Genomic DNA, 144,179 nt, shown 5'->3' with positions numbered 1-144,179 from the left:
GTTCTACTATAATAAATAATCATGGACACTTACCACGCTGCGTTTTGGTCCGATACTTCCTACTCCTCATCCGATGAAGACGAAGATCGTTACCGACCTGCTCCGGATAGGTATCAAAGCAAGTGATTGTGCTAGAAAAAGACATTGGACTACTACACAGCTTTGATGAATGCTGTTACGGTAATGAATCACAATCTCATAAAGATGTAACTAGAGGTCTGAAAGGAAGGGAACTGAGGACGACAAGTTGTGGGTGCACTCCAGCAAGACGTTAAAAGCCAAGGGCTGCGTCTCTTAAATAGTGCACTACATTTGACCAGAGCCCTGTGGGCCCTTGGCAGAAGTATTGCATTAGGTAGGGGATAGGGTGCCATTTGTGACGCAGCGCAGGGCCATGGATTGGATCAGAACCCATTAACCTTGGTGACCCGACCCAGTGGCGGAGCAGCTAAGTGTTGAGTGCTCTAAACAGGAAACATCTCCTTGGGAGTGTCAGGCAAGCAGGGGACTTGTTAGCATCATGTTGCGTTACATTGGATTATGTGATGTTATCCGGGGCAGTGTGTGCATGGTCTAGTCTAGTAGGATATTAATTTCAGGTCTGCTACAAGTCGGGATGACTTGTGGAATTAGCTACTATAACTCTTCATGGATTTTAAAATGAGGTTAGAATGACCCAAACCATTTGACACTGTAATAAACCAGATCTTTCCCCTAGTATCTGTATTTTTCACTCACAATTAAGAGAGAAGATTACTTTATTGTCTATGTCCACAGGAAAAGGAAACATGTCTCTCTGCATTATACCAACCCCACCGAGACACACATACTTACAGCCACCTTAAGGTTGGAGCACAAGGTCAACTACAGTGCAGAACCCCTGTAGCAGCCTTCCAAAAACCAAGGCAGTGAAACGATTCTTGGACGCAAACATGCTGCCATTGAAAGGAAACACATCTGATATGTGAGGAGACTTAATAGTCCAAAAGGTTACCCAAGATCAAAGACACACAGGAGCAAGAGAGAGAGAAAGGTTACAACTACTGCATCATGGGAATGCAGAGGAGAGACAAAGCTGCTGTGTAGTGCAAAGAAGAACAATTTCTAAGCAGGTTTGCCTTTTTCGTCATGAATCATGTTCTGTAGGAAGCTCTGCAGAGTGGTCACTAGCTGGCACAGCCACAAAGTAATAAAATCCGATTTTAAACCTAACACTAACCTTAACCATACTGTTAACCCTAATGCTTAACCTTAACCTTAAATTAAGAATTAGGAATTTATGAACTGTTATAATATATACAATTTTGTAGCTGGCCTATCTAAAGGGAAATCGCTCAATTCTGCCTCCAGGACAATTTCTAACGGAATGCCTGGAGGGTGTTTAGTAATCATAACCTCTGCTAAGCACTGTTTACAGAGTACAGAGTCATCTTTAGGTGTCTGGCAGTGAGTCAGCCAAGACCCCATCCAACTTAACAAAGCCATCTGGAATGTTGCCGGAGTGTGAAATAGTGAAAGGACACCCTGCACAGGGGGATAATTGGAGAAATAAAGATCTGTCATTTGCCAGACTTCTGCCTATCAGTCCTGGGCAGATGCTATGCCAGGCTAGCTGATAAGATCAAATCAAATCAAACTTTTTTTGTCACAGGTGTGAACCTTACCGTGAAATGTTTACTTGCAAGCCCTTAACCAACAATGCAGTTCAAGAAAGAGTTAAGAAAATATTTACCAAATAAACTAAAGTAAAAAATTATTAAAAAGTAACACAATAAAATAACAATAACGAGGCTATATACAGGGGGTACCGGTACCAAGTCAATGTGTGAGGGTACAGGTTTGTTGAGGTAATTGTTATATGTAAGTAGGTGTAAAGTGACTATGTATAGATAATAAACAGCGAAAAGCAGCCGTGTAAAAACAAATGATGGGGTTGTGTCAATGTAAATAGGTTGGGTGTCCATTTGAATAATTGTTCAGTCTTATGGCTTGGGGGTAGAAGGTGTTAAGGTACCATTTGCCGTGCGGTAGCAGAGAGAACAGTGACCATTTTTGGGGCCTTACTCTGATACCGCCTAGTATATAGGTCCTGGACAGAAGGAAGCTTGGCCCCAGTGATGTAATGGGCCGATCTCATTACCCTCTGTAGCGCCTTACAGGCAGATGCCGAGCAGTTACCATACCAGGTGGTGATGTAACCGGTCAGGATGCTCTTGATGGTGCGGCTCTATAACTTTTTGAGGATCTAAGGACCCATGCCAAATCTTTTCAGTCTCCTGATGGGGAAAAGGTTTTGTCGTGCCCTCTTCACGACTGTCTTGGTGTGTTTGGACCTTGATAGTTTGTTGGTGATCTGGACACCAAGGATCTTGAAACTCTCGACCCGCTCCACTACAGCCCCGTCCTCTTAAGGATCGCACCCTTCTTTTAAATGTTTGCCTAAAATGACATTAGCAAATCAGACAGAGCAGGGGTTCAAACTGTAGAACACAGTTCCTACAGTTGAATATAAAAATTGATTTTATCAAACAAAACTATGCTCCATTTTATCTCTGGGACACTCATGGCTAATCAGAGCAAGATTACTGAATGTAAGTACATTATTTACCTTCACAGGTGAATGTATCAAACCATGTTTTGTTGTTGTGTGCTCTCCTCGAACAATAGCATGGTATTCTTTCACTGTAATAGCTTCTGTAAATTGGACACTTCAGTTAGATTAACAAGAATTTAAGTTTTCTGCCAATATAAAACATGTCTATGTCCTGGAAAGTTTGCTGTTACTTACAAATGTCATGCTAATCACATTAGCGCACGTTAGCTCAACCATCCCTGAGTAGGGACACCGGTCCCATAGAGGTTAATGGGCCCTGTTCGGCCCGCCTTTTCCCGTAGTCCATGATCAGCTCCTTTGTTTTGCTCACATTGAGGGAGAGGTGGTTGTTCTGGCATCACACTGCCAGGTCTCTGACCTCCTCCCTATAGGCTGTCTCATCGTTGTCGGTAATCAAGGCCTACCACTGTAGTGTCGTCAGCATACTTAATGATGGTATTGGAGTCGTGCCTGGCCGTGCAGTCATGAGTGAACAGGGAGTACAGGAGGGGACTAAGCACGCACCACTGAGGGGCCCCCGTGTTGAGGATCAGCGTGGCAGACGTGTTGTTACCTACCCTTACCACCTGGGAGCGGCCCATCAGGAAGTCCAGGATCCAGTTGTAGAGGGAGGTGTTTAGTCCCACTGCCCTTAGCTTAGTGATGAGCTTTGTGGGCACTATGGTGTTTAACGCTGAGCTGTAACCAATGAACAGTGTTCTCACATAGGCGTTCCTTTTGTCCAGGTGTGAAAGGGCAGTGTTGAGGGCAATTGATTTTGTGTCACCTGTGAATCTGTTGGAGCGGTATGTGAATTGGAGTGGGTCTAGGGTATCCGAGATGATGCTGTTGATGTGAGCCATGACCAGCCTTTCAAAGCACTTCATGGCTACCGACGTGAGTGCTACGGGTCGGTAGTCATTTAGGCAGGTTACCTTAGCTCCCTTGGGCACAGGAACTATGGTGGTCTGCTTGAAACATGCTGGAATTATAGACTCGGTCAGGGAGGGTTGAAAATATCAGGTCAGGTTTGAAAATATCAGTGAAGACACTTGCCAGTTGGTCTGCGCATACTTTGAATACACGTCCTGGTAATCCATCTGGCCCGGCAGCTTTGTGAATGTTGGCCTGTTTGAAGGTCTTGCTCACATCGGCTACCAAGTGTCTTATCACACAGTCGTCTGGAACAGCTGGTGCTATCATGCATGCTTCAGTGTTGCTTGCCTCGAAGCGAGCATACAAGGCATTTAGCTGGTCTGATAGGTTCGTGTCACTGAGCAGCTCGCATCTGGATTTCCCTTTGTAGTCCTTAATAGTTTTCAAGCCATGCCACATACGACAAGCGTCAGAGCCGGTGTAGTAAGATTCAATCTTAATCCTGTATTGACACTGCCGGTTCATCTGAGGGCGTAGTGGGATTTCTTATAAGCGTCCGGATTAGTGTCCTGCTCCTTGAAAGTGGTAGCTATAGCCTTTAGCTCTATGCGGAAGTTGCCTGCAATCCATGGCTTCTGGTTGGGATAAGTACGTACAGTCACTTTGGGGACGACCTCGTTGATGCACTTATTGATGAAGCCGATGACTGAGGTGGTATGCTCCACAAAGCCATCCTGACCACTTCTGTATTGAGCGAGTCACTGCTTTAGTTTTTGTTTGTAAACAGGAATCAGGAGGATAGAATTATGGTCAGATTTGCCAAATGGAGGGTGAGGGAGAGCTTTATATGCGTCTGTGTGTAGAGTAAAGGTGGTCTAGAGTTTTTTCCCTCTGGTTGCACATGTGACATGCTGGTAGAAATGAGGTAAAACGGATTTAAAACCTCTTAAGGAGCCGACCCTTTTTTTAAAGTTCGGCCCAAAATGACAAACCCAAATCTAACTGCCTGTAGCTCAGGACCTAAAGCGAGGATATGCATATTCTTGATACCATTTGAAAGGAAACACTGTGGAAATGTGAAATGAATGTAGGAGCATATAACACATTAGATCTAGTAAAAGATAATGCATCATCTCTGAAATGAAAGAGAAAAGCCACAATATTTATTCCAGTTTAGGTGCAATTTAGATTTTGGCCACTAGATGGCAGCAGTGTACGTGCACAGTTTTAGACTGATCCAATGAACCATTGCATTTCTGTTCAAAATGTTGTAATAAGTCTGCCCAAATGTGCCTAATTGGTTTATTAATACATTTTAAAGTTCATAACTGTGCACTCTCCTCAAATAATAGCATGGGAAACTTTCTGCCCATATCAGAAATGTCTATGTCCTGGGAAATTTTATTGTTACTTACAACCCCATGACAATCATATTAGCGCACATTAGCTCAACTGTCCCGTGGGGGTGACACCGATCCTGTAGAGGTTAAGTTTCCCTGCATTAAAGTCCCCGGCCACTAGGAGCGCAACTTCTGGATGAGTATTTTCTTGTTTGCTTATGGCATTTTACAGCTCGTTGAGTGCGGTCTTAGTGCCAGCATCGGTTTGTGGTGGTAAATAGATGGCTACAAATAATATAGATGAGACCTCTCTTGGTAGATAGTGTGATCTACAGGTTATCATAAGGTACTCTACCTCAGATGAGCACTATCTCGAGACTTCTTTAATATTAAACATTGCGTACCAGCTGTTATTGACAAATAGACACCAGACGTAGCTTCTCTGTCCTGCCGATGCATGTAAAATCCCGCCAGCTCTATATTATCCATCTCGTTGTTCAGCCACAACTTGGTGAAACATAAGATATTACAGTTTTTAATGTCCCATTGGTAGGATAGTCTTGGTCATATATCATCCATTTTGTTTTCCAATGATTGCATGTTATCCGATAGAACGGATGGTAGTGGAGGTTTACTCACTTGCCTACGAATTATCAGAAGGCAGCAACCTCCACCCCCTTTTTCTCCACGCAAATGACGGGGATTTGGGCCCGTTCCCAGGAAATCAGTATATCCTTCGCCTTAAAGAAAAAATCTTCATCCAGTTCGAGGTGATCAATCGCTGTTCTGATGTCCAGAAATGATTTCCTGTCATAAGAGATGGTGGCAGCAACATTGTGTACAAATTAATTTAAAAAATAAGTTACAAACAACGCAAAAAAACTAACAAAATAGCACAGTTGGTTAGGAGCCTGTAAAACGACAGCCATTGCTTCCGGCACCATGTACAGGTCACATCCTGTATATAAAAACAACTAAACTCAGAGAGTCCTCAGTTGTTCAGTTGGTAGAGGAAGGTGCTTGTAATGCAAGGATAGTGGGTTTGATTCCCGGGACCAGCCATGCGTAAAATTTATGCACCAATAATTTATATATACACTAGATGAACAACAGTGAGTGCTGTTTTGAAGCCACCATGCATCCATCATGACATCATTGTAAAAAATATTTTGGAAGCTTTATAAATGTATTTACTAATGTATACATTTGTTTTTTTCCACATGCATTATATTACAGACACTTTAATGTATACTTTTAAATTAGATCATGTGAGCTAAACATAAAAAAGTTTAGTATATAAAATCATTTTCCTTAAAGTATAATTTTATGAAAGATCCAATATGGCTGACCGTTGGCTTCAAAGCCTCTCATTGCCCAGTACATAGCATCAGCAATCCAGGGTTTATATACAGTACATCATTGGTATGCACGCATGACTGTACATTGCTTTGGATAAAAGTGTCTGCTAAAATGGCATATATTACTATGACATAGTATTATACTGTATCGTTATCTGAGACCAGGTTGCTTGACAACAATAAGGAGAATTACTGGGAGCATTTAAGTTGGTGTTTAAGTCATTGAAACAAGCCTGTGACAAGGATAACTCAAGGATAACAGATGGTGTGAGCTAAAATTGGAGGAAAGAACTCCGTTAATGTCATGGCATCTCATAGACAAATAGGTGTTCACATGCGTAGATGTTAATAGTGTGTAAATGACAGTGTGAGAAATAGCCTCAGATTGTGCGGAAGAGATTAAGGAAAGCTCATGTTTCTTTCTTTACCAGTTTAGACAGTGAGTTAAAGTGTATCTGTAACGTATTGCGGTCTTCCTGCAGAACTAAAAAAAAATATATTTCTATGGTTCTACCGTTCACCGTCATAATGCACCCCATGCCGAGGCAGAGGATGCGGAAAATATTCCAGCTGCAAAAAGACGAAAGCAATGTTTGGTCGAAATACTGGACAGTCGACTTTTTGATAATCTGATTAGAATTGCAAATGAGAAAGCCAAAAACATTTTTTAAGTGAATAAAAGGAAACGCACCTTCCCCCCGTAATATTGAAAATCAATGAGGGAGGATGAGAACGGAGTCTTCACACAGACAGAAAGCCCATTTAGTCCATCTCTCATATGAAATTATCATTGCCATTTCTTGGTCATTATCTAAAGCACAATGGCTTTGGCTCACAAAAAGTGCTGTATTAGGTCCCAATATTTCACATATTACTGCATCCAGCAGTCAAGGAATATCTTTAAAAGTATCAACATGATCCAACTGAGTTGGTCTAGATCATTTATTCAGGCCCATACAATTACGTTTACTGAAGCACATCTTGGAGGACCTCCAGGAATTCCTATTTCCAAGTAAAACAATACTGGAGGGATGAAATGTCAGGGCTTGCATATATTACCCATGTAGCCATGGGTGTAGTGTGCCACCAGCATGTGTATTGTTGAATTGGTTTGGGGATAAGATCCCATGGGAGCTGTACACTTTTAATGGAAAGCCATATCAGGAAGTCTATTTACGGCATCTCACTTTGATAACAGTAATGTGTATGTATACTACATGACCAAAAGTATATGGACACCTGCTTGTCGAACATCTCCTTCCAAAATCATGGGTATTAATATGGATTTGGTCCCCCCTTTGCTGTTATAACAGCCTCCACGCTTCTGGGAAGGCTTTCCACTAGATGTTGGAACATTGCTGGGGGGACTTGCTTCCATTCGGCCACAAGAGCATTATTGAGGTCGGGCACTGATGTTGGACCATTAGGCCAGGCTCTAGCACTCGGCTCTTCAGTAAGACCATTCTACTGCCAATGTTTGTCTATAGAGATTGCATGGCTGTGTTCTCGATTCTTTACACCTGTCAGCAAAGGATATGGCTGAAATAGCCAAATCAACCCTGAGGGTTGTCCACATACTTTTGTATATATAGTGCTTATTAACAACGGGTGAGACATTGCAATCTCCCTTTAGGGTTTCGTCTGGCCTAGTGGAAGTATGAGGAGTTTGGGCTTGAAAGGGGGGGATAGCTTAAACAAAGAACGAGTCTGACTCTGAAGAGCATTTCTACTGGAGTAGGCCGTCCATCCCTCTCAAGTTAATTGATTACTTCTGATTGTTCATTAGGTCAGGAACAGGTTCATTAGGTCAGGAACAGGTTCATAGGTCAGGAACAGGTTTCCTTGCGTCTAATTCGGTAACTCGGAAAGGAGGGATATGTAGGGATAAATGTCACCTGGAGACAGCAGGTTCCTATTGGTACTCCATGGGTCAACCATCGCAAGGATTCCACAGAACCATAAATCACTACAACTCTGTCCCGACAATCAGCCCACAGTCTGTGCATGCATGACTTATTATGTGCTCAATTGGCCTTGGTCAAAAGTAGAGCGCTATGTAGGGGAATAGGGTGCCACTTGAGACTCAACATCATGGGTTGCAGGTTGAAAAGAGCTCATTAGAGTGATTAGATTGTTTCTATCCTCGCCAAATATTTCTGGTTAACCTGAACCGTTCATTATGATGGCCATATTTCACATTGATGTGACGTAACAGAAGAGGAACGAACTTTAAGCATAGAAATAGAATGAGTAGAACAGGCTTGGAAACACTGACCATTATGGTATAATTGACCTGAATGGGAATGCCTGTTATATTTCTTCTAAATATATGCCTTTAGGAACTCTCCTCTACTGAGGATTAGTTAAAGGAAGTCACATGCAGAGTAGTGGCCATAGGTGTGTCATCATTAATGCTGCCAATGCCATGCCAATGAAATAACATTGAACCAACATGGAATAGACGTTGAATTGACATCTGTGCCCAGTGGGATGGAGATTAAATTAAAATATCCTTCACCAAAGTGGAAACAGTAGCTAATACTGCCTGCCAACAACCAGCATTTGACGTAAATAAACTTGGGGTTTTTCCTATACTAATTGTCCACTGCAAACTGAGTCACACCAAAGCAAGCGTCTCTTATCAAGCTGATTCTTACTGGCTTTAGTCATTTTGAACTTGACAAGCCCTTACCCTACCTACAATCATTATGTAAGTTGTTCAAACAGCATATTATGAATTTAATTATTCTATTTCATATGGAATGATGAAACGTGGCATCTAATCTTTAAAAACCTCCGTTTCCAGAATTGATTGTAGAATAAAACAACAAAATCTGATCTGCTGTTCTCTTGTTCACTATACTCTCCCTCCTCCTGTATCCTTGTATCACCCAAATCTAAGAGTATCTAATTACATAGAAAAGAGCGTCCAATGTATGATGATTGTTTAAGAATTATTGGGGAAAAACAAAACAATAATAATGGTAACAGCATCCAGGCAGCATCCATACATAACCATGGTAAACACAATAGCCCGTTGTCTATGCGACACACACTTGATTACCTATATTATTATCTCTCAGTGACTAAACATTATCTCTATCATTATCTCTCAGGTAGTAGTCTAGAGCCAATTCACCCAGCGCTGCTCTACAAAGATCCTAAGTGCACACCATTCATTAATTTAAAATGGCTCCCTTTGAACTCTAACTTTGTTTCGAACAGTAGGGACCTTAAATATGATTTCTTAATTAATATATTTTGTGTTCATTTCTCTTCTCTCTTGTGGTGAGCTTATCACTAATAAGCCTGTGGCTCACCAGGGAGAATATTTAATTAGACTACAGGTCCACCACAGGTCTGATTTACAGTCCCCCTCTTCCTGTCAGTACCCATAAGCCACTGCACTACCAGACAGGTAAATAGATCAGTGGGAGAGGAGAACACCTACCTCAGAAGCAGATAGAAAACTAATACGTAGGTTAGTGTAGTGATTGCTGTTGCATTATTCAAACGGGTCCACATCCACAGCTTCTCAGGATGTGAAAGTAATATGAGCCTATAGCCGAGTAGACTAGAAATGGTGTTTTAAATTCTTGATAGAGGGGAGCTTTGGATCAAAGTAGCAGCGCGGAACTGCGATCAGTCACCTGTCATCAGGAAAGGAGGCATGAGTACAGCACAAGAATCTAATGGGCAGCAGAACTTGTCTATACATGGAAGTCTGCATCAGACAGACGCGACCTCCATACAAGAGTGCAGACAAGAAGAACACGACACAAAACATTGTTGTGGAGAAAAGAAGCAGTCGGTCAAAACGTCCCAATCTCCACTGCATTGTGTGCATAAGAATGGTTTCCTGGATATGTACTTTGTGAGGAATATGCTTTAAGATAAACTACGTTCCTACTCAGTCCAAGCCTGTAAATGAAATGGAGTCTGGGAGAGTTATGTCTGCAACAAGGTCAGACAAATATTCTTCCATTAACAGCTCTCTGAGCCCAGCAAAACACAGTGGGGGTGAAATATGAAGCCGCCCTGAGATGTCTACCACGCTGCACAAAATGTAATCATCCTATTGTTGTTGGGGTACCCGTTAATGTTGTAGATAAATCTATCTAAAGAGGAAGTGGTTGATATGGCTGCTATTGTTCATTAGACCGTGTACAATTGACACGCTATATTGATTATATGGCGATTGGCGAGGCATCACACCTAATAGGATATTTTTTTCTCCATTAATCATATCACAATTAACTTAGGGAAGGAGGGCCATGTGGGATAAATGTCACCTGGAGACAGCAGGTTCCTATTGGTACTCCATGGGTCAACCATCGCAAGGATTCCATAGAAACATAAATCACTACAACTCTGTCCCAGAAATCAGCTCACAGTCTGAGTATGCATGACTTATTATGTGCTCAATTGGCCTTGGTCAAAAGTAGAGCGCTATGTAGGGAAATAGGGTGCCATTTGCGAGGGAGCCCATGACTCAACATCATGGGTTGCAGGCTGAAAAGAGCTCATTAGAGTGATTAGATTGTTTCTATCCTCGCCAAATTTTTCTGGTTAACCTATATTAATTATATGGCGATTGGCGAGGCATCACACCTAGTAGGATTTTTGTTTTCCCTTAATCATATCACAATTAACTTATAATACTTTTTTGTATTACAACTTTTCTGAAATATTGTATTAAAATATACAAATGAGGCCATATCTCATTAAATATGTGCATGTTTGCATATTCCGCAAATACATTTTTCTGGACACTGGAGGAAGTTTTCTTAAGACACTCCAGGACCAAACTTTTGTCGAGCAGATTGTGGATATATCATTTTTTCATATTTCTAGCTGTAAAATACTCAGACTGCATTTTGTAAGGTGTATTTTCAAAAACAATATTATCTACAATTAAACTTTGACAACATATCAACAATTCTCTCTATACAAGACTGGAAAATACAGTGGGGCAAAAAGTATTCAGTCAGCCACCAACTGTGCAAGTTCTCCCACTTAAAAAAGATGAGAGGCCTGTAATTTTCATCATAGGTACACTTCAACTATGACAGATAAAATGAAGGAAAAAAAATCCAGAAAATCACATTGTAGGATTTTTTATTAATTAATTTGGAAATGATGGTGGAAATAAGTATTTGGTCACCTACAAACAAGCAAAATTACAGGCCTCTCATCTTTTTAAGTGGTAGAACTTGCACAATTGGTGACTGACTAAAAACCTTTTTGCCCCACTGTATATCTATGGATAACCACAATTTTTTTGTGAAGGCAGATGCTTCTGAAGCTAAGAAAAATGTGTTGGCGTGTGGGAAGAGTTTAACTTTCGGGAAATGGCAGTTAAAGAGAAGTACAATATATTTTGCCTATCAATTGCTAAACGGCTAATTAGACCCAATCACAATCTCTTCAAACTAAGTTACTACATATAGTTCAGTTTGTAACATTCTCTATGAAATGACATTTTAAATTATGTATGATTGATTACATGACATTTTGATGATGGTAGTATGATAAACACAAGAAGAAAAAAATTGCATAAAACTTTTTAAAAGTTTTTTTATTTTTACTTTTTGAAAGTACTAATATTTTACATTTTTACTTTTTGTAGGTACCAAAATATCCTAAAATTGATAAGCTGGTGATTTAAAAACATTTTTTAGTCTGTGCTTTGCCCTAAAGAAAACACAGGTAGGGAGTGGTGAATATTAATGTAGCAGAGGGCAATTCCTACTAGTTGTTCATAGTAGATATGAATAGAAAACATAAATCATAAAAGTTGAAAATGCTTCTATATGTAAAGCAGGACAAAATCTGGGTGCACAAAGAACCACTTTATTCCATTGATTAAATTATTACATTTCTGTGGCTATGACACACTTGACCTTGAGCAGCATTAACATTGCCTTAATGATGTGACAAGTTTAGACAGTCATTGCTGTCAGTGAGCCAATCATCCACGATGCAGACATATTTCATTCAGACTTGAAAGCTGAAAACTGAGGTGTATATGGCTGACTCACCTCTCCTCACTAAAGTCACTGACTGTGCTGCTGCCGGAAGCCCTGCAGTGATGATGAGAGTGTGCCAGAGCCCTGGTCAGGACAAGAGGCACTGTCCACTGGAAACAGGGCCCAAAAGCAGTGCACTATATAGGAAATAGGGTGTCATTTGTGATGCATCCACTGCCTTTATGAAGCTGGCGAGTTGGATGATTGTCTAATGACCTTGGTTGAAGTTAGGAGCAAAAGAGAGAGCTTGTACCCAGTAAGCAAAATTAAGTTGAAAGGACGTCTTTTAGGTGTCTTTTCCAGACATTGCGAGCAAAACAAATAGCTTGTGCCCAGTAAGCAAAATTACATTGGAAAGCCATATTTTAGTTGTCTGTTCCAGACAGATGTCAGGTCCCAGAGTGGTGTGGGGGGAAAAAATAGTAGTAATAGTTTTTCCTGATCTAACCAGGTAAAACTCCAGACCTTATACGGTATGACGTGATTAATCTGTTGTAAAAAGGTTTAATATTACTATTTTTTTTAAACATTTATTTAAACTTTATTTAACTAGGCAAGTCAGTTAAGAACAAATTCTTATTTACAATGACGGCCTACCCCGACCAAACCCGGACAACGCTGGGCCAATTGTGTGCCGCCCTATGGGACTCCCGATCATGGCCGGCCGGATGTGGTGATTCAGCCTGGATTCAAACCAGGGACTGTAGTGACGCCTCTTGCACTGAGATGCAGTGCCTTAGACCGCTACGCCACTCGGGAGCCCTAATATAGGCTATGATGGGACCGAAGATTTTCGAATCAGGTCACATGGTTTTTAAAAACTCCTGGAAAAACTCCTGGCCTTGGGGAGGATGAAAACCCTGTTAAGCTGCAGCAACCTTGTACTTGTTCATATGAAATATATTTTAAAGAAGGACTATAGGGCTTTCCTATGCACAGACACAGAGAAAGCAACATGGTTGGATAATAAAACTCACAGGCCTGAGCTTGCTTTATGCAGGTTTGCATCATGTAGTACTGCCTTATGCAACTGTAGGCCTAATAAAAAATGTACTCACAGTCTATGTCAGCTGTTGTGTTTATTCATTAATTCACATTAATAATTTTGGATTGAAAAAGTCTAGGTAGCCTAGTCAGCCCACGTTTGAATATAAACCTAATTTGATCCCATTCACATTTTCTCACAAACAAATGGGCTATAATTACACAACGTTACCGACTTAATTTACCCTGGCCAGAGGGACATGGCACATAGTAGCAAACTTTTTCACTCAGACCCCCCTTCCACCATTGGAGAACATCCAGCGGGCTAAAAAACATTAGTTGAAATGGGCTAGTTTATCTGGACATTTCTTACAAGTTATAAATAGCTCTCTGGAGGTATACAATGACTGAAATGACAAGAGGAAAACTGATGATGCACTACCCAATTTCGAAATTGCACCCTGTGCATTCTACTATTACAACTTTCTAGAGTAAGTTGAATGCCAGTTCCCAGGCCCAAAAATACTGGTGGAAAGTAGAGAGCTTTTTGTATTGTGCCCGGCCCATACAACCAGCGAATTACCATGAATCTGATTGGTCAAGACACGCAAAGAGCCATAATCCATAATGTATGGATTATTTTAACTGTAACAAGTACTCAGATGAAATATATTGTGCTATTTATCACAGACTAATAAAGACTCCTCACCAGTGTCATGATCAGACATGATCAAGAGTCTCACATAAAGTATATAGTTTGGTCATTGTTTGGTCATTGTGCTGCCACTGAATGAATTGTGAGCAAGGCCTCAAAAAAGCTTTATATACCAGAGCTGTGAGAAAAGCTCTATATATTATTGAAACAATATTGTGATTGTTTGTGAGAATGCCAACGGGTGAGGTGTGTGTGTGTGTGTGTGTGTGTGTGTGTGTGTGTGTGTGTGTGTGTGTGTGTGTGTGTGTGTGTGTGTGTGTGTGTGTGTGTGTGTGTGTGTGTGTGTGTGTGTGTGTGTGTGTGTGTGTGTGTGTGTGTGTGTGTGTGTGTGTTCAAACATGCATGCATGTGGGGGTCTGGGAGAGGAAGTGTGTCCATCTGATGACTGGGCATGTGCCTGAACTAAATGTTATACACTAATTGTAGTCTCACCCATTCATTTCTAATGACCAGTCATTTTTGACTGGGAACACCACAGGTGTACAAAAGTTAAATAAAACACCCCAAATTTTATGAAAATCTTCTAAATGTATTTTGTGTGTTCAGATGCCCAGTGTGGACAAAGTCATGGAACCTTATGACAATCAGATTAAATTAACTACATTTTTTCAGAGAGAGAACTTGTAAATTGGTCTATTTCGACCGGAACACAGCAGAAGGGTTAATTCAGTAGAGTAGAGTACACTGTACTTTACTTCAATTTACTGCTCTACTGTATTGTACTGTTCTGTAATGTACTAAAAAGAGCCAATACAACCTCTCTGTCCATATGAGCAGATTCTGAGCAAGCTGTGTATGCCAGAAGTACAGTAGTGTTGCAGTGCTGCAGCTGTGCTTCTGCACATGTTTATCTGCAGGGGTTCTCTGTCTCTGGCTGTCCCCAAACCCGAAACCATTGAACTGTGCAGGATCCTGAGACTCCAAAAAACGCACCCTATTTGTCCTGCAGGTGAAAGAGGACCCAAAAGTGACTTGGCGAAAACTGAGTCTTTAATCCAGTAAAGTAAATACAATCAAAAAACACAACTTTCACTCGAAATGACGAGGACAAACTGGAGACTCGATCTTGAACAGCAGGTGAACAGCAGGTTGCCTCGGGAAGGCACTTGAACCAGACAGACTCAGACACCTGCTCACCACGCAGCATCTGAGGAAAACACGACACGACAGGGCGATACACAAACACAGCACGGTGAATTCTAGACAAGGAACCGACAGGGCAGAAACGAATAACAAGGAGAGAAATAGGGACTCTAATCAGGGAAAAGGATCGGGAACAGGTGTGGGAAGACTAAATGATTGATTAGGGGAATAGGAACAGCTGGGAGCAGGAACGGAACGATAGAGAGAAGAGAGAGCGGGAGAGTGAGAGAGGGAGGGGGAGAGAGAGGGATAGAAAGAGGGAAAGAACCTAATAAGACCAGCAGAGGGAAACGAATAGAAGGAGAAGAACAGGGACAAGGCATGATAATCAATGACAAAACATGACAGTACCCCCCACTCACCGAGCGCCTCCTGGCGCACTCGAGGAGGAATCCTGGCGGCAACGGAGGAAATCATCAATGAGTGAACGGTCCAGCACGTCCCGAGACGGAACCCAACTCCTCTCCTCAGGACCGTAACCCTCCCAATCCACTAAGTATTGGTGACCCGTCCCCGAGAACGCATGTCCATGATCTTATGTACCTTGTAAATAGGTGCGCTCTCGACAAGGACGGGAGGGGGAGGGAAGACGAACGGGAGTGCGAAGAAAGGGCTTGACACAGGAGACATGGAAGACAGGATGGACGCGACGAAGATGTCGCGGAAGAAGCAGTCGCACAGCGACAGGATTGACGACCTGGGAGACACGGAACGGACCAATGAACCGCGGAGTCAACTTACGAGAAGCTGTCGTAAGAGGAAGGTTGCGAGTGGAAAGCCACACTCTCTGGCCGCAACAATACCTTGGACTCTTAATCCTGCGTTTATTGGCGGCTCTCACAGTCTGTGCCCTGTAACGGCAAAGTGCAGACCTCACCCTCCTCCAGGTGCGCTCACAACGTTGGACAAACGCTTGAGCGGAGGGAACGCTGGACTCGGCAAGCTGGGATGAGAACAGAGGAGGCTGGTAACCCAGACTACTCTGAAACGGAGATAACCCGGTAGCAGACGAAGGAAGCGAATTGTGAGCGTATTCTGCCCAGGGGAGCTGTTCTGCCCAAGACGCAGGGTTTCTGAAAGAAAGGCTGCGTAGTATGCGACCAATCGTCTGATTGGCCCTCTCTGCTTGACCGTTAGACTGGGGATGAAACCCGGAAGAGAGACTGACGGACGCACCAATCAAACGACAGAACTCCCTCCAAAACTGTGACGTGAATTGCGGGCCTCTGTCTGAAACGGCGTCTAACGGGAGGCCATGAATTCTGAATACATTCTCGATAATGATTTGAGCCGTCTCCTTAGCGGAAGGAAGTTTAGCGAGGGGAATGAAATGTGCCGCCTTAGAGAACCTATCGACAACCGTAAGAATCACAGTCTTCCCCGCAGACAAAGGCAGACCGGTAATGAAGTCTAGGGCGATGTGAGACCATGGTCGAGAAGGAATGGGAGCGGTCTGAGACGACCGGCAGGAGGAGAGTTACCCGACTTAGTTGCGCGCAGTCCGAACAAGCAGCCACGAAACGCGCGTGTCACGCTCCTGAGTCGGCCACCAAAAGCGCTGGCGAATAGACGCAAGAGTGCCTCGAACACCGGGATGACCAGCTAACTTGGCAGAGTGAGCCCACTGAAGAACAGCCAGACGAGTGGAAACAGGAACGAAAAGGAGGTTACTAGGACAAGCGCGCGGCATGAGTGTGCGTGAGTGCTGCTTAACCTGTCTTTCAATTCCCCAGACTGTTAACCCGACAACACGCCCATAAGGAAGAATCCCCTCGGGATCAGTAGAAGCCACAGAAGAACTAAACAGACGGGATAAGGCATCAGGCTTGGTGTTCTTGCTACCCGGACGGTAAGAAATCACAAACTCGAAACGAGCGAAAAACAACGCCCAACGAGCTTGACGGGCATTAAGTCGTTTGGCAGAACGGATGTACTCAAGGTTCTTATGGTCTGTCCAAACGACAAAGGAACGGTCGCCCCCTCCAACCACTGTCGCCATTCGCCTAGGGCTAAGCGGATGGCGAGCAGTTGTTACCCACATCATAGTTGCGCTCAGATGGCGACAGGCGATGAGAAAAATAAGCGCAAGGATGAACCTTATCGTCAGACTGGAAGCGCTGGGATAGAATGGCTCCCACGCCTACCTCTGAAGCGTCAACCTCGACAATGAATTGTCTAGTGACGTCAGGAGTAACGAGGATAGGAGCGGACGTAAAGCGTTCTTTTAGAAGATCAAAAGCTCCTGGGCGGAACCGGACCACTTAAAACACGTCTTGACAGAAGTAAGAGCTGTGAGAGGGGCAGCAACTTGACCGAAATTACGAATGAAACGCCGATAGAAATTAGCGAAACCTAAAAAGCGCTGCAACTCGGACGTGACCTTGGAACGGGCCAATCACTGACAGCTTGACCTTAGCGGAATCCATCTGAATGCCTTCAGCGGAAATAACGGAACCGAGAAAAGTAACGGAGGAGACATGAAAAGAGCACTTCTCAGCCTTTAGAGACAATTCTCTAAAAGGCGCTGTAGAACATTCGAACATGCTGAACATGAATCTCGAGTGACGGAGAAAAAATCAGGATATCGTCAAGATAGACAAAAACAAAGATGTTCAGCATGTCTCTCAGAACATCATTAACTAATGCCTGAAAAACAGCTGGCGCATTGGCGAGACCGAACGGCAGAACCCGGTACTCAAAATGCCCTAACGGAGTGTTAAACGCCGTTTTCCACTCGTCCCCCTCTCTGATGCGCACGAGATGGTAAGCGTTACGAAGGTCCAACTTAGTAAAGCACCTGGCTCCCTGCAGAATCTCGAAGGCTGATGACATAAGGGGAAGCGGATAACGATTCTTAACCGTTATGTCATTCAGCCCTCGATAATCACGCAGGGGGCGCAGAGTACCGTCCTTCTTCTTAACAAAAAAGAACCCCGCCCCGGCCGGAGAGGAAGAAGGCACTATGGTACCGGCGTCAAGAGACACAGACAAATAATTTACGTTCGGGAGCCGACAGAGAGTATAGTCTACCCCGAGGAGGAGTGGTCCCCGGAAGGAGATCAATACTACAATCATACGACCGGTGAGGAGGAAGGGAGTTGGCTCGGGACCGACTGAAGACCGTGCGCAGATCATGATATTCCTCCGGCACTCCTGTCAAATCGCCAGGTTCCTCCTGAGAAGTAGGGACAGAAGAAACGGGAGGGATGGCAGACATTAAACACTTCACATGACAAGAAACGTTCCAGGATAGGATAGAATTACTAGACCAATTAATAGAAGGATTATGACATACTAGCCAGGGATGACCCAAAACAACAGGTGTCGGAAAATCAAAAAAGAAATAGTCTCACTGTGGTTACCAGATACTGAGGGTTAAAGGTAGTGTCTCAAATCTGATACTGGGAAGATGACTACCATCTAAGGCGAACATGGGCGAGGCTTCTCTAACTCTCTGAAAGGAATGTCATGTTTCCGAACCCATGCTTCGTCCATGAAACAACCCTCAGCCCCAGAGTCTATCAAGGCACTACATGTAGCACCCGAACCGGTCCAGCGTAGATGGACCGACAAAGTAGTACAGGATTTTGATGGAGAGACTTGAGTAGTTGCGCTCACCTGTAGCCCTCCGCTTACAGATGAGCTCTGGCTTTACTGGACATGAATTAACAAAATGTCCAGCAACTCCGCAATAGAGGCACAGGCGGTTGGTGATCCTCCGTTCCCTCTCCTTAGTCGAGATGCGAATCCCTCCCAGCTGCATGGGCTCAGTCTCTGAGCCAGAGGAGGGAGATGGTTGCGATGCGGAGCAGGGAAACACCGTTGATGCGAGCTCTCTTCCACGAGCCCGGTGACGAAGATCTACCCGTCGTTCTATGCGGATGGCGAGAGCAATCAGTCCACATCTGAAGGAACCTCCCGGGAGAGAATCTCATCCTTAACCACTGCAGTCCCTCCAGAAAACGAGCGAGCAGCGCCGGCTCGTTCCACTCACTAGAGGCAGCAAGAGTGCGAAACTCAATAGAATAATCCGTTATGGACCGTTCACCTTGGCATAAGGAAGCCAGGGCCCTAGAAGCCTCCCTACCAAAAACTGAACGGTCAAAAACCCGAATCATCTCCTCTTTAAAGTTCTGGAACTTGTTAGAGCAATCAGCCCTTGCCTCCCAGATAGCTGTGCCCCATTCTCGAGCCCGGCCAGTAAGGAGTGAAATGACGTAAGCAACCCGAGCTCTCTCTCTAGAGTATGTGTTGGGTTGGAGAGAACACAATCTCACACTGCGTGAGAAAGGAGCGGCACTCAGTGGGCTGCCCGGAGTAGCAAGGTGGGTTATTAACCCTAGGTTCTGGAGGCTCGGCAGGCCAGGAAGTAACAGGTGGCACGAGACGTAGACTCTGGAACTGTCCAGAGAGGTCGGAAACCAGCGGCCAGGTTCTCCACGGCATGGCGAGCAGCAGACAATTCCTGCTTGCATGGTGGATCTCGACAGCGTCTGAAGTCGCTGGGTCCATTCCTTGGTCGGTTCCTTCTGTCATGCAGGTGAAAGAGGACCCAAAAGCGACTTGGCGAAAACAGAGTCTTTAATCCAGTAAAGTAAATACAAACAAAAAACACAACTTTCACTCGAAATGACGAGGACAAACTGGAGACTCGATCTTGAACAGCAGGTGAACAGCAGGTTGCCTCGGGAAACTTGAACCAGACAGACTCAGACACCTGCTGCAGCATCTGATACACAAACACAGCACGGTGAATTCTAGACAAGGAACCGACAGGGCAGACGAATAACAAGGAGAGAAATAGGGACTCTAATCAGGGAAAAGGATCGGGAACAGGTGTGGGAAGACTAAATGATTGATTAGGGGAATAGGAACAGCTGGGAGCAGGAACGGAACGATAGAGAGAAGAGAGAGCGGGAGAGTGAGAGAGGGAGGGGGAGAGAGAGGGATAGAAAGAGGGAAAGAACCTAATAAGACCAGCAGAGGGAAACGAATAGAAGGAGAAGAACAGGGACAAGGCATGATAATCAATGACAAAACATGACACTATTGCCTATATATACAGTAGTGAACTACTTTTGACCAGAACTCAAGTTTTTAAAACATTTTGGATACATATCCACATCCCCATATCTCTCCCAGAACGTATTACTTGCGTGCAGCGATTATTTCACGGTTTCACGGTCTTGTCCTAAATCCCCTAAGTCTTCCAGATGTATTGTAGCCTGACACTTGAACACAAAAGTAATTCAGAATGATGCAGATTGGCTAGCTAACTGAATTGTCCTCATACAAAATGAAAAAAAGCTTATTATAGTACTGTAATTTAACAAATCAGGGGCGTGGGGGATTTATATCTAAGCATAACAGAAAGCTCTTTAGGCTTTATTACCCAAAGACATCTTAAATCTCCTCTGTCAGTGCTATCTTATAGAGGCCCATCCTCAGTGGAACACACACACAATACTCTATACTGTCGAATGTAACAACTATTATACAAGCATTATAACATACTCTTACAAACATTATAACATAATCTTGCAATTTTCCACGACACTATTCAATATTGTACTTTCAGCCACAGTGAGAACAGTGGCTACAGTGAGAATGTGCTAACATGCTAACAGTAACTGGCTTAGACAGCACCAGTCGCAACACCTGCTTATTAAAGGTGTGGAGGAAATGTCCACTGTAGCTCATGCTCCAAACTGACAGCAGTCCTGCGACTGCGACTCTGTCTGCTCATTGACAGAAGGCCAGACGGGAGGCAGGGCAAGTGGACCCCTGGATCACATTTGACATTTAGTCACCTCCAAAATGATTGCCAAAGACTGTATAAAAGAACTAATACCAATACTGAGCTAAATTGTATGCTCCCAAAATATAGAAATGTTGATTATTGTACACTAAAACAAATTCTAAGAGAAAGAGATTTTATTTTACAAGTAATACTTTTGTTTTTCAGAAAGGTAGGTATCAAAATTATGTTTTTACATATTTTATGTTTAAATTGTGTTTTTCAGTATTTCGTGCACCCTCCTGCTGCAATGATAATGGAACTGAGCCTTTTTCTACCATGTTGTTTAAGATTGGAGAACACATTGGTAGGGACCTTAGACTATTCCTCCATACAGAATCTTTCCAGATCCTTGAAATCCTTCATCTGCACGTATGGACTGCCCCCTTCAATTTAAACCACAGGTTTTCAATGGGGTTCAAGTCCGGAGACTGAGATGGCCATTGCAAAAGGTTGATTTTGTGATTTTGATGTGTGCTTAGGGTCATTGTCTTGCTGGAAAATCCACTGGTGGTCAAGTTTCAGTCTCCTGGCAGATGCAACCAGGTTTTTGGCTAAAATGTCATAGTAATTTATGACCTTAAAGCAGCAAGCAGCAATCAGCAGATGAAGCAATAACAAAGTGTGTCTTCCCGCCACTGCTTCAGTAAAAAGCTGAGGGACGGCGCTGGAGAAATGAAACCACTATCAATTCAAAGACATAGCTATGGATGCAAAGAGTGACCATTATTTGTGCCGAAATCCAAATGAAGGAAAAGTTATCTTGCAAATTCAGCAGGCTATGGTGTGAAATAGGCTTTCAAAAGTGCCATCTTTATTTTATTAGCAATCCAATTTGATTTGTCGATTGCTTTGTTAACAACAGGTGTTGACTGTACTTACAGGCCCTTCCCAAAAAGGCAGAGAGAAAGACAATAGAGAAATAATAGAAAGCAAAACCTGTTGGTTCCAGACCTGGTGCATCGGGAACCGCTTGCCGTGCGGTAGCAGAGAAAACAGTCTATGACTAGGGTGGCTGGAGTCTTTGACAATTTTTAGGGCCTTCCTCTGACACCGCCTGGTATAGAGGTCCTGGATGGCAGTGAGCTCGGCCCCAGTGATGTACTGGGCCATATGCCATACCCTCTGTAGCGCCTTGTGGTCAGATGCCAAGCAGTTGCCATACCAAAAGGTGATGTAGCCAGTCAAGATGCTCTCAATGGTGCAGATGTATAACTTTTTGTGGATCTGAGGGCCCATGCAAATATTTTCAGCGTCCTGAGTGGCAAGAAGCGAGGTCGTGCCCTCCTCATGACTGTGTTGGTGTGTGTGAACCAGGATAGATCCTTAGTAATGTGGACACCGAGGAACTTAACTTACTTATCGTTAATGCCATCTTTGGTGTGCTTATCTATGCACAAGCACCTTTTTTCCCACTCCTATAGATTTCTTTAAAGTCATACAAAAGCGTTACATTGTGTGAAGTTTAAAATGCATTCTGCCATTACTAAATGTGTAATGTGATATATTTGACCATTTTCTTTACACAAATAAACATTGATTTAGTAAAATATTTAATCAGTTGTCTTCCTCAAATATAGGGGATAATGACGCAATCTTTGCAGAAGGGAAGGAACCTGATTTCATTGGTCCTCAACTCGTGGCTCTGTACTTTCATTCAATGTAAGTGGAGTTAGCCTGCAGGTTAGTTCTGGAGGATTTGTTGCCATAGAAATGTACCTGGCTTAAAGGTGAGCCGCTTTCGTATATTCAGTTATCCGAGTTGAACTCAGAGTTGACTGAAGATACCTCGCTAACTCCTCAAACCTGATTCGTAAGATACCCCTCAGGACCAGTGGAAACTAAACAGCTCCATGATATCAAATATCCGGCACAATATTTTACAGTAGGTATGAGGCTATTTTCAACATACGCATCCTTCATTGGCCAAAGACCGTAATTACCATCTCATATCACCTTAGCACTTGGTTCCAGTCCACATGCCAATGCCATTTAGCAAGTTCCAGGCATTTACATTTGTTGGTTACTGTCAATAAAAGCTCTAAATAGGAAGAGGGTGCCATTTGGGACACAGACAGTAGGCATTATGCAATGCTGGGGCCAATTGACAGCACATGGCTGCATCTCAGTGGAAGGCTCCATCAGGCTGATTATGAACACAGCCAACCTCCCTCCTATCGTTTCTACTGCCTGTATGTGGGATTGAAATGCACTGTATACAGAATCTTGTTGTGGACCCCCCTAAAAATACTTTTCATGTGTCTGTCACAAATTTCGTATAAGTCATTTGTGTCTATTTCAACAATAATTAGTGATAGTGGGTTGGATTATACACTGTGTCTCAGGGGATCTGGAGATCGAGTCAACAGCAGGCCAAATATAGATATTTCTGGAAGTCAGCCCCGCAATGAGGAAAAGTGGTGTGATTATGTTAGATTACTGCCAATCAGCGTGTCAATTGTCAGTTAAATGGATTGATTTATGTAAATGATGCATGGTAATGTAAATGCTGTCTCATTTACAAACTGAAGAGGTGTCAGTGAGTGGTAATGGCTGTAATGATAGGAGTAACAAGTACTTAGAGATAATCGTTTCAGAAGGTGCAGTGTTCAAGTCTCTCTCTCAAACCTATTTATAAGCAGCTACTTATTTAAAAGAACATTCTCACTCTCACTAAATATTGTTGCGTTTTATTTTTCAGGCCGAACCCTAAAACACGACAAACAATCCATCCACAAGTCAAAAAGTACATTTTCAAGGGCTCCTATCGCAAAATTATAGACAGATCTCTGAATAGCACGTCACGTTCCAAGAAGGGACTGAATGACAACTAGATAAAACCGCTGTATTCAGAAGAATTGTGACAGTGCCTTCCAATCAAATATCTCCTGTTGCCCCGCCCACTTGTTGCCACCGCCCACATTCTTTTTTCACGGGGCCTCTGGTGCACCATTTTTTTATGGGCCTAATATTAAAGACGTCATTAACAGCAAAGAACTATTATGACCTTTAAATTTGGCATGAACACAACCCGTCATGATGTTTTCCTCTTATTGTCAAACAAATCGCTTCAAAAAGTAGGCTACCTGCACATGTTCATCCCACTCCAAAATAATCCCAGCATCCAAACAGTGCACTGTGCACCAGCCATTGGATGAATAGAAAGAGAAATCTGTTACAAAACACCAAAAAGTGTAATGACATTCGGGATTGTCATTGGGTCCACACTATTGTAGCATCAATTAATTGATGCGTCTTGCTGACCAAAGGACCTTTTCGCACACGTGAAAAGGGGCTTAAATACAGGACTTTCCCGGGATGACAAGTGCAGACACATGGGGGGGGGGGGTTTAAACCTTGACACAGAGGCAGGGGTGTTTGTTAAATTTGGAATAAGCTTTTATTTTCATATCTACCACTACAGCAGTACAAATGGCCTTTTTAACAAAAAGGAGAATGGTTAAATTCATCCAAAGTTGGACTTTTGTTGCATTTAAGGGGGCTCATCTCTCATTCAGGGGGGGGGGGGCTGACACCCCGTAATTCGCTATGCTGGATTTGACAGTTACTCTGCTTATTCAAACAATTATTATTGTGAGGACAAAATGAGACAATTGCAGAAAGGATTTGGATTTATGCTATAAAAGCCTGTTTTACATAGACAAATTAGTCAACATCCCAGATTTAATAACACTGAATAATCAGCTAATACAGATATTGGGTTTTGTCCTAAATGGAATTAGCCTGTGTTAAATAATCCATGGCAGTAGCAAAAAGTGTTCTTGTTATGGATCGATGACATTAACAACCTCTTAGTGGCCCACTTCCATCTGTTGTCTTCCAGTTCTCTTCCAAGAGCAAAGAACAATGTCCCCAAACAGACAATAACAGTATGACCATCACTATGTGACGTTGTGGCTCTAAATTACTCCTAGCAACTCACCCTTATGTGTGGTAAACTTAATTGGAAATTATTCATTTGATTCAATGCAATTTCATCTTTGAGGAAAGACAGTGAAGTAACTTCCATAGTCTTCAACTCAATAAACAACCCCCCTGAAAAGATGTGTTGTTTATACAGGATGCTAATATTCTCAGTTCCAGAGAGCTTTGTCCAAACTTTCCCGTGGGATCATGGCACTTTTTGCCTTCCCTTGGAAATGTAATGATTTGACAGGCCTATGTAAAAAAGTAACACACAATATAGTGTCAAGTAAAGTGAACAAAACACACAACAAAATACCAGCCAGCACAACAAAATAGTTTTAGCTGTCTTAAAAATGATGTTAGAGTATTTTAGAGCATGTTGCTGCTCATTCCAGAGATTATGAGAGTCTCTAGAAAACCCCCAGAGATTTATTAAAGGATCAAACCAAACCAGAGTATCATTCATCTGGCACAGTAACATGATTGAACTCATAATTATTTATAATTAGGTCCCAACTGTCATATTTGTTTTGAAAATCTCAAAGGGGATTAGTGTTTGAACCCTGTAGTGTACAACTTAAAAGTGACTGGTTGTTGGTCAGGTTTCCCCATTGGTGCTCCAGTCAAGTGTGGTGACTGTTATCATGCCTTGGGTTGGTGCTAATGAGCATGAGTGGTCACAGCTTAAAACCTCTTATTAAGGATCCGACCCTTTTTTCCAATTTTCACCTAAAATGACATGACCCAAATCTAACTGCCTGTAGCTCAGGACCTGAAGCAAGGATATGCATATTCTTGATACCATTTAAAGGAAACACTTTGAATTTGTGGAAATGTGAAATGAATGTAGGAGAATATAACACATTAGATCTGGTAATGTAGTATTTTAGCCCAGGCACAATTTAGATTTTGGCCACTAGATGGCAGCAGTGTATGAGCAAAGTTTTAGACTGATCTAATGAACCATTGCATATCTGTTCAAAATGTTGTATCAAGACTGCCCAAATGTGCCTAATTGGTTTATTAATACATTTTCTAGTTTTTGTTACTTACAACCTCATGCTAATCACATTAACCTACTTTAGCTCAACCATCCAGTGAGGGGGGGGGGGACCGATCCCGTAGAGGGTTAAATGAGTAGTTGACTTTCAAAAATATTTTAGGGGGTATTTTACCTCCTTTTTCTCCCCAATTTCGATCTTGTCTCATCGCTGCAACTCCCCAACGGGCTCGGGAGGTGAAGGACGAGTCATGCGTCCTCTGACACTCCAAACCGCACTTCTTAACAACCCGCCCACTTAAACCGAATGTGTTGGAGAACACACCATTCAACTGACTTCCGCAATCGCAACATTATATTCCATTTTGTTGGTCTCAAGCAATACATTTCCGTATGCGAGCACATGCTTTCTCGTATCACCACAATGGGAAAGCATGCGCATGCTTTCACACAGAAAAGTATCGCTTGAGTCCAACAAATTGGAACATAATATTGAGGATAAAGTTCTGAGTTACAAAATGTACAACATCTAAAGACCTGCATCACTACACTGAGCACTTTGCCGTATAGCCTTAAAGGACGTATTTGGGTGTTCTTGTAGCCTCTGTTCATGTTTATCCACTGCAGAACGAACAATAAGGAAGTAATTGCTGGTGTGGTGTTTCTCAAAACCAAGTGGACAAAAAGTGTCTGGACGCAAAAATAGAGATTTGTTTCAAAACCACTCCTTCAAAAGTTCATGATCCATGATCCAATAATTTTTGCAAATTAATTTGACTTAAACAAATCCCTTTAGAGAGTGAACTGCTATGGGTTCACAGGACATTTGGTCATGATTCGTGATCCCAAAATGTTTCTGATTGTTATTTTAAAATGACCCATAAGAGGATTCAGATTCAGAAAAGGACTGACTCCTTGAGCTATGACATATAATTTCAGCTAACATTACATTATTAAAAATGTATTTTACATTTAAAAATCCTTTTAGAGAGTAAACTGCTTGAGGGTTCACAGGACATTTCCAAAGACTGGATCCAACCACTCCAGGTTCAATCAATGGTCAATGTCATGTCATCACAACCATTCCTACTTTCCCCGTATTTATTCCTGGCAAGCATAATGGATTTTCTCTGAGTGATTATGATTCATCTGACTGGACCAGTGGGGGACTTAACCCAATAATCAACCCATGGAATAGATTTTCCTGCTCTGCAAATGTAGAGTCCCATTTTTAACATTTCAACAACATGTTCAGTAACTGTTATACAAAGCAGACTAACAGATGGTAGCCTATGTTACAGAGTTCAACAATAACCAGGTTTAGGCAATGTATAAATGATGTTCCAACAAATGAAGGATAAATCCACAAACATCTGGTCTCTTTCACTCCTCTTATGTCCGGGCCCCACATTGTGAGTTTGGCATGATATTGGTGTGATTTTTCTTTTCTCTGTGAGGCCCATATCTGTTGGCTGGCTGGTAGGACAGGTCTCTGCTGAACCTTTGAGCACCATACAGCTCTCAGCTGTGAACCTAATTCTGCATTGGATGGCACTATTCATAAATCTATTGCATAAAAAAAGCTAAGTGGTAAGATGAAACAAGGATCTAGCTGTAACGGTTTTCTTCCGTTGAAGGAGAGTCGGACCAAAATGCAGCGTGGTTAATTCGATACATGATTTAATAAAGAAAAAAAACACGACCAATACAAAAACAACAAACGGAAATGTGAAAACCTATACAGCCTATCTGGTGACAACTAACACAGAGACAGGAACAATCACCCACGAAATACTCAAAGAATATGGCTGCCTAAATATGGTTCCCAATCAGAGACAACGATAATCACCTGACTCTGATTGAGAACCGCCTCAGGCAGCCATAGACTATGCTAGACACCCCACAAAAGCCCAAGACAAAAACGCACCACAAAAACCCATGTCACACCCTGGCCTGACCAAATAAATTAAGACAAACATACTATACTTCGACCAGGGCGTGACACTAGCCTACATCTTGACAAGCTGGGACAAAGCATCGAAAAGCATAATTGAGGAGCAAGCCAAAAAGTAACCAAAAATTCTCTTTTGGACTATTTTATTCATTAGAGTATATTCTGCTCTATATGTAATTCCATCAGTTTACTACAAGTGAACAAGTCACCATTTCAGGGCACCTTGAAAACATCAGAATATAATAGCTTTCCTCTAGGAATGGGAAATGCTGTGTCTTTGCCCTACACACTAAAAAATTAGGGTTCCTCGAGGGTTCTTTAGGAAGGGTAATGGTTATATGTGGAACCATACTGACCCAAAGAACTCTTTGAGCCTTTAAATGATTCTTTGTAGTTCAAAGAAATGTTTCTTTCCTCTTTTAGTAATAATTCAAATGTATGGACGGGGGGCTCATTTGAATATTTTGGGGCGTGGTTTGCTAACAACTCTTTTTGTGCAACCATGAGTAAGAGTGTCATTCTAGTTTATGTATTCTGTTGTGTTATACAATTATGTATATGACTATGAACAGTGATAGTGTAAATGTGAAAGACTCAGGTAATGGCCTCGTTAATTGAGAAGGATGAGTAAAATCAACGGTTCTCAATTCTCTCCTCAGGGACCTTTAGCCATCCCAAAGCTAGCACACCTGATTCAACTTGTTACTGAACACAATAATAAAACTAAAAAATATTATAATAATATTTAAAAAATATTAAATGGTTTTTAAACCAGCATAAAAAGAAAGACATGAATGGTTCTACAAAGAACCTTTGATATTGAGAATGGTTCTAAAATTAATCATAAAATAAGGAGTCTACAGTATATAGAACCAAAAAGGGATGCAACCATAATAGAACCCTTTTTTGGTGCTATGTAGAAGCTCTTGTTAATGGTCCTTTATAGAACCATTTAGAACCTTGGGAAAATGGTTCTCTATAGAACCTTCAAAAATGGTTAAAAGCCAAATAATCCTTATTTGGCATTATTTAGAACTCAGTGGAGGCTGCTGAGGGGAGGAAGGCTCATAATAATGGCTTGGAAACCATGCGTTTGATGTATTTGATAAGATTCCACCTACTCCGTCCTCCCCAATTAAGGTGCCACCAACCTCCTGTGATAAAACCATTTGTTTTTAGTGTGTATGATGAACAATACTATTTGATGAATTTTATTATGAGGAATCTGAAGATCAATCACAGGTGCCCTGTTAATCTTAGGCCATAGTGGTAAGATTAATATTTTTTTTAAACATTGAGACGAATGTTCCACGTGAACTCCGTTAGTCCCCACATTAATCATACTGTGTGGGTGCATTCCAAATGGCACCCTATTCCCTGGTCTTTACGGTGCACTACTTTTGAGCATACGGCTTTTGTAGTGCAGGACATAGGGAATAGTGTCATTTGGGACACAGAATGTTTGAAATATATATATATATATATATATTTTTTTATTTGATTTATTTTACCCCTTTTTTCTCCCCAATTTCGTGGTATCCAATTGTTGTAGTAGCTACTATCTTGTCTCATCGCTACAACTCCCGTACGGGCTTGGGAGAGAAGAAGGTTGAAAGTCATGCGTCCTCCGATACAGGTACACCATGCACCTGGCAACCTCGGTTAGCGCGCACTGCGCCCGGCCTGCCACAGGAGTCGCTGGTGCGCGATGTGACAAGGACATCCCTACCGACCATCATTTGTCCCAGTAAAAGTGGCACATCTTTACCAATGACCTATTCTCACATCCTCTGAGAAGTATATCAATGTTTAACTTTTGAGGTAAACACTAAAACGGAGTTCCAATCTTGAAGGATATAGATAAAGATTGGAGCGGAAAACAATCCCATTTGACCTATAAGCCTTAAGAAAGTATTCACACCCCTTGACTTGTTCCATATTTTGTTGTGTTACAGCCTGAATTTAAAATGGATTACATTTAGATTTTTTGTCACTGGCCTACACACAATTTCCCATAGTGTCGATGTGGAATTATGTTTTTAGACATTTTTACAAATGAATTAAAAATGAAAAGCTGAAATGTCTAGAGTCAATAAGTATTCAACCCCTTTGTTATGGCAAGTACGGAAGTAGAAATGTGCTTAACAAGTCACAGAATATGTTGCAATTTCTACCAGCATGTTAAACGTGCAACCAGAGGGAAAAAAAACTCTAGACAACCTTTACTCCACACACAGAAAAGCATACAGAGCTCTCCCTTGCCCTCCATTTGGCAAATCTGACCATAATTCCATCCTCCTGATTCCTGCATACAAGCAAAAATTAAAGCAGGAAGCACCAGTGACTCGGTCATTAAAAAATGGTCAGATGACGCAGATGCTAAGCTACAGGACTGTTTTGCTAGCACACACTGGAATATGTTCCGGGATTCTTCCGATAGCATTGAGGAGTACACCACATCAGTCACTGGCTTCATCAATAAGTGCATCAATGACGTCATCCCCACAGTGATCCTACCTACATATCCCAACCAGAAGCCATGGATTACAGGCAACATACGCACTGAGCTAAAGGCTAGAGCTGCCGCTTTCAAGGAGCGGGACTCTAAACCGGAAGCTTATAAGAAATCTTGCTATGCCCTCCAACAAACCATCAAACAGGCAAAGCGTCAATACAGGACTAAGATCGAATCATACCACACTGGCTCCGACGCACGTCGGATGTGGCAGGGCTTGCAAACTAATACAGACTACAAAGGGAAGCACAGCCAGTGACACAAGCCTACCAGACGAGCCAAATTACTTCTATGCTCGCTTTGAGGCAAGTAACAGTGAAACATCACACTCTCCTCAGCCAAGGCGAGGAAGACCTTTATACAGGTCAACATTCACAAGGCCGCAGGGCCAGATGGATTACCAGGACGTGTACTCTGAGCATGCACTGACCAACTGGCAAGTGTCTTCACTGACATTTTCAACCTCTCCCTGTCTGAGTCTGTAATAGCAACATGTTTCAAGCAGACCACCATAGACCCTGTGCCCAATAGCACTAAGGTAGGGAGGAGGTCAGAGATCTGGCCGTGTGGTGCCAGGGCAACAACCTCTCCCTCAACATGATCAAGACAAAGGAGATGATTGTGGACTACAGGAAAAGGAGGACCGAGCATGCCCCCATTCTCATCGACGGGGATGTAGTGGAGCAGGTTGAGAGCTTCAAGTTCCTTGGTGTCCACATCTCCAACAAACTAACATGGTCCAAACACACCAAGACTTTCGTGAAGAGGGCACAACAAAACCTATTCCCCCTAAGGAGACTGAAAAGATTTGGCATGGGTCCCTCAGATCCACAAAAGATTCTACAGCTGCATCATCGAGAGCATCCTGACTGGTTGCATCACTGCCTGGTGTGGCAACTGCTCGGCCTCTGACCACAAGGCACTACAGAGGGTAGTGTGTACAACCCAGTACATCACTGGGGCTAAGCTTCCTGCCATCCAGGACCTCTATACCAGGCTGTGTCAGTGGATGGCCCTAAAAATTGTCAAAGACTCCAGCCACCCTACCGGAGCACCAAGTCTAGGTCCAAGAGGCTTGCATTGCCCACCCCCTTTTATGCTGCTGCTACTCTCTGTTATTACCTATGCATAGTCACTTTAATAACTCTACCCACGTGTATATATTACCTCAATTACCTTGACTAACCGGTGCCCCCGCACATTGACTCTGTACCGGTACCCCCTGTATATAGCCTCGCTGTTGTTATTTTACTGCTACTCTTATTTTAATTATTTGTTACTTTACTTCTTATTTTCTTAAAACTGCATTGTTGGTTAAGGGCTTGTAAGTAAGCATTTCACTGTAAGGTGCATCTGACAAATAACATTTTATTTTATTTGATGGACTCACTCTGTGAAATAATAGTGTTTAACATTATTTTTTAATGACTACCCTCATCTCTGTACCCCACACATACACATAATTGTAAGGTCCCTCAGTCGAGCAGTGAACTTCAAACACAGATTCAACCATAAAGACCAGTGAGGTTTTTCAATGCCTCGCAAAGAAGGGCTCCTATTGGTTGATGGGTAAAAAAATAAGCAGACATTGAATATCCCTTTGAACACAGTGATGTTATTAAATACATTTTGGATAGTGTATCAACAACAAGTCAGTACAAAGATGCAAGCGGCCTTCCTACCTCAGTTTGTATTTGTATTTATTATGGATCCCCTTAACCTGTTGCGACGAGCAATCCCGTATCAGGGATCCTATTTATAGCCTCAAGCTCATTAGCATAACTCAACATTAACTATTCATGAAAATCGCAAATGAAATGAAATAAATATATTTGCTCTCAAGCTTAGCCTTTTGTTAACAACACTGTCATCTCAGATTTTCAAAATATGCTTTTGAACCATAGCTAAACAAGCATTTGTGTAAGAGTATTGATAGCCTAGCATAGCATTAAGCCTAGCATTCAGCATGCAACATTTTCACAAAAACAAGAAAAGAATTCAAATAAAATAATTTACCTTTGAAGAACTTCAGATGTTTTCAATGAGGAGACTCAGTTTTTCCAAAAAGATTATTTGTGTAGGACAAATCGCTCCGTTTTGTTCATCACTGATTCTACCTGGATTATGCTGGATAGGAATTCATTAAAGAATACCCTCTGTGTTCTGTTAGACAGGTAACACTTTATCCATAATATAGCAGGGGGTGTAAAGCCATAACATACATGTTTTTCCAGCAGCAGACTATGATCGATAATGTCAAAAGCCACACTGAAGTCTAACAAAATGTCTCTCAGCCAATTATCAGTCATTTGTGTAAGTGTTGTGCTTGTTGAATGTCCTTCCCTCTCAGCATGCAAAAAGTCTGTTGTCAATTTGTTTACTGTAAAAAAGCATTGTCTGGTCACACTATTTTTTCCAAAAGTTTACTCAGGGTTGGTAACAGTCTGATTGGTCAGCTATTTGAGCCAGTAAAGAGGGCTTTACTATTCTTAGGTAGAGGAATTACTTTTGCTTCCCTCCAGGCCTAAAGGCACACAGTAGGCTTAGATTGAAGATAGGGAAAATAGGAGTGGCAATATTGTCCACTATTATTCTCAGTCATTTTCCATCCAAGTTGTCAGACCCCAGTGGCTAGACAATCATTGTTTCACCTCTTCTCACATTATGGAATTCAAAATTGCATCATTTGGTCAGATATACTTGGATGTATAGTGTCAGGGTTTGCTGCTGGCATGTCATTCCTACGTTTGCTCATCTTGCCAATGAAAAATCATTAAAGTAATTGGCAATATCAGTGTGTTTTTTTAATGAATGAGCCATCTGAGTCAATGAATGATGTAGACAATTTTGCCTTTTTGCCAAAAATCTAATTTGCCAATCTCTCAGGGATTTCACCATGGCCAATGGTGACTATAAAACAGTTACAGAGTTTAATAGCTGTAATAGGAGAAAACTGAGGATGGATCAACAACATCGTAGTTATTCCACAATACTAACCTAATTGACAGAGTAAAAAGAAGGAAGCCTGTAGAGAATAAAATATTCCAAAACATGCATCCTGTTTGCAACAAGAAAATAAAGTAATACTGGAAATGTGGCAAAGCAATGAACTTTCTGTCCTGAAAACAAAGTGTTATGTTTGAGTCAAATCCAATATTACACGACTGGGTACTGAGTACTAATCTCCATATTTTCCAGCATAGTGGTGGTTGCATCATGTTATGGGTATGTTTGTAATCGTTTTTCAGGATAAAAAAATAAAATGGAATGGAGCTAAACACAGGCAAAATCCTACAGAAAAACCTGGTTCAGTCTGCTTTCCACCAGACACCGGTAGATGAATTCACCGTTCAACAGGACAATAACCTAAACACAAGGCCAAATCTACCCTGGAGTTGCTTACCAAGAAGACAGTGAATGTTCCTGAGTGTCCGAATTCCAGTTTTGACTAAAACACAATCCCAACCGTGAAGCGCAGAGGTGGCAGCATCATGTTATGGGGGTGCTATGCTGCAGGAGGGACTGGAGCACAAAATAGATCGCATCATGAGGAAAATTATGTGGATATATTGAAGCAACATCTCAAGACATCAGTCAGGAAGTTAAAGCTTGGTTGCAAATGGGTCTTCCAAATGGACCCAAGCATACTTCCAGAGTTGTGGCAAAACGGCTAAGGATGACAAAGTCAAGGTTTTGGAGTGGCCATCACAAAGCCTTGACCTCAATCCTATAGAACATCTGTGGGCAGAACTGAAAAAAGGTGTGAGAGCAAGGAGGCCTACAAACCTGACTCAGTTACTAGAATTAAATGTCAGGAATTGTGAAAAACTGAGTTTAAATGTACTTGGCTAAGGTGTATGTAAACTTCCGACTTCAACTGTATATATACAGTACCAGTCAAAGGTTTGGAAACACCTACTCATTCAAGGGTTTTTCTTTATTTTTACTATTTTCTACATTGTAGAATAACAGTGAAGACATCAAAACTACGAAATAACACATATGGAATCATGTAGTAACCTAAAAAGTGTTTAAAAAATCTACTCTACTGTACATGTCATCTGCTCAGTTGTGCACCGGGGCCTCTCACTCCTCTTTCTATTTTGGATCGAGCTAGTTTGCGCTGCGTTCTAGTACACTGTGTTCTACGAGATCTTTCTCGCATGGAATAGCCTAAATTTCTCAGAACAATAATAGACTGACGAGTTTCAGAAGAAAGTTCTTTGTTTCTGGCCATTTTGAGCCTGTAATCGAACCCACAAATGTTGATGCTCCAGATACTCAACTAGTCTAAAGAAGGCCAGTTTTATTGCTTTTGTAACAGGACAACAGATTTCAGCTGTGCTAACATCATTACAAAAGGTTTTCTAATGATTGACTAGCCTTTTAAAATGATGAACTTGGATTAGCTAACACAACATGCCATTGGAACACAGGAGTGATGGTTGCTGATAATGGGCCTCTGTATGCCTATGTAGATATTCCATAACAAATCTGTAGTTTCCAGTGACAATAGACATTTACAACATTAACAATGTCTACACTGTATTTCTGACCAAACAAGGATATTTCTAAGTAACTCCAAACTTTTGAACGGTAGTGTACATGTACATATCTCAACTAACCGGTGTCCCTGCACATTGACTCTGTACTGGTACCCAAATCAAATCAAATTTTATTTATATAGCCCTTCGTACATCAGCTGATATCTCAAAGTGCTGTACAGAAACCCAGCCTAAAACCCCAAACAGCAAGCAATGCAGGTGTAGAAGCACGGTGGCTAGGAAAAACTCCCTAGAAAGGCCAAAACCTAGGAAGAAACCTAGAGAGGAACCAGGCTATGTGGGGTGGCCAGTCCTCTTCTGGCTGTGCCGGGTGGAGATTATAACAGAACATGGCCAAGATGTTCAAATGTTCATAAATGACCAGCATGGTCGAATAATAATAAGGCAGAACAGTTGAAACTGGAGCAGCAGCACAGTCAGGTGGACTGGGGACAGCAAGGAGTCATCATGTCAGGTAGTCCTGGGGCACGGTCCTAGGGCTCAGGTCCTCCGAGAGAGAGAAAGAAAGAGAGAATTAGAGAGAGCATATGTGGGGTGGCCAGTCCTCTTCTGGCTGTGCCGGGTGGAGATTATAACAGAACATGGCCAAGATGTTCAAATGTTCATAAATGACCAGCATGGTCGAATAATAGTAAGGCAGAACAGTTGAAACTGGAGCAGCAGCATGGCCAGGTGGACTGGGGACAGCAAGGAGTCATCATGTCAGGTAGTCCATGTCAGGTAGTACCCCCTGTATATAGTCTCACTATTGTTATTTTACTGCTGCTCTTTAACAACTTGTTACTTTTATTTTTTATTCTTAATCATATTTTTTAAACTGCATTGTTGGTTAGGGGCTTGTAAGTAAGTATTTCACTGCGAGGTCTACACTCAATCAAACCAATCAAATGTATTTATAAAACCCTTTTTACATCAGACGATGTCAAAGTGCTATACAGAAACCCAGCCTAAAACCCCAAACAGCAAGCAATGCAGATGTAGAAGCACGGTGGATGGGAAAAACTCCCTAGGAAGGCAGTAACCTAGGAAGAAACCCAGAGAGAAACCAGGCTCTGAGGGCTGGTCAGTCATCTTCTGGCTGTGCCGGGTAGAGATTATAACAATACACGGCCAAGATGTTCAAACGTTCATAGATGGCCAGCAGGGTCAAATAATAATAATCACAGTGGTTGTAGAGGGTGCAACAGGTCAGCACCTCAGGAGTAAATGTTAGTTGGCTTTCATAGCTGATAATTCAGATTTAGAGACAGCAGGTATGGTAGAGAGAGAGTCTGGGACAAGGTAGCACGTCCGGTGAACAGGTCAGGGTTCCATAGCCGCAGGCAGAACAGTTGAAACTGGAGCGGCAGCACGACCAGGTGGACTGGGGACAGCAAGGAGTCATCAGGCCAGGTAGTCGTGAGGCATGGTTCTAGGGCTCAGGTCCTCCAAGAGAAGACAAAGAAAAAGAGAGAAAATTCACACAGGACACCGGATAAGACAGGATAAATACTCCAGATATAACAGACCGACCCTAGTCCCCTAACACATAAACTATTGCAGCATAATTACTGGAGGCTGAGACAGGAGGGGTCGGGAGAGACGGTGGCCCCATCCGACTATACCCCCGGACAGGGCCAACCAGGCAGGATATAAACCCACCCACTTTGCCAAAGCACAGGCCCCACACCACTAGAGAGATATCTTCAACCACCAACTTACTACCCTGAGACAAGCCGAGTATACCCCACAAAGATTTTCCCCACGGCACGAACTCAAGGGGGGCACCAACCCGGACAGGAAGATCATGTCAGGCTAAACCCACTAAAGTGACGCAACCCTCCTAGGGACGGCATGGAAGAGCACCAGTAAGCCAGTGACTCAGACCCCGTAATAGGGTTAGAGGCAGAGAATCCCAGTGGAGAGAGGGGAACCGGCCAGTCAGAGACAGCAAGGGTGGTTCGTCGCTCCAGTGCCTTTCCGTTCACCTTCACACCCCTAGGCCAGACATCACTCAATTATAGGACCTACTGAATAATGAGTCTTCAAGAAAGACTTAAAGGTTGAGACTGAGTCTGTGTCTCTGACATGGATAGGCAGACCGTTCCATAAAAATGGAGCTCTATAGGAGAAAGCCCAGCCTCCAGCTGTTTGTTTAGAAATTCCAGGGACAATAAGGCCTGCGTCTTGTGACCGTAGCATACGTGTAGGTATGCACGGCAGGACCAAATCGGAAAGATAGGAGCAAGCCAATGTAATGCTATCTTTGTAGGTTAGCATTAAAACCTTAAAATCAGCCCTAGTCTTAACAGGAAGCCAGTGTAGAGAGGCTAGCACTGGAGTAATATGATACAATTTTACACCTGTTATATTTGGCGCATGTGACTAATACAATTTGATTTGAATTTACATTTGGTTGAGATGTCAATTAATGTCAATTCAATGTGAAATCACCAAAAAATGTCAATGTCATTGTATTTAGGTTAAAAGTTGGGTGAAAAAAAAACTAAATTCCATTACGTTGATGACTTTTTGCAAATCCAATCCGTTTTCCACATTGATTCAACAGTCATCACATTGAACGGTCATCACATAGAAACAACGTTGACCAGTTTTTGCCCAGTAGGTTGTAAGGCTGAAATTGTCTTCAGTTCAGGGCTTGGGGACGGAGAAGAGACCCAAGGCAAGAAGAAAAACTGACATGAGTTATTATTATTGCCCTCGCCCTGGAAGACAGAGTGACAGTTTGGGTGTTCCTCAGACCCACAGGTGACGAAGCAGAACAAGTCTGAAGACACAAGTGCTAAGAGAATGTGGAGTGAAACATGTTTCTTTTTTGAGAAGTGGCCAGTACCACAGGCAATATAATGGAAAGGTCTCAAGAGTTTCTTAAAAAGTATCCTAGCAACATACCAGTATAGATGGAGATATAAGATGGTTGTTACTATGATTATGTCCACGCCCCCAAATGGCACCCTATTTCCTATACAGTGCACTACTTCTGACCAGGGGCCATAGGTGTGCCATTTGGGATAGTACTAAGTTGCTTTTCTTTTGTTGCTTAAGGTCAAGCAAGAACTTTTCATCCTGCCTGTTTTCCATACTGTTTGTGAACTAGTGTGCACCATGTGTTTGCATATTTATTCCCTCAGCATTTCTGTCTTCAGACTTGTTCTGCTTCGTCAGCTACGAGTCTGAGGAGCACCCAAACTGTTACTCCATCTTCCAGGGGCAGGGCAATAATCTTGACAGTTTTTATCTTTTTGTTGTTGTTTGGTTCTCGCTAATACTACGAGACACCTAGCATATTTATGAAGTTGGCTTTAGCTAGTCCAGATTGGGAACCTATCTCCCAACCTCATAATTAGCTATCAAGTTAGAGAAGGTGGCTTGTCTAACTACAGATGTAGGATCTTAATTTGAGCCAGTGTGCTACAGCAAGGAAATAATCCTGCAACAACAGGAAATGTGGATTATTATGTAGATTATAATAAGGGTTGATACATTTTTCATTAGTGAAAATCAAGTGTGATATTTTTAAGTGGAAATTACAAACTTTAGAAGCCTTTTTAAACCTTGAATACTCTACAAGTTTTATTTTCCTGCAACAACAGGATGATCCAATTAAGATACAGCATCTGCATATTATCTGGCATGCTTGCTGGCAAGGTTGGTAGCCTTTAGAAAAGCAAGCAATAACTAAATGGTCTGAATAAGACTTACATTCCTTTCAATCTTTTACCCAGATGTATTTATAGCATTTTTTGTTGTTGAGATAAGCATATTTAGTTTCGAAAAGAAAATAATCAGTCAGGAGGATACAGACAGCTGAAGAGGCATGCTTAGATATGCAGAAGATTAGACATATTTTTGAATTAAGAATAATGATTATGTCTCTAGATTGCAGGAAAAAGCTGTTTCAGGTGTTTGAACAATGCTAAATTACCCAATTTACGATCGGGGGCCCTTGCCCCCCTGGATCAGCCCCCAGCCATCCTCACATACTTTGTGCCCCCTCCGGTTTTTGGAGTGCATGATGCCCCTGATTGAGCCAACAGGCTCTGAGACAGCCTCTAGCATCCGGCCACCAGACTGTTCAACAGATAACCGTAGCTGTCTTCTTGCACAGACCTGCACCTTATAGAGACTATTTCCACTGACTCTCCACATATATATCCCTCACACACAAGTACACACACAGTCAACGCTGCTACTCCATTCAATGCTCCTGTACCCCCACACATTGATTATTATGTAATTCTCTTGTTTCTTTTTATTTTAAAAAATTAATAAAACTTTATTTTTACTTGAGTTTATTTAGTAAATATTTTATTAACTCTATTTCTTTAACTGCATTGTTGGTTAAGGGCTTGTAAGTAATTTGATGCTCTACTTATATACTGTTTATACAACTACACAACCAAGATACTATCCACTTTATACTTACAAATACAGTCAGTTGAAATTTCACTCATTTATACTGTATATATCTTATTGTGTACAGTTTAATTACTATGCATACTACAGTCTTACTTTAGATTTTTTATTTGACTTTTGATTATTATTTATATTGTACTGTACTGTTGAGGGAGCTCACAAGTAAGCATTTTACTACACCTATTATACCTGCTTGTTAACTGTGTTCGTGATTAATAAAATTGGATTTGAATTTTACATTACAATGTATTTTCTGATGGATAGCTGATCTACGCTTTCCAATGATATATGATTAAAGTCAAGGGTAGGCTACACTTGAGCAATAACTTGTTGTATACTGACATCTTTGTTGTTGTCATAGGGTTAAATCCATATGGAAAAGTGAATGGGGTGGAGGGATGGACCACCCATACGTAGAATGTATGCACACATGACTGTAAGTCGCTTTGGATAAAAGCGTCTGCTAAATGGCATATATTATTATTATTATTATAGGGATGAAAGGAAGAGTGATAAACACAGAAAGCTGTCATTGCTGCAATGCTATCCCACATTTTCCAACTCTAGGGACATAGACCTTAAGGAAAATCACTATTAGACATGGTTAACCCAAGTAAACCCAACCGATCCCACTGGCTCATAGACTATTACAATATTCCAAATCAGACTGCGTAGACTAGCAAAACCCACGCTGGAATTTTTACAATTCTAAATTGAGGATGTTTTGCTTTCATTTGTGGAATTTTCAAACAACACAATAGGTAGGTCTACCAAAAGTGCAAACAGAAATAGCCTATGAAATACATTGTCCATAGGGTAAATTAGAGTGGCTTATAAAGGGACACAGTATACGGGAGTTTCTTTGAGGCATATTGGGCCATAGAGTTCTCGATTCAGGATGCGTTGGGATACCCATCTACTGTTTACTTTGATTGCGTAACGCACTACACGTCATAGAGATCATATTCAAATCGGTATATTCAATTGTATTCTAATTCCTCATTCTATGCGAACATCAAACTTGCGTCATAATAGCGTTGCGAGCACCTGCTACTGATGTGGCCCACAACCACCTGTAACCGTCCGATAGAAACCTTCAGTGTACCGGACAGAGCAAGTAACGTTGCTTCAACCCCACGTTTTCCATTGGTAAAAGAGCGCGCAATCACCATAAGAGCACTGGATCGAAGCGGACGCGTATCTTTCATATCCGAGTGATCATGACGATGTCTGACTGAAGAACTTGACATGTTTACCACTTCAGCAGAATACCTGGGCCTCCGTGTGGCCCAGCTCCTGCAAACATCAGATGAGTTCGGCTCAGATCGTGTCATCGGGCTCAACCTTTTCCTGATTCTCCTCTTGCTCCTGTTCTGGGCTATCCATCTGCGTAAGAACGATGTAAGTGCGCGCCGCCAGTAGACTTTACTTCTTTGTGTAATGGTGTTTGACGCGGGGACTATCCAGTCAGGCTGTCACAAACTTCCCACAAACTGTTCCATGCCCACAAACATGAGAACTATAGCTGCAGTTACGCTGTCCTTTCAGCACTGCGGAGTGACTACCACTATAAGACCACAGCTCTCCGTATAAATGCAGGCACTACAGCCAGAATGTATATTTCAAAATCCTTATCTTATACACCCATGTATTTTTCTCTTCACAGGATGATGTCTTCGGGGAGATTGACCCGTAAGTTTCATCCTTCATAACTCATTTGTGTATTCAAAGAGATCTTTCATGTGGGTAAAAAAAAAAAAAAAAAAAAAAGATTCCTGAAAATGAATAGCTCTGAACTCAATTTAAACCCAGTCTTGTATTTTCTCTTGCAGAGAGCTGGTCACTAAGTTCACAGAGGGAGTGCAGCTCAACTACAGATACCTCAAACAACTGGAGGAACTTCTGGACATGAAGAAGACAGAGATAGAGGACCTCACCTCTGAGATGGACCTGGACTGCTGCTCTGAATCCAAGTCATGCTCTGACTCATGCTGCTCAAGATCATCTTCTAGATCACATTCTAGATCTTCTGTATCCTCTAGATCTAGTGATGGCAGCACATGCCAAACCTGTAAGAAACAGCCTCCACCTGACAGGTTTAAATACCCGAAAGGCTGTAGGCCAGATGGTCAAGATAGTCCCTTCCCTCCAGTTAATCCTAGCCCAGTGGGTAGTCCTAGCTCAAAGGCCACTCCCTGCCTCCAGCTACCAGTTGGTGGGGATGATGAGGACAGTTACCATGGCTCCACTCTCTCCTCCCGTAGCTCCTCCTGCAGCTCCTCTAGGTACGTGTCTCCTTCTGACTCCCCTCTGCCCCTTGAATACCAGCCCAGCCCTAATCAGCCTGCTGCTACTGGTTGGAGGCAAAACTGGACTTTGATGGAGACCAAAGAGGACTCTGTGACTAGTCCTGTGGCAGCTCCTTCTACTGTCACGTTCCCTGACTGCAAAGACAGAGCTGCTGACCTCACAGACCATACAAACTGGTCCAAGACCACTCCAGACCATTCCAAGACCACTCCAGACCACTCCAAGACTCCGACTGTGAGACAGATTCTGACGGTGAGACAGCTGTTTGAGGTAGTGCCGAGGAAAGCAGACCCACCCCTCCTGCACCGCTGGCACAGCAGACGCCTGGAACTCAACGTGACGCAGAAGGTCTGTAGAAATGTACTGTTAATCTGCGTCCCCAATGGGACCCTATTTCCTACACAGTGTACAAATAAAGGAAATAGGGTGCCATTTGAGACACAACCACTACTGTTAAAATTTCTGGGTGATGAGTTGTTGGTTAGGTGTTCATCTAAATGTACAAGTCTGTGAAAAGTAACATATACTCGGAAGACAAAACTAATCGAATCCAAACTATAATCTAAGGTGGCCCGCAATCGCTGGAGGATTGCTGTGCTGATGATCTCAATCGTTAGGTGGCTGCTCACCGAGAGGCTGAAGGGAGGAGGCACCACAAGCTCATCCTCCCCCCCAACGTCCACCACTACCACCCACTCCAACACCTCAACCACCTCTCAGGCTAAGAAAGGATCCGAGATCATTAGGAAAACTGTCAGCATTCCAGCCTTCTTCCCACAGGGTGTAAACCCTCCACCTCACTCCCAGGCTCCATGCCAGTTTCTAGGGGCGGAGGGTAAACTCATTATGATGTACGCTCAGGGTGCCAGGATCCCCTTAATTTCCCAGGAGGTCCGGGAGAAGCTGGAGTCCCACGTCCGCCGCAAGCAGAGCCAGCGCCTCTGGGGCTTCCCCAAGCTGGTCACCAGGTATGTGGGCGACCTCACGCCCCTGCAGCCCCCCAACTCCTGCAGCAAAGACAACTGGAAAATCATGGGCAACGTGACTGACCGCCGGGCAGTGTTCTCTGGACGAGTGCACCTCAACACAGAGTTCAGGTTGAAGAACAAGACTACCAAGCCAGCGGGGGAGCAGAAGGATACTGCTGTACCTGTAGCTGCAGCAAAGGACATTTCACCAGCCACCAGAACTATGGAAAAGACTACCACCATCAGCACCATGCTCCAGCCAGCCGACACTCATGCTACTAAACCAACCCAGACCAGAGCCACTCTGAACCAGCCATCCCCTGCGATAACCTTGACCCCAGAGAGACAATGGCTGGAGAAGAAGATGAGGAGTAAGTGTATGGAGGTAAAGCTCAAACACTTCCCGGGCATTGTTGCTCAGTCATACCACTCCGCCCATGCCTGGACAACTAGCCAGCCAACCAGGAAGCCCACCCAGGTGGCGAAAGCCTACACTGTTGTTCCGAAATGCCCCGCCCCACTCAGACAGAGGGATAAGGTAACATTCATGGACCAGGGGGAGCTGAGGCACCTGGCGGACAACCTGATCATGAAACACATGGAGCACCTTCAGAGACAGGGAGTGACAACCCCTTCGACCCACACCCAGGGAGTGACAACCGCCTCGGCCCTCTCGCAAAGCTCTCACAGCCTGGCCCTAGAGGCCTCGACCGGCACCACCGTCTCACATCCCTATCCTGCCCTCATTAAACAGCTGGTGCTAGTGAATGGTTTGGAACAAGGTGCCAGGGAGAGAAAGACACTGCAGGCTCCACAGCAGTACAATGTGAAGCCTGGCTCAGCCACAGTCAAGGTGGGAAGATGCTGCAGCATCATGTGAATCTGCGGCAGCATCATCCAGCACTGAGGTCCAGAGGGCTCCTGCTGCCTCCTTTGATTAGGCCTCCTCTCATTTCCTGCATATTTTAGCTAAAGATATACCCAGAAATGAATAGAATGTATTCTTTCTACCAAATACAGAGTTTTGCATTTCACATTATTTGACTTTGTTCTATTTTTTTCTATTTAAAAAAAAACATTTTTATTGATTTAACTAGGCAAGTCAGTTAAGAACAAATTCTTATTTACAATGATGGCCTACCCCGGACGACACTGGGCAAATTGTGCGCTGCCCTATGGGACTCCCAATCACGGGCGGATGTGATACAGCCTGGATTCAAACCAGGGACTGTAGTGATGCCTCTTGCACTGAGATGTAGTGCCTTAGACCCCTGCGCCACTCGGGATACTCTATGAGTAGAGTATGTGTCTGTTCCTAATGAATATTAATTTGGGCTTATTCATTTCGGTTTGTTTTAAATACAACATGCATAGTTTAAAATACACAGTCAAAACTGAGTCTTAGATGGCCACATAGACACAAGCAAACACAGCTGACTGGAGATGAAATAGCAGGGATATTGATGCTATGATGCACTTTACAGTAACAAACTGACACGTTGAGCTATTTTGGTCTGAGGTGGCGCCTCTAGAAGGTCTACTGCCGCTTTCCATTGCAGAGCCGTTAGCCCAATCAGCTCTTTTCCCAGTCACCTGTTTGTCCAGTGAGCCCATTGGAATGACAGGTGCAGGTCTATCTTTATGGATGTAAACAGACCAGTTCATTCCCCTGTGTTATGTTTCAGTCTATGCTTGCGGATTCCTCCTAATGTCAGAACAAAGCGACACTACCTTGTAGACAGTGAGAGCAGGCAGACAGAGCTATACTCCCACACCCTGTCGCACACCCGCCCACATACAAGTATTTATATTTCGTGCACATGGAACAATACCAGAACAAAGAGAAGGATACGTGCTAAATTATACCTGACCACTTTAGCTGGAGTGTTACTATAAACAGCTACTATTGACCAGTCAAAAGTAGTGCACTGTGTAGGGAATAGGGTGCAATTCAGGATGGGCCCAGTCTCCAAATCAAGGAGTAGGACCTTGTTACTCAGCCTCCAACAAAAACAGATCAGATGTTGAAGACAGTGCCTTGATGAGGCTGATGCAGGAACAGTGCTATGGCTCTCTCCCTGGAGTCCTGTCACATGCTCCAGCAGACTGGGAATGAGAGGACAGTAGGAGGGAGAAGGGGGGGCAGAGGGTGTTTGTCTCCCTAACTGTGTGCTGCATCATCTTTTGACAGCTAACATTTACATCCCCACTGTGCTCTCTTGCTATTAATATATTTATGCTAATGAGACTCCCAAAACCCAGGTGTCAGCGATAGTAAAAAGGTCACAATAAATAGAGAAAGGAGCACAACCTGCAATTCTGAGCCACCTGTGCCATGCATGTAAACTCATCTGTGTCCCAAATGGCACCCTATTCCCTACATAGTGCAAAATGATTGACAAGAGCCCTGGGCTCTTGGTCAAAAGTAGTGCACTACATAGGGAATAGGGTGCCACTTGGGGGTGCAGCCTTATTCATCATATGCCAGGCTATTCCAGAAGAGCGTTCTTCTCAGATACGCATTTCAACAGATGTGACACATACCATATTTCAATGTATTATGCAGTGCCCCCTAATCTGATTTTGATGAGAAATACAATAATGATGAGCTTAGTAAACAGCCCTGCACACAGTTTCTAGCAGACAGCTGTGGCTGAGAAGGAAACAACAGAGTTGGTCGCTGTGGGTGAAATATAGTGTTGGACTGGGACCCAGAGATACCTTTGAAAACGCTGAGCCTAATGTACAGGAAGGAGATCACACCTCTCTCTACAGCCCGTATACAGACCTGATGTACCACACAGTTGGCACAAGAGTCACTTGTGATACAATGGAGTTATTCGGCACAAAAATAAATCGCAACATACAATGGTTGTGTAAAACTGTTATATCGCAAAAATATCAGCTGTATCAAAACCATTGTGTCAAATCGTCAGTTGTACATTCTGAGTGTCTATAGGGTCTCTGAGTAGAATTCTATGTAGATATCCTCCTGGTGGCAAAATGATAGATGCAACGTTGCCAGGATGGATACTGATGTTCCTCTCTTTTCCAAAGTGAATGAGATATATAATATCGATACCCCCTGCCCTGCACTCAGGGGTACAGCTCTGTGGTCAGAATGATAACATCAAGAGCACATCATCAGTACAGGGGAAACGGTCTCAAATAAAGTTGCTTTCATTCTCCTGTGAATGACACCATTCTCTGTGATCCTGCAAACGACATTGAACAGAGAGACCTTGGGGAAACAAAAGCAAGGAGACTTCTTGATAATTGGTTCCCTTGGTGAGGTTTTTCATGGCTCAGCCACATCTCTCATGTCAGTGGCTCTTTTCATAAGTGTACTGGCTGTGGCCAAGGTAGAGTCACATAGCATCAAACCAAAGGACACTTTAACATCAAATGACCTCTCAGGAGTGTCACTATGATTCACTACTCTGCTCTGAGGTGACCACAGCAGACCGTGGGGAGGTACTTCTGCTGGCTCCTGGCCCTCAGAACCAAGGCACATGCTATGGTGCATTGGACGAAAACATGTAGGAATCCCAAATCCCTCAGAAACCGCTCATTAATCAACACTGTTGTAGTTCGTCTTAATGCTGTTAGAATGGGAAGTAATAATTCCACTAAGGGCAGCCAGCAAGGCGTGACCCATCTCTCTTCTGCTACCTGTGGCTTAAGTGTCACACAAGGCTGCCTATTAAAGCCACCACACAATTATAAATGACATTTTCAGTTTGTGACATTTAATATCTCACACAATGGAACACACCAAATTAAAAAGGCATTGCCCTTGATGAATATTCAACGTTATGAGGTTTTTGCTATGTGTAAATGCCCCCCATTCGCTAGGGTGGCTAGGTTCTCATTTACAAGGTGTCAGCACAGTGGCTTGAATATACCGGATAATTATCTTCTCTCGAGTTTTTTGGATGCATTTCAAATGATCAGTCGCACCCGACCCTTTGTCCTTGCGCGCCTACAGTAGATCTATTCAACAAACAAATGGCTTTTGCCTTTCTGCTCCTCTGCTCTTTGTCCCGCTGGATGGACAATGTTATGCAGAGCAGGTCATGATAATGTATGTGAAACACCCCACTGTGAGCCACGGCACAAAATACGATATTTATAAACGAGGGTCACTTTCAAAGTGCGCTTTCTCAGGAGTTTATTGAGAACCACCTGTTCTGATGTTCTCTGGCATCACTCGCACCTGAGGGGATGGAAAAGAGGGGGGGGGGACGATCGAGGCACATTTTTATCATCAACCCCCTTGAGAGGTTTCTCCAGCGTCCGCCCTAAAAGGCAGGTCTGTTGCAGCATCACCTTTCCAGCTGCCTGGAGATTTAATTAGCAGCAATACCAAGAGCAGCACATCACTGCTGCGCTCATCTCTCTTTTCATCTCCCAGGCTTCAGATAGTGACATAATTGACAATGCTGTATACGTCCCAAATGGCACCCCCGTTCACTCTATGGTGCACTACTTTTAACCAGGGCCAACAGGGAAATTAGGTTGATATTTGGAACTCAGACCCTGTGACCAAACACAACAAAGAATCTCATTAAGCACGCAGAGAGCAGAGGGCATCAGAGGGAGACCAGAACTGTAAGTGGGAGTCAAACAGTCTGGCTGGCAATGGGACAGTCAGTGGCAAAGCTAGAGGCACTTCTGAGGGAACTGTACGGTAAGGGGTACAGATTGTGGTAACTAAGTATGTGGCCTGGATCCAAACTAAATTGTAAGAAAGGACATTCTATGAAGGCTATCTCCTGGTTCTGTAGCAGGAGACAGTTTGATGCACCAGTACAACCCCAGGACAGGACGCTAGTCTGCCAAAAGGGGCTTATCAAAACAATCCATTTCCTTAATGCCGAGTGCCAAGCAGAGGCATCGGTGCTGTTTAAAATAATATTTGGTATGACTTGAAACTGAATTGCTCCAGTTGAAAAATGTGGCTTGGATCCAGGCTAGTAACTGGTCATTTCATATATCACTTCCTCCTAATCTTCAATTATGTAATGCACTATAATATATGTCCAGATTCAGGTATACAGTGTGGATAACATCTAGTGAAAATCTTCACTTCACTAAAATCTTGGGAGTTTCTTTTGATAGCCTAAAACACAGAATACAAGCTTCATTAACCTGCTTCGTTTGTTTTGATCTGTTATGTTCTCAGTCTAGATCATGGAAATATAATTTACTCAGAATGCATTCTAGCTCTGTCTTCAGGATGAAAACCACTATTTGATTGCTGTATACTGCTGGTGCATTAACCCAGATAGCTAGATCCAGATAGGATTCATGTATGGAAACATCACTAATAATTGCCTTGCCTTCATTTACCTTCTACTGTAGTCTCAGGAAAATGACTGGTAAATGGCCTGTGAAATACTCGGTTTACTGTACACACACACACACACACTGTATTAGTATTTAGCGAGATATCAAATACCGGATTTAAAATTACACACTAAATCTATAGCACGTTGCTTAGCTTTATGACCAAGCGCGACGCCTAGTGACATCATCCTGCATTAAAATTGGATTTAGATGTCTGTGCTGGACACATCTTTTCATACGGCATCCGCAATCGCAAAAACGGGTCCCAAAGCCAGCCATTGTTCCGCAATGTTATTTTAAGCGTACGTGACGCAGCTCACTTTCTAGCCATGGTCCCAGCAATTGTGCGCCATATAAAAATGCGCAACAATAACTTACATAGGTTAAATGAACAGATTCTCACGTGGCTCATGATATTAGACCATGGGTATTACTGGGCTATATTAGCCAATATGCTAGATGTCGTTTGAAGAGAGCAGAGTTGGGGAGACACGCACTTCCTGTTGAGCTATTTTTATAGTCTACCTTTTAGAGGTGAGAAGATTTTAAGACGGAGAAATATAGGTGATCAATATGTATTTATAGGAAACGTGGTAAATTACAGCCTAATCCTATTTGGGAAGAACATGTCCTTGAAAATAACTGTCCCGTTCCAGCCTACTCTGTAATTGAGACCGCACCTGATCTCGCACGTATGGCTACGGAATTTGAAGCAAGAATGGTGGAAGCGGACACATGTACTATTTAGCTCAAGAGAAAGTGCATATAGGATATAGCCTAGATTTTAGGAGGACGATTTGCAGGCAGACAAATGGGTAATCAATAGTTAATTAAAAGACGCAATGCTCGCTCGTAGCTGGCGCTCGCGTTTTCAATGTTGATTGCACTTGGCTCACGTTGGTTGAGCGCCCTCTATCAATATATATTTAGACTGTAGTAAACTATAGTGTAATCCAGTGGATGCTGCTGTGGGGATGACGGTTCATAATAATGGCTGGAACTGAGCTAATGGAATGGCATCAAACACATGGAAAACATCTGTTTGGGGTATTTGATACCATTCCACTGATTCTGCTCCAGTCATTACCACGAGCCTGTTCTCCCCATTTAAAGTGTCACCAACCTCCTGTGGTGTAATCATTTAAAAAAAGTTACATTCCTTGAAAATAGAACAGCCACATCATTCTCTGCCCACCCATAGGCAGCCCACTATGTCAATGTAATACAATAGGTAGGCCAACGCATACAGAGCAGAAAGACGACCATATCCAAATAATCTACGGGACAATAAAAATGTTTTAATTCCAAAGTAGTCGCACTGCACATGCTCACCCAGAAGCATCAGAAATGCGGACAGCACCCCAATGAACTCTGTTGGGACCCAACTGAAAGCCAAACAGAGGCCATGACCATGACTACTCTAGGCAGACTGAAAAGGTTTTTAATTATTTACAAATTAAAATACACCATAACATCTCCAACATCAATCTCCCTATTTATGTCATTTACAAATGGACAAAGAGATAGACAATGCATAAAAAGGTTATTCAAGACCCAATTCAAGGTAAATATTTTGTATTTACAAATGGAGTAGCGATGAGACATGGCAGTAATACCCATCATCCAGGGTTGTGTTCATTAGGCTCGTGTTGACAATGTTTTGATACGAAACACAAAAACAAATGTTTCTTAGTAGACAAGTTCACACAGCATCTCCTTGTTCCACTCCGTTTCGGACCACTTTAATTTTATACCTACTGAACAGCACCCAGGAGTATCAAGGTTCTCTGGGAGTTCTATCTTCGTGCCGACCGGCTTTCTAACAGCTGGATGACCAGGCGGGTCTTCATCGACGGCAGCTTGTTGCTGTAGTTCTGTTTGAGCACGGTGCTCAGTCTACTGCGCAGGCTCCGCAGGCAGGGCAGGGAGTTGCAGTCAGGCACATTCAGCAGAGTGTGGAAGAACTCTGTCCACAGATCACTGTGGGGATTTCTGGAGAAGAGAGAGAGAGAGGGAAGGAGAAAGTAGTGTGAATTTGAACTATGCTGGAAATTTCTCAGGTCAAAAAGGGGGAGATATTTTCAAAACACAAACACAAAAATTATTCAAGCGATTACTCAGAGCAACAAAAAGTAGTAAAACCATAAAAGCCATTAGCACTCCTACTCAAGGGTTACCTTCTAAATACTGCATTTGTCTTCCACACACCACCCTCCTGTGTTACTTGCATGTATGTTCCAAAAATCATGCAGTACACAGTTCCCGCTATTCCAAAGTAGTCGGTCTAAAACACAAAGAAACTTAGTTAATATTCTCAGCAGGTCGTATCGTAAATGTATCGGACATCCACCCATATCACGATAGGACACGCACTTGCCACCGACAGACACACTTTACCTGGTAGTTCCATGGTCTCCCACTCCTCATCTCTGTACACTGGAAGCCTGAGGTCATACACTTGGCAGTGAACGAAGTGCCCTCTGGGAACAGAGTCATGTCAATGCTCTGACCCAGGTCAATGAGGGCAAGGCCATGATACAGGTTATCTGGGTCAAAAGACTTGTTCTCCAGGAACCTAAAACACAACAGACAATTAGCACAGTGAAGAGCCACTGGTAAGCCCTGGTAGAGTACTGCATCCACCCATTACTAGAAATGACTACAGGGAAAACAAAAACACATCCGAGAGGCATAAGCACCAGTAAGGAGCCATCCCTACCTATCTCCCAGCAGGAAGTTGTCTGGTTTGATGTCAGCGTGAACGATGTGGATGCTGTGCAGCTGTTCCACCATGTGCAGCATGCAGACAGTGAAGTAAATCACAAGAGGCTGGGGCATCACCTTGTCAGTCAGGTTTTTGTACAGGTTTACAGCGTTCTGGAGGGGAATAATAAACATCTTGAACTCAATTTAGTGCCCCAGTGTGGCATCTTTGGGTGCATCCCAATCTCCTTTCTCCTTTAGTATAAACTTGTTCATTACTTCCCACAAATCTAAAAGCATTGGATCGGTAGAGACATGGGCTACAGGGAGTTTCCATCATATTTTTAATACCAGTCATTTCCTTTCAAATCAGTGAAGGGAAGTGCACACAGATGTAGCCCTGATGTTCAATTGATTGATAAAATATGGTGGGTGATGAAGAGGGGTTACTACCCACCAGTAGGGTGCCACAGTTGTGGAGCTCGCCCAATAGCACACTGCCGTTCTGAAATAAGTGGGCAGAGTGGATGTTGGTGAAGAGGTGACGCACGCTCGGCTGCAGTCGGGCATTCAGCTGAGTGTTGATGTAAAACTCCCATGGATTGGCTGGTTTCTGCACCTACATGTACAGATCAAGATACACACAAGAATGGATAATCAAGCATTCAATAGGAGTGCATGAATTGTGGGGATATGGTCACTATAAAGCAGTCATGTTATCAGGCTTTACTAATGGCAGCACCAAAACAGTCACCAATCAATTCATGAAAGGTCAGGTGAGTTACCAAGTTTAAATTAATATTCCTACCTTTAAAATCATCTTCTCTGAGGTGGTCAGGTCAGTTGCCTGGTAGACCGTGGCAAAGGCACCCTGTCCGAGGACGCAGTCAACTCGTAAGGAGCCTTCACCTATGTATGACCGTCAAAGTGATTTTTAGTTGTAATTATTTTTTAAAGAAATAGGGTGATTTAAAAAAAGGTCAGCCAGTAAACACACCAAGACTTTCTTACCCATCTTGATGGTCATCTTGGGTGCGATGCTGGGGACTTTGCACCGCCAGGTGATGAAGTTTGGCTGGGAGGTGAGTGGCATGGGCAGTTTGGAGAGCAGGGAAGAGATCAGCTCATCATCCCAGGGGTCGGAGAACAGCTCTGACCCTTGGTCTGGGCTCATAGGAATATCCATGCCGTACCTCACCTCTGGAGCTGGACTCATAGGAATATCCATTCCGAACCTTGATGACAGATGGACTGGACTCATGGTAACATCCGAGCCAAACTTTGATGGTTCAGGACTCATAGGGATGTCCATGGTCTTCAGAAGGGAGCCATCTGTTCTCTGACCCTGACAGGGACTCATGAAGGCATCCAAGTCGAGTTCAACCCCAACCTCTGGGCTTTTTACCACTAACCAGTCTGGCTTGGGTGCACACTCCGGGCTCATTAGGATATCGAAAGCAGGTGTTGGGGCTTTCTCTGGACTAGTTGAAACATCAAAGTTGGATTTGAAGGCATCCATCTGGCTCTTTGAAAGTGATACCTCTTCCGCAGGTGCACGCTGTGAGAGAGGACAGGCTGGCTTTAAAGACTGCTCTGGGCTCACATAGACATCCCAGTCTGGTTTAGAGGCCTTGGGAGGAGGGCTTTTGGCCCCTGCCCCCTCAGTATGAGCCAGGGGGGCAGTCTGGTCTCTGAAAGACAGTGCGGCCGGGGCATGATGCTGCACCTCAGTCATGGAGCACGTAGCCAGGCTTCGCTGGGCCAGGGCTAGCCCTTCCCCCACGATAGTGCCCTGCTCAGCAAAGCCCTGCACCCTCATCGAGCACTCAGCGCCGGTCTCAGATATCCCATCAGGTGGGCTCTGCTCTATGATAGGGCTGAGGGAGGGGAAACAAACTCATTATCTCCACCATGGAGGCGTTTGACCCAAACACTTTGACTACACTTCAAAAACATTGACCAACGAGCATTCGAGTGAAAATGTACAGAATACTGCAGTTACTGGTAATCTACAATATCCGGTTACCAGTAAGTACCTGAGTTTAGTGGGCTGCCGCAGGAAAGGGCCCTCTTCTGGACCACTAAAACCTCTGGGGTGATCATTTTCTAGAGGGAGGAGAAAAATAAAATAAAAAAAGGTCAGCCAAAAAAGGTCAAGTACTTGCTTTAGACCACATTGTTGTTCTGAACAACAGACACCTTTTACCAGGTGAGGGCATTTGATTTCTCAACTGCTTATGGTTGCATCCCAAATGGCACCCTATTCCCTATGTAGTGCATTACTTTTGACCAGAGCCCTATGGTGGTAATTGGGATGCATGAGCTCAGATAGAGGGCTACCTTGGTCCTGCTCAAAGTTCCAGGAGGAAGGAGCTTTGTTTTGGAAGGGCGTTGAGACCAGGTGGGCCGACAGGGAAAAGTCTCTGGTGCTGTTGGGGCAGGTGGCCAGGGAGTTGTAGCGTGCTCCCCACATAGTGCTTTCATCTGGTATCAATTCCGAAGGAGATTCCTGAGCAAACACAAAACGTTAAAGGTTTGCATTGTGTACACAACTTAATAACATATCCCAACCATATTCTTTCATTAAGTCCTTGCTAAATGGAAATGAGTATGTCACCATGTAATTTTGCACTTACGTCTTGTTTCTCTCTTTTAGATACAGAGATTTCAGCTAGTGCCCTTGGTGGCTTAGCCTTGTTCACCATAGTAGCACTAAATGGAGCAGGAAAAACACCATAAAGCAGTGTTCATAATTTACTTTGAGAATTAAAGGAGATAGCAAAGAAAATGGGATGCAGGAGAAGAACTGCATGCTTCACCTGCAGTTTTCCTTGTTTTCGTTCTCATCCTGAAAAATTGCGAAAGGCACTGCATTGGGCGGCTTGCTGAACAAAGAGACGCCTCCTTTAAATAACAAAAAAAAAAAAAGACATTTAACCACAATGTAAAATCAAAAAAGGACAACCTGCCATTATGCATTTCTATTTTATTGTTTTACTGTAAAGTGTTTTGCAATTGTAAATACACTTTTGATTTAACCTACAGACAAACAAAAAGTTGAGAAGTTACAATCGAAGGGGGAATTCAATTACCCATTCTCTGGGAGGCAGCATCAAAGCTCTTCTCAGCCTGATGCATTGACATGCTGGGGAACTGTTCCTCCTGCATGAGGGTTGGAGCCTGGAACATGTCCATGATCGCATCTGGATGGGAAGGTAAAGAGAGGTGAGATACTAAAAGGACCATATAATTAGAAATTAGAATTCTAGAATGGACATGAACCTTCTTATGGATGGGATGACAAAGGTCAGCCATTTTGGTCAGGGAATTGGTAAACCATGGTTTGCCAGTGCTGTGATAAGATAGTGTAAAATAATGAATTTGAATCATTTATCATCATCATCTGCATGTTTGTTAGCTACTGTAGCTAGCCAGCTAGTTTTACAGGAATAATTCCATCCATTTTTCTAATGAACTGCCAACATCCCATTCAAACAATATAGTCAATCCACAGCCATTATCCATATACTGGCTGAAATAAGTTGCTGATAGGACTTAGACATGTTGTAAATGCAACGACTACTGATATTCTATCATACAATAGCACTCACAGCTTTCCAAGAAAACAAAATCTTAAATATTTATGGTCCGTTTCCATATATTTTAAAGGCTATTTATACAGGAAGTGTATAAAACCTGTATAAACTATGTATAATTATATGACAATATTTTAGATTGACAATTCCATTACACAATTTGATATATAGTGCATTCGGAAAGTATTCAGACTCCTTGACATTTTCCCACATTTTGTGACGTTACAGCCTCATTCTAAAATGTATTAAATAGTTCTTTCCCCCCTCATCAATCTACACACAATAGCCCATAATGACAAAGCAAAAACAGGTTCTTAGAAATGTAATAAAATACTGAAATATCACATTTCCATAAGTATTCAGACCCTTTACACAGTTCTTTTAAAAGCACCTTTGGGAGCGATTACAGCCTCGACTCTTCTTGGGTACGACGCAACAAGCTTGGCACACCTTCATATGGAGAGTTTCTCCCATTCTTCTCTGCAGATCCTGTCACGCTCTGTCAGGTTGGATGGGGAGCGTCGCCGCAGAGCTATTTTCAGGTCTCTCCAGACATGTTTGATCGGGTTCAAGTCCGGGCTGTTAGGGTCGTTGTCCTGTTGGAAGGTGAACCTTCACCCCAGCCTGAACGCTCTGGAACAGGTTTTCATCAAGAATCTCATCGCAGTGCTAGCTGACTCCCCCGAGTGGCGCAGTGGTCTAAGGCACTGGATCGCAGTGCTAGCTGTGCCACTAGAGATTCTGGGTTAGAGTCCAGGCTCTGTTGCAGCAGGCCGTGACCGGGAGACCCATGGGGCGGCGCACAATTGGCCCAGCATCGTCCAGGTTAGGGGAGGGTTTGGCCGGCAGGGATATCCTTGGCTCATCGCGCACTAGCGACTCCTGTGGCGAGCCAGGCACAGTGCACGCAGACACGGTCGCCAGGTGTACGGTGTTTCCTCCGACACATTGGTGTGGCTGGCTTCCAGGTTGGATGGGCATTGTGTCAAGAAGCAGTGCGGCTAATTTGGGTTTCAGAGGACGCATGGCTCTCGACCTTCGCCTCTCCCGAGTCCGTACGGGAGTTGCATCGATGAGACAAGACTAACTACTACCAATTGGATACCACGAAATTGGGGAGGGAAAAGAATAATAATAATAATTTAAAGAAGGATCTCTGTACATTGCTCCGTTCATCTTTCCCTACATCCTCAGTTGTCTCCCAGTCCCTGCCACTGAAAAACATCCCCACAGCATGTTGCTGCCACCACCATGCTTCATCGTAGGGATGGTGCCAGGTTTCCTCCAGACATGATGCTTTGCATTCAGGCCAAAGTTTCATCAGACCAGAACATCTTGTCTCTCATGGTCAGAGTCCTTTAGGTGCCTTTTGGCATACTCCAAGCAGGCTGTCAGTGCCTTTTATGGAGGAGTGGCTTCTGTCTGGCCCCTCTACCATAAAGGCCAGATTGGTGGAGTGCTGCAGAGATGGTTATCCTTCTGGAATGTTCTCCCATCTCCACAGAGGACGTCTGGAGCTCTTTCAGAGTAACCATCGGGTTCTTAGTCACCTCACAGATCAACGCCCTTCTCTCCCAATTGCTCAGTTTGGCCGGGCGACCAGCTCTCGGAAGTGCTGCAGAGATGGTTGTCCTTCTGGAAGGTTCTCCCATCTCGACAGAGGATCTCTGGAACTCTGTCAGAGTGACCATCAGGTTCTTGGTCACCTCCCTGACCAAGGCCCTTCTCTCTCGATTGCTAAGTTTGGCTGGGCGGCCAACTCTAGGAAGAGTATTGGTGGTACCAAACTTCTTTCATTTTTAGAAAAATGGAGGCCACTGTGTTCTAGGGGACCTTCAATGCTGCAGAATGGTTTTGGTACCCTTCCCCAGATCTGTGCCTCGACAATCCTGTCTTGGAGCTCTACAGACCATTCCTTTGACCTCATGGCTTTGTTTTTGCTCTGACATGCACGGTCAACTGTGGGACCTTATATAGACAGGTGTGTGCCTTTCCAAATCATGTCCAATCAATTCAATTTGCCACAGGTGGACTCCAAGTTGTAGAAACATCTCAAGGATGATCAATGGAAACAGGATGCACCTGAGCTCAATTTCAAGTCTCATAACAAAGGGTCTGAGTACTTATGTAAATAAGGTACTACTGTTTTAAAAATTGTAATACATTTGCTAAAATTTCTAAAAACCTGTTTTCACATAGTCATTATGGGGTATTATGCGTAGATTGATGAGAGGAAGAAATTATTAAATCCATTTTAGAGTAAGGCTGTAACGTAACAAAATGTGGAAAAAGGCAAGAGGTCTAAATACTTTCCAAACACACTGTATCACATGCCTTACTTTTATTTTCCTGCATAAGTAAAACCAGGATCATCACTGTACTGCCATTCATTCCTCCCTGACCAATATGGCTGCCATTTTCACCCCATTCTGGAACTTTTATTCAGGTTCATGACATAGCCCCTCTAGTAATTTAATAGGATCTCTATGCTAAATCTCCATTGGTTATACTGCCTTTATCATACACATGTATGGTAATACATTTGAATATCTCCACCAAAAAAGGGATTGAGTGTAGCAGACAGCACAATGGAAGTGATTGATTTGAGCACCAATTTTTTTTGTTCTGCCTTTGAATTGAAATCACCAATATCTGAACACAACACACTATGACTGATTGACCAATACATGTATGAAGAAATGCCTTCATTTCAGTAAATGAAAAGAGTTGAGTACCCAACTCACCAAGTGCCTCCCGTGTGTTGACTGTTGGGGATGGGAGAACCCTGGACGGGGTGGCTTGCACCAGTCCCAAAGAGGTGTTAGGAGTGATATGGGACAGGTTCCCAGTCCCTCCCTGTGACACTGACAGAGAGAGTGAGGTTAAACGTTTTAAATCACATATGAAAACTAAATGAGGAGAATAAAGGGCCCAGATTATGATATTTTACTAACCATCTAATTTCACCTCCGACTCAGTAGCTTCACTGACAGACACCGCACTGTAAAAACAAAGGGAAACGATTAGCTTAGATGACAAAAGGCTAAATAACTAAAAACAAATTCATTACCTACATCTCTGAGGTGTCTCGCCCTGCCAGAGCTAAATAGGCTAGAAACACAATGAAATTTGGGTAGTGAATAATGACTCATCTGAAACCAGGACTAATCTAGAGACATGATGCCTCATTATCACTTACTGGGAATCTCTGCCATTGTGCTGCTGGAAGCTGCTGCTGAGGTAGTTCACTGAGCCACCGAGTTGGGACTGGGAGCGAACATCCTGGAGAGGATCTCCCCCGTGCTGCAACTCAGATTCATAGGCTGCTGGCTTCTGTGGGGCTGATCCAAATGACAATCCAATAGGCTTAGGGTGTTGTCCTGGTTGGGGTTGATCCAGAGAGGCCTGTAGAGAATATGCCTGTGGAGCAACTACAGATGATTTAGGTGCTTCTGTACATTGACGCAAGTCACCCATTGGTGCTTTTGGCAGGTGAAAGGAGCAGCTATGGGAGGTGTTTTCCTCTTCGACCTGTCCAGATGGGGGAGAGGACATCTGTGAGAGCAGGGTGTCTGTGATGGGAACCCTGAGACTGACGCGCTGAGAGTGGGCCTCAGGTTCCCTCACCGTGCCTTTCCTGGGGTCCTGTCCACTATTCAGTCTCAATCCTGGAGTGGGTTTGACTCCGAGGTTGTTTGAGAGTGGAGGGTGCCTAAAGGACTGTTGTAGAAACCCAGGATTCAGTCCTGTTGCAGGTGTGCAGGATGCCTGAAAACAGAAGTGCATGCCACATTTAAAAAAGGGTCCTATAAATTATATGGGAACCACAACAATAGAAACAACTGAAGTTAAGGAGACATGTGGATTCCTTTTACCTGCACTGGTGGAGCAATGGCTGAGCATCCCTGGACTGTAGAGCTCACACCGAGGTTACTCTCCAGCTCCTCCAGCAGTTGGTTCATCCTTATCACTTCCTCCTCCTGCTCTCTAGCCAACCTCTGACGTTCCTCTAGTAATAAAACACAAACAAACATTGGTCAAAACTGACATTTGGCAGTGTGGTAGTGAGGCACACACTCAGCTGTTGGTGCATTTGATTTAGATAAAGCGTGTCTGTAAAGGATGTCATGTGGCCAGTTCATATTGATGTCTGACTACACTATGAAATACAGCCGTGCATTTCTACTGTTAGAGGAGTGGGCTGCAACAGCGCTGCGTTAGAAAGTCATATGATCCTACCAAACTCTCTCTGCTTCTCCACTTGCTTGCATCTCACAAAGTATCGTCTGGCTCGGACCTCCTCGAAGCAAAGTTCAGACCCTTCGCAGATGAGGTCTTCAGTATGGTACATCGACACGGTTTGCAAGTTTACAGCCAGTCCTTGATTGGGTTTATTTACCACCACATTTTCAGACCGGGAGATTCTGCGGGAGAGTCGTTTCATTAGAGGAAATACAATTAACTTTTCTATAAAAAAGATATATATATATATATATTACACACTAAAACGTTTTGTTATTACATTATAAAGACTTACATGCGAACTGTTCTGTCTGCAGGGAATTGGGACAGACCTTTGGGGTCCTGTGGCAGAAACATTTATATTTCTCTGTTGATCACTTTCTATGAACAAACATGAGAAATGATTCTGATCACATCTGAAATGTGGTAACTCACCTTGTACTGTGGGCCAGGCTCTCTGTGGGATTGCAGCTGATTTACCAAGTGAGAAGTCTGAAGAGGATTCCGTACACCTTCTGTTTTCATAAACAAATTCAGGTTAGATCGTGGATACGTTAGTCAAAGAACCAGTCCACAAGGAAGAAAACAGTCTCACCTGATGCCCCTGTCCCACTTCTAGAAGAGCTGATTTGGAACCTCCTGTGAATACATTTAGATGTATCAACAACAAACACAACATGGAAAGGTTAACTTAATCAGTTTCAGTCAATAGAGTCCTTAATTTTGACATGTAATTCAAATGCAATAATTTGCATTCTAACTTAAGTGTTGAAGGTTACCTGTATTGCTGAAGGACAGTGTCAGCTGGCTCAGCTTGGTTCTCCATGGCTCTCTGGTAGACGGCGTCAGCCTGTTGCAGCAGGCCCTGCTGCTCAAACTGTTGAGCCCACGCCACATAAAGGACTGCAGCTCTGGTGCCAATACCCTTACTGTATATGTGACTGTACAGTTTGATGGGCTCATCATAATAACTTGCACATTTGATGCAGTAGTTTACGTATCGGATGTCATTGGAGTAGCGCTCCTCTTGGAGAAATCTTTGTACTAGACGATCTAGCACAAGAGACATCCCCTTGGCGTCTTCAGCAGGTAATCTCTTCTCTAGATATTCAATAAATCTGAAATGATGTAAAAGTATGGTAAAGCTAGTTTACACACCAATAAATATTCACACACACAAAAAGAAAGTTGTTGCTCCCAAACCAGGTGAGATTTGCATGCAAAAATATCCCATCAATGGCAGATGCATAACCCTTAATTGTTTACTTTTGTTGGCGGCCCCCTCTATTAAGATAATAATGGAATAAAACGCATGCACAAGTTACAGTACCTGTCCCATGGATCTAGGGGGTCATCTCCAGTATAGTTGCTCAAACTTTCCTCAAAGCTCCTGTAAAAACAAATTAATTTGATTTAAAAACTTAACCGCAGTTTGAACCGCTTTCTCTTCTGCGGAACCGTAGCTAACTAACTTCTAGCATGGATGACAATATGTTTATGTCAATCAAAACAAAGTAACGTTACTACTGCAAGTTGTATCAGCAAATAAACTCTAGTATCAAATATTGTATTATTCACCAAGTAGGAAACTAGGAAATAGTTACGTAACATTAGTTGGCTAGCTACTGTTAGTTACTGTTAGTTAGCTAGCAAGGAATCAGGATTAACGTTAGCTGGGTGGGGGGGGATAAAAGCAGTTAGCTAGCTAGCTAGCTAGCTACCGAACTTACTGTAAATGTGAACCGATATTCATGGTGTGGACTGAACAGCAGACTGGCGGTTCCCACTCCAAATTCCAACAACACAAATACGCGCAAATCTAAGTTATATTAATTTAGTAACTAAATACCAAGTATTGCATTCACGTCGCCAGCAAAGACACTGGTGGCTTATTCTATCTGTGTCGTTAGCATTGCTGGTGTCACAGAGTACTGTGAAACTGCCTTTACCATTGAGCTATAATAAGAACGGACTTTGCTGGTAGGGTATTTCAAATTCCGCGCCTCGCTGATACGTCAAAAAACAGCATCATAAATTAATGCATCCAATCAGCGCCTTTGGGGCGAGTAAACGCAATTTCATTGGCTGGGTGAAAAAAAAAGCTATTCACCGACGTGATACTTTCGCTAATGCCTGAATCTGCAATTTTGAATCGTTTGATGAATTCGACTATAAATATGTTACAACACCTGCAAATGAAAAAGCGCTGTATCTTAAAAATGAATGCCAACAAAAATATGCTTTTTGGTCTTAATTTAAAGTCAGAGGTAAGGTTAGCATTGTGGTCAGTGTTGGTGAGTAGTGAACTACATGTAGTTCCACTACTAATTTAAATCCATTTAAATCCGTGTTAGTGGTGGTGCCGCTAAATAGCGTTTCAATCTGTGACGTCACTTGCTGTGGCTTTTGTGGAGTGATGGGTAAAGATGCTTTGTGGGTGTCAGTTGTTGATGTGTGCAGAGGGTCCCTGGTTTGCGCCCAGGTATGGGCGAGGGGACGGTCTAAAGTTATACTGTTACATTGGTGCCGTGACCCGGATCACTAGTTGCTGCGGAAAAGGAGGAGGTCAAAAGGGGGGTGAGTGTAATGGATGTGAAATGGCTAGCTTAGTTAGCGGTGGTGCGCACTAAATAGTGTTTCAATCGGTGACGTCACTTGCTCTGAGACCTTGAAGTAGTGGTTTCCCTTGCTCTGCAAGGGCCGCGGCTTTCGTGGAACGATGGGTAACGATGCTTCGTGGGTGTCTGTTGTTGATGTGTGCAGAGGGTTCCTGGTTTGCTCCGGGTATGGGTGAGGGGAAGGTCTAAAGTTGGGCGCACCAGTTTGTGTCAAGAATTGCAAGAATTGCAATGCTCCTGGGTTTTCATGCTCAACAGTTTCCCGTGTGTATCAAGAATTGTCCACCACCCAAAGGACATCCAGCCAACTTGACACAACTGCTGGAAGGATTGGTCAACATGGGCCAGCATCCCTGTGGAACACTTTCGACACCTTGTATAGTCCATCCCTTGATGAATTGAACATGTTCTGAGGGCAAAAGCAGGGGGGAGGTGAAACTCAATTTAAGGAAGGTGTTCCTAATGTTTGGTATACTCGGTGTGTAACGCACATGACATTCTGGCAACTTTGAGAAAAGCTATTTTATAGCGGAGTTGTGTCTGTTGTTCACACGTGCATCTGCCCTCTCATTTGCTAGAATATTCCCACATGATCTCGCTTTTCACATGCATTTCCATCTTCTTTCATACTGGACGCAGAGACATAAAAATAGTATCCACGTGTTCATCTGACTCTGGGGAAGTACAGTACCAGTCAAAACTTTGGACACACTGACTCATTCAATGGGTTTTCTTTATTCTACTTTGTAGAATAATAGTGAAGACATCAACACTTTGAAATAACACATCAAATCATGTTATTCACTCAGCTTCCCTTTATCTAATATTAGGTTTTGGTTGAAAAAAAAGTGTACAAAATGTGGGAGCCAGAAAGGAGCAAATACTTTTTCCACGGCAATGTAGTGTAGCAATAGGCTTCACATACAAACTTTATAGCTTAAGTCCGAACTCAGAATCAAATAGGCTTTGCAAAAAAACAAAACATGGTCGCTGTGATAGAACGTTTATTTTGGTTGCCGATTTCGGCATTTATTTAAGTTCCATGGCATCAGGTAGACTGATTTTAGATGTGTCCATGTAAACAGGATTTTTAGGGAAATTGATCTTCTTGCAAAGCATGTAAATGTTTTAAACTATTATATTAATCTGACTAACCACAATAATCGTATAATTATTGTGTGCATGTAACCATACTCATTGTGATCTGTATCAGAAACTGGGCTGGAAATCACGGGCAATGCAGAGACCACAGCTTTGACTTATTTTAATTTACAAAGTTAAATGACAAAGTCCTAAATTAGCGTTGAGTTTTTTCATATTGACTGTAGTGTTTTTTTGGATTAACTGCCAAGTGCATTCTGTCTTGGGTTTTTGTTCCACTGCTAAGTTCTCTAAATAATCATATTGGGGATATGTAATTCCTAAGGAACACACCATGTTCAATTTCATAGTGGTATGACACAGTGTTATGAGAATTTTGTTATCAATGTTCATAAACTTCAATTAATCTACTCTGTCTGCAACCCAGAGTTTGTAAGATTCTGTTTGAATGAAGCAGACAAGAGTCCCAGCTTACAAAAATCTCAGAACGAGAACGTTCTGAAGTCTATTATACAAAGACATCCATTTTATAGCTGCGCACATACTTCCACACAAACAGTAGGTATCCTACGCTCATACTTCCACACAAACAGTAGGTATCCTATTCACATACTTCCACACAAACAGTAGGTATCCTACGCACATACTTCTCACCACTGTATCACTACCCAGCCGACAGTTCCATTCCCCCGAGATTAGGGAGACCTTGAGAAGTACTCCTTATGCCCTCATAAAATCCTCAGAGGCCTAGCCAGGTCGGTCCAAATTCAGTTTTACTGTTCTCTGTATCTTTCTTCGGCCCCCACATACAAGTTCAAATCCTGAGCTAAGCCTTGCTCAGACAGTCTGTGTTTTTCCACTATACAGATACATTGTTTAACCTAATTCTGACTAAAACTACACACATCATCAGATTATAATTTTATGATTCTAATAAATTTCCTACAATTATAAGGTTTCAGAGTGGAATTATTTAATCATTATCTTTCAACATTTGAATTATATTATCACACAGCTCTAATGAATTTGGCATAATTGGCTCAAGGTGAGGGAGCAATTGTCATTTGAGAGAATGGAGAAAGACTATTCTGTAGAGGTGAGGTTTGACAACTGATATTTAAAATGCTTTGCACATGGCTTTCTCAACATGGACCTTATCAATCAAAACATGTTTCAAGGGTGAAAGTTTTCCACAGCATTGCATATTATGGGGCAGCAGGGTAGCCTAGTGGTTAGAGTGTTTGACTAGTAACCGGAAGGTAGCCTAGTGGTAGCCTAAGGTTGCAAGTTTAAATCCCTGAGCTGACAAGGTACAAATCTTTTGTTCTGCCCCTGAACAGGCAGTTAACCCACTGTTTCTAGGCCGTCATTGAAAATAAGAATTTGTTCTTAACTGACTTGCTAATAAAGGTACAATTTAATTTTTTTAATCCACAGCGTGGAGATCTACAAGATATTAGACTAATAGTTCCCGTTGTAATTGGTACATTTGTCCTGTCCCCTCCCCTCCACCAAGGACCTTACCATAGACTTTAGAGATGGTGCTGCACTTGGAGCAAGTCGTAATGGCATGCATGAACCACATGTGATGTTGGGTTCGAAGAGTCACCCTGACCCATGGAGCCAGAGGAGAAGAGAAGAAAGGGGATACCTTTGACCCTTCGTCAATTAATATTTCCTCAATTCTCCCCATCCTTCTCAAAAGCCATTAGAAAAGGTTATAGGGGAGGGCCTCCATCACTTTGCAATAATGCAGCTATGTTTTTCATTTTACTGTAGCAGCACAACTGAAGCAATGCAAATTGTGTTCCCTCCCCAGGTAGCTGTGGTCAGGCCCAAAAACCGAGCAGTGGCAGGTGGAGAGCATGTTACTATAGTCCCCCAGAGGTTGCAAGTCCTACATCAGGCCGAACCTATCCAGGAACATCCTCCTGTTGACGTAATTCTCTGTTTTTAACCACAGCTACAAATTTTAAGTAAATACATTTTAGCTTTATTTTATTTAAAGGGACAGCTTCCTGGACTATAATGCACTTTCAATGAAGAATCTGTGTCTGGGAAACCACCCCTAAAAATGTTTCTTAAATTGTGTACCTTAGGTGCTAGTAAAATTCAATAGAAGACCTGAAGGGGTGAAAGTAGGGTACTGGTAATTTACCAGGTATTTATCTTGAAAGACAGGTACAGTGGGGCAAAAAAAGTATTTAGTCAGCCACCAATTGTGCAAGTTCTCCCACTTAAAAAGATGAGAGGCCTGTAATTTTCATCATAGGGACACTTCAACTATGACAGACAAAATGAGAAAAAAAATCCAGAAAATCACATTGTAGGATTTTTAATGAATTTATTTGCAAATTATGGTGGAAAATAAATAAGTATAGTAATAAGTCTCCTCACAGGTTTATAGAAGCAGGTACCCGCTTGCCATCTCATTGGTTATACCCAAGTGGGTGATTGAAAGACGAACTTTGTTTGGTAATACTAATGAAAGTATAGATGGATCACCATATAAATTCAAAGATGAAAAAGCCTGGAAGGAGGAGAGAAGACTAGAAACGATTCGGTTGGCTGTTTTATGTGTGGATTAATTGTCGGAGTAGAGGTCCTTGTGCATTTCAGGTAAAATAACAACTCAATGTTTATATCCCAGGACAAATTAGCTAGCAACAGCAAGCTAGCTAAATTGCCATACATGTTTAAAGGTTTTCGACCTGTCCCCAAATTCATGTAATTGGTTCAGAGTTTGTTTTGATATTTTAACCTTCCTGTCGTGATCGCGTTTGGTGTAGGGGGACAAAATACATTTATGCACGATAAGCGTGCGCACAGCAGGTTTAGGTTCGGTGTAAGAGCATTCCAAACCTGAATTGTACAACATTTGGACATTATTCTTTAATCAAGCTCGGTCAAATTGGTTGTTGATCATTGCTAAACAAACATTTTCAGGTCTTGCCTAGATTTAAGTCAAAACTAACTTGGTAAGCAACTCCAGTTTAGATTTGGCCTTCTGTTTTAGGTAATTTTCCTGTTGAAAGGTGAATTCATCTCCCAGTGTCTGGTGGAAAGCAGACTGTACTAGGTTGACCTTTAGGATTTTGCCTGTGGTGGGGTTACACCTAAATTTATTTAGGCTTGCCATATCAAAAAGGGGTTGAATATTGATTTCAGACATTCCAGCTTTTCATTTAAGCAATATGTCAAAACAAATTCCACGTTAACATTTTGGGGTATTGTGTATAGGTCAGTGACAAAAAAAAATCTAAATTTAATCAATTTTTAATTCAAAATTCAGTTTTTTAAACAAAACGTGGAAAAAGTCAAGGTGTGAATACTTTCTAAATACACTGTCATTTGGGTCCATATGCCCTGATACCTTTTCTTGTGAGAATAACTAATTCATGGGACATGAAGAGTGAAGATAGCTATGATGCCTTAAATATTTAACACCTTTGTCTCCGTTTGTTCTAGAAAAATAAAGTTACTATGCCATTGCTTCTGTTCTGTGCACAAAAGGTGCATGCTCCCACCCAAGCGAAAATACACCAAGCCCGTGGTTAGCAGTTGCTGAAACCCCATATGTAGAAGCACTCTGAGAGCACGTCATTAGTTACCACAGCTACAAAGTTATAAACCCCGCCCATTTCCACCAAAATAATTTAGTCAAATCTGACTAAATATAACCATATGCCTAACCTAAATTTGAAATTAAGATAAACTAATTTGTTTGAATTATTTAGTCAGTTTTGACTTTGTGGCTGAGGTAACTAGTGACCACACACTCGCATCTACAGTCAAGTAGCCGCCATTTTTCATTATCCGGACAGGAGCCTGACCTAACCTTATGCCGGGAATCGTAGTTTTTATTTTTTTTAAACACCCTGAAATCAGACAAAATCAGCAACGTGCACCTTGGTGAACTATCTAATGGTAAGTATTTACATGGTGTTAACTGGTGAATTCACGCGGATAGGTGACTTTTTTGTTCTGGCTGTATTTTTAAAACAATGTGGAAAGTGGTTAGCTAGCTAAGTAACGTTAAACGTTACCCCTAAGAGTCCTACTCGACATTTTGAAAATGAATTCCAGGGTTGGCTAGCTATTTTGCGCCTGGAGACCAGGCCGGCGCCAATGGAGTAGATCCACCAGCGATGCGGAAGCGGTGAGACATTGCAAACTTGAAACGCATGACAAAGGTTAATTAACGTTTACTAGCTAACGTTAACTTGTTATTCGCTTTAGCTAGTAACCGGTTACGTAGAACTATGACTAGCATTGGCTACACGGCGTGGATGTCTCGCATGGGCTGGTTAACGGGATTGCAAACACTGAAGTCTTAACATAGTTAGTTAGCTAAGTCGTTAACATTTAACTGACATTCAAGCATTTCTTGGCAACTATTTAACCAGCGTTAATTGTTTCCATGTACGTTACAGTAACGTTTTCTAACGTAGTTAAGATGCACTGGCTGGCTTGTTTAACAATGCATTGGAAGCTAATTAAGTAGCAGACCGTAAGCTTCGCCAGAAAAAAATATCGTTGTGCACAAAAGCACGTGTAACGTTAACTACAGTATGTAACTAGCTGGTTCTACTCGAATTGGTAGTCCAACAAATCAAACCAAATGTTAGTTAGCTAACTGAATGTAGTTAATGGTAAACCAATGACTCCTAATTCAGTTAAGTATCAATATGTTCAGTATAATGCCTGGTGTCCTGACAAATTGTTCAGGCCCTATAGTAGCTAGCTAAAACAAGACCATCGACGTAACATAACTGATGGCTTTTATCATAACGTTAGCTATTTGTCTTCATTGTAGTAGTTTCGTGATTAGCATCAGCATAGGCGGGTTGATTTGTCACCTGTGCACTAAACTTGACAGGACCATGAATTAAATGCTTATTTGTATGCAATGTGGCCTGGAAACCTAACGTTGAATTACATTGAATTCTATGTTGGACAGAAATTAGCTTTTGAATCAGTTTCGAATGTTGAATAAAATTATATTTTAACATACTTTACCGGTTGGTATTTTTGCCATTAGGAATGTATAATTACATCAACTTTTCAGAGCGCTGGTAGTGCATTCAGATTCTAGAGGCTAAAGAAACGCACACCTATTTAGGCGAGGTGCTGGCTAGGGGAGTGGAACACTTTTTAAAAATTAATGAGATCCTCGCAATCTTAAGAGCTCAGATGCAAAAATATTTATGGCTAACGTTTCGACAGACAAGCTGTCTTCATCAGTGTATAGTGACAACACTGCGGGATGACTCATATATTGTCAAAATAAACACAGGTCTGTAATAATGGCTGGGTGTGGCCTGATATCATTGGTTCATTTTCATACTAAAATAGCATACAAAAAACAGAAATGGATAGATGGTGTACGATCATAGATACAATTTGGCTACATAAGCCTACAAACATTTACAATAGCATAATCACAAGAATGGCTTCAGATAAAAGTCTACCTTGAGACCGAAGGGAGCAAGGGTCTTTTAAATTTAAAGATCCAAGCAGCCTTTCGTTTTAACAATAAATTGTCGAGGTCACCCCCTTTCCTAGGGAGGGTGACATGTTCGATGCCAATATAAAGTAGAGACTAAATCGAGTGGTTTTCTTCCAAAAAAGTGGGCCGCAACTGGGTAAATCCAGCTTTTGTGCCTAATGGTGCTACGATGCTCCAAGATACATACTTTTAATTTGCACTTTGTTTTACCCACATCATTTTTTACTACAGGGACTAGTTATAAGATAAATAACTGCCTTAGTGGAGCACGTGATAACACCTTTGGTTGGGATCGGTTTCCCTGTTTGGGGGTGTTTGAAGGATCTACATTTATAAGTGCCATTACATTGAGCACAGCCATTACACTTGTAGTTTCCATCCAGTAGGGGCGCAAATACACGTTGTCCAGGGATATCTTGGGCTGGTAAATCAGAGTTTACCAGCTGATCTCTGAGGTTTCTGCCCTGCGAGAATATGGGGGCAGAAACCACATTACTGATACTATCATCGGATCTTAATGTGCCAATGTTTGTGAACGATTCCCTCAATTTGTTCAAAGCACTTTGAATTAGAGGTCGACCGATTCATCGGAATGGCCGATTTTAATTAGGGTCGATTTCAAGTTTTCATAACAATCGGAAATCTGTTTTGTTGGACACCGATTTGGCCGATATGTTTTTTGCGTGTTTTTGTTACACCTTTTTATTTAATCTTTATTTAACTAGGCAAGTCAGTTAAGAACACATTCTTATTTTCATTGTTGGCCTAGTAACGGTGGGTTAACTGTCTTGTTCAGGGGCAGAAGGAAAGATTTTTACCGTTTAAGCTCAGGGATTCGATTTTGCAACCTTACAGGTAACAGTCCAGCGCACTAACCACCTGCCTCTCATTGCACTCCACGAGGAGCCTGCCTGTTACGCGAATGAAGTAAGCCAAGGTAAGTTGCTAGCTAGCATTAAACTTATCTTATAAAATCAATCATAATCACTAGTTAACTACACATGGTTGATGATATTACTAGTTTATCTAGCGTGTCCTGTGTTGCATATAATCGATGCGGTGTGTATTCGCGAAAAAGGACTGTCCTTGCTCCAATGTGTACCTAACCATAAACACCAATGCCTTTCTTAACCTCTTTGGGATCGTTCGGCACGCTATCGTCCCACCTCGCCAACAGCCAGTGAAATTGCAGGGCGCCAAATTAAAAACATAAATCTCATAATTACAAGTATTTTACACCATTTTAAAGATACACTTCTCATTAATCCAACCACAGTGTCTGATTTCAAAAAGGCTTTTCGGCGAAAGCAGAATATGTCATTATGTTAGGTCAGCAACTAGTCACAGAAAGCATTCAGCCATTTTCCAACCAAAGAGTTCACAAAAAGCATAAATATAGATAAAATGAATCACTAACCTTTGACGATCTTCATCAGATGACACTCCCAGGACACAATGTTACACAATACGTGTATGTTTTGTTTGATCAATTTCATATTTCTATCCAAAAACCTCAGTTTACATTGGTGCCATGTTCAGAACTGCCTCCAAAACATCTGGAGAAACTGCAGAGAGCCACATCAAATAACATAAATACTCATCATTAACTTTGATGAAAGATGTATGTTTTTACATAGAATTAAAGATAAACTTGTTCTTAATGCAACCGCTGTGTCAGATTTCAAAAAAGCTTTACGGCAAAGCACAATATTCAATAATCTGAGATCAGCGTTCTGCCACAAAAGTAAGACATACAGTTACCTGCCAAATTGTGGAGTCAACAAAAGTCATAAATCGCATTATAATTCTTCACTTACCTTTGCTGGTCTTCGTTGGAATGCACTCCCAGGACTCCCACTTCCACAAGAAATGTTCGTTTTGTTCGATTACGTCCATATTTATGTCCAAATACCTCAGTTTTGTTCGCGTGTTTAGTTCACTATTCCAAAGGCACAATGTGCAAGTGCAAAATCCAGACAAAAAGTCAAGAGTTCCATTACAGTTTGTAGAAACATGTCAAACGATGTTTACAATCAATCCTTAGGGTCTTTTTATAATAAATCTTCAATAATATTCCAACCGGACAATAGTGTATTCATTACAGAGGAAAAAGAAGGAACGGTGTGACCGTGCAGTAGACAACTGATTGGCCTCAGGCCAGTCCACTTATTGAAACGGCTCTTATTCGACACTCTTCCACAATAGAAGCCTCAAATAACTTTCTAAAGACTGACATCTGCTGGAAGCCTTGGGAAGTGCAATCTGGCCCCATAGACACAGCATATTGGATAGGCAATCACTTAAATGGAACTACAAACCTCAGATTTCCCACTTCCGGGTTGGATTTGTCTCAGGTTTTTGCCTGCCATATGAGTTCGGTTATACTCAGACATCATTCAAACAGTTTTAGAAACTTCAGTGTTTTCTATCCAATACTACTAATAATTTTAGCATGTGGGACAGAGTAGCAGACAGTTTACTCTGGGCACTTTATTCATCCAAGCTACTCAATACTGCCCCTCTGTCACCAAGAAGTTAAAATCAAGACACAGAAGTATATATTTTGAAACCTGCATATTTAGCTAAAAGAAATCAAGTTAGCAGGCAATATTAACCAGGTGAAATTGTGTCACTTCTCTTGCATTCATTGCACGCAGAGTCAGGGAATATGCAACAGTTTGGCCTGCCTAAATTGCCAGAATTTTACGTAATTTTGACATAACATTGAAGGTTGTGCAATGTAACAGGAATATTTATACTTATGGATGCCACTCCTTAGATAAAATACGGGACTGTTCTGTATTTCACTGAAAGAATAAACGTCTTGTTTTCGAGATGATAGTTTCTGGATTCGACCATATTAATGTCCTAAGGCTCGTATTTCTGTGTGTTATTATGTTATAACTAAGTCTATGATTTGATAGAGCAGTGAGCAATGGTAGGCACCAGCAGGCTCGTAAGCATTTATTCAAACAGCACTTGTGCGTTTTGCCAGCAGCTCGTCGCTGTGCTTCAAGCATTGCGCTGTTTATGACTTCAAGCCCATCAATTCCTGAGCTTAGGCTGGTGTAACCGATGTGAAATGGCTAGCTATTTAGCGGGGTGCGCGCTAATAGCATTTCAAACGTCACTCGCTCTGAGACTTGGAGTAGTTATTCCCCCTGCTCTGCATGGGTAAGGGTAACGCTGTTTCGAGGGTGGCTGTCGACGTGTTCCTAGTTCGAGCCCAGGTAGGGTCGAGGAGAGGGACGGAAGCTATACTGTACCTATAAGAACATCCAATAGTCAAAGGTATATGAAATATAAATGGTATAGAGAGAAATAGTCCTATACATACTATATACAACCTAAAACCTCTTACCTGGGAATATTGAAGTCTCATGTTAAAAGGAACCACCAGCTTTCATATGTTCTCATGTTCTGAGCAAGGAACTTAAACGTTAGCTTTCTTACATGGCACATATCGCACTTTTACTTCTCCAAAACTTTGTTTTTGCATTATTTAAGTTGAGGATTAATTGATTTTATTGATGTATTATATTAAGTGTTCATTCAGTTGTTGTAATTGTCATTATTACAATTACATTTTAACAAATCAGCCAATTTAATCGGCAGTGGCTTTTTTGTGTGTGTCCTCCAATAATCGGTATCAGTGTTGAAAAATCATAATCGGTCAACCTCTACTTTGAATAGCGGGTAGTTAGAACGCAAGAATGCTTATTTTTGCAAGACTGACCTTGAAAAAGGTCATGTTTTGTTTTGAATTTTCTCAGTGGCATTATTTGACCATGACCATTTTTGTACCCCCTCCCCTTGAATTTTCTTTGCGTCTCAGCCATATTTCTGTCAATCTGGTTGTTTTTTACAAATTCTTTTGATTTGACAGAATTGGCTGTAGGGCAAACTGTTTTTCAAGGGAAGTAAGTGGGTGACAACTATCAGCCCTCAACAAACTTACGATCGGTAGGTTTCCTGTAAAGATCAGTGTATAGAACATTATCTTCACACAAGATCAGAAGATCAAGAAAACTGATTTGACATGTATCAGATTGCATAGTAAATCTCAGATGCTCAGAACAGGAGTTAAGAAAAGCATGGAACGCCTGGAGCTGTTTTGCATCACCGCTCCACAGAGCAAAAATATCATCAATATACCGTTTCCAAATACTGATGTTAGGCAAGAAAACATTTTTGAGAGGATTGAAAATAGACTGTTTCGCCATGTAACCCACATACAAATTAGCATAGTTAGGAGCCATGGGGGATCCCATAGCAGTACCATTCGTCTGAAATGAAGAAATCATTCACCTGAAAGCTTGCGCACAATATAAAAGATATATGCAGGAGATGCATGCATACTTGTCGAGCTCGTTTACATGGTTCTGTGCATGCTTCAGAGATCTGAACACTACCCGCACTTTACAGAGTTGATGTAATTGTACATTCCTGTGAATAGATTGTCTCACATTGCTGTCGCCAAAAGGATCAACTGCACAGACAAACGGTAAAGTACGTTAAAATATAATTTTATTAAACACTCTGGCTTGTAGAGGGAGGAAACTTTCCCGAGTCAAACACTAATTTCTGCCCGACATAATATTCAATGCAATTCAACTTCGGATTTCCAGGCAAGCAATGATGATATGCCTGAAGGTTATGTTTTGCTTATTTGAATTGGCTAAGTGCAGTAGGTGCTTAACTGTTATTGGAACAGTCATTCAAATAATTTTACTCATCATTGCATTAAACAGATGGCGACCGATCAGACAACTGATCATGTAAATGGGAATGGTACAGAGGAACCAATAGACATAACTGAAGTGGACAAAACTACAGCTGAGGTTATCCATTCAGACAATTTCCAGACTTTATTAGATGCTGGTTTACCACAGAAAGTGGCAGAAAAACTAGATGCAATTTACATAGCAGGTAAGTGCATGTTAAGCATAACCTAACTGTTTTTTGTCGTCATGTTCTTCCTTTTTTATTTTGTATTTCTATTAGAAACTTTTATTTATTTACCTTAGCAACTTTGTGTGATATATTTACAAACTAAGCTATCCCCACCATAACAAAGAACTGTGAATTTGATTCCATTGTGTTTGGGTTGAGTTGACAAGCTTTGCTATGGCTAACACTAATTCTGCTAATAGGTTATGCATGTATAAACTACACATTTGCACATCCAGCCCAAAGCGGGAGCTTTAAAATATGCTTTGTAGTTGCCAACCAAAGTTCCGGAGCACGTCTTTATTTAAGGATGGGGGTGTTGTGTTGTCTTGATATGGTCTCCGGGGGGGGGGGGGGGGTGTTCAGATGTCTGAATTGACTTGTGCATGTACAGCTGACCTGGTTCATGCAGTAGGATTAATGCTTTGGGTGTGGGTGCTGTTAGCAAGATACTTTTCCCTCCTTTGATTAGCTTGTTCGTGTGCATTTCCTTGGTTTCTGTAAGCATAAATCATTATTCTTCATATTTTATAATGTACAACTAGCCTGTCTGGTTACTATTTCTAGCAATGTTGACAATTTTGGGGGGGTTTTGGTTGTCCACATGATGATCTCTATACTCAAATACTGGAGCAACTCAACATTGCTGTGATGGTTTACCGCTAAGATCTGATTGGACATAATCACATGAGTTCTTTGTGATTTCATTGGCAAACAGAGGTTATATTTGAAATGTCACCCTTCTACAGGCTTGGTATCGCACAGTGACCTAGATGAAAGGGCTATTGAAGCATTGAAAGAATTTAACGAAGAAGGTGCTCTACAAGTCCTGCTTGAATTTAAGGAAAGTGATCTGTCGCACGTGCAAGTAAGTGGCCACTGCGTTACACTTAATTGAGGATGATTTAATGAAACGCAGGGAGTACTAAAAGCTTCAACTTTCCTTTTCAGAACAAAAGTGCCTTCCTCTGTGGAGTAATGAAGACTTATAGACAGAGGGAGAAGCAAGGAACCAAAGTTTTAGATTCCACGAAAGGACCAGATGAGGCGAAAATAAAAGTATGTCAACACCAGGAATGAAGTTTACTCTTTGTGGAGATAGTAATAGTAATAGTAATAATAATAGTAATATAGGCCATTTAGCAGACGCTTTTGTCCAAAGCGACTTACAGTCATGTGTGCATACATTCTACGTTGTCCCGGGGGAGATGAAGGCATGCCTCTTTTCCAATATTCTGGCATAGCCAATTGTAAGAGTCTTGCTCATTTGTTGGCAGACTTGATCTTGACTTAGCTTGTCTGAGTATTATACCAATGTTACAAAAGTCTGTCAGTTTAGGCTACGCGGTCACATTTTTTGCATAGCTGATTTATTGTGGTTGTGTGAAAATCAAGCGGTGTCTGTGTGGTTACAGCAACATTAAATATTTTGATAATGACAGGCTCTGCTTGATAGAACCATCTATACACTTGATGTGACAACGGGTCAGCGGAAGTATGGAGGCCCCCCCCCAGAGTCTGTGTATTCAGGTGCTCAACCCACTATTGGAACAGAGGTAAGGTCTTTATCTTTCAGCGGGAAAAAAAAATCATTTTAGAATAAGACCATCAAATGTTGACAAATCTCTGTTTGGCCTTATGATGACGTTTGTAATTCTGGAGTGACTCTTGTTGCACTGAGAGCTTACCGCTAAGATCTGACTGGGCCAAATTGTAAAAAATTCCCATAAATATTTTACATTTCCAGAACTGACCACTTTCTTAGCTGCTCACGTGTTTTTTTCATGACCTCCCTTTGCAGATATTTGTTGGGAAAATTCCTCGAGACTTGTTTGAGGATGAGCTGGTGCCTCTCTTTGAGAAGGCGGGACCTATCTGGGATCTACGTCTAATGATGGACCCCCTGAGTGGCTTGAACAGGGGCTACGCCTTTGTCACATTCTGCACTAAAGAGGCTGCCTCGGAGGCTGTAAACCTGGTCAGTGTCTCCCCATGCTTCCAGTTATGGTCTGTCTCTTCAGCCATATCAGTCAGTTTGGAAGTATGAACTTTGGCATAGTCTGTGCCATGGCTGTTTCATATTTATCCATGTCACACTGGTTGATGAGTTCCTCTTTCCCCAGTGTAATAATCATGAAATACGCCCCGGCAAACACATTGGAGTGTGTATATCTGTTGCCAATAACCGGCTGTTCGTCGGCTCCATCCCCAAGAGTAAAACAAAAGAACAGATTGTGGAGGAGTTTGCTAAAGTCACGGGTAAGAAAGATCTTTGTTGATTGGTGAGATGGGTACTTTTCATTTGATTTTGTCAATGACATGTATTGTAGTTGTAACTAAATATATGATCACATTTTGCTCAAACCTCGCTTAACATTTTCTATTTCTAACAGAGGGTCTTAATGATGTCATACTGTACCATCAGCCAGATGACAAAAAGAAGAACAGAGGTTTTTGCTTTTTGGAATACGAGGACCATAAAACTGCTGCTCAGGCCAGACGCAGGCTAATGAGTGGCAAGGTGAAAGTGTGGGGGAACGTGGTTACTGTGGAATGGGCAGACCCCATCGAGGACCCAGATCCAGAGGTTATGGCCAAGGTAAGTGATCTGCTGACTACAAAGTGATGAAACACTGGAGAAACAAGGTGTTATGTCCCAAAGGGCACCCTATTCCCTATATAGTGCACTGCTTTTGACCAGGGCCCTTTGGACCTGCTCAACAGTAGTGCACTATATACAGTGCCTTTAGAAAGTATTCATACCCCTCGACTTATTCCACATTTTGTTACAGCCTGAATTCAAAATGGATTAAATAGATTTCTCACCCGTCTGCACACAATACCCCATAATGACAAAGTGAAAACACATTTTTAGAAATGTTTGCAAATGTATTGAAAATTAAAGCCGTTATCACATTTGCATATGTAGTCGCACCCATGTAAGAAACACATGTTAGAATCACCTTTGGCACAGATTTACAGCTTGAGTTTTTCTGGGTAAGTCTCTTAAGAGCTTTGCACACATGGATTGTACAATATTTGCACATTATTCTTTTTAATATTCTTCAAGCTCTGTCAAGTTGGTTGATCATTGCTGGACAGCCATTTTCAAGTCTTGTCATAGATTTTCAAGCTGGTTTTACGTCAAAACTGTAAGCAACACTGGAGATTTTCATTTGATATATTTCCAACCTGAAGTCTCGCTTTATAGGCTTGCAGTTGATGCTTGATCAACCTTTGATGTCTTTAATTTAACAGAATACAACCACTAGTCTTTAAGTGGGTGCAGATCACACTGATGCCTGTGTGTAACCCATGTAGTTGAAGTTCTTAACATGTTTCTCATTGTGCATTTCAACCCACAGGTCAAAGTTTTGTTTGTCCGAAACCTTGCGAACAATGTTACGGAAGAAATACTTGAAAAATCCTTCGGCCAGTTTGGTAAACTGGAGCGAGTGAAAAAGCTGAAAGATTACGCCTTCGTTCATTTTGATGAGAGGGACGCTGCAGTCAAGGTACTTTATATTGAGTGGTAATATAATGAGAAAACACTGGTAAGTAAATTACATTGTGTACAGTGTAATTGTATGATGACTGTAGTTTGCCATCTCCGCAGGCGTTGGCTCAAATGAATGGCAAAGTTCTGGAAGGAGAGCACATTGACATAGTTTTTGCAAAGCCCCCTGATCAGAAGAGGAAGGAACGCAAAGCTCAGAGACAAGCAGCCAGAACAAACATGTAAGACATGGCTTTACAAAATATATTTTTTTGCGCTCCACTTTTCAAGGCCCAATTTTAAGTTGGTGCATGACTGACTCTAAAGCCTTGTTTACACTGAAGGCCCTCATGTTCAAATCCGTTTTGTTTTTCAAATCCGTTTTGGAGTACTGACTGTCAAAATTGCAAGGTACAAGTGACCAAATCAGATTTGTGGGTGTTCAGATAGCAGTTATTTGCTGACATGGCTATGCTAGTTGTCATAGTAATGATGGGTGTGTGTGCAGTGTTGTAGGCTGATTGGTGGTGCTTGTGCTTCCTAAGGTAACCACAATGCCTGCCATGGATGTTTCCTAGTTGCTTTGAAAGTTCAAATAGTGTCATAGTGTATTAACACTTAAAGCCTTTTAAAATGAGTCCTTTTTGGCGAGCCACAGCAGGTAGCTGTGTAGCTGTTTGTCTTTCTAGCACATTCACTCATTTGTTTGTAAACCATTAACAAGCAAGTTACCTACAGTTTGATCTTGTCAAACTGTCAACAGAGCATCAAACTGTCAACAGAGCAGCTAACAGGCAACAATATATGCCCAATAACAGTCTAAAAAAAACATTTGGGGGCAAATAAATCATATTTTACCATTCAGAAAAGTCGCATGGCCAGGAATCAGATTTGCAACTACGAAGGTGGTTTCAAATAAAAGTTTATTTGTCACGTGCGCCGAGTACAACGGATGTAGACCTTACAGTGAAACACTTACAGGCTCTAACCAACAGTGTAAAAACGGTATTAGGTGAACAATAGTTAAATAAATAAATAAAAACAACAGTAAAAAGACTGTAAAATAACAGTAGTGAGGCTACATACAGACAGACACCGGTTAGTCGGGCTGATTGAGGTAGTATGTACATGTAGATATGGTTAAAGTGACTGCATATATGATAAACAGAGAGTAGCGTAAAAGAGGGGTTGGCGTGGTGGGTGGCAAGACACAATGCAGATAGCCCGGTTAGCCAATGTACGGGGGCACTGGTTGGTCGGGCCAATTGAGGTAGTATGTATATACATGAAGGTTTGAAATGTGTGTTTGAATTATCTGATTTCATGTGATTTTTGGCTGTTCAGACTGCAGGAAAAGTAACCGATTCTAATTGAGTCACTTTAAGCTGCCAGTGTGAACAAGGCTTTTGTGATCAAATCAGAACAATGAGTCCATGTGTGTTCAGTGCCTTGAACATTTTTGCCAGGTTCTGCTTGTTTCTCCCATAGGTATGATGATGATTATTATTACAACTACGGCCCTCCTCAGTTGCCCCCTCCCACAAGAGGCGGCCGGGGTAGGGGAGGTTATTCTTACCCATCCGACTATTATGGCTACGATGATTACGACGATTATTATGGTTATGATTATCCCAACTACCGCGGGGGATACGACTATGACTACAACTACTACGGCTATGATGACTTTCAGGCTCCCGCTAGAGGAAGAGGTGGCAGAGGTGCACGGGGGGCATCCCCAGCCAGAGGTAGGCCAGGTGCTCCCAGGGGAAGAGGTGGCTTTTCCCCGCGTGGTGGTCCAGGATCAAGCAGAGGAGGTGTGCAACAGAGAGGCCGCGGCGGGGTACGTGGTGTGAGGGGTGACCACAGTGGAAATGTAGGTGGAAAGCGCAAAGCTGATGGGTACAATCAGCCAGATTCCAAGCGGTGCCAAACCAATAATCAGAACTGGGGCTCTCAACCTATTGCTCAGCAACCGCTCCAAGGTGGTGATCATTCTGGTAACTATGGTTACAAATCTGACAACCAGGAGTTTTATCAGGATTATTTTGGGCAACAGTGGAAGTAGAACATTAGGGCTTTAATTCCAAATCCTTTTTAGACTTTATCTGATTGGCCCTAAATCCATATGGTTGCCTCACTTTTCTTTTCCAATTTGGTGACATCTGGCAAGATTTCTTGTATATATTTTAATAATCTGCTTGTACTTGAACAGTAGTCACACTTTCAACTGTTTTTGACTAACTGGTTTTTATTTTTTCAAAGTTGATTAATGCGATTTCCATAATCAGGTTTAAAGATTTAAAAATGTGCAATCATGTGATCCAGCTATTTTATTTGGCTGTAGTTTTATATATGTTTTTAGTGACTCCATGTTTTAAGTAGCTAACAGCAACTAAACGTATGTCTCCTAAACATGTACCTACTTAAAACAAATGAAACCACAATTTGTATGTTACAGAAGATAATGCTAGGAAATGGCGTGTCTTGTAAAAAAGAAGAAAAAAAGGACTAGTCCTATTTATTGGGCTTTACATTTTGGCTTGTATTTTTTTTTGCTATTTGTCTGCTTTAATAAACATACACGCAGAAGTGTACAAAACCTCAAATTGTGTTTCAAATTCATGTTTCGGAAAATTCTCTCTTCAAATTGCCTTCAAATTTAAGGCTCCTTGTGGAAGAAAATAACTAAAGGTTTCCTTATGTTTGCCACATGCAGCAACTTCACTTTGGCATGCCATCAAAAATGTTATCACTTATTTCAGTAGTTGGCATATTCCACAATTCAAGTATTAAGTATGTGTAGAGACATACTCCATTTGAGTTGTTTTTTAAATTCGAGACCGTATCTCGAACATTCTCAATTTAGATTTCACAATTTCGTAGCCCAAATTAAATGGATTCCCGTTTTAAAGAAATGTCATAAAGTGGAGTCTTTCTCCGATGGCCAGTTCAAATGTATCCCTTTGGCTATTAAGAAATTAGTCTGTGAAGATGTTCTTGTCCCCGAAGGTTCTGCATAGTCATTTCTCAATCAAATTAAGCAACAATGGGAATAATTGGCATGCATCAACTGTCTGTACGTAGTGCTTGTAGTTTGGACATAACCACCAATCTTTCCATATCCCAACCACTTGACCCTGGTTACCTTTTAAAATAACACAGCAAGGCCACTGTTCTGCTCTACCTTTTCCTGATGGCATAGCCTTGTTGCATGTGAAGTTGAAGGGTGTAGAGGTCTTGGTGAATGTCTAGAAACCCCTTTGCTTTTTCCTTACTCAAGTTAATTTGCTTGTCTTTAATGTGCATTGGACTGTGTTCTGTAGTTACTTGTGGGTAGCTAGCTGGATGTTATGTGGTCATCTGTTGTGATCTATCTTCTAATTGCGTCCTTTTGTTACCTGACTAGCAGGGAAAAGTGGTCGAGGCCGGTCCTGACCTGTCACTATGAAGACTGACCTGCTATGTGGGGTTATACTGGAAGCTGCCAATTGAAGTGATGGTAAGGTCAACTCAATGGTCCAATGATATTCCAACTTTACAGGAGCATATCTGCCAAATTAGAAGATAATCAAAAGGGCAAACTCAAGACACTTGTTGCTTGGACTTTTAGACCATTGCCGCAAATAGAGTTTTCACACCTCTGAAAACCTCTCAAAGCTAACGATCCAGATCATATTCTGCGCATGTTATTTTATGCACACTTTGTAGCTGCTGCTCACACTCTCCTCCCGTTTTTCTTTTTACTCACCCTCTTCTGGACCATGCTGATGTAGCCTATGACTTTCTCATATTTCTGAACAGCTGAAATAACCCCAAAGTGATTTGATCTAACGTTCCCCCAAAATATATTAAGGCTATTACAACCATTGTCTGTTGTAACGGATATTGCAGTTGCACAAGCAGGAAGCAGTCCATACACAGTCATTCCATTGGAGAAAAAACAGTCAGGTTTTTGTGTGAAGTAGGCTAATGCTTTACAGTCATATCGTAGCCACTAGCCAGAGTTCGGGGGGGGGGGGGGAGGAGGACACTACTACTTTGACTGCCTGCCTGCCTCCTGCTTAGCCAATGCTTGTGATGAGAAAATAACATTAAATCGCTAATTAGACTGCGTCTTTGTGTCTTGCTTGTGTTTCATATGCTGCCTAAATAGCTGCATAGAACTAGAACTCCCCACTTGAGTTTTGCTTTGGGGCAAAAGATTATCTGCGTTTCAACCACACCCAGACCCTACTAACTACTATTTTGCTTTTCAATGATAATTCAAGTACCGCACGAGTACGCGTCCTAGCTATTCCAACTCTGGACAGGTGAGCATGTATTTTAACCCGTTAACCAGTGTCTGACAATGGGCGAGTGTTTTGCATCGCCCGGCGCGCTATTATTACTTGTGTCGTTTTGTCAACTACTGCTTAGACTGCCTACTATTTGTCATAATCTTCATAGTATACTGCCATATCAATGATTGCTGGGAAAAATAACTTGCCAATGTTTGCGATGAGAAATTAACATTAAATCACTATTTTGACTGTGTGTCTTGCTCGTGTTTGATATTCTTGCTGCATTTTAACTCGTCAGCTAAAAAGAACATGGACTTGCTAGACTGCTTATGTTTGCAACAGACAACTGTTCCAACCGACACAGTTTGTACAAAGCATGATGGCTGCATGTAACTCCACCTCCTGAAAATAATTCCATTAAGTCACGCTTGAGGCATGGAAAGCATAGTTTGAACATGTTGACCATATCTTAAGTATAGACTAAAAAAAACGTATGTATGTCTATAGTGTAGGCTACAACATTAAGTGGAAGCAGCAGTGGAACACTGAGCAGACACTACTGTGGGCAGCAAGTTTAGTAAAAAAATAAAAAATACTGCACATGTGCAGAAAGCTCATTATCCACGGCAAGTGTGGTTCCAGAAAATCCAAAACCACAGCCATGCCATTGTTATTATAAGCTTGCCACCTACCCCATGTCTCCAAAGAATATGCCATTTTAAAATTACTATTGAAGATGTTGAGTTCCCAGTGGAATGTTCATCCCGAAATGTAGTAATTCCTTTTGCACTTTGTCTAAGTTTGAAGTGGCTCAGAGGAGCTTGACACCAATGTATATTTTGATGAATAATGCAGCTTTACGATGGAATATACCCATTTAATTCTGTTTTGATTGGTTTTAATATAATGTTTAGGAGGGTTTTTAGGTTTAACCAACTGGCATAATGGTCAGGCATTCCAGGAAAGTGGTTATTTTCAGAACTTGTCTTTAAAGGGTCGGTTAAATACCTCAGTACAGAGGATAAAACTGCCCTGTCTACTTTAAGTATGGAAACGTAATTGATGAAAGCAGGGCTTGTTCCATGTAGTTTGTTTATTATAGGTGCTGCATGCTGTTATTCTAACACTGCCAACAGTCAAGCTGAGCATGTTAAATAATCTCATATAATGAGCGAATGAAGGAACAAACCTTGCTTTCATATGGTTTGAACTGCATTGGCTATGTGCTTATTCATATAATGTAGTTAGAGGTTGTATAATAGTTTAGGAAAATGGTACTTGTAAAAGCTTGAAGGAAAGACATGTTTTTTTCAGAAGCATTGCAGTGTCCCTTTCTGGGATAGGATAGTAAGTATTTTGTATATGATCCATTCCTTTTGGTTGCCTGGAAACCCAATGTAGCATTATATGCCATTCAACATTGGGTTTTCAGGCAACCCATTTGGAAGGTTGCATACACATTTAAGTTTAAGAGACATCAGTCTACTTTGTGTACATACATTTGCCTAATCATGATGTACAACATGAATGTCGATCCAACATCTATGAGCTGCCTTATTGTCACATATGTGACAAGTGTCTTGAATCTGCATCATGTTGACATTGTAATTTAGTATCGGAGTTAGATGGATATGACTTAAATAAAATAAAAATGTGTTTCCTTGGATCGCATAAAGGAGACAACTTAATCAGGTTTTGTACACAGTTGTCTCTGAAAAGCTGTTACCAGTTTAAACAGTTGTTGGTGGCTAACAATTGTTTTTGCATTCTTGTAAATTGTTTTATACTGTAAAGTGAGGCGCGTGTAACTTATTTTAAAAATAAAAGTCTTGATTTTCAGCACTGTCTTACAATATAAACATATATTTGATCAATTTATGACTATTCGTCCAACATAGTTGTATATATTTAAATGTAGATGTTATGGAATAACGCAAACAATTCAACATTCTGCTTTGTGCACCACACCTTGGTATGGAATTTACGGCAATGGTATGAATTTAATTTCACTAAAGTTCGAACGTACTATTTCGTTTAGGAAATGAAATAGTTTATGATTATGAATAACAAGCAATTACCAGTTGAGACTACAGTACTAAAGATTTTCCAGTAGCTTCGCCTATCCCTCCCTCACTGGTCTACTGGCACTTCCTGTGGCGAGGATTAGAACCGGAAGTGACGACCATCGTATTAAGGAAACTCGATCTGTCAAGGAAATCACAATACTTTCTGAAATGGGAAATAACAAAAGTGCAAACCATAATTAAAAGGAAGATCTATCGTTGAAGAAATTAGAAAACAATGTGAACCCTGAACAAAATTATGACATGGTTCGCTGTTTAAAGTACTAATTGATGGGATTATATTGTGTATTAGTAAGTAGCTAAAGTCGCGAGCCTTCCTTGTTAACTTTAGCATACGCATCAAACGTTATATAACGTTAGAGCTAGCTAGTACATTTTTAGCTGGTGTTATGGGTCACTTGTTTAGGGTGTCTATCTAGCTTTTTAATGTTTACTTCAACAGACCCCATTGTATAATGGAACGTATTCGAGTTTATTTGGAGAATCTGAAGCAAGGACTGCAAATTGATGTCCTGAGGGAAGTTGGACGTCAATATCCTGTCTTTTGCTTTCTTCTGGTTTTCATGCTTTCATCAACTATACTTCTTAATAGGTAGGTTTTGTGGACATACAATGGATATTTGTTCATGTGGGATGTTAAATGTCATTTGAAGTACCTGTAGTTAAAGTTAATCTTGCTCATTCTGGAGTGTCAGGAAAAGTTAGTTCAGCACACTGTCTAAACTCATCATTTCAGAATGTTTCTTTTTTTTAGTTCCGGTATTAATAACCAGACGTCTAGCTATATGTGTCTGACCAGGATTTTCTTCCAGGTATCTCCACATTCTGATGGTGTTTTGGTCCTTCCTGGCTGGAGTGATTACATTCTATTGCTCCCTCGGCACAGAATCACTCCTGCCCAACATCCTCTTCACCATGAAGCCCAAGAACAAAGTAAGTTGAATGTTAAATACACAAATACCAGTAGTTGGGGGCAATGCAGTATCACTCCAGTGGTGAAGTGACTCAGTTGCTTAACTTTTCTAATGGGTCAGTTCCCATTTGTCAGCAGGATATCCAAAAGTAAGTTTTGTAGCTTTAGGATCTCCCTCTATTTCTACAGCATCAGGAGCAACAGGAGCTGTTTCCATTGGGACACAGCTGTGCAGTGTGTGGGAAAGTAAAGTGCAAACGTCACAGGTATGTCAGCACACTAGTGATGTTGAGGTTGACTCATAACCCGCAGTCCCTGCATGTTAAGGGTCATTAAATATTGTGTAAGTAAAGGGTGGGTCGCGGCAAGGTTTTATAAAGAGAAAAAAACGCATAAATTCATATTGTATAATTGTACAATTCATCTCTATCGGCTACATTGAGGTTTGCTACATTGATGTTTTTCTTGATTTATTTTCATTTGGTGTTAGGCCCAAAAGCCAAATACACTCCAATTGCCAAATGCTTTTGGGAACTTGGGCAGAAAAGTTAACGTTGATCCACTGAGGCAAAGAGGACTTTGTCACAGTTTCATTCAATAATGAAAGCTGCGAAATGGAGAGTTGAAAATAAAGAGAAGGGTGCATCAGAACAATAGCCTAATGTTTTGGACAGTCACAAGACCGGGTCATCAAATATGGCACATGAAAGGAACTGTACTGTTCAGATGGGTTGAAAATACATACACAACACTGTGTAAACTTAAGAACAACTGCAAACCCACCTAGAAATCTCCATCAAAGTTGGAATCATGGAGTAACCCAAAAAGTGTTAAAACAAATTAAAATATATTTGAGATTCTTCAAAGTAGCCACCCTTTGCCTTGATGACAGCTTTGCACACTCTTGGTATTCTCTCAATCAGCTTCACCTGTAATGCTTTTCAAACAGTCTTGAAGGGGTTCCCACATATGCTGAATAATTCTTGGCTGCTTTTCCTTCACTCTGCGGTCCAACTCATCCCAAACCATCTCAATTGGGTTTAGGTCGGGTGATTGTGGAGGCCAAGTCATCTGATGCAACACTCCATCCCTCTCCTTCTTGGTCAAATAGCCCGTATAAAGCCTGGAGGTGTGTTGGGTCATGTCCTGTTGAAAAAACTAAGCGCAAACCTGATGGGATGGCGTATTGCTGCAGAAAGGCTTTTACCATGCTAGTTAAATGTGACTTGAATTCTAAATAAATCAGAGTTTCTCCAGCAAAGCACCCTCACACCATTACACCTCCCCCATGCTTCACGGTGGGAACCACACATCTGGAGATCATCCATTCACCTACTCTGTGTCTCACAAAGACACGGCGGTTGGAACCAAAAATCTCTAATGTGGACTCATCAGACCAAAAGACAGATTTCTACCGGTCTTATGTCCATTTCTCGTGTTTCTTGGTGACCTTTGGTAGTGGTTTCTTTGCAGCAATTTGACCATGAAGGCCTGATTCACACAGTCTCCTCTTATTAGTTGATGTGTCTGTTGCTTGAACTCTGAAGCATTTATTTGGGCTGGTAACTCTAATGAACTTTTCCTCTGCAGCAGAGGTAACTCTGGGACTTCCTTTCCTGTGGCGGTCCTTATGAGAGCCAGTCATCATAGCGCTTGATGATTTTTGCAACTGCACTTGAAAATTTCCGCATTGACTGACGTTCATGCCTTAAACTAATGATGTACTTTCGTTTTTCATTGCTTATTTGAGCTTTTCTTGCCATAATTTGGACTTAGCCCTCTTTGGTAAAAGACTATCTTCTGTATACTACCCCATACCTTGTCACAACACAACTGATTGGCTCAAATGCATTAAGAAGAAAATCAATTCCACAAATGTAATTTTAAGAAGACACACCTGTTAATTGATATGTATTCAAGGTGACTACCTCATGAAGCTGTTTGAGAGAATGCCAAGAATGTGCATAGCTGTCAAGGCAAAGGGTCTCTATTTGAAGAATCTCAAATATAAAATATATAATTTGGTTACTATATGATTCCATATCTTATTTCATACTTTTGATGTATTCACTATTATTGTACAATGTAGAAAATAGTAAAAATAAGGAACTACTCATTCAAGGGTTTTCTTAAACTTTTGACCGGTAGTGTATATTGTCGATTCCCATCGGTCTGCCACTTGCCTCTTTCTTTCTTGTTTGCCAACAGTACTTAATCTCTAACTTCAATGGTGGCCCCTTGATCTTTCTGTTATAAAATCTGTTTTTTGGTTCTGTTCTTTTGCAAAATGTTCCAGTGCTATCACCATAGCATCCTTCACATCCTTGGAGAGCGACACCACATACTCGTCGTAACTGGTAACAGCTGGATCGTTCAGTGTTTCTGAAAAGCACATTACTTGCAGACGAGGGATCATTCCATACATCAGGTAGAAGGGGGCTTACCCTGTCCTCTCATGGGTGGTGCAATTGTACATGAACGCCAATGTTTGCAGGTGCCTCGGCCTGTCTTGCTTGGTGCTAGAGCTTGGATCATGCTGCTAAGTGTCTGATTGAAACATTCCACGCTGCCATTCCCCATCAGGTGATACGGTGCTGTGTGTGACTTCCTCACACCAGAGACTCTCAGTAACTCGCTGATCAACTGTCTCTCGAAACTTGCTCCTCACTCACTATGAATTCTCTCAGGAAATCCATACACACAGAAGTATCGGTCCCACAGGATTTTTGCCACCTGCTTAGCTGATTGGTCTCTGCAGGGAAAGGCTTGAGCCATTCTTGTAAAGTGATCTGTTGTCACTAGTATGTCAATGAACTTGTTGTTTGATCATTCAGCAGACCAGAAATTGATACAAACCAGTTGTAGCGGCCCTGTCAAGGTGATACTTTCCAGTGGAGCCCTGCCCTCGGGCTCAACTGTCTTGCTGACTATGCAACAGTGGCAACCACGGACATAATCCCTAACATCTATGTCAAGGTGCAGCCAGAATAATCTCTGTCTAGCTAAGGCAATTGAACTGACCCTGATGACCTGCATGATCATGAACACCCTTCAAGACTTTTGCTTTGAGAGACTCAGGAACTACGTACTGGAACCACTTTGTCTTTGATATCTGATCTCGTGAGACTCTGTACAGTATGTCATTACTGACAACTAGCTTCTCCCAGCTCTTCAAGTGTCTGATGGCTGTAACTGTTTCTCTTGCTCTTTCCCTTTTTGAAGGCCTGCGTTGTCTCTCCACATAGAATAGCACACGAGAAATGGTTCTGTCGTTGTTGCTCATCACAAAGCTCCTTCTCAGAGTAGGCAGGTAAGGTGTCTTGACCAGGAGATATCAGTTGAGGTGCACGTGTTCTAGCTCCTGTTTCCTAGTTGTCATGTGACTGGAGTATGGCTGATGTATTTGCTGCCAAGGACTGAGAACACATGTAAACAGACATGGAAGTTCTGTGAGCTTACACATTTGGGGCTACCTTTGAGATCGCTTGATCTCCTGAAGGCATCTTGGACTGAAGTGTTTGACACTGCCTGAATGTCACTAAGGAGTTTTTCCATTGGGGTCACAAAGCAGTCTGTTGCCAACAGCTTTGATAAAGAGCACTTGACTTGGAGCATTAGCAATCATATTCTGAGGACCTGGCACGTCCTTGATGTCAAAATCATAACTGGCTAACTTGGCCACTCTGCGTTGCTCGCAACAGTCCAGCCTCAGCTTGGTCATAATGTCAGTAAATGGATTGTTGTCAGTCCAAACAGTGAAGACATGACCTTTCAACCAGTGACTGAACTTGTCACAGATCGACTACTTCATTGCCAGGAACTCCAACCGCTGAGCTGGGTAGTTCTTCTGAGGCAGACAAGGACTTGCTTGCAAATGCAATGGGTCTGGCACAAGTTTCTCCGTCTTGCAACTGACAGGACAGCACCAATGCCGCATCTGTCGATAACATGAACAGGCGGGAGAGGTCAGGATGTGCCAACACCACCGTGTCTACCAGAGAGGTCTTACATTTTTTTGAAGGCCTTCTCATGTTCAGGTGTCCAGTCTGCGACGCTCAACTTTCGACGCTGAGGAGTGCTGTACTTTCTGACGACCCTTGGGTTTTCTCTTTGATCCAGTCAATGAGAAGAGGTTTGGTTATTGCGAATAAACCAGGCACAAAGTGTTGGTAGTAGTTTACATTTACATTTAAGTCATTTAGCAGACGCTCTTATCCAGAGCGACTTACAAATTGGTGCATTCACCTTATGACATCCAGTGGAACAACCACTTTACAATAGTGCATCTAAATATTTTAAGGGGGGAGGGGGTGAGAAGGATTACTTTATCCTATCCTAGGTATTCCTTAAAGAGGTGGGGTTTCAGGTGTCTCCGGAAGGTGGTGATTGACTCCGCTGTCCTGGCGTCGTGAGGGAGTTTGTTCCACCATTGGGGAGCCAGAGCAGCGAACAGTTTTGACTGAGCTGAGCGGGAACTGTACTTCCTCAGTGGTAGGGAGGCGAGCAGGCCAGAGGTGGATGAACGCAGTGCCCTTATTTGGGTGTAGGGCCTGATCAGAGCCTGGAGGTACTGAGGTGCCGTTCCCCTCACAGCTCCGTAGGCAAGCACCATGGTCTTGTAGCGGATGCGAGCTTCAACTGGAAGCCAGTGGAGAGAGAGTTTACCATGCCAAGGAATGACCTTACCCATTTCTGTGAAGGAGTCACCATAAAATTCTATCAGATCACCAATGCTTATCTTAGGGATGCTGTCAACTTTATTAGGATCTGTATACACACCATTTTCATAAATTATATGACCAAGGAACTTGACAGACTTCCAGAGAAAAAGCACTTCTATGGGGCCAACTCCATGTTGTGACCATGTCCAAGGGTTCCAAGGCCGTCTTCTCGTCTGGGCCAAAGACCAACAGATCACCCAAATAACACAGCAAATACATGAAGTTCTGATCTCCGAAGATACTGTCCATTATGCGCATGAAGCTTCCAGGGATGTTACAGAGACCCTGACGTAGACGGTTATATTCAAAGAGCCCCATAGGTGTTGTGAAGGCTGAATATTTCCTGTCATCTTTGTGCAGTGGCATGTTACAGAACCCAGAGGTGAGATCCAGTGTGCTGAAGAGAGTGTTGCCGCTGAGCGCAGCCAAGCGCAGCCAAGCAGTCCATCTAGTGCGGGAGAGGATGTGCATCTTTCAGGGTCCTCTTGTTCAACCAACGGAGGTCTGTACAGAGACAAAGGTCTCAATTTATCCTCTAGACTAGCACCAGGGGAGATGCTTACTTGCTTGTTCATTTTCCAAATGAGATTTCCCCCACCCCCTTCTCACTCAAGACCTGGCGCATCTTCTAGTATTGACTTGGAGGCACTCTTTGGAACGGGAGCCGGAACTGTCTATTGTCAGTCACGCGGATTCTGTGAACAAATCCTTCATCTTCTCTACAATCAAGATGGTGACGTGAAAAGATATCCTCATAACACACTACTAGGTCAGCCGCTGACTCTTGCACTTCTCATTCACATCACAGGGGCTGAGGTCCAAAGCACTCAACTCCAGCAATCTTAGCTTCTCTTCCGTGGAACGTGTCTCTTGTGGCCCGTCAGATCGGCCTCAGACGTGGCTTGAGGACAGCTGACCTGGTGGACTACACTGTTCTGGTTCGGTGTCTTGTATGTCCTCCATTGCTACACATGGGAAGATGTCTGCAAGCTTTACATTGTACTTCAGCCACACTGGACGGCCAGACGTGTTGATCAGCTTCAGTGGGACCCATCTGTCTCCTCACACAGGCATAACAATCCTTCCCAACATGATCCCCCATAGTGCTGAGCGAGACGTAGTAGGTTCTGTCATCACTGAGCTGCCAGGAGACGCAACACTAGTTTTTGTTTAGCTTTCCCCGAACCAAATCAAATCAAATTTTATTTGTCACATACACATGGTTAGCAGATGTTAATGCGAGTGTAGCGAAATGCTTGTGCTTCTATTTCCGACAATGCAGTGATAACCAACAAGTAATCTAACTAACAATTCCAAAACTACTGTCTTATACACAGTGTAAGGGGATAAGGAATATGTACATAAGGATATATGAATGAGTGATGGTACAGAGCAGCATACAGTAGATGGTATCGAGTACAGTATATACATATGAGATGAGTGTGTAGACAAAGTAAACAAAGTGGCATAGTTAAAGTGGCTAGTGATACATGTATTACATAAGGATGCAGTCGATGATGTAGAGTACAGTATATACATATGCATATGAGATTAATAATGTAGGGGTAAGTAACATTATATAAAGTAGCATTGTTTAAAGTGGCTAGTGATATATTTACATTTCCCATCAATTCCCATTATTAAAGTGGCTGGAGTTGGGTCAGTGTCAATGAGTGTGTTGGCAGCAGCCACTCAATGTTAGTGGTGGCTGTTTAACAGTCTAATGGCCTTGAGATAGAAGCTGTTTTTCAGTCTCTCGGTCCCAGCTTTGATGCACCTGTACTGACCTCGCCTTCTGAATGATAGCGGGGTGAACAGGCAGTGGTTCGGGTGGTTGATGTCCTTGATGATCTTTATGGCCTTCCTGCAACATCGGGTGGTGTAGGTGTCCTGGAGGGCAGGTAGTTTGCCCCCGGTGATGCGTTGTGCAGTCCTCACTACCCTCTGGAGAGCCTTACGGTTGAGGGCGGAGCAGTTGCCGTACCAGGCGGTGATACAGCCCGCCAGGATGCTCTCGATTGTGCATCTGTAGAAGTTTGTGAGTGCTTTTGGTGACAAGCCAAATTTCTTCAGCCTCCTGAGGTTGAAGAGGCGCTGCTGCGCCTTCTTTGCGACGCTGTCAGTGTGAGTGGACCAATTCAGTTTGTCTGTGATGTGTATGCCGAGGAACTTAAAACTAGCTACCCTCTCCACTACTGTTCCATCGATGTGGATAGGGGGGTGTTCCCTCTGCTCTTTCCTGAAGTCCACAATCCTCTCCTTAGTTTTGTTGACGTTGAGTGTGAGGTTATTTTCCTGACACCACACTCCGAGGGCCCTCACCTCCTCCCTGTAGGCCGTCTCGTTGTTGTTGGTAATCAAGCCTACCACTGTTGTGTCGTCCGCAAACTTGATGATTGAGTTGGAGGCGTGCGTGGCCACTCAGTCGTGGGTGAACAGGGAGTACAGGAGAGGGCTCAGAACGCACCCTTGTGGGGCCCCCGTGTTGAGGATCAGCGGGGAGGAGATGTTGTTGCCTACCCTCACCACCTGGGGGCGGCCCGTCAGGAAGTCCAGTACCCAGTTGCACAAGGCGGGGTCGAGACCCAGGGTCTCGAGCTTGATGACGAGCTTGGAGGGTACTATGGTGTTGAATGCCGAGCTGTAGTCGATGAACAGCATTCTCACATAGGTATTCCTTTTGTCCAGGTGGGTTAGGGCAGTGTGCAGTGTGGTTGAGATTGCATCGTCTGTGGACCTATTTGGGCGGTAAGCAAATTGGAGTGGGTCTAGGGTGTCAGGTAGGGTGGAGGTGATATGGTCCTTGACTAGTCTCTCAAAGCACTTCATGATGACGGAAGTGAGTGCTACGGGGCGGTAATCGTTTAGCTCAGTTACCTTAGCTTTCTTGGGAACAGGAACAATGGTGGCCCTCTTGAAGCATGTGGGAACACTCGTAACTCAGCCATTTGCCTTGACCGTGGTCACATCTCCCTCTTCCTATCTCGTTAGAGATGTTGTCGCCTCTCCAGTGTTTGATTCCAGCTAACATGGTGAGAAACTGCTCAGATTCTGTGTCATCTGCGATGCAGGGAGCCGAGACTGCTTTCCAGTAATTGTCACATTGTTTTGATACACGGATGTGCTTGATCACTTTGGTTTCCAGTATTAGTTCATCATGTTGACCTTCTACTCCCGAGGTTGGAACAACCATCTTGCATCCATAGACTTCAATGTTTATGTTGAATGCAGACTTTGGCCTCACAAGGCATCCTCCACAGCCAACAAGTACGACATCTGAGTTAAACTGGCTTTTCACCAACTACCCCAGCATCTATTAACTTCAGCTCAGTCATCTCACTCATTGTACATGACAAAAGCCTGGGGCATGCATCTCTCGTGTGACTAGGAGTGAAACGGAGGAAGCGCATACGCTCTCCCATGCAATGAGACTGAGTGCCTAGTATCATTACAGACCTTGCAGGCCTGGTCACTTGTACGATGTTGAGACCTTGGGTTGTGTGCAGGGGGGTTGTGTTCACGGGAACCACTGTTTTGTCGCTGCACTTTCTCCATTAGTTCCAACATGTCCATCTCATCTGGCTGCTGCTGTGCATTGAACCAAGGCAGGAGTTATGGAAGTATTGCAGGAGGATGGGGTAGATTAGATCCAGGTTCTGTTTGACGTCCAACGACTCTTTACAACATTCCTGGCTTTTTCCGTTAACCTGCTCATGATCTCTGCTGCTTGATCAGGTACATCACATCTTTGATTTTTTTTAAAGTCTGTCATATCAACCTACTCCTGAACTGTGTACCCGCACTCCTAACACGATCAGCTAATGACTGATATATCCCCACTCCCCGACCATGAATCCCACTGGACATTGCATTGCTACCTGTATGTTTGCCAAACCAAACACCCCTCCCCTTGGCAATATTAGGAGTAATAAAATAGTAAACTATTTAACTATCAGTTGAAGATTTGTGATCCCTGACACTGCCCTTAGATGAAACAAATTAAATGTTAAAGAAAAATTGACAAACTAAAGACTGGAAAATCACAACACTGAAATGACAAAACAGCAGCCGTATGGCATGAAACCAAACATCTGACCAGAAGAGCACACTTGATCTTCACTTCCCCCAGTGATCTGCGTCAGGCTCATCCGGGTCACGGCACCAGTGTAACGGCTGATGTATGGGTCATTGACAAAGGGCACAGTGCTGTTCTCTTTCACGGTTTATTCTCCATCAAATTTGAATTCTTTGGATCTGCAAATACATTCACAACACTGTGTAAACTTCAGAACTACTGCAAACCCACAAAGTAAAGTTGATCATGCGCACATATACAGTACCAGTCAAAAGTTTGGACACCTACTCATTCCAGGGTTTTTCTTTATTTGTATTATTTTCTACATTGTAGAATAATAGTGAAGACATCAAAACTATTAAATATCACATATGGAATCATGTAGTAACCAAAAAAGTGTATTTTAAATTTGAGATTCATCAAAGTAGCCACCCTTTGACTTCATGACAGCTTTGCAAACTTGGCATACTCTTGGCATTCTCTCAACCAGCTTCATGATGTAGTCACCTGGAATGCATTTCAATTAAAAGTTGTGCCTTAAGTTAATGTGTGGAATTTTTTCAATGCAGTTAAGCCAATCAGTTGTGTTGTGACATGGTAGGGGTGGTATACAGAAAATAGCCTTATTTGGTAGAAGACCAAGTCAATATCATTAGTTATTAGTTTAAGACATGAAGGTCATTCAATGCGGAAACATTTCAAGAACTTCAATTGCAGTTATAAAAACCAAGCGCTAATGATGAATCTGGCTCTCATGAAGACCGCCACAGGAAAGGAAGACCCAGAGTTACCTCTGCTGCAGAGGATAAGTTCATTAGAGTTGCCAGCCTCAGAAATTGTAGCCCAAATAAATGCTTCACAAGAGTTCAAGTAACAGACGCATCTCAAAATCAACTGTTCAGAGGAGCCTGCGTGAATCAGGCCTTCAAGGTCGAAATGCTGCAAAGAAACCACTACTAAAGACACCAATAAGAAGATGCTTGCTAGGGCCAAGAAACAAGAGCAATGGACATTCGACTGGTGGAAATCTGTCCTTTGGTCTGAGTCCAAATTTGGAGATTTATAGTTCCAACCGCCGTTTCTTTGCGAGACGCGGAGTAGGTGAACGGATGATCTCCGCATGTGTGCTTCCCACAATTAAGCATGGAGGGCGTGGTGTGGGGGTGCTTTGCTGGTGACATTGTTGGTGATTTATTTAGAATTCAAGGCACACTTAACCAGCCTGGCTACTACAGCATTCTGCAGCGATACGTCATCCCATCAGGTTTGGACTTAGTCCCACTATCATTTGTTTTTCAACAGGACAATGACCCAACACACCTCCAGGCTGTGTAAGGGATATTTGACCAAGACGGAGAGTGGAGTGCTACATCAGATGACTTGGCCTCCACAATCCCCTGACCTCAACCCAATTTGGATGGTTTGGGATGAGTTGGACCACAGAGTGAAGGAAAAGCAGCCAATAAGTGCTCAGCATATGTGGGAACGCCAAGGGTGTGCAAAGCTGTCATCCAGGCAAAGGGTAGCTACTTTGAAGAATCTCAGATAAAACAAATCAAAATATATTTTATAACACTTGTTTGGTTACTACATGATTCTGTATGTGTTATTTCATAGTTTTGATATTTTCACTAGTTTTCTATAAGGTAAAAAATAAAGAAAACCCCTTGAATGAGTAGGTGTGTCCAAACTTTTGACTTGTACTGTAAGCCTATCTAAATTGGTAAAAACAAAAAAAGATAATCCCACAACCCTGTTACTTTTCACTTTATCACATAGTCTGGCAGTTGCAGTTAGCAATTGTGTGCAGGTGGGGTGAGCAAACGGCTGACGCGCGCATCACTACAGCTCACCACTCACGTTTACATTGTGAATGCTTAAGAATAAATCTTGTGTTGCGTAATGAACAGCAGTGGTGAGTAACATGCCAAGAAGGATTTTAGCCCCATTGGTTAGAGGTGCATCTGGAGTTAATCTGCCATCTAGTGGACACAAGATTATGGTTACATTAACACTATGCGATTGTGAATTGTCAGATTAATATGGCGTTTGTTATAGCGTAGTTTGAATATAACCTTTACATGCTTTGCAGGAAGAACGATTTCAGAAATAATCCTGTTTACATGGACACATCTGAAATCAGGATGGCAGAAAATCGGCAATCAAAATAAGTTCTACCACTATGACCATCTTATTTTTGGGACACGTTTCACATTGAGTTCAGACATATAAAGTTTGTTTGTGAAAACTACTTCTAAGACGCATACATTCAGTTGTTCCGAACTCACTTCACTCACGCTAGAGGAAGTTTGTGTTAACACATGCGCAGATCAAATACACTGCTGGAACGCCGATTTCTAAGGTGTTTACATGTCCTAATAATTTGAAAGATTGCTCAGAAAACCAGGTGATTTAATTGTCGTATGCTTACTTTGATTTTGACTGTACGCCGATTTTAAGATGAGCAGAGTAAGGCGTTTACTTGACTTGCGTCATCTGCCTACTGCCATAATCAGTTTATTATTGAATTATTACTTTGCATGTAAACTTACTCTGTATGTGTTGCACAGGACCGACTGACACATTCACACATCACTATGTAAATTATTGTGATAAATATGACTGAATTGTGATTTGAAATGTAAAAATTTAAATAAAAACACTTGAAATATGGTGTCCTTCACAGACCAACATTACTCCTAGAAAACTATCAGCCATGGTTGGACTTGAAAGTCTACTCAAAAGTGGATGCTTCTATGTCAGAGGTACAGTAATGGGTCATTTCAAAGATAAAATTTTGAAAATCACAAATTAAATTAATAATTATTGATATTTGGCCCTTAGTTGCTCGAGTTGGTTCTGGAGAATTTTGTATATCCCTGGTACAGGTGAGTAGTTTCTACCACAGTTTTGAACAATGTGACTTGGGTTTTCTGTCTGGATTTTGGAATGCGTATTTCATTATGCTTTTTATTACTTTACTTTATAGGGACATCACCGATGATGAGGCATGCGTAGATGAACTGAGAATTACTTTTCGTTTCTTTGCATCTGTGTTAGTTCGACGCGCTCAGAAGGTGATATATAGTTCTGTCTATTCATCTCTTTCACCCACATTCTGTTCTCCGAATAGTAACCTTTGTCAAGACACCTTAGCATATATTAGAATTTTGTATGTCATTTGAATCCACATATTGCTAATGGTTAATACAGTGTTAATGTGCCATGTCTGTTTTTCAGACTCTACGCTAACTGTGTAATTGTTTCACACAGGTTGATGTCCCCTCACTTATTTCTGGCAAAATGATGAAAGCTGCCATGAAGCACATTGAAATCATTGCAAAGGCCAAACAAAAAGGTTTACAATTTGTTTTGTGGATTTGCACATTTTCATTCTCACAGTAGTATTCTGCACTGCAAGATGTTGGTCAATAAAGAAAACAAAATGTGTACTGGCTGTGCAAGGGTTAATACTCTGTGTTCCAGTGAAGAACACTGAAGGTTTGCAGCAGGCTGCTCTGGATGAGTATGGCCCTGACCTGCATGTTGCCCTGCGCAGTCGCAGAGAGGAGCTGCTTTATCTCCGGAAGGTGACGGAGATGCTCTTTTCCTATCTCATGCCACCCAAAGCTACTGACTGCAGGTAGGCCCACCCAACCAGGCAGTCCATGCACCTCTGTCAGTCGCAATTGTATATTTTATATATTTGATATATATTTTATTATTCTTATCACTATCTTGTTATCAAAATGATTGACATTTAACTGTTTATTATTGATCTTAACCACTAAATATAATGAGTGAACATTTTTTTCTGTCAGATCTTCCTCAAGGAAAAACTGAGAACACTACTGTTAAATTCATTTGAAATCAGACACTTTATCTGAATCCTATGTCTTCCTGATTGTCAGATCTTTAGCTCTGCTGATGCGAGAGGTCATGGTAGGGTCTGTGTTCCTCCCCACCTTGGACTTCATGGCTGATCCTGTAAGTAGAATGTTGTGTGCTTAGTGATATAGGATATGAATACGAACGGATATAAATGAGCAGAACATGTACTTCTGGAATGGTAGCAATTTAACTGAGCGGTGGTTGACATATTCCATCTTATTGATGCATTCCTCCTGTTGCTTTTCAGGATACTGTGAACCACATGGTTCTAATATTTGTTGATGACTCTCCAGTAAGTAAATTGGGCATTTTACCAAACCTCATGTGGAAGCATCATGCTGTAATGTATTTGTGATTTATTCCTCAAATTGTTTGCCCAGCCTGAGCTGGCCATGGATCCACCATATGCCCTGGTTCCATTCCTGCAGAAATACGCTGACCCTCGTACCAAGAAGACATCTGTAAGTACTTAGTCCCTTCAGCATTTGGAACAGAAAGCCCTTGTTAGTTATGTATCCATTCCACTGACAATTAATAGCTGTACTACTGTACCCTCCTAGTTCTAACAAGCACAAATAGAAAGGTAGTCGGTGAACTAAAACAGAAGACATGACAAAATAATAAAAATGAAGGCAATAGTTAAAGTATTGGTTTAGAGTTTTGCATGGACAAGCACAGTTTCTGAACTCTGTGGCTGTCCTCCCGCCTGTGGTTTCCCAGGTGCTGAAGCTGGAGCTGAAGGAGATCCGGGAGCAACAGGACCTGCTCTTCCGCTTCATGAACTTCCTGAAGCAGGAGGGGGCCGTGCAGGTTCTTCAGTTCTGCCTCACTGTGGGTAAGGACAGCACTACTTTCAGAGATACTCATACAAGGCTATAAAAGGCCTTTTGTTTGCCTCCTACCACATTCTCACCCCTTAAATATTTTTTGAATTGAGTTGTTTGTCATGACAGAAATACATTTGTATTGCCATCTTTCCTGCATGCTACTCCCATCATATTGAGAGGCATGTATATTGAAGACCATAAGTCCATGATGACAGAGTAACCATAGTCAGTGATGTCTAGAGTCACAACACTCAACCCCACTTCTCTTTCTTTATTAGTGTGCTTGCTGAAGGCAAGACACTCTTATTCGACTTCTTCAGGCCCACTCTAGAGCTTAAAATATGTTCGCTATTAACACAAAACCGGACTGCCCCAGTTTAGATTGTTTGAGAAAATATTTTTGATAGCATTTCTACTTTTTTTTATTACTGCAATATTTAGATGAGTTCCCATAGACTAAAATGGTAATTTTTAAAATAATAATCTAGACCTATCAACCATTTTACTGTTTAAGCTATCGAACTCCAAACCAACATTGAGATGTTCAGACTGACCCTACTTAGATTGCTTGTCAAAAACCTGTTGGTACTATATATAATCTTTGAACTATAACCGTTTCAAATGTGTATAAATAATCATGAGTTTGAATGAAACCCATAGGAATACAGAGGTAGCAATTCAAAATGCGCCCCTCTGTATGTGTAGCCCATCTATCTGATGATGTCTGGTCAAAAATAGTTTGATATTGTTGCCACCTAGGGCTGTTGCGATGACTGTATTGTCGCCACACCAGTGGACCCAAGTCAAAAGGCAGTCAAATTCCACGTGACCTTTTAGTCACGGTAATTAGGCTTCTCCAAGTTCTAATGCTGCTGATGTTCATTAGTAGCCTACCAAACTTGCTAACTGCTTGGGACTCAGCACACTATTGTCCCTCTAATCACTCTAACATCAATGCAAATGTGTTTGAAAATCTAATCAAACACTTCATGAGAGCCAATGCGCTCCTGTTACACAACATTTCTTTTGGCTATGCAATTGCATGAGAAAACAAAGTGATGGCCTCTATTTTAAAAAGAGGATCCCATCTTTCTATAGGCCTACTATATTTATTTCTCAACTTCCCTAATATTAAGCACATTGTTTATCTTTACAACAGGAGTATAGCCTACCTGGCTGGCATTTATAAAATGAACCATGGGAAAAGCGCCCTCCATTCGCTACTGAAGCTCATAGATGACATGTATTTTTTTACCACTGCCCCTGTTTCGAGACAGGTGCATGATAATGGGTCACTCTAAATCAAAACACATTTTACACATATTATTTAGTACACGTAAAGACAAGATTAAGTCAAGAATAGTCTGATGGGTGGCAATATTAACCTATATATTATCACTTTTATTGCATACCAGAACTGTCCCAGACTATGTTTGGAATATTTATTTCTCGCACAGAATAGAATATGTTGACTTTTGTACTATGGGGGATAGTAGATTAACATAGGCTAGTGCTTTTGCTGTTAGTTAGGCCTATTCATCTTGTTGGCTGACAAAAAGTAAATGTGGACAGTTCTTCCAATATCTTCAATATGCACCTCGAAATTGGATAAGGATGTGCGCAGTTGCGTCCCGGATGTGTCGGTCTTCACTTGTAACCTGTGAGAAAGATCCAATCACGTGATGGAGAGCCATGTGAGTGAGCGGTGCTTAGGAGAGCGTAAAGCACTCAGAGTGAAGGGTACAATGTAGCACACTGGCCGCAAAAGTCATGTATTTTTTAGGGGGCATTAACGGACACGAAGGGGATGCCGGCGTGAAATTCGAGGCATATTATCAAGTGCTTGTCTAATTGTGAGAGAATGAGAGACAAATGAAGTGTGCAGCTTGCGCAAAAAAAACCCAAAGCAGAGCTCATGCCTTTCAAGCAATTTTTTTCAAATCATTAGTTGCATCATGCAGCCTTAACCTGTATTAAAAATCAAAACATATAGCCCAACGTTTGTAGAACAACTTAAGTTACATTAATAACTCATTAATAATAGCCACATGTGCGCACACCCTCAAATCGTTTGGAAAAAAATATTGGGATTTTGTTTAGCTTTGTTCAATTTTATTATTCATACAATAAAATAATGGCATGGAATTCTAAGTCTTGTTTACTAAATGAACTAGTGTAGCCCACAGCCATTTGGCATAGCCAGTTCAGGACCAAACATAAGGACAACTGAAGAGTATGCTATTCTGTTCTTCTGAAATAGATTAGATGTTCTTCATATAATGCTTCTTTTGACCTATAATACGTAGCCTTATAAAGTCTAATAAATCCATGTGTGGAAGCCAGGAGATGCTAAATGTGAGCCCGACAGTTATTTGCCTGACAATCACAGGCTGACTACATTTCGTGACAGCTCTGTTGCTGCCCGTAGCATTTGTCCTCCCTTGATAAACAATTATACAATAATGGGCGCAACCAGCTTTGAGCTAAACTGAGTGAGCTCAGCTGTGAATAGACCTATCAAGGGAAGCCAGTTTGGATTTGGCTTCACATCAAGCCAAACTTAATTGACAGAAAACAACTTGAATTGTTGTGTTGTCCTCCGGTGGCTAGCTAGCTGAAATGGGCCCTTTCCTAAATTAGCCATGGACGGAGGTAGTAATTTCAACTTGTGGCTTTACTTACTACTTTGTACTGGCCAGTGATTATAACGGTGATTCTGATCTAACCATAAATTCATACATTGTGCCTCAGGCCTGAGAGGATGGAAGTTCAATATGTAGCTAGATGTAGTAGGCTAATGTTAACTAGCAGGCTAATCGTTGCCCATGAAGTCAGACGAGCCAGCCAGCATTTTAGCCAGGTAGCCGAGGACAACAAAAAGTGTGTACTGTATGAAAATCATAGACCGCTTCGGCAACATGAAAGAGAGGAGGATGGCATTAGCGTTTTTCTACACGTAGGGTGAGTCAACATGTTTTTTTTAAACTTACTTACACGCCGGCACACATCAGTACCATGGACAGCCACATATATAGCTTATGTTGATTGGACTAAAATTGTTTTTGAAATCTTTTAGTTGTCACTATATTAGACTAAGCATAGGTGATTTGATGATGTTGAAATGGTGCTGGAATAGTGGAGGCAGCTCCCTGTTCTCTTTGTGACTTGTGTTAACCCTACAGTGTTCTAAATCAATAGTTGTTTAGTAGTCTGAAAATGTCAGAAACATTAACTTGCTTAACCATTCTGTAGGTCATGTGACTGTTTGTTACATGCAATATGTTTTGTGGAAGTCCATAATATGTCCACTCTCTGGTTTTGTGTTGAAACAAAGGTGTGGTTGAATTTATTCTGCCACTGTGCCTTATTGTCCCGACCTTTAAGCCTATATATCAGGGTCGCAAGGCATATGAACTAACAGGGTATAGAACAAACAACGCAAGTATCACAACACGTAGGTCGTAATATGGCTTTTTTTCCCCCTGGCTTGGCTTCCCCAGTGATTTTACCCACGCACCTCTACTGTGAATTTGGAAGTTTTATAAAACATTGATCAATCAAGTAACACTGTAACACCATTCATCTTCTTCTCCTTCATGTCATTCCAGAGGAGTTCAATGATAAGATCCTGTGTCCGGAGCTGAGTGACTCTGAGCTGCAGCGCCTGCATGGAGAGGTGCAGCACCTTTATGAGACCTACTGCCTGGAAGAAAGCATCGACAAGATCAGCTTTGACCCCTTCATCATCGAGGAAATACGAAACAGTAAGCTCTGCTAGATTCTCAGTACACAATCATTGCTCAACATAGTGTGACGTACGCAGCCTTTTTTGTTCAGATATGTGCTATTTTCTCAAAGTCCACAAACCTTGAAAATATATATGACTTGCTCTTTTTAATATATTTTATTTATTTTACTGTACTCTGTCATAATTGGCACTAGTTGCACAGGGGCCGTACGAGGGTGTGGTGAAGCTGCAGACCATGCACTGCCTTTTTGAGGCCTATGAGCATGTGCTGTCCCTGCTGGAGAGCGTCTTCACCCCCATGTTCTGCCACAGCGATGAGGTGAGCCCAAGTACAGCACCTACACTACTATACTATTGTCTGTTCTAAATTACACATAGGGCAAACATAATATGACAGAGTCAAAAGATATACAAAAGCAAGTTGACAAATGGATAACATTTTCCCACATTTATAGCTCTCTTTCTCTCTGCAGTATTTCAGACACCTTCTGAGGGGGGTGGAGTCTCCAAAAATGGACTCCAGAATGAACAGGTTTGTGCTCCTGATGGCAATGACTACATTGGAAAGATGTCTAATATTACTCTAAGCTTAAGTGGTTTAGTGTAGTTCGTTTTATAGGTTTTTTGGTGTTGTCATAATATAGCCCACAAATGTTCCCTTTACATCTAAATAGAGACATAATTGGAGAGCTTTAATATTCTTCCAAATAGAAGTGTTAAGACTAGTTTCATTATGTCATTCATGTAATACACAGAATACCTCCAAGTCTAAATCAAGTTCACATCAACACTACGTTAGGGTGGTGTATTATTTTTGGCCCCAGTAACAGACCTGTTGACGCCCACCACATCTCCACAAAGGGCACTGAGGCTAATTTGTACTATTTGTGGGCTGCTCCTGTTTATCCTGGCAGCCTGTGATTCATTGTGCCTATTATTCCAGGAATAGTCTGAGTTTGGATGATATGAGGTGAGTATGTGTTTTGAATGATGCAGGCCAAGCTAATGTCCTTCGGCTGGCTGCCGTTGATTTAGCTGCTTGCAAGATATGCTATTTAATATGCCCAGAATGAAGTGAATGGAACCAAAATTTGCCTGAGAACAAAAGCATTGTGGGGCAATAAGCACGTGTCTTCAGTAGGCTTTTGCAATCTAGTGTTTATGTGTTTTTGTATTGACTTACCTTTACCGTGTTGAATTGCGCTAACTGAACAAGAATTGGGGTTATTGGCCTATGTTACATTTTGGATAGATGTATTGGTCTTTATTTTAGTTGCACCTTTTGAATATACAAAGTAGAGGTCGACCGATTTATGATTTTTCAACGCCGATACTGATTATTGGAGGACCCCCCCCCCCCCACATTTTTTTGTAATAATGACAATTTCAACAATACTGAATGAACACTTATTTTAACTTAACATAATACATCAAAATTAATTTAGCCTCGAATAAATAATGAAACATTTGTTTTAAATAATGCAAAAACAAAGTGTTGGAGAAGAAAGTAAAAGTGCAATATGTGCCATGTAAGAAAGCTAACATTTAAGTTCCTTGCTCAGAACATGAGAACATATGAAAGCTGGTGGTTCCTTTTAACATGAGTCTTCAATATTCCCAGGTAAGACATTTTAGGTTGAAGTTATTAAAGGAATTATAGGACTATTTTCTCTATACCATTTGTATTTCATTAACCTTTGACTATTGGATGTTCTTATAGGCACTTTAGTATTGCCAGTGTAGCAGTATAGCTTCCATCGCTCTCCTCGCTCCTCCCTGGGCTCGAACCAGGAACACAACGACAACAGCCACCCTCGAAGCAGCGTTACCCATGCAGAGCAAGGGGAACAACCACTTCAAGTCTCAGAGCGAGTGACATTTGAAACGCTATTCGCGCGCACCCCGCTAACTAGCTAGCCATTTCACATTGGTTACACCAGCCTAATCTCAGGAGTTGATAGGCTTGAAGTCATAAACAGCACAATGCTTTACGCACAACGAAGAGCTGCTGGCAAAACGCACAAAAGTGCTGCTTGAATGAATGCTTACGAGCCTGCTGCTGCCTACCACCGCTCAGTCAGACTGCTCTATCAAATCAGACTTAATTATAACATAATAACACACAGAAATACGAGCCTTAGTTTCTGGATTCGACCATATTAATGTCCTATCTCGAAAACAAGACGTTTATTCTTTCAGTGAAATACCGAACCGTTCTGTATTTTATCTAACGGGTGGCATCCATTAGTCTAAATATTCCTGTTACATTGCACAACCTTCAATGTTATGTCATAATTACATAACATTCTGGCAAATTAGGCGGCCCAAACTGTTTCATATACACTGACTCTGTGTGCAATGAACGCAAGAGAAGTGAGACAATTTCACCTGGTTAATATTGCCTGCTAACCTGGATTTCTTTTGGCTAAATATGCAGGTTTAAAAATATATACTTCTGTGTAATTGATTTTAAGAAAGGCATTGATGTTCATGGTTAGGTACACATTGGAGCAACAATACGCACCGCATCAATTATATGCAACGCAGGACACGCTAGATAAACTAGTAATATCATCAACCATGTGTAGTTAACTAGTGTTTATGATTGATTGATTGTTTTTTATAAGATAAGTTTAATGCTAGCTAGCTTCTTACTGCATTCGCGTAACAGGCAGTCTCCCCGTGGAGTGCATTGAGAGGTAGGTGGTTAGAGCGTTGGACTAGTTAGCTGTAAGGTTGCAAGATTGAATCCCCCAAGTTGACAAGGTGAAAATCTGTTGTTCTGCCCCTGAACGAGGCAGTTAACCCACCGTTCCTAGGCTGTCATTGAAAATAAGAATGTGTTCTTAACTGACTTGCCTAGGTAAATAAAGATGAAATAAACGTGTAAAATCTGCAAAATCTTTGTCCAAAAATACCGATTTCCAATTGTTATGAAAACTTGAAATTGGCCCTAATTAATCGGCCATTCCGATTAATCGCTCGACCTCTAATACAAAGATGCGAGTGCTTGAATGCAGGATGCTTTGTGTGTGGCTAGCTTTGAGCCTTAGTCTGTAAGCATGTACTCCTGTAATACACAACTTCAAAGTACCTCTCATCTGTTTTCGTCTGTCCGTTAGTTGAATGTGCAGCGTTTCATAATGTGTTCTCTCGTTGTGTGTTGTTCGGATATGGAAATCAGCATGGCATTTTGACATGAGGCAAGACTGCATTAACATCAGACGTTTGCATAAGTGGCTTCAACTGTAGGCAGGAACACATGCAGTCGCTCACAGCTCCCTTTCCGACTCTGTTTTTGTTTGTGCCTGTGAAGGAATATCTCAAAACGAGGGGAGTCCTTCGGGATAAGCAGGATCGGCAGCAAAATCAAAGGTGTCTTCAAAAGCACTACCATGGAGGGAACTATGCTGCCGTACGCCATGGTCAACGCTGAAGATGAAGCGGTGAGCGCTTCCCCTCCAAATGGCACTCTATTCCTGATATAGTGCAATAATTTAAAACGGACACCCAAAGAGAAACCAATATCACTTCCTCATCCTCCACTATCTGTATATGAATAGGTGGTTTTCATGTTTATCACCAAAGGGTTTATTTTTTTGGCTTAGTACAATTTAAAGGGACGTTCTGCTATTGGTGCATATATATATTTTTTTTACTTATGTAAATTCTTTGATTCTAAAACAATATAACTTATAAGTGCCTCATGAGCTTAGTTCAACTGTCGTCCCACACCTCCCATGTGTTGCAGATTGAGGAGGCCACAGTGGTGGTGGAGGATAACACCCCAGTGGAGGCTAGCAGTACTCCAGGAGTCCTGAGGAACCTGTCAGCCTGGAGCATCACCATCCCCTACGTTGATGAGCTCAATAGGGAGAGAGTCCCTGTGTTCTGTATCGAAGTGGAACGCAACGACAGGAAGGAAGGTGAGGGCACGACCAGAGGTGTTTATGAGTTAGTCCCAAATGGCACCCTATTACCAACATGATGCACTATTTTTGATCAGAAAGTCCTGGTCAAAAGTAGGGCACTATGTAGTAGGACTGGGGGATATGGCCTAAAGATAGTTATGAGTGATTCAATATATATTGGGGTTGGGTGGTGTACTGGTATGAATGTGAATACTGGTATGATGTTGTGCCATGATGTGGATTTTGCCATATCATGGTAAATTAATAAATGTATGAAATAAGGCGTTTTTGTTTTGTTCAAAATTTCAGTCGAGTGATACAGCTTAGTGGGCTAGTTCAAATAGTTTGATCTTTTACATAGCTTTTTTTTTTAGCAAAGAAAAAAAAGTAGGAGCATGGACGTTACACGCAATCTGCCTATCAATCAAAGTCAACAAAAGAAACATGCAAGCAAACATTTAGTGAAGTGAACTCCTTTCGTTAGCAAAAGTGTAAGCAAGCGCAAAAGTGTAAGCAAGCGCAAAAGTGTAAGCAAGAATTGAGGATGACTGAAGATGAGGAAAATGACACTATTGAGGTTGATTTGCAGGATGACTGGAACTGGTTTGGCTTTCAGATATCGGACCTCAACCAACAAATAGTATTGTGTAAGTTGTGTAGACTCATTGTGCTTGCCAAAGGTGGAAACACCAGCAATCTTTTTCACCATCTGAAATGTGCGCGAATATGAAGAATCTACCAGAATGCGTGCAACAAACCCCCGGCGCAGCAGAACAAGTCTCAAGACATCTTCAAGCCAGACCCGCACTCAGCTATCACTCACCGCACCAATCATTAGTGGTAATCCGTATGACAAGAAGTGGAATGAAATAACGAATGCAATTACGTATCACATAGCGAAAGACATGGAAATAAATCAAACTGTGGAGAAAGACTGTTTCAGAAAGTTGATTCGAACTCTATACCCAAGATACGAGATCCTGAGCCGTAAATACTTCAGCAAAACATGGCTACCAGAACTCTAAAACACCCTGCACCCTCCTGGCAAGACAGTGAGGTCTTTGAATCCATCCATGTTATGAATGTTGGGAGTTGAGACATATAAAAAGAGTATCGTTCTCCTCTATTACAGAAAAATAATGTCTTAAGTATTTCGGTGTCCATATGACCGATTCTGTTCACCTAAACCTCAAATGCAAATGGCAAGTTTAGACTGCTTGTTGTCAGAGAGCAAGAAGTTATCGTTTGTCATTGTTGTGAGTGGCATGGGGAGGGACTTAGTGCGAGTGAGAAGGTGCACAGAAGGAGCGAAAGGGATGAGACCAAAAATACAAAAACGCTCATAAAGACAGGGAAAAAATGTACTTTTGATTGTTGCGATACAAGCATTTGGAATCGCGCTAAAACATAAATTCAGATCAATCTAATGAATTCTATATATTGGCCTACCTACTATGTAGGGAATGAAGTGCCATTTGGGAAGCAGCCATACATTTGATGAATTATGACAGTGGGGATTGGGAAATATAAAACTGCAGTATTGATGTTGGTTTTCAATTCTGTTGATTCTTGAGCGGTTTTCTCAGAGTGGCAAGAAACGGAGAACTGGTCCATCTTCAGAAGATACATGGAATTCTACGTTCTAGAAAATAAACTCACAGAGTTCCATGGTAAGATGTCATTTATACTTTCTCACACATTTTAACAGAGGAAGTATACCCTTTTGGCTTTATTTCAGTCCTGTGGCTGGTGGATTCAGACAGAACTTTTGTTTCCTTTTTTGACACTGTAAATGTCACTAGTAAATTGACCTTGTTCACTTTTGCACAGGCTCATTTGCAGATGCACAGCTTCCCTCCAAAAGAATTATTGGACCAAAGAACTGTGAGTTCTTGTCATCCAAAAGGGAAGAATTTGAGGAATATTTGCAGGTAATGATTCATAGGCCTGTTCCTCTGCATAGTGTGAAGTAACTGTAGTGCATTCAAGGCTTAAAAAAACAACAAACAATCAAATTACTCTAATATATCGTCATCTCTCGCTTTTGGTGAGTCCTGTGCGTGTGTGCATATGCATATTTGTATGTGTGTGTATGCGCATCTATGCGTATCTATGCGTGCATCCGTGCCTGCATCCATGCCTTTATGTGCGTGTGTTGGGAACAGAGACTGATGCAGCACCCAGAGCTAAGTAACAGTCAGTTGTTGGCAGACTTCCTATCGCCTCACAGCATGGAATCTCAGTTCATGGACAAGATGTTGCCTGATGTCAACCTCGGTATGGAGCATTTTCTAACACATTCATACAGTACATCATTAACATCTATGGAGCATTTTCTAACGTATTCATACATTATAACACGAGGAGGGCTAAAGATGCCCTGGAGAAGTACATGTTCTGTGTCCCAAATGACACCCTATCCTCTATATAGTGCACTACTTTTGACCATGCGTTCATACAGAATTTATTGGACTAAAAATGCCATGGTAAAATACATGAGAAGTTCATCATTGATTAGCTATGTAGTGCCATGTGGATCTGTGTTATTTTTATTTATTGTGATTTTATTCCTTCTCAGGTAAAATATTCAGGTCTGTCCCTGGAAAAATTATTAAAGAGGTAAGAGGCATTTTTCCAATGTGCTTTTAATAGTGTAATATCTGTTGGGGTTCTGGCCAATACCAATATATCAATGTCGTAGTTCATCTCCGAGACTCAATTTAACTGGAAAAGGAAGTAGATATGATCAGACAATATTCCGGCTCAGTCGACTGATATTATTCACAATGTTCTGTCTTTGTTTTCCTCTGCATCTCTGCCTGCCAGAAAGGACAGAACCTGGAACCCTTCATCCAGTCCTTCTTCAACTCCTGTGAATCTCCCAAAGCCAAACCTAGCAGACCAGAGATGACCATGCTCAGCTCTACTGCTGAGAAGAACAAGAAGGTGAGTTGCACAATTCCCCAAAGTAACCTAAAAATAGGGTCTATAATAGGGTCACATTTTCCCCAAATTCCCTAGTTTTACCTGTACACTTACTGTGCAAAGCTCCCCATTTGCCCTGGGACCACGTACACATTTCAGTGAACACTTGTTGTATACATCCCTCCCATCAATCTCAGATATATCTAGGGATGTGTCCTGCTTCAGTGGACAACTTTGACCAATGTTCTCTCTAAGTCTTGTTTTGAGAACAAAGCGAGCTCTGCATGTAGCCACGTGCCCATTTGTTCATATCCTTTGCTAGTTATGGATTTATTAGCCTAGATCATTTGTAGTCCGCAATGGGGGAGTGATTGCTTCCTACAAGAGCATCTTTGAAAAGTGAGTAGGGTAAAGAGCTTTTTCTTGTCTTAAAGGGGCCGTGTTGTATTTTGAGACAGGCTAAGTAGCCAATAGGCAGAGGGTAGCATAATATTTCTGATTCTCTATATTTATGGGAACAAGAATACATTTTAATTTGTAAAGTGGTTTAATTTTCAGTCACCTTCCTTGTCTAAAGGTGTTGCAAGAATTAAATTGCTTTATGTTTTAACACCCAATTAAAATTAAACACTCTGTCAATTCATAAGGATTTGTAAGACCCTTATTTTATAGTAATGGACAGAGCCCAGTCTTAACCTGTTGCAACGAGCCATCCCGGATCCGGGATCGTGAATACAGCCTCAAGCTCATTACCATAACGCAACGTTAACTATTCATGAAAATCGCAAATGAAATGAAATCAATATGCTAGCTCTCAAGCTTAGAATTTTGTTAACAACACTGTCATCTCAGATTTTTTAAATATGCTTCTCAACCATTGCAAAACAAGCATTTGTGTAACACTATTGCTAGCTAGCGTAGCATTTAGCGTAGCATTTAGCGTTAGCATTCAGCAGGCAACATTTTCACAAAAACCAGAGAAACATTCAAATAAAATAATTTACCTATGAAGAACTTCAAAGTTTTCCATGAGACTCTCAGTTAGATAGCAAATGTTCAGTTTTTACAAAAATATTTATTTGTTTAGGAAAAATCGTTCCGTTTTCTGCGTCACGTTTAGCTACGAAAGAAACCTGTATCCAGGATTGTGTAAATCTATCCGCAAGCTCATTAGCATAACGCAACGTTAACATTCATGAAAATCGCAAATGAAATGAAATAAATCTATTTGCTCTCGAGCTTAGCCTTTTGTTAACAACACTGTCATCTTAGATTTTCAAAAATATGCTTCTCAACCATTGCAAAACAAGCATTTGTGTAACACTATTGATAGCCTAGCATAGTATTATGCCTGACATTCAGCAAGCAACATTTTCACAAAAACCAGAAAAACATTCAAATAAAATCATTTACCTTTGAAGAACTTTGAAGAACTTCAGATGTTTTCAATGAGGAGACTCTCAGTTAGATTGCAAATGTTCAGTTTTTACAAAAATATTATTTGTGTTGACAAATCGCTCTGTTTTCTCCATCACGTTAGGGTAAGAAAAACCCCGAAAATTAAGTCATTAAAACGCGAACTTTTTTCCAAATTAACTCCATAATATCGACAAACATTTAACATTTAAGTCATTTAGCAGACGCTCTTATCCAGAGCGACTTACAAATTGGTGCATTCACCTTATGACATCCAGTGGAACAGTCACTTTACAATAGTGCATCTAAATCTTATTAAGGAGTGTTCCCCATGATGAAGGAGTGTTCCCCATGATGAAGGAGTGTTCCCCATGATGAAGGAGTGTTCCCCATGATGAAGGAGTGTTCCCCATGATGAAGGAGTGTTCCCCATGATGAAGGAGTGTTCCCCATGATGAAGGAGTGTTCCCCATGATGAAGGAGTGTTCCCCATGATGAAGGAGTGTTCCCCATGATGAAGGAGTGTTCCCCATGATGAAGGAGTGTTCCCCATGATGGAGTGTTCCCCATGATGAAGGAGTGTTCCCCATGATGAAGGAGTGTTCCCCATGATGAAGGAGTGTTCCCCATGATGATGGAGTGTTCCCATGATGATGGAGTGTTCCCCATGATGAAGGAGTGTTCCCCATGATGAAGGAGTGTTCCCCATGATGAAGGAGTGTTCCCCATGATGGAGTGTTCCCCATGATGGAGTGTTCCCCATGATGGAGTGTTCCCCATGATGGAGTGTTCCCCATGATGGAGTGTTCCCCATGATGATGGAGTGTTCCCCATGATGATGGAGTGTTCCCCATGATGATGGAGTGTTCCCCATGATGATGGAGTGTTCCCCATGATGATGGAGTGTTCCCCATGATGATGGAGTGTTCCCCATGATGATGGAGTGTTCCCCATGATGAAGGAGTGTTCCCCATGATGAAGGAGTGTTCCCCATGATGAAGGAGTGTTCCCCATGATGAAGGAGTGTTCCCCATGATGAAGGAGTGTTCCCCATGATGAAGGAGTGTTCCCCATGATGAAGGAGTGTTTCCCATGATGATGGAGTGTTCCCCATGATGATGGAGTGTTCCCCATGATGATGGAGTGTTCCCCATGATGATGGAGTGTTCCCCATGATGATGGAGTGTTCCCCATGATGATGGAGTGTTCCCCATGATGATGGAGTGTTCCCCATGATGGAGTGTTCCCCATGATGGAGTGTTCCCCATGATGGAGTGTTCCCCATGATGGAGTGTTCCCCATGATGGAGTGTTCCCCATGATGGAGTGTTCCCCATGATGGAGTGTTCCCCATGATGGAGTGTTCCCCATGATGGAGTGTTCCCCATGATGGAGTGTTCCCCATGATGGAGTGTTCCCCATGATGGAGTGTTCCCCATGATGGAGTGTTCCCCATGATGGAGTGTTCCCCATGATGGAGTGTTCCCCATGATGGAGTGTTCCCCATGATGGAGTGTTCCCCATGATGGAGTGTTCCCCATGATGGAGTGTTCCCCATGATGGAGTGTTCCCCATGATGGAGTGTTCCCCATGATGGAGTGTTCCCCATGATGGAGTGTTCCCCATGATGGAGTGTTCCCCATGATGGAGTGTTCCCCACGATGGAGTGTTCCCCACGATGGAGTGTTCCCCACGATGGAGTGTTCCCCACGATGGAGTGTTCCCCACGATGGAGTGTTCCCCACGATGGAGTGTTCCCCACGATGGAGTGTTCCCCACGATGGAGTGTTCCCCACGATGGAGTGTTCCCCACGATGGAGGAGTGTTCCCCACGATGGAGGAGTGTTCCCCACGATGGAGGAGTGTTCCCCACGATGGAGGAGTGTTCCCCACGATGGAGGAGTGTTCCCCACGATGGAGGAGTGTTCCCCACGATGGAGGAGTGTTCCCCACGATGAAGGAGTGTTCCCCACGATGGAGGAGCACTATATGTCTGGAGTGGAGTAGTGACAATCATTCCATAGAAAGTGAATGAACATATAGTGCCTGTGACACTTTTATAAAAGGTGCATACATGCTTATAACAAGTTATAAGGCATTATACCAGTTGGCTTTTACGTAACGTGTTACCAAACAACCTTCCCCATTAGAAGCTTTCAGACAACAACATAATGGGTCACCTTCTACAGCAACATGGTATGGAACAACACATTCATTCAACCATGTAGGTTTGATAGGAGCATTGACATTGCATACCTGACAACGCACCATGGACAAACATGGCAAACCGATGTTTAGAATCAATCCTCAAGGTGTTTTTCACATATCTATCGACGATAAATCCATCGTGGCAGTTGACTTTCTCTTCTGAAGAAATGGAACGCACATGGACCTAGAGATTCCGCAATAATTTCGACACAGGACACCGGGCGGACCCCTGGTAAATGTAGTCTCTTATGGTCAATCTTCCAATGATATGCCTACAAATACGTCACAATGCTGCAGACATCTTGGACGAACGGCAGAGAGCTCAAGTTCATTCATGGCACATTCACAGCCATATAAGGAGACGATGGGAAACAGAGCCTCAAATTCTGCTCATTTCCTGTTTGAGGTTTCATCTTGGTTTCACCTGTAGCATGAGTTCTGTGGCACTCACAGATAATATCTTTGCAGTTTTGAAAACGTCAGTGTTTTCTTTCCAAAGCTGCCAATTATATGCATAGTCGAGCATTTTTTCGTGACAACATATTGCGCTTAAAACGGGCACGTTTTTTATCCAATAATGACATAGCGCCCCCATAGGTTGAAGAGGTTAAAGTCAAACAGCAGATATTATTCACGAGAGTACTCCTATAACCACAGGTTATAAACTGAAAATGACGTCATTAGTTTCAGTACCAACCCGTGACATCTCATCTCTAATACAAAGGCTGTATGATTCTCACATCGTCTTCCCTATTAAGATGATATATGACTTGAGCTTAGGACAGCTGGTGTAGATAAGCATTCTAGCCAGTCTGGCTATGAGTTCATTCATTTCTACCATGGTACAGACAGTCACTGTTCTAATTCTTGATTATATTTGCACACATTATATTCAGTACTAGGATTAAAAATAAAATTCATACATATACAGTAACATAATAGTATTCTGATTAGTCAGTCCTGATTGAAATGTATACATAATTAGTCATTATTGATAAAAATTCCCTTAACAAAAGGACAACTGCATAAACAGGTTTATGTCGAGCACTACAGGCTTTTTTTCCCCAAGAGGCTCCTGGAATGTGGGCCTACATTGAACACCAAACATTGCCTGCTACTGTAGGCTGAATGATAGAACAGCTATTTCTGTGTTAAAATGTTATGGGATGCATTTTCTGTTGTTTTTGATGGTAGGCCCTTCTGGTAGGCCTACATTATGATCAAATAGCCACAGTAGCCTACTTGACCTCTGTCTGAAACTAACTTAAAGTGGGTACAGCCTGTGTTCAGAGTAAACGACCGCTGGAAGTTGCACTGCATTTTCACAACGTAGAAGCTTGTGCTCAGCAGACCTGAAACTTATTCAGTGACACAACATTTGAAGGAGCATTGGCCTTGACCCCAACTAATAAATTAAAACCATTCCTCGTAACTCTCCGGTGTTTTTACAAATGATCCCACGGTGAATGCTGGAACCAAATATTTGACTATCTTCCGTTTGAAGAAAAAAAAAAGTGTTTTTGTCAGTGTCAAATACTCCTTAGCCCTGCTCTTTGACAGGATGTGCTCATTTCAGTCACAATGATAAATATTTGCATGTTCCTTCCACTAACCGTAATGAGAGAATGTTCCGGTCATTTCAGAGTTTAGCACTTTTGAAAAAACATATTCCATGGAAATGTTGTATGTGTAATCTCAGATTTAAATGATTAAGTAAGTGTGGCAGACTGTGTTAACTGTGTGGTTTGACTCACTCTGAACTTCCTTGAAAGGCTGAGTTGTGTGTTTTGTAGTCCATTTCTCGTCAATATAAAAGATTTCTATCTCCCTAGCTATTCGCTGGCCTGTACAAAAACAACGCTAACCTGCCCGAGGGCCTGGAGAAGAAACACAACCGGAACTGCTTTATGGAGGTGATCTCAGTGGAAGGGATGTATGACTACATGATGTTCGTGGGTAAGTGACCAGGCACCAGGGAAGAAGTAGTCCCGTGACTGAACCATGATTTGAAATATGGTAGTCACACAAATAACACAAACATCTTGAGCATAATACGGCTGTCATTAGAAGTGAATCTAGTGAAAGAATATGGAGGGTTTTAGTATTGCCAGTGATGGCCACTACAGTACGTGTGTGTGTGTGTATGTATGAAGGTTGTAGGTAGGCCTGTGACTGTAATTGAATAACCTAGTAACTGATGGTAATGAATGAAGTCCAACATGAAAGTAAAACAAGGACAAAGTAGGCATATATATATTTATTTTGACTCCATTAGCGATGTCAATATGTTATTTATTTATTTTATTTATTTCACCTTTATTTAACCAGGTAGGCAAGTATGATATGAAAATATGACACACCTGGCATTTCTTAATTTGTTGATTCATATTTATAAGTAACCTGAAATGATAATAATAATGAAATGGCATGATGATGATAACAAAGTGTAATGGCTTTTTAAAATAGCTTTTATTAAGAACCATATTCATGCAAGCAAGTGTACAAACAGAATTGTGACCGTCACAGTGCTAGTTGTAGGATGTTCAGGACTGTCAGACCCACACCTATTACCCAGCCATGATTATTCTCATTGTGTTTGGTGCTGTGTTGCGAGACTGTGTTTGTGACAACTGCTCATGTAACAAAATACATTTGATGAAATGATTGCTTGACCCGACAGGTCGAGTGGTGTTCCACATGCCAGACTGGTTGCACCACATCCTGTCAGGGGGACGGATCTTGTTCAAGAACACTCTGGAGGCCTACATGGATAACTACATCCAGCACAAACTGGACGTGATCCTGCAGGAGCACCACGTCGTCTCTCTCATCACCATGCTCAGAGGTACGGTGAATTGCTTCAGTAATGTTTTTCTTCCCCGACCCCTCCTATTTCCTTCCTAAGGCTCCACCAAAGGGTTTTAGGGGAATACACACAATCACTGTAGATGTTGCTGTTCCACTTCAGTGCTTAGCCAATCTCACTGCTGTTGTGAATTACTGTCCATTAAGTTCTGGAATTGCCTTGCCTTGATCCACTTCTCCCAGACTCATGATGTTTTCTGCCCTATCTTAGATGCTGTGTTCTGTGAGACCAGTGAGGAACTTATTACAGGAGACAAGCAGAGAAGAGCCAAGAAGGCATTCGAAGAGATGATGAATTATGTGCCAGGTTAGACCCAAGCTTTTAGCCTGGTCATGGCATGACAAACATGATATGACAAGGAGTTGGTATGATAGCAAAATCAGACTGGCACTCGCCGACGGTGAGTTGGGATATGCAAAAAAACATTTCCAAATCACACGTGAAATAAGAAAATATAAGCACCCACCAAATTGTTATTATACAAACAGACTGGAACTCAGGCTAACATGTTCTCTAGTATTCTTTTGCTGTATTCATGTGCTGCACATATCCAGTATGCACTCTCTACACAAGATATCTAGCTCTCAGCATGATGGATTCATGTCTTAATCACAGTTCATTAGCCACCAAGCAAGTTCCGTTTTGTTACATTGTATTAACAAATGACATCCAGACACAGAATAGTTTTCACCAAGCCCAGATATTTTCCATTTCATCATATCATTAAGTCCCATTGCCTGTGCATATGCCCCTATGGGCCCTGGTCAAAAGTAGTGCACTATAAAGGGAATTGGATGCCATTTTGGGACACAACCTGTGTCTGGTGAACACTCCCTGATTTATCGGTTTCTTTCTAATCTCTGGAAGCCTGGTCCTACTTTTGAAAGCATGTCCTGGCAGAAACGCTGCATGTTGAACAAGTGCAATGGCATCATCCATGGAAATAGTCATAATATTTTGATGGAATCACCTGCCAAAGGGATAGTTTGAGTTTTTATGGATTAAGTGGGCCTCCGTTGTACTGATGTCTTTGTCTTTTCACCTCATAGACTTTGTGGAAAAGTGCATTGGACAGGAGGCCAAATACGAGGGCATCAGGCTTCTCTTTGACGGTTTTCAGCAGCCACTTCTTAACAAGCAGGTAAAGCCAAACAAGGAGACAATTTTCTCTGCAGCCAAGGTTTCATGGTGCATTGTTTTCTCTCTTGTTTCTGTCCTCTGCCCCTCAGATGACTTACGTTCTGATGGATATTGCTGTCGAAGAACTGTTTCCAGAGCTTGGCACGGTAAATTCCTAAGAATGTCTTTTCCAAACTATTTAGACACGCTTATTTATAAAGTAGGAAGGTACCAGGATGTAGTTTGTGTAACTTCCTGCTTATTTATAAAGTAGGAAGGTACCAGGATGTAGTTTGTGTACCTTCCTGCTTATTTATAAAGTAGGAAGGTACCAGGATGTAGTTTGTGTACCTTCCTGCGGATACCGTGATAATGTTGTCTATTCAGCAGGGACAGAGAGAGCCATCGGCCGATAGCAGCCAGTGGATGTAGATAACAGAACGCTTCCCTTCCCTGGAGGAAAGTGCAGTGAAAATTCCAATGTCTCTGGGATCATATCAACATTCCAATGTACAATAATAAAATATATTTATTGATTTTACTGGGTGGTCAAATGTCATATTTTATCTGGCTTAAATAATTCCTTGCTGGCTGCTGCACAGAGGTCCTTTCTTGATGTGTCAATGTAAGAGGTCTTCCCCGACCATAACTATGATTAAATTTGTGTGCTGTAAAAATAGAGATGCAGGCTGAAGCAATGAGCTGAGACCTGTGGTTAGGAGCATGTTTAAAGTCGGCTTCTCAGTTTTCTAAATTGAGGTTGTGTCCTGCATATGACCTAATACGATTTCCATCTGCCCTCCCTTGGAATCTAGTTTCTCCCACTGTGGAAAGGAGATGCATTCCCGGTGCCAGTGGTGGGTGGAGATGAATGGCTGGCCCCTGTAAAGAATAAAGGTTGAGAGAGAATGTTCCTTTTCCTCAGAATACTCCTGTGGCCTTAAACAGTCCTGATCAATGGTGAGAGCAGCAAAGCCACACTACTCATTTTATTTTTTGCATGAGAGCTAGTTCAAGATCAGCTTTTAAATCAAATATCTGCTAGACAAACATTGACATCTGTCTAAATGTACTACTACCAAGCTTATTTCAATATCACAACTAAGCCAAATAAAACATTTCACGTAAGCCATTTACAAATTACAACCGAAACTCAATTTATGACCTCTGGTTCTCAATGTATTTCTTTAGATTTAACAGGGATTTGAAACAAGCTAACCAACTTTAGGAAAGTCCTGATCAGATTTTATACCATCCTATAAATAAAAAACAGTAGTATAGCATTCATGACCATAGTAAAGAATTCTATAAATATTTACAAAAGGTTGACCAACTCATTTATCTCCTTTCTAGATACCTCTCTGGTCCCAAAGAGCTTAAAAACAGAGCTCATATATCTTCTCCCATAAACTAATGCTGGTTAAGCAAGCATACTCTGCACAGTGCACACATTAAAACAGCCAGTAGTCATCTGTTTAAGTTTGCTTATGTTGGCACTGTATGTGGTATTATTATATAAACAAAATTCCAAGCAAGAGCTTGACAGCAGTTACTGTACATGAGACTTGACAAAGCAAAACCTGTCTAGAGAAGTCCAGTGTCATTTACAGTATTTATATAGAAATATCTAAGTGCCTTGTTAATGGATATTTCACCAATGTCCTTAATTTGTACTCTCACTAGACTAACTAGAGTTGAGTTCTTCCCTTGGATGCTGAGAAGAACACGTCCAATGGCGAGCTAGCGTTGCAGGCAGGGATCTCATAGGCTCCTAGACAGAGCCATCACCAGCCCTATGAGGATTAGAGTTGTGTGTCCAGATCCTCCTGAATTTGAGTTGGAAATCTTGATACGTCCTTCTACAGCTGGGTGCACCTTCTTCCTCTCAGTAATGTAGCTGGCCACCACCGAAATGTCCATGTCACCTGTAAGATAAACTATTTTCAACCCCCATGAACCAGTTAACCAACAACTTATCTGGTAAAAATAGTTGGGCAACAAAATGCTCAAAGGGTTCCTGTTCATAAAAGAAGTTATGAGTCTGCGGAAAGGAGCTCATCCCTAGAGATATTATCAGCGTCCCAAAAGGCACCCTGGCCAATTCCTTATTTAGTGGACTACAGGGTTGGGGTCAATTACATTGCAGACAATTCAGGAAGTACACTGAAATTATCTTAATGCTTTGAGGAAAATGTAGAATTTGGTTTACATTCTGAATTGACCCCAATCCTCGTGCACTATACAGGGAATAGGTCGTCTCCAATGGCACCCTTAGTGTTCTAATCTATTCAATTCTGTGAGCTCACCACTGTCGTGTTTCAGCTTCTCCTCTTTGATCATGGAGAATCCGTCTCCTCCTTCCACCAAGTAGGAGGGCAGGACCACCTTGTATAGTCTGCTGTTGTCCAGTGGCTCATAGACGGGCACCCGGCAGTTCGTACAGAGCACACTGATACTCCTGGCACGCTCCCCTGGGGGCCTTGACATATCATACTCTACATGGAATCCTATTGAGATTATAGGAGTGAAATAAAGTCAGTCCAAAACACTTGTCCTCATTCCTCTCCATGTAGTTTGACTAAGAGGGGAAAAGCAAAACAATAGTAAATTCAATGTAGGTGCACAGGTTCTTGGGGATAGATAGCTGGAGACAAGTGCCTGATGTCAACTGGTTTAGGTTACATTATGACTCTTTACCAATGAAAATGAAATGGAGACTGATACCTGATACTTGAAGGAATTCCCCTGTGTTCCCTCCATATCTCCTGACAGAGTGCTCAAAAGCTTTCCTCAGAGTGGAGCCCTTCAGCTGCACCAGATCATAGGTGCCTCCAAACGGCAACACAGCAATTAGGTCTTCCATCGTGATAGAACCTAACAAAATACATTTCAATCAGTTTCCAAATTGAGGGAGAAAACCCCAGAAATGGCAAACACAAGGCTGGTTTCCTGGACACAGATTAAGCCTAGTCCTGGACAACAACAAAAAACAAGCTCAATGGAGAATCTCCATTGAATTTTCTGCTGTTGTCCAGGAAACAGCCCCATAAGGCAAACGCACCATTTCGGCTGCGTTCATCTATGGATGACCGTATTGATCCCCCTTGGACGATGCAGGAGCTGACATGGTTCCACTGAAGCTCATCTGCATATTTAATGTTGTGGTGTACCTACAGCAAAATAACAGGATTTCATCAGTAGGCTACAGACTGACCGAAAGGTACCAGGTTTGGGTAGCTGTCCTGCCGTACTACTAACTCACCATAGCGTCGCAGATTAGGTTTCCCAGGTTGCACTCTCGGAACCTGCACTCTTCAAACGTTCCATTGAGATACACCAGGGTCTCCCCCACATACTGGGAGGAGTAATTTGCCAGGGCCTTTTTCCACTCGTTTACGTCAGCAAGAATACTGGGGTCTGATGAGGAAATCAGATACAGTTACTGGGTTAATTCGGTGCATTTTGAGAAGTGTAACTTTGTTTCACCTCAATTTAACATTCGGTCATGATACATTTTAAAATGCCTTGTTTTCCCCATCTCGAGGTTAAATACAATTACTATTGATGATTAAAAAAAACTTGTGACACGGGGAATGGAAGCTTGTGTGCAACAGAGTGTCAATTGAATGCAAGCTTCACAAAACACAGATTTAAAACACTGCTAGTTTATGGGTAGCAATGGGGGGAAAAAAACTTTACAAACAATTCGGCCCAAAACTAGACCTCTTCTGGGGAGCTGGAACTGATTGAGTCGGCCCAGAATCGGGTGTTGGACTTGGCCTGGAATCAAAATGAATGACTGCCCAGAATCGGCCCATTTCCATCTACTGGAAATTCAGTCATCTTTGCCAGCATTTTACCAGGATTGCCCCAGAAGTGTCCCGATGCAAATTTAGTCATTTAAATTACTATTATACATTTTATGCATAAATTATACCCATCCACCCAACAAACAAAAAAAGTATGTCGGAGGAAACACTGTACACCTGGTGACCATGTCTGCGTGCATGCTCCTGGCCCGCCACAGGAGTCGCTACAGCACAAGGACATCCCGGCCGGCCAAACCCTCCCCTAACTCGGACGACTCCGGGCCAATTGTGCGTTGCCTCATGGGTCTCCTGGTCGTGGCCAGCACGAGTGTCGAACTAGCATCTTTGGCAAGCAGTTTGCACTGCGATGCATTGTCTTAGACCGCTCCCCGACTCGGGAGGCTCCAGCCACAAAGTTAAAGCGTATCAATTTCCTTGCACAAAGCATCAAAATACTACTTAAAACAGGACTCTTAAAGAAATTAATTATTGTAATTATTGTATTTTTTTGATCAAACATTATGTATTTTTCTATTGAAATTATTTAAAGCAGCCCGTGTACTCATCTGCCAGAGAGGGTGGTCCTGTAGCTCAGTTGGTAGAGCATGGTGCTTGTAACGCCAGGGTAGTGGGTTCGATCCCCGGGACCACCCATACGTAGAATGTATGCACACATGACTGTAAGTCGCTTTGGATAAAAGCGTCTGCTAAATGGCATATATTATTATTATTATTAATACATTTGGGCCAGATAACTCGGGCCGATTCCGGTGTGAGTTCAAATCCCTGCATCCTAACCATAAGCAATACTGCCGAAGGCAGCCCAGACTGTCGGCAGAGTCTGACTCTCAGCCGGAATCGGTCCAGATCCACTGTGGTAACTAGGTTGACATGTTCAGTTTTTCACAAGAAAATGGAAAAAAATAAAATAAAAAAAAGTGTAGAACTTGCTCACCTGCTTTTACTCTGTGATTTGACTATTAGATGTTCAATGGAATAGTTTCACCTTTTTAAAATGAGAGTTCAGTTCACCTTAAAATAAGGGTCAGATGTAAATGAATCACTAATCACATGAAATAGTAATCTTCAGAAGTGACTGTCAAAGAATATAAATAAATAGGGCTTTACAATGGTGGTGAAACTTAGACAGTGGATTCAAATCTTCCTAGAAGTGACAGGTTTGACTGATGCTGAATTTTGGCACTTTAGCAAGCCTTTATTCATAAAGTATTTATTGAATTCTCCATGTGACTATATTAAAGTGCACTTCATTTAACAGAACAGGCTTTTAAAATTCAATATCAAAGGTATTTTATTAGGATCCCCATTAGCTGTTGCAAAAGCAGCAGCTATTCTTCCTGGGGTCCACACAAAACATAATACAGATCATTATACAAGAACAGCTCATGGACAGAACTACATTTTTTTTAAAGGCACATGTAGCCTACATATCAATGCATACAAACTATCTAGGTCAAATAGGGGAGAGGCATTGGGCCACGAAGTGTTGCTTTATCTTTAAAAAACAACAACAGGTTTGCTGTTTATTTGAGCAATACGGGAAGGAAGTTCCATGCAATAATAATACTGTACGTTTTCTTGAATTTGTTCTGGATTTGGGGACTAAGAAAAGACCCCTTGTGGCATGTCTGGTGGGATAAGTGAGTCAGAGCTGTGTGTAAATTGACTAGGCAAACAATTTGGGAATTAACATTAATGTTTCTTCCCTGGATATAGCCACTATATTGTGATCACTGCATCCAATAGGTACGGGTACAGCTTTAGCGCAAAGTTCTACAGTATTAGTAAAAATGTGATCGATACATGTGGATGATCTTGTTCCTGTAGTGGTTGATTAATAACCTGAACCAGATTACAGACACTGGTTACAGTGAGAAGCTTCCTCTTGAGCAGACAGCTTGATGAAAAATCAGGTCCCCAAGAAAGTAGACCTCTCGGTTTACATACATTATCAAGCATTTCACATGTTATTTAGATACTGACTGTTAGCCTGTAGCAACACCCCAAAAGAAAAGGCTTTAGATGTGCCAAGTGAACCTGCAACCACAGTACTTCAATAACACTTGACATGAGATCTTCTTTAAGCATTACAGGGATATGGCTCTGAATATATACAGCAACACCTCCCCCATAAGCATTTCTGTCTCTTCTATAAATGTTATATCCTTGTATTGCTACTGATGCATCAAATTAATTATCTAAGCGATGGCTAATACATGACTGTTATCTGATACCAAGTTATTGATTTCATGAACCTTATATGGCTACATATCAATATGGGCTATTTTCAGCCTTTTCCTGGGTAGCTTATCAGAGAGACATAATATTAAAGGGACGCAAAAGGCACTAAATTTGTGGAACAACCCTACTATATAAAGTTGAACTTTTATACATTAATAAAAAATATACTGATAGTGGTACTGAAACTGACGTAGCTACACAGAGTCAAGAACACCAAACGTGCCATTTTCACACTTCCTTCACAAGTGATAAGATAAACAGGAGCACTGCTGATGCAAACGGATGCCCATTTCACTGTGTAGGTCCGAAATGGCACCCTATTTCCTATACTACTTTTGATAAGGGCCAATAGGGCTCTGTTGAAAAGTAGTGGACTATATACTGTAGAGAATAGGGTGCCATTTAAGACACACTTCCTGGCAACTTCACCTCATTTTACTCAGTAGTACTGTACTCACCCTCTGGTACAGAGCTGTCCAGCAGGATGGGGTTGCCTGTGGACTGGACCACATTACCAGCCTCATCAAATGTCACCTTGAGGTAACCCAGATATTTCCCAAAAGCAAAGGCCTGCACCACAGGGACGTCCCGCCCTTCCTCTGATTTCACCACGACGGGGTAAGGACCAGCCGGAACCTCAGAGGAAGGTTTCTCCCCTATCGAAACAGTGAATGTAAACAATGGAATTAAATGAATGGTTTTCCATATCAAGCATCAGTTGCATTGTAATCATGCTTAAGAAAACAGCCTAGCAATTAAACAACGCCTAAATAACTGTATGAATGCATTAAGACATCAACTGGGTTTCAATTAGCTGCTGTATAACAGAATGAATCCAGGCCATCGACTTCTTGGATTCTTATGTTCTTACTTTCCCACCACATCAGCCTGAACTACACTGACTTTCCAGGCAGAATTACTGAACAAAGGGCTTACTGTTTGTGGTTTAGTGAACTGTTCTAAAGTGTAGGCCTCACATCAAAGGGAATCCTTATAGCCATCACAGAGTCCTCGCCCTTTAAAAAGAGCAGCAGCAGCATAGCATAGGTACTGAACTTGCAAGCATGGGAACCAGCCAGTGCACTGATTCTAACCAATATGAATCATGGCTGCTGTTGTGGAAAAAGCTCAGCACGGCAAAAGCTAATTGTGGCTACATCCCAAATGGCACCCTAATCTCTTTGTAGGGAGTGCCATTTGGGACGCACACAAAAACAAAAAGGCCAGGATCGGCATCAGGTAAGACAGGTGGCAGATACTCATTGTTCCAGCTTTTTGATATTGCACGAATTAAGGATGTGGATCCCTCAAATCACAGACCAAGAGCTGCTGAGGCATAAAGTAATATACTGCCTGTGTGGTAAAAACAGCATGGTGTGGTTGTTGGTTGAGTTATTAGTAAGCCTTCTTCCTTCAGGACTGAAGGCAGAATTTATGTGCTTGTTGTTTGAGTTTCTATGGTGCTGTGGTTAGAGTGAGACCACAAATGCTTCCAATTATATTTCCAGTCTGTTTTTCCATTATATGATTTCATGGTTGGATCGCTTGTAAGGAAGGAAAACTGAAGACATCCAGGGACATATGCATTTTCAGTTCGGGAATCAACTGTAGGTTCCACAATTCCTTACAAAAACTTATGACAGTTAAAAAATGATGGTGTTAGGATGAAATACAATCATAGAGATTGTAACCTCGTCCCCAAGCTCAGAGAGAGCCCTGGCTGGCAGATGAAATTACTATGATTGTAAATATTAAACTAAAGTAGTCTGTGGTAAACACTGCATACCGTACCTGTGTACAGAAATGTGTTGCTGTGTCCTCCAATGACCACATCCACGCCCTTCACCCTTCTGGCTATTTCTTTGTCCGTAACGAAGCCAGAGTGACCGAGGGCGATGATCTTGTTGACCCCCAGGGTGATGAGTTTGTCGACCTGGGGCTGAAGGGCATCAATCTCATCCTCAAACACTAAGTTAGGTCCTGCAACAGAATGAGGAACAAAAATACATTTTATATCAGGGAAATTATTTAAATGTTTCCCAAACTCACTCCTTATGACCCCAAGTGGTGCACATTTTGTTTTTTTGCCCTAACACTACACAGCTGATTCAAATGATCAAAGCTTGGCGATTAGTTCATTATTTGAATCAGCTGTGTAGTGCGATGGCAAAAAACAAAAACGTGCAGCGCTTGCGGACCCGACGACCGAGTTTGAGAAACCCTGATCTAGAGGAAGGCATTATTAAAATCATAGTGTAAATATTGGAAGCAAACACGAAGCAACCTAGACAGAGCAATCAATATGGATTATTGTGACGAGAGTAGGAGAGGAGCGAATGCATGAATATGAAACTGAATAGAGGGAGAATAAAAGGATTGAGGAGAGAAGGAAGATACATTAAGAGAGGGGGGGTGAGGAGAAGCTAAAACTTCAATCAAAACCGTAATCAAGTCAAAACATAATTGTACCCGTTTGTGACAGGGCAGGTGTTTCCTTTGAAGTGTATCCAACCACGCCCACTTTCTGAGAGCCAACATCAAATATCTTATATGGGAAATAAAGCCCGCTGATGTGTGGGGCAAGTGTGTCATCTGCTTTGATGTTAGCACTGAGGACTGTGCACTTCACCTCCTGGAGAAACGGCTTGATAAGTCCCTCCACGTTATTGTCAAACTCATGATTCCCCAGAGCCTATAAAGTTACAAACAAAGGCAAAGGTCAACCACAATATTTCCCGATTAACAACAATGTTCAACCAACCATACTGTTCTGGTGTTATTGTGCTGCCAAGTCCATTTTAGATGAGTTTATCTAATGTTTTTCTTCATCTAATTGCTACGTAAGTGCATGTCCACTAACAACTGATGGAAAGAAAAAAATATATTATTTGTTTTATACATAACTAATTAGCGTCCTCCTGGGGTAGGCTTCCTGAACATATTATGAATATGGCTTCAATTTTTCCCAGACAATGTCACACTGAGAATTGAAGACCTTTGTCTGGACTTGTCTTGTCCACCACATTGACACCTTGCTCCAGGCTACTTGTCCCTTGTACGTCACAGATTAATACACCGCGGAGTACCCTATCCCTAAAGACCCTACGGAAAATATATCTCTACACACCAGGGTGGATCCCAAATGGCACCCTGTTCTTATTCTCTTTATAGTGTACTACTTTTAACAAAAAGGACCCTGGTCAAACGCAGTGCACTGTATAGGGCAGGGTACTCATCTCTTACCCTATGGCGATCCGGAGCCTGCTGGTTTTCTGTTCTACCTGATCTGTTCAATCTAATCAAGCTGTCACATGCGCCGAATACAACAAGTGTAGACCTTACCGTGAAATGCTTACTTACAAGCCCTTAACCAACAGTGCAGTTCAAGAAGAGTTAAGAAAATATTTACCAAATAAACTAAAGTAAAAATTAAAACAAGTAACAATAAAATAACGAGGCTATATATAGGGGGTACTGTAACCAAGTCAGTGTGCGGGGTTACAGGTTAGTTGATGTAATTTGTACATTTAGGTAGGGGTGAAGTGACTGTGCATAGATAATAAACTTTGAGTAGCAGCAGTGTACAAAACAAATGGGGGGGGGGCTTTTGGTCCTGGACTTGGCGTGCCGGTAACATTTGACGTGCGGTAGCAGAGAAAACAGTCTATGACGTGGGTGACTGGAGTCTCTGATAATTTTATGGGCTTTCCTCTGACGCCGCCTATTATATAGGTCCTGGGTGGCAGGAAGCTTGGCCCCAGTGAAGCTATTAAGGAGCCTTTTGGTCCTAGACTTGGCGCTCCGGTAACACTTGACGTGCGGTAGCAGAGAAAACAGTCTATGACGTGGGTGACTGGAGTCTCTGATAATTTTATGGGCTTTCCTTTGACACCGCCTGGGTGGCAGGAAGCTTGGCCCCAGTGATGTATTGGGCCGTACGCACTACCCTCTGTAGCGCTTCACGGTCAGATGCCGAACAGTTGTCATTCCAGGCGGTGATGCAACCGGTCAGGATGCTCTCGATGGTGCAGCTGTAGAACGTTTTGAGGATCTGGGGTCCCATGCCAAGTCTTTTCAGTCTCCTGAGGTGGAAAAGGTTTTGGTGGGCCCTCTTCACGACTGTCTTGTTATGTTTGGACCATGATAGTTAGTTGGTGATGGACACCAAGGAAGCTTTCAACCTGCTCCACTACAGTCCCGTCAATGAGAATTGGGGCCTGTTCGGCCCGCTTTTTCCTGTAATCTACGATCAGCTCCTTTGTCTTGCTCACATTGAGGAAGAGGTTGTTGTCCTGGCACCACACTGCCAGTTCTCGGACCTCCTCCCTATAGGCTGTCTCATCGTTATCATTGATCAGGCCTACCACTGTTGTGTCGTCAGCAAACTTAATGATGGTGTTGGAGTCGTGCTTGGCCATGCAGTCGCGGGTGAACAGGGAGTACAGAAGGGGCCCCAGTACTGAGGAGCAGCGTGGCAGACGTGTTGTTTCCTAACCTTATCACCTGTGGGCGGCCCGTCAGGAAGCACGGGATCCAGTTGAAGAGGGAGGTGCTTAGTCCCAGGGTCCTTGCTTAGTGATGAGCTTTGTGGCCACTATGGTGTTGACCTCTGAGCTGTAGTCAATGAACAGCATTCTCACATAGGTGTTCCTTTTGTCCAGGTGGGAAAGTGTGGAGTGCGATTGAGATTGTGTCATCTGTGGATCTGTTGGGGCGGTATGCGAATTGGAGTGGATCTAGGGTATCCGGGAGGATGCTGTTGATGTGAGCCATGACCAACCTTTCAAAGCACTTCAAGGCTACCGACATGAGTGCTACGGGGTGGTAATCATTTAGGCAGGTTAGCTTCACTTCCTTGGGCACAGGGACTATGGTGGTCTGCTTGAAACATGTAGGTATTACAGACTTGGTCAGGGAAAATGTCAATGAAGACACTTGCCAGTTGGTCGGCGCATACTTTGAGTACACGTCCTGTTAATGCTTCTGGCCCTGCAGCTTTGTGAATGTTGACCTGTTTGAAGGTGTTACGTTCCCCTGTTTGTGGTCCAAACACTTAAGACACACCCACTTATCCTCGCCTTATGCCCTTGGATGAATCTCCATCGCCATCTTGGAGGGTGGTCCAAATGATTAGCCAAGCAAGGGAAGTTTGCAAAGTAAGCCCCTCAGTCCTCGTTTTCAGTCGGCTTTGCGAGTGTACAATTATGTTCACTCCGGGCCTGAAACGCCACATAATTCAATCCGCGACAATGGTACCTCCGCTAAGAAAAGTCTGCGAAAACTTAAACATCAATGGAGAAGTCAACATGCAAGTGTAAGTAAAAACAAATGCCAATAAGTTAGAAATGTTGCTACTATGTAAAAAGTTTGTTTTTGTTTGGTTATATTTTGGAAAGTGTAGAAATAAAACATTTTCCTTCAGAAGTTCCCGCTGGGCAGGCTAACATTAGTCAGCTAATTTATTTGCTTGTTATACGTATATTAATAATTATATATTTAATATAAGTAGATATGCACTCATAATTGACCGTAGCGCAAGTTACCAGTGGCTGAAAATGCAATCAGAGGGATGAACGAGTGGTGAATTTCCAGCAAAGGGTGGTTCATTTAAAAATAAATCCTTCCTTCCTTCCTACCTCGCCCCCTTGCGAGCAGTGTATACTTGTCAAACGTCATCAGAAGTGTCCACTTAATTTAAAAATATAAAAATATTTATAAACCGGGTGGTTCGAGCGCTGAATGCTGATTGGCTGACAGCTGTGGTATAACAGACCATATACCACGGGTATGACAAAACATGCATTTTTACTGCTCTAATTACATTGGTAACCAGTTTATAATAGCAATAAGGCACCTCGGGGGTTTGTGGCATATGGCTAAGGGCTGTATCCAGACACTGTTGTGTTTGACAACAGCCCTTAGCCATGGCCATATACCACATATTGGCCATATATTGCTTAAATATACACTGCTCCAAAAAATAAAGGGAACACTTAAACAATACAATGTAACTCCAAGTCAATCACACTTCTGTGAAATCAAACTGTCCACTTAGGAAGCAACACTGATTGACAATATATTGTACATGCTGTTGTGCAAATGGAATAGACAACAGGTGGAAATTATAGGCAATTAGCAAGACACCCCCAATAAAGGAGTGGTTCTGCAGGTGGGGACCACAGACCACTTCTCAGTTCCTATGCTTCCTGGCTGATGTTTTGGTCAGTTTTGAATGCTGGTGGTGCTTTCACTCTAGTGGTAGCATGAGACTGAGTCTACAACCCACACAAGTGGCTGAGGTAGTGCAGCTCATCCAGGATGGTACATCAATGCGAGCTGTGGCAAGAGGGTTTGCTGTGTCTGTCAGCGTAATGTCCAGAGCATGGCGGCGCTACCAGGAGACAGGCCAGTACATCAGGAGATGTGGAGGAGGCCGTAGGAGGGCAACAACCCAGCAGCAGGACCGCTACCTCCGCCTTTGTGCAAGGAGGAACAGGAGAAGCACTGCCAGAGCCCTGCAAAATGACCTCCAGCAGGCCACAAATGTGCATGTGTTTGCTCAAACGGTCAGAAACGGTCTCCATGAGGGTGGTATGAGGGCCCGACATCCACAGATGGGGGTTGTGCTTACAGCCCAACACCGTGCAGGACGTTTTCATTTGCCAGAGAAGTCCAGGTCTGGGAGGAGGTCCCTCAGGAGACCATCCGCCATCTCATAAGGAGCATGCCCAGGCGTTGTAGGGAGGTCATACAGGCACGTGGAGGCCACACACACTACTGAGCCTAATTTTGACTTGTTTTAAGGACATTACATCAAAGTTGGATCAGCCTGTAGTGTGGTTTTCCACTTTAATTTAGTGTGACTCCAAATCCAGACCTCCATGGGTTGATACATTTGATTTCCATTGATAATTTGTGTGATTTTTGTCAGCACAATTAAACTATGTAAAGAAAAAAGTATTTAATAATTTTTCCATTCAGATCTAGGATGTGTTATTTTAATGTTCCATTTATTTTTTTGAGCAGTGTATCATAAGAATGTGGTACTGGTAATGTTGAGATCCCTGACTGACATAGGCATGTGGAGTCAAACAGGACCAGAACATCTTGTGCTTTCTCAGTTAGGCAGGAGACTTCCTGCTGTAGATGAACAACCCAGAACTGTGTTTGCCTCAAAGTATCTTGCTTCAATCAGTTTATTCCAGTTCAGAATAAAAATGACTTGTATTTTGACAGCAACGGATCCAACCTAGACTTGTTTCCAACTATTTCTACAGTAAGATGTACAGTAGGCTTGATCATTTTTCATCTTCAGTTGTACTGTTACTTAGGGTTGAGCTATCAGTAGCTAGCTAACTCGCTTTGCCTAACGTTAGCTATTAGCTGTGTACAAGGCCAGGGAACTGTTTGAAAGAGAAACTCGCACATACTACTGAGACAGTACTCCCTTATTTCTGATTATCATCACCTTTTTATAAAATTACAACAATGCCTTGCTAGCTTACCTACTTTCCACTGTCGAAACACTGTTTCCTGACGCATTCTGCCCTGTTCTGAAATTCCCTAGGTATACCGCCATGCTATGGATATTTAGTCAGGACGTGTCGTTATAGGAATTTTTTCGTTTTCATTAACTCATTAAGTAACTAAGCACTTCCCCGCACAAATCACATTGAGGGATCTCCTCGTTAATTCTCAACGTTTGTATGAAAGAGAGAAACTCATCAGTGTATTGCCTTTTCGTGACGATTGAGCTGTCAGAACTTGTTGCTAGCATGAGTCCATTTGGGGAGTGGCAATGACAAGTCAGTGGCTGACAGCGCATCTGCTGTTAAACGACAGCGCTGCAGCTTGTCACGGAGTGAACGTCAAGAACACTCAAGAAAAAAAGACCGCGAACCGGCAGCTACCATACTGAGCAGAGACCGCTGCTTAGCAGTGAGCGCACTGAACAGAGACCGCAGTTTCACTTGGCCAAATCAATTCACTAACTAATTATACATGTACTATGACACGTCGCGATCCATACTTTCAAGAAAGGTTGTGTTAGACTTTTCCAATCATTGTTGAGATCTGATATCCTGCAAAGTGCAAGAGGAGAGGTAGGCCAGACAATATCAACCAATCACATTTCTCAAATCCTTTCGGGGTAAATTCCAGCTACGCATGGAGAGGACAGTTCCGCCTAACAATAATACTTACAGAACGCGTGCTTGTGACGAAGAGCTACCTAAGTAACTGAAAGATGGTATATAAGATAATTTCTTCAAATTTGTGAGGGTAGCTAATTAGTTGATCAATCATCATTTTCAGCTACTTCACTCAATCCCGTTTTAAAAATGATAATTTCCTAACACCAACCAGAACATGTTTCCTTGGCCACATATTTCCAGATGTTCATAAAACAGCCACACATGGGGTCAATATTCTGCGTCACTAAGTTTTGCCCGAGGCAAATGAGTAGGCTAGTCTTGGTGCGCTTCAATTAGCTCGTTTAATACAGCTGAGCAGGGGTTGCGTCGCACCGCCACTTCTCACAATTGTGGTCCTTTAGTAAAGTTTGATCAAAGCTGAATCAATGTCTTGGAAGATCATAATGATTCATTAGTATTCAACATATCGGATACAAATTTAACAGCATAGTATAACGTTACTGTTACACCAAAAACACCACCTCAGTTATGAGATTTTAGGATGGTTAGCTACATTGCTGAATAAAAATACTGGAAGGTTAAAACCATCTGCTCGAATTTGCTCACAAATTCTAAATGCAGATATTCCCATGAAACTGGCATGCAGATGATGTTTGGACGTTTCACCGTAAAACGTGAAGAATTATCATTCACGATTGACAGTGATGATGGCCTATTTTGAAATAGTGATAGTCTCCGGAGAATGTCGTGCCAAATCATTCTGTTGTCCCGCATATGGGTATTTTAAATGTTGTCACCCAGAGAGCATCCTCCGTTATGAAATGATACAGTCGCCCACATTAATATTCTACTGGAATGATGTGAACTGCTTACCATCGCATCGTAGCCAAGTTTATTCATAAAATAGGCAGCCTCGGCTCCCTTATATACATTAAACCAAACGGTTCCCTGAAATTGGTCGCCTGCGTCCAGCAGCATCACGTTCTTCTCCCGGCTCCGGATCTCCTGTATTTTCGTAAACCTCCTTGCCACACCGGCAAAACACGGAGGCTTGGTGCATTTGCCGTAACTGTTGCTCGTCTCCTCAACTCTTGCGTGGACGTCGTTGGTGTGAAGCAGGGTGAGTTCCCACGCTTCCACAGTAGAAACATGACTACAGATGCAGAGGTAGAGTAGAAGACCCTTCATAGACTCACTCACTGCCATCTTGTCGTTGACAGCGCACTGTATTAGAACACAGAAGTTCACCCGTACATTGACTGCACCAGAAGGCGTGGACAAAAGAAGGGGTGTTCTTCTCCAATCGTAGCATATCATTTACATAGCTTGGGTTGGTGTATGTGTTTACAGTGTGCGGTAACTTGACAAGGAATGCCCACACGCAATTCAATCACTTCCACCCTATTAAAAGGTGTACAGCCATGCACAAACACAGCAAAGTTATACAGCCCACTCAATCATCGCATTTTTATTTTTTATTTAAAAAATATATTTTTATTAACAACAAATCAATACATAAAGCACATGAGGGAACACAAGCATACATAGATTACAAACAATGGACAATCGAGCTAGGGGGTACAATATCACATTACAATTACACAAGGACCTTAAGGGACATGCATATACTTACAATTCTAACAGCTTTTTGTTAGTAGAGCATTTAACCGTCTTAAAATACAGTTCAATTTCTTTTTGTAGGATACGAAAATGTGGTTTTCTGTTTGTAAATTTACATAAAAATGATTCCGCTTATTTCTATTGTATGTAAAGAATCCAAACAGTACATCTCTCCACAATAGTGTAAAATCTTCATAAATGTGTTCAATTATAAACCTACTGATGTCTTGCCACAGTTTTCTTACATGCATACAATGCCAAAAAAGATGCACAACTGTTTCTGGGTGGTCATTACAAAAGGAGCAATTTGAGTTGATGTTTTCCTTAAACTTCTTCATATAGTGGTTGGCAGGATAATATTTATGAATAATTTTAAAGGAAACTTCCTTAATTTTGTTAACAAGTAGGTATGTTTGTGGCAACATCCAAACTTTTTTCCAACAGATATTATCAATAAATCCATTCCAATAAGGCATGACATAAGGTATAGATACAACATCCTGCTGAAACAAGGATCGTATCGCTCTGTTGTTGAATGGACCAAAAGAGAAACAAATCTTTCCTACTGATGAGTCAACAGGGTCAATAGAAGGTAGGCTCTGAGGGTCAGGTCTTGACATGTTCCTGAATAACATAGCAACACCTGAGGGAATGGCATCTAAAACAATTGCAAAATCTTTAGGTGTTACAGGGACCTTGTAAAGTGATAAGAATTCTTTATAACTGAGTAAAAGACCCTCTGCATTTACCAGTTGGCTCACCAATAGGATATTATTTCTGAACCAATATTCTAAAAACAGAGAGGTATTTTTATACAATATATCCAGATTATTCCATATATAATATCTGTGTGGAGAAAAATTGTGTTTATAAATTAAGGACCATGACAAGAAAACCTGCCGATGAAAAGCAGAAAGTTTCACTGGAACTTTGTCAATATTATAATTGCAAAACAACATGAAGTTAAGGCCACCAAAAGTAGAGAAGACATGATGAGGAATAAAATTCCAGATAGAAGTGGGTCTTCTTAGGAATTGTTTTATCCAATTGATCTTGAAAGTATTATTTAAAGTAGTAAAATCCAGAAAATTCAGTCCACCATTCTCATAAGTGTTCATTACAACAGTTTTCCTAATGTAATGGGTACGGTTTCTCCAAAGAAAGTTGAAAAGCATCTGGTCTATCTCCTTGCTTATTTTACGGTCAAGATATAAAGATAGAGCACCATATGTGTCATGTATTGTCATGTCTTGTCCCTGTGCTTTCTCTTCTCTTCGTTTCCCCCTGCTGGTCGTATTAGGTTACTTTCTCTCTCTCTATCTCTCTAATATAATATATCTCTCTCTCTCTCTCTATCGTTCTGTTCCTGCCCCCAGCTGTTCCTCATTCTCCTAACGACCTCGTTTACTCTCTCACACCTGTTCCCTCTTTTGCCCTCTGATTAAGTCTCTATTTCTCTCTCTGTTTCTGCTTCTGTCCTTGTCGGATTCTTGTTTGCTTTGCCCTTGTTCCGTCCAGTTGTAATCTGCCTCTTCATCAGATACTGCATGTGAGCAGGTGTCTCTATCCTCTACGGCCCGCGCCTACCCGAAGGGACCTGCAGTCTGTTGCCGCTAGCCCTGCAATTCTCCTGAACTACTAGAAGGGGGACTCTCCTGTTAAGATAGAGGATTTATGTTTTCCCTGTTTGGACATCTCCTGTAAAGATTGAGGATTTATGTTTTCCCTGTTTGGACATTAAAAGACTCTGTTTCTGTTATATCGCTTTTGGGTCCTCACTCACCTGCATAACAGAAGAATCCGACCAAGAATGGACCCAGTGACTTCGGATCCTCGCTACTCAGCCGTCGAGATCCAGGGAGCGATGCTAGGCAGACACGAGCAGGAATTGTCTGCTGCTCGGCATGCCGTTGAGACCCTGGCCGCCCAAGTCTCCGACCTCTCAAAACATTTTCACAATCTCCGTCTCGATCCACCAGCTACTTCCAGGGCTTCCCGAGTCTCCGGAGCCCAGAATTAATAACCCACCGTGTTACTCTGGGCAGCCCACTGAATGCCGCTCGTTCCTCACCCAGTGTGATATTGTGTTCTCTCTCCAGCCCAACACATACTCCAGGGGTAGAGCTCGTATCGCCTACGTCATATCTCTCCTTACTGGACGGGCTCGTGAGTGGGGCACGGCAATCTGGGAGGCAAGGGCTGAGTGTACTAACGAGTATCAGAACTTTAAAGAGGAGATGATACGGGTTTTTGATCGTTCAGTTTTTGGGAAAGAAGCTTCCAGGGCCCTGTCTTCCCTATGTCAAGGTAATCGATCCATAACGGATTACTCTATAGAGTTTCGCACTCTTGCTGCCTCCAGTGACTGGAACGAGCCGGCGTTGCTCGCTCGTTTTCTGGAGGGTCTCCACGCGGAGGTAAAGGATGAGATTCTCTCCCGGGAGGTTCCTTCCAGCGTGGATTCTTTGATTGAACTCGCTATTTGCATAGAACGACGGGTAGATCTTCGTCACCGAGCTCGTGGAAGAGAGCTCGCGTTAACAGTATCCCCCCTCTCCGCATCACTACCATCTTCCTCCACTGGCTCAGGTGTTGAGCCCATGCAGCTGGGGGGTTTTCGCATCTCGACTAAGGAGAGGGAACGGAGAATCACCAACCGCCTCTGTCTCTATTGCGGTTCCGCTGGTCATTTTGTCATTTCATGTCCAGTAAAAGCCAGAGCTCATCAGTAAGCGGAGGGCTACTGGTGAGCGCTACTACTCAGGTCTCTCCGTCAAGATCCTGTACTACCTTGTCGGTCCATCTACGCTGGACCGGTTCGGCAGCTTCCTGCAGTGCCTTGATAGACTCTGGGGCGGAGGGCTGTTTTATGGACGAAGCCTGGGCTCGGGAACATGACATTCCTCTCAGACAGTTAGGGGAGCCCACGGCCATGTTCGCCCTGGATGGTAGTCCTCTCCCCAGGATTCAGTGTGAAACGCTACCTTTAACCCTCACTGTCTCTGGTAATCATAGCGAAACCATTTCTTTTTTGATTTTTCGTTCACCTTTTACACCTGTTGTTTTGGGTCATCCCTGGCTAGTGTGTCATAATCCTTCTATTAAATGGTCTAGTAATTCTATCCTCTCCTGGAACGTTTCTTGTCATGTGAAATGTTTAATGTCTGCTATCCCTCCTGTTTCTTCTGCCCCCTCTTCACAGGAGGAGCCTGGTGTTTTGACAGGGGTGCCGGAGGAATATCATGATCTGCGCACAGTCTTCAGTCGGTCCAGGGCCACCTCCCTTCCTCCTCACCGGTCGTATGATTGTAGTATTGATCTCCTTCCGGGTACCACTCCACCCCGGGGTAGACTATACTCTCTGTCGGCTCTCGAAGATTATCTGTCTGTTGCTCTCGACGCCGGTACCGTAGTCCCTTCTTCCTCTCCCGCCGGAGCGGGGGTTTTTTTGTTAAGAAAAAGGACGGTACCCTGCGCCCCTGCGTGGATTATCGAGGGCTGAATGACATAACGGTTAAGAATCATTATCCGCTTCCCCTTATGTCTTCAGCCTTCGAGATCCTGCAGGGAGCCAGGTTTTTTACTAAGTTGGACCTTCGTAACGCTTACCATCTCGTGCGCATCAGGGAGGGGGACGAGTGGAAAACTGCGTTTAACACTCCGTTAGGGCACTTTGAATACCGGGTTCTGCCGTTCGGTCTCGCTAACGCTCCAGCTGTCTTTCAGGCATTAGTGAATGATGTACTGAGAGACATGCTGAACATCTTTGTTTTCGTTTACCTTGACGATATCCTGATTTTTTCACCGTCACTCCAGATTCATGTTCAGCACGTTCGACGTGTTCTCCAGCGCCTTTTAGAGAATTGTCTTTATGTGAAGGCTGAGAAGTGCGCTTTTCATGTCTCCTCCGTCACATTTCTCGGTTCTGTTATTTCCGCTGAAGGCATTCAGATGGATCCCGCTAAGGTCCATGCTGTCAGCGATTGGCCCGTCCCTAAGTCACGTGTCGAGCTGCAGCGCTTTCTCGGTTTTGCGAATTTCTATCGTCGTTTCATTCGTAATTTCGGTCAGGTGGCAGCTCCTCTCACAGCCCTTACTTCTGTCAAGACGTGCTTTAAGTGGTCCGTTTCCGCCCAGGGAGCTTTTGATCTCCTCAAGAAGCGTTTTACATCCGCTCCTATCCTTGTTACACCTGACGTCTCTAGACAGTTCATTGTCGAGGTTGACGCGTCAGAGGTGGGCGTGGGAGCCATTCTGTCCCAGCGCTCCCATTCTGACGATAAGGTCCACCCTTGCGCGTATTTTTCTCATCGCCTGTCGCCGTCGGAACGTAACTATGATGTGGGAAACCGCGAACTGCTCGCCATCCGCTTAGCCCTAGGCGAATGGCGACAGTGGTTGGAGGGGGCGACCGTTCCTTTTGTCGTTTGGACTGACCATAAGAACCTTGAGTACATCCGTTCTGCCAAACGACTCAATGCGCGTCAGGCTCGTTGGGCGTTGTTTTTCGCTCGTTTCGAGTTCGTTATTTCTTATCGTCCGGGCTCTAAGAACACCAAGCCTGATGCTTTATCCCGTCTCTTCAGTTCTTCAGTAGCCTCCATCGACCCCGAGGGGATTCTCCCTGAGGGGCGTGTTGTCGGGTTGACTGTCTGGGGAATTGAGAGGCAGGTAAAGCAAGCACTCACTCACACTCCGTCGCCGCGCGCTTGTCCTAGGAACCTTCTTTTCGTTCCCGTTTCTACTCGTCTGGCCGTTCTTCAGTGGGCTCACTCTGCCAAGTTAGCCGGCCACCCCGGCGTTCGGGGTACGCATGCTTCTATTCGCCAGCATTTTTGGTGGCCCACTCAGGAGCGTGACACGCGTCGTTTCGTGGCTGCTTGTTCGGACTGCGCGCAGACTAAGTCCGGTAACTGTCCTCCTGCCGGTCGTCTCAGACCGCTTTCCATTCCCTCTCGACCGTGGTCTCACATCGCCTTAGACTTTATTACTGGTCTGCCTTCGTCCGCGGGGAAGACTGTTATTCTAACGGTTGTCGATAGGTTCTCTAAGGCGGCTCATTTTATTCCCCTCGCTAAGCTTCCTTCTGCTAAAGAGACGGCACAAATCATCATTGAGAATGTGTTCAGAATTCATGGCCTTACGTCAGACGCCGTTTCGGACAGGGGTCCGCAATTCACGTCTCAATTTTGGAGTGAGTTTTGTCGTTTGATTGGGGCTTCCGTCAGTCTCTCTTCCGGTTTTCATCCCCGGTTTTCATCCCCAATCTAACGGTCAAGCAGAACGGGCCAATCAGACTATTGGTCGCGTCTTACGCAGTCTTTCCTTTCGAAACCCTGCGTCTTGGGCAGAACAGCTCCCCTGGGCAGAATACGCTCACAACTCGCTTCCTTCTTCTGCTACCGGGCTATCTCCTTTTCAGAGTAGCCTCGGGTACCAGCCTCCTCTGTTCTCGTCCCAGCTCGCCGAGTCCAGCGTCCCCTCCGCTCAGGCTTTTGTCCAACGTTGTGAGCGCACCTGGAAGAGGGTCAGGTCTGCACTTTGCCGTTATAGGGCGCAGACTGTGAGAGCCGCTAATAAGCGTAGGACTAAGAGTCCTAGGTATTGTCGCGGTCAGAGAGTATGGCTCTCCACTCGTAACCTTCCCCTTATGACAGCTTCTCGCAAATTGACCCCGCGGTTCATTGGTCCTTTCCGTATTTCTCAGGTCGTTAATCCTGTTGCAGTGCGACTTCTTCTTCCGCGACATCTTCGTCGCGTCCACCCGGTCTTCCATGTCTCCTGTGTCAAGCCTTTTCTTTGCGCCCCCGTTCGTCTCCCCCCCCCCCCCCGCCCCCCCCCCGTCCTTGTCGAGGGCGCACCTATCTACAGGGTCCGGAAGATTATGGACATGCGTCCTCGGGGACGTGGTCATCAGTACCTAGTGGATTGGGAGGGGTACGGTCCTGAGGAAAGGAGTTGGGTTCCATCTCGGGACGTGCTGGACCGTTCGCTGATCGATGATTTCCTCCGTTGCCGCCAGGTTTCCTCCTCGAGTGCGCCAGGATGCGCTCGGTGAGTGGGGGGCTACTGTCATGTATTGTCATGTCTTGTCCCTGTGCTTTCTCTTCTCTTCGTTTCCCCCTGCTGGTCGTATTAGGTTACTTTCCTCTCTCTCTCTCTATCGTTCCGTTCCTGCCCCCAGCTGTTCCTCATTCTCCTAACGACCTCGTTTACTCTCTCACACCTGTTCCCTCTTTTGCCCTCTGATTAAGTCTCTATTTCTCTCTCTGTTTTTGCTTCTGTCCTTGTCGGATTCTTGTTTGCTTTGCCCTTGTTCCGTCCTGTTGTAATCTGCCTCTTCATCAGATACTGCGTGTGAGCAGGTGTCTCTATCCTCTACGGCCCGCGCCTACCCGAAGGGACCTGCAGTCTGTTGCCGCTAGCCCTGCAATTCTCCTCAACTACTAGAAAGGGGACTCTCCTGTTAAGATAGAGGATTTATGTTTTCCCTGTTTGGACATCTCCTGTAAAGATTGAGGATTTATGTTTTCCCTGTTTGGACATTAAAAGACTCTGTTTCTGTTAAATCGCTTTTGGGTCCTCACTCACCTGAATAACAATATGTTAGTCTAGAGATACCTTCAGCCTTGGTTATTAGGACTCTACCTTTTAAAGATAAGTCCCTCTGTAGCCATTGATTTAGTTTCTTCTGGGTTTTTTTAATGAGAGGGTTAAAATTTAGTAAGCCTCTAGACTTCTGATCCTTTGTAATGGTTATGCCTAAATATGTAAGTTCTTCTTTTACTGGAATACCATAATATGAAGGTGTCACACAATCTTTGACAGCCATGAGTTCACATTTCTTAGTGTCACATTAATCGATATGGGAATTTGGTTAGCGTCTTTCAGAAAAAGTGTAGTATCGTCAGCCAGCTGGCTTATAATAATTTCTTTACCAGCTATGGAAATACCTTGTACAGGACTATTATTTAAAGAATTTGCCAGAAGTTGGGTGATTAATAAAAACAGGTACGGAGAGATAGGACAACCTTGCCTAATTCCTCTCTTTAACTCAAATCTAGGTGAGGTGCCATATTTCAATTTGATAGAGCTGTTACCATTTGCATAGAGAGTCTTAATAGCCTTACAGAAAAAATCCCCAAAGCCAAGTCTCTCAAGGGAGTGGAAGAGAAACTGATGCTCTACTGTGTCAAATGCTTTATAAAAATCTAAAAATAATATGAAGCTATCCTCAGTTATTAGGTCTGAGTAGTCAAGTACGTCTAATACTAGTCTGACATTGTTAGAAATATGTCTGTTCCTCATGAAGCCAGACTGTGTTTCATCAATGATTGCATCCAGAACTTCTTTAATTCTTTTTGCAAGTAGTGAGGCTAATATCTTATAGTCATTATTAAGAAGACAAATTGTTCAGAAAATAATTTGTAAAATTCTGATGTAATTCCATCAACACCTGGTGATTTATTGTTCTTTAGATGTTTGATAGACTCTATAATCTCTTCAACTTTGATGGGTTCATCACACTGTTTAGATTCTATATCACTGATAGAGTGAACATTATTCAGTGAGTTAAAAAACATATCTGTGGATTCCTGACAGTACGTAGAGCTATACAATTTTCTGTAAAAATAGCTGCAGTATTTAGCGATTAATTTTTGGTCATCTGTAATAACACCATCAATGTTTAACTTATGGATAGTGTTATTTTTAGAGTGAAATTTCTCAAGTCTAAAGAAATAGGATGAATTCTGTTCTCCCTCCTCAATCCATTTTATCTTAGATCTAATAAAGGCTCCTTCTGCTTTTAATTGATATATATTATCCAGTTTATTTTGTAACTCAATTAGTTCCATCTTCTCCTCCCCCAAGAGGTCAGCTGGGGACCTCTGAGAAAGGGAAGTTATCTTAATGATCACCTTTTCCTCCTCAGCTCTTCTGGTCTTAGCAAGATTACTACCATATTTTCTAAGATATTTGGACACCTCAAATTTAAAGAGCTCCCAGTTCTTGCAATAAGATTTTTCTTCACAAGCCCTTTCCCAAAAGTGTGAGAGCAGATCTTTAACCTCAAATGTAACTATATCATTATTTAATAATGAGCTATTTAGCATCCAGTAGGATGCTCTACCAAGGTTTGTATCAGGGGTAAATATTTTGATATCAATGTAAATAGCCTTATGGTCTGTGAGGGGAGTAGTACAAATATTTGTAGTAACACACTCACTATCAATACATTTGGATATAAGCCAAAAATCTATTCTGGATTGTCTGGAGCCTGTTTTGTTACTCCAAGTGAATGATCTGTCGGCCGGAAACCTCTCTCTCCATATATCAGTAAGATCAAACTTTTCCATAAAAAGTATTAAACCCAAATTCTGATTGGTTGGCCTACCTGGGGGCCATCTATCAGTTGAATTATCTATTGTAATGTTAAAGTCCCCTCCTATCAATAATAACGAATTGGGAAATTTAGATAACCAATGAAGTATATGTTTCTCTATAGATTCAAGCAACTCATCATTCTCATGTTTGGTGTTGTACCCGTAGACGTTTACAGTAATGAGTGTAATGTCATTGTAACTGATCACAAGACAAATAAAGTGACCAAAGGGGTCACATTCCGAGTGTAGAATATTACCACCAAAGGTATTTTTCATTGTAGTGACACCAGCAGAGCGTTCAGATCCATGGAAAAGCCAAATATCGTTGCCCCACTGTGACCTCCAGAAGTTGGCATCAGCAGAAATTGAGTGAGACTCTTGAAAAAAGCAAAAATCTGTTCGAAATTGTTTAGCAAATAAAAATAAGGCCTTGCGCTTCACACTGTTTCGTAACCCCCTAGCATTAAGAGATAATATAGACAAAGACAAAACAACAAAGATTATATAAAAGTATAAACTGTAGTAGGATGAGTCAAAGACGTAGGAGCAGTGAACGTAAACGATAAGGAACCGAGATCTGCACCATTTAAGTCAATTTAAAGTGAAAATAGCTTATTCCATAACCTTTGAAATGCAACTCAACTGGAAATTATGTTCAAGACCAAACCAAGGGTTCTTGTAGTAAGAGAGACTAAAAACCCTCTAGTGTAATCAGGAACTATTCTGAGAAATCATACAAATAATAATTTAAATAAAAGGGTACCTACTATTTTAAGTACATATGAAAACTGATCATAAAATAATTGAATAACAAAATGTTTTACATATAAACGTTCCTAAGACCTTTTTTGGAAATAAGTATTAATAACTAAATAGAACAATAACCGTGTAAAGTCAGAGCAGACTTGTATGCCATTTAAAACAGTATCTTAGTTACTGTATACATAAAACATAAATTCAGCTTTCAATCTTCTTCATAAGTTTATAAACAAAATAGGACTTCTGGTCATACAAGAACAAACTAATGAATTGAAATACCTGAGTATTCCTTTAAAATAGTCACCTGATACTTGTTAGGTAAACAACATAAGGAAAATGAGAATACCATGGCTGAAACCATCAACCTGTTCCTTCTGGTGAGATTTTAGGGAGGAATATGGATTTCTGAACCGTTGATGAAACCTCGTCCTCCGACGAAGTAAGCAGCCTTCCCCTCACTTCGTGCTATCTTGATCGTTGGCCACAACTTGTTCCTTCTTTCTATGTCTTCCGGGCTGAGATGCTCGGCGAAACGCATACCATGGCTCTGAAGGAAGGCGTTCTTCCTAGCAGCTTTCCAGACAGCATCCCTGTAGAATCTGGTAGTGAATAGGATGATGATACCCCTGGGTCTTGAATCGCTTTGCTGTTGCTTCTTGCCGAGGCGATGTACAACGTCGATGGTATCACCAACTTTGTTCTTCTCTGCAGGCAAAACTTCTTGGCAGATACGGATAGCCTCTCCTCGCACATCTTCATTCTCCACCTCTGGCAAGCCGTAGAGTCTCAGGTTCAATTTTCTTGTGTATTGTTCCAGATCAGTGAGACGTCTATGGTAGACATTGTTATTCTTTTCCACCCTTTCCACATTTTTTTCAACTTTTGTCACTCTCGTTTTCACATCATTAATTTCACCACATGCAAACTCCACAGTCTTTTTCAAGCCTTCGATAACCATGGTGTTCGCGGCTACCATTTTCTCAATGGCGTCACACCTGGAGTTGATGAGTAAGGAGAGGGTAGCCACGATGTCAGAGTTCATGTTGGGTTTTTTGGAGGGTGGAGGAATTGCACGGAGTAACCGGTAAAGAGGGGAATTCGTCATCTTCAGCATTCGAAAGCATGATATTATCCATAGGCCAAGTGTAGTTATGGCAGTTGTCTATAAGCACGTTTCTCTCTTGTTGATTAGCAATAGAACGGCTAACTTTTTCCTTTCTTTTTTTGTCACGACTTTGCATGGACATGCTGAAATAAATTATCCAATTATCATTCCAGTCACAGGAAAGGTCTTATATCTTGAACCAATAAAAATAATAATGACTAAACTTTTTTTTAAACAATTTTCACAATCTTTCTGAAGTTTGGTACGGAGCTCGGTAAAAAAGCGTCTGTTCAAGCAGCCATCTTGGCCAATCCACCCTCAATGATCGCATTGAACAGGTACAACTCTGGGTGATGACATCATCAAATGGGAAACGTCAAGGCCAATGTCAATAACCATGGACACATGAATAGTAATCATACTATATTGCAGGTAAGTACAATAACATATTCAATGTAATTATTTATATAATGTCCACACTATAACACTTCTCCCCCCTTAATTTCAATCCCCCTGTGAGAAAAGAACATATGATTAACAAGTAAACCCCATCAGTGTTTTCTTTTCAACATTTTAGAACTTCTGCTAGTGTTACTGTAAATGTAAACAAACGAAAATTGACATTCCTTATTTATTTTCCACTAAGTCTGCTGTTCCAAACACTAACACCACAAGCCTCTTCGTCTCAACTACAAAGTTCGTCTTTCAGGAGGCTCGTGACTACGCTGTGCCCTGCGCTGTACTCCTGGTGTGCAACAACACACGGGTAAGCCGTGTCCCAGTGGAGCTGGGTCTGAGGCCACAGGAGCTGGTTGGGTGTTTGTTAGAGGAAGTCCATTACCCTCTGCAAGAACCACCGAATGCCCCTGTTCCTCATGAACTGTTTCCTGTGGGGTTTCCACTTGTATACTACCACTCGTAGCTGTTCCGTCTGAAAACATGGCATTTTCTTTGTCATAGCGCAGGTGAATGGGATCCCGGTGTCTGCGCATGAATCGACCATCAGTCAGTTTGACCACAAAGGAGACTGGGCCACTCTGACTCAGAATGGTACTTGGCAACCAACGTTGGCTGTTTGTGAAGTTGTGGATGTAGACAGTGTCTTTGGGTTTTAAATGTCTCTCCCTCACGAGGTGGTCATGTCTTTCTTTTTGTTTCTCCTGCTTCCAGTCCACTCGTGCTTTGATGTCTGGACATAGTACATGCAGGTGAGCGTTTGGCTTTCTGCCGATCAATATCTCAGCTGGAGCCTGTCCTGTTGTTTGTGGTATGATGCGGTACTGGAACTGAGAGAGCTTAGTTGTAATGGTTCCCCCAGTCATCTTTTTGAGCCCCTCTTTCAGTGTCTGCACAGCCTGCTCTAAGCTGCTTGAGGCCGGATGAAATGGCGCACTTGGACATGGCGAATCCTGTTTTTCCCGCATGATTTCTTGGAACAAATCACAGGTAAAGGTGGCGTTGTCGGACACGAGAGTCAAGCAGACCATAGGTTACAAACGCCTGCAGAAGCTTTCCGATGGTTGTGGTCGTTGCGATTTTGCTCATGATGTGAGCCTCCAGCCACTTGGAGTGCGCGTCCACCATGACAAGGAACACGTGGCCCACAAAAGGGCCTGCAAAGTCTATTTTCAGCCTGGACCATGGGCGATCAGGCCACTCACACAGATGTAGTGGCGCCATCTAAAGGTTGATCTGGCACTCAGAACATGATTTCACTTTGTTTTCTATTTCCTTATCCATGTTAGGCCACCATATGTTTTATTTTATTTATTTATTTCACCTTTATTTAACCAGGTAGGCAAGTTGAGAATAAGTTCTCATTTACAATTGCGACCTGGCCAAGATAAAGCAAAGCAGTTCGACAGATACAACGACACAGAGTTACACATGGAGTAAAACAAACATATAGTCAATAATACAGTATAAACAAGTCTATATACAATGTGAGCAAATGAGGTGAGAAGGGAGGTAAAGGCAAAAAGGCCATGGTGGCAAAGTAAATACAATATAGCAAGTAAAACACTAGAATGGTAGTTTTGCAATGGAAGAATGTGCAAAGTAGAAATAAAAATAATGGGATGGAAAGGAGCAAAATGAATAAATACATGAAATACAGTTGGGAAAGAGGTAGTTGATTGGGCTAAATTATAGGTGGGCTATGTACAGGTGCAGTAATCTGTGAGCTGCTCTGACAGTTGGTGCTTAAAGCTAGTGAGGGAGATAAGTGTTGCCAGTTTCAGAGATTTTTGTAGTTCGTTCCAGTCATTGGCAGCAGAGAACTGGAAGGAGAGGCGGCCAAAGAAAGAATTAGTTTTGGGGGTGACTAGAGAGATATACCTGCTGGAGCGTGTGCTACAGGTGGGAGATGCTATGGTGACCAGCGAGCTGAGATAAGGGGGGATTTTACCTAGCAGGGTCTTGTAGATGACATGGAGCCAGTGGGTTTGGCGACGAGTATGAAGCGAGGGCCAGCCAACGAGAGCGTACAGGTCGCAATGGTGGGTAGTATATGGGGCTTTGGTGACAAAACGGATTGCACTGTGATAGACTGCATCCAATTTGTTGAGTAGGGTATTGGAGGCTATTTTGTAAATGACATCGCCAAAGTCGAGGATTGGTAGGATGGTCAGTTTTACAAGGGTATGTCTGGTAGCATGAGTGAAGGATGCTTTGTTGCGAAATAGGAAGCCAATTCTAGATTTAAGTTTGGATTGGAGATGTCTGATATGGGTCTGGAAGGAGAGTTTACAGTCTAACCAGACACCTAAGTATTTGTAGTTGTCCACGTATTCTAAGTCAGAGCCGTCCAGAGTAGTGATGTTGGACAGGCGGGTAGATGCAGGTAGCGATCGGTTGAAGAGCATGCATTTAGTTTTACTTGTATTTAAGAGCAATTGGAGGCCACGGAAGGAGAGTTTTGTATGGCATTGAAGCTTGCCTGGAGGGTTGTTAACACAGTGTCCAAAGAAGGGCCGGAAGTATACAGAATGGTGTCGTCTGCGTAGAGGTGGATCAGAGACTCACCAGCAGCAAGAGCGACCTCATTGATG

At 42.3% G+C, this 144,179-nt stretch overlaps 4 protein-coding genes across 17 annotated transcripts; 2 read left to right on the top strand and 2 right to left on the bottom strand.

Moving 5' to 3' along the window:
• Positions 1–49,117: 49,117 nt before the first annotated feature.
• Positions 49,118–60,328, bottom strand: LOC123995640 (mitotic checkpoint serine/threonine-protein kinase BUB1-like). 2 transcript variants are annotated; one of them, XM_046299289.1, is made up of 24 exons: positions 60,111–60,328; positions 59,711–59,770; positions 59,160–59,498; positions 58,976–59,019; positions 58,816–58,895; positions 58,676–58,722; positions 58,378–58,562; positions 58,014–58,147; positions 57,766–57,906; positions 57,338–57,558; positions 57,093–57,139; positions 56,883–57,002; positions 53,635–53,745; positions 53,362–53,446; positions 53,179–53,254; positions 52,883–53,051; positions 52,579–52,648; positions 51,554–52,419; positions 51,351–51,451; positions 51,000–51,161; positions 50,559–50,716; positions 50,237–50,414; positions 50,017–50,123; positions 49,118–49,831 (listed from the first exon to the last, which is right to left on the bottom strand). In XM_046299289.1, the coding sequence occupies exons 1-24, from the start codon at positions 60,131–60,133 to the stop codon at positions 49,636–49,638; spliced, it is 3,720 nt and encodes a 1,239-aa protein (XP_046155245.1). In that variant the 5' UTR covers positions 60,134–60,328; the 3' UTR covers positions 49,118–49,635. The 2 variants fall into 2 exon arrangements, with proteins under 2 accessions (XP_046155245.1, XP_046155244.1); XM_046299288.1 differs by having other exon boundaries at positions 57,338–57,906.
• A 5,543-nt stretch (positions 60,329–65,871) lies between these two features.
• On the top strand, positions 65,872–83,351 carry LOC123994907 (heterogeneous nuclear ribonucleoprotein Q-like). Of its 11 annotated transcripts, none has more exons than XM_046298014.1 (16): positions 65,896–66,026; positions 66,186–66,292; positions 68,464–68,545; positions 72,065–72,117; positions 72,360–72,537; positions 73,308–73,426; positions 73,510–73,617; positions 74,001–74,114; positions 74,360–74,536; positions 74,682–74,817; positions 74,952–75,157; positions 75,924–76,073; positions 76,175–76,296; positions 77,543–77,894; positions 79,461–79,553; positions 83,231–83,351. In XM_046298014.1, exons 2-15 carry the CDS (start codon positions 66,284–66,286, stop codon positions 79,500–79,502), a joined length of 1,848 nt encoding a protein of 615 aa, XP_046153970.1. In that variant the 5' UTR covers positions 65,896–66,026; positions 66,186–66,283; the 3' UTR covers positions 79,503–79,553; positions 83,231–83,351. The 11 variants fall into 11 exon arrangements, with proteins under 11 accessions (XP_046153966.1, XP_046153963.1, XP_046153972.1 ...); XM_046298015.1 differs by lacking the exon at positions 83,231–83,351 and adding an exon at positions 82,861–82,999 and having other exon boundaries at positions 79,464–79,553; XM_046298013.1 differs by lacking the exon at positions 83,231–83,351 and adding an exon at positions 82,861–82,999.
• Positions 82,517–115,578, top strand: snx14 (sorting nexin 14). 2 transcript variants are annotated; one of them, XM_046298004.1, is made up of 30 exons: positions 82,517–82,709; positions 82,861–83,010; positions 83,231–83,351; positions 83,521–83,597; positions 94,814–94,892; positions 94,972–95,015; positions 95,117–95,204; positions 95,401–95,485; positions 95,614–95,770; positions 96,039–96,114; positions 96,266–96,310; positions 96,399–96,479; positions 96,739–96,853; positions 100,454–100,609; positions 100,788–100,912; positions 101,067–101,125; positions 101,537–101,563; positions 103,910–104,039; positions 104,345–104,519; positions 106,091–106,174; positions 106,335–106,435; positions 106,670–106,781; positions 107,083–107,123; positions 107,331–107,450; positions 112,885–113,008; positions 113,733–113,897; positions 114,129–114,224; positions 114,968–115,059; positions 115,148–115,204; positions 115,425–115,578. In XM_046298004.1, exons 2-30 carry the CDS (start codon positions 82,874–82,876, stop codon positions 115,467–115,469), a joined length of 2,814 nt encoding a protein of 937 aa, XP_046153960.1. In that variant the 5' UTR covers positions 82,517–82,709; positions 82,861–82,873; the 3' UTR covers positions 115,470–115,578. The 2 variants fall into 2 exon arrangements, with proteins under 2 accessions (XP_046153960.1, XP_046153961.1); XM_046298005.1 differs by lacking the exon at positions 101,537–101,563.
• Positions 115,579–115,993: 415 nt separating this feature from the next.
• On the bottom strand, positions 115,994–130,521 carry nt5e (5'-nucleotidase, ecto (CD73)). Of its 2 annotated transcripts, none has more exons than XM_046298018.1 (9): positions 130,135–130,521; positions 123,578–123,800; positions 122,900–123,088; positions 121,567–121,764; positions 118,300–118,454; positions 118,099–118,207; positions 117,762–117,911; positions 117,344–117,544; positions 115,994–116,962 (listed from the first exon to the last, which is right to left on the bottom strand). In XM_046298018.1, the coding sequence occupies exons 1-9, from the start codon at positions 130,465–130,467 to the stop codon at positions 116,799–116,801; spliced, it is 1,722 nt and encodes a 573-aa protein (XP_046153974.1). In that variant the 5' UTR covers positions 130,468–130,521; the 3' UTR covers positions 115,994–116,798. The 2 variants fall into 2 exon arrangements, with proteins under 2 accessions (XP_046153974.1, XP_046153975.1); XM_046298019.1 differs by lacking the exon at positions 130,135–130,521 and adding an exon at positions 128,618–128,837.
• Between the last annotated feature and the right edge of the window lie 13,658 nt (positions 130,522–144,179).

Source organism: Oncorhynchus gorbuscha, linkage group LG14, assembly GCF_021184085.1.
Source record: "Oncorhynchus gorbuscha isolate QuinsamMale2020 ecotype Even-year linkage group LG14, OgorEven_v1.0, whole genome shotgun sequence".
In the NCBI taxonomy this organism is placed as follows: Eukaryota; Metazoa; Chordata; class Actinopteri; order Salmoniformes; family Salmonidae; genus Oncorhynchus; species Oncorhynchus gorbuscha.
The sequence above is the reverse complement of the archived record's forward strand: the minus strand, read 5'-3'. Positions and strand labels throughout refer to the sequence as shown.

Coding starts and splice junctions, on each gene's coding strand:
- LOC123995640 (XM_046299288.1), bottom strand. CDS start 60,133: ATGAATATCGGTTCACATTTACA. Junction 59,771..60,110: donor AATATCGGTTCACATTTACA/GTAAGTTCGGTA, acceptor TTGTTTTTACAG/GAGCTTTGAGGAAAGTTTGA. Junction 52,420..52,578: donor CGGCAGCCCACTAAACTCAG/GTACTTACTGGT, acceptor CCCCTCCCTCAG/CCCTATCATAGAGCAGAGCC.
- LOC123994907 (XM_046298006.1), top strand. Junction 68,546..72,064: donor CGCGAATGAAGTAAGCCAAG/GTAAGTTGCTAG, acceptor TCCTGTGAATAG/ATTGTCTCACATTGCTGTCG. Junction 74,115..74,359: donor AACCCACTATTGGAACAGAG/GTAAGGTCTTTA, acceptor CTCCCTTTGCAG/ATATTTGTTGGGAAAATTCC.
- snx14 (XM_046298004.1), top strand. CDS start 82,874: ATGGAACGTATTCGAGTTTATTTGGAGAATCTGAAGCAAGGACTGCAA. Junction 96,854..100,453: donor TCAGTTCTGCCTCACTGTGG/GTAAGGACAGCA, acceptor ATGTCATTCCAG/AGGAGTTCAATGATAAGATC. Junction 107,451..112,884: donor CTGCTGAGAAGAACAAGAAG/GTGAGTTGCACA, acceptor CTATCTCCCTAG/CTATTCGCTGGCCTGTACAA.
- nt5e (XM_046298018.1), bottom strand. CDS start 130,467: ATGGCAGTGAGTGAGTCTATGAAGGGTCTTCTACTCTACCTCTGCATC. Junction 123,801..130,134: donor AACTTGGCTACGATGCGATG/GTAAGCAGTTCA, acceptor GTAACTTTATAG/GCTCTGGGGAATCATGAGTT. Junction 123,089..123,577: donor ACCTGCCCTGTCACAAACGG/GTACAATTATGT, acceptor ATTCTGTTGCAG/GACCTAACTTAGTGTTTGAG.